Consider the following 122125-nt stretch of genomic DNA (forward strand, 5'->3'; position numbering starts at 1 on the left):
CCCAGAGCCTGACGTGGGGCTCGAACTCACGGACGTGACCTGGCTGAAGTCGGACGCTTAACCGACTGCGCCACCCAGGCGCCCCTCAAGTAATTATTTTTAAAAAATCTTATAATCTAGGGGCACCTGCATGGCTCAATTGGTTAAGCGTTGGATTCTTTATTTTAGCTTAAGTCATGATCTCATGGTTTGTGAGTTTGAGCCCCTTGTCAGACTCTCTACTGCTTGGGATTCTCTCCCTCTCTCTCCTGCATTCATTCTCTCTCTCTCTCTCTCAAAATAAATAACTGGAATTTAAATAAAACCTTTAAAGGAAATTAAACTTTAAAAATCTTATAATTTAATACATAAAAATTTCAATATAGCAAATCTCAACTTAAATATTCCAGGATTGTGTACAAATATAGTCAAATTCTCTCACACCTTCCCACTTAGAATCGTGTCTAAAAACCAACTCCACATTTTATTTATTTATTTATTTATTTATTTATTTATTTATTTATTATTTGGGGTTTACTCTTTTTTTTTTTTAATTTTTAATTTCCATCCAAATTAGTTAGCATATAGTGAAACAATGATTTCAGGAGTAGATTCCTTAATGCTCCTTACCCATTTAGCCCCATCCCCCCTCCCACACCCCCTCCAGTAGCCCTCAGTTTGTTCTCCATATTTATGAGTCTCTTCTGTTTTGTCCCCCTGTTTTTATATTATTTTTGTTTCTCTTCCCTTATGTTCATCTGTTTTGTCTCTTAAAGTCCTCATATGAGTGAAATCAAATGATTTTTGTCTTTCTCTAATTTCACTAGCATAATACCCTCCAGTTCCATTCACGTAGTTGCAAATGGCAAGATTTCATTCTTTTTGATGCTGAGTAATACTCCATTGTATATATATACCACATTTTCTGTATCTACTCATCCATCGAGGGACATTTGGGCTCTTTCCATACTTTGGCTATTCCAACTGCACATTTTAAATTGGAAATCACAGGCTAATCTGTCATGTAATCTAAAATGTCAAATTCTCTGAAACATGACACTTTAAACTCTGAATGCAGACTGTCCTTAACCCCAAAGTATTGATAGTAAGAATTTCCTTTCATTGTAAACTTTTCTGTTGTTAAACAATTTCACACATTACATATTCCCAGTCTGAGGACTGAAGGCTGATTCTGCCATTACAGAGCAATGTCAGATTCCATACCTGTCACCAACAGGGGTAATCGATGACTAAACCAAAAATGGTAGTTAAATATTTGTTGTTCATTTTTCTTTCAGTCTTCAATTTAAAGTGGAAATCTAGTGTTGTCTATGCTAATCAAATAGGCTGACTGAGCAGATAGAGCATGATCATAGCTATCTTGAAGGAGTCCAGCTGATAGAAGGTTCTCAAGAGACATCCATGAGTTTTATGATCTCTCTCAGGTAATACAATGTCCCACCTTTTCCTTGAGCCCCTCAACACAGTCCTAGTTCAATAATGAGAATGTCCTGTCCCATACACTATCCATGGTTCAAAGGTGTGACCTCTGCCCTTTCCCCAGTGGGGGCCTGCTGCACTGGGGTGTCAGTGCCTCCTTCCCCCATGCCCCACTCCCTGCAAGAGGAAGGTAAGAGGAAGGATTTTAATATGATAGGCCTCTCCTAAGCTGGCTTTGTGCTCTCTGGGCCAGCAGAGGGTTAAGCCAACGTGACAGAACATCATGCATCTCTATTTTGGTTGGCCACTTATTCTTTCTGTAGCCCTTGGAATCTGGCAGTGCTTTCAGTTTCTCCTAGCTTAGACCTATTTGCCCCAGGAAGCCCTAGTTACCCCATGCTTCCTCTCCTGTGTGGCTTGCCTCTGGTTCCTGGAAATACTCAAACAACTGTATCCAGACACATCCTGAGAACAGGCATCCTTCCCTCATCTCCTTCCTTATTCCTATTCCTCTCACTTTCCCTGGAGGGGCTGTCAGAACCTTTCACATTTCCCTGGAGAGAGATCCCATGCCCATGCAGGGGGGGGCACATAACTAGCTTTCCAGGATCCTGTTGAAGCTTTATTTAGGAGAGGGGCCACCCTTCACCTCGCTTCTTTGAGGAAAGGGATGGATCTCTCTTTTTAAAAATCTTTGAAAAATTGTCTCTTCATCTGCATTTGGACTTGCTATGCTCCTGATCTGGATGAGAGGTTTAAGATGAGTGTAAAGATCTCCAACCATGTGAGGCGAGTATCTCATTTGGACAGTTCCCTTCTCAGGACTCTGCTGTAGCTTCCGTTTTACCTTTTGTTATACAGACCAGCTCAGCTGGCATCATCAGAAAGCAACTTTCTTTCTTTCTTTCTTTCTTTCTTTCTTTCTTTCTTTCTTTCTTTCTTTCTTTCTTTCTTTCACTTATTTTACCACCATTGCCTTCACAAGTCTCCATCCATCTTCTTCCCTGCCCCCCAGTGACATCTCAGATCCATGATTTCCCTGTTTTAGCTATAAGAGCAGTTTCCTTTGTTGGCATTAAAACAAACAAACAAACAAACAAACAAAAAAAACAGTTCAAGTCAACAATGCAATGTACCGCCCAGTTCCAGACCTTCTCCCCTAGCCATGAGGAAGGGGTCTAGCTGTCCTGTCACTCTTTTCCATCTTGCTCTGTCACTGTACCTACCTCAAGGTGGGAGGCTCCTCAAAGGTGTGAGGGGGACAGGGGCCATAGAAGAGAAGGGGTAAAGCATTCTGTGACAGAAGGTGCTGTTATAAGGCCACCAGGCACCTTTTACTCTAAACGCATGAGGTGCATTTCTGGGTCCTGGGAAGACTTTTGCAAGGACTTTTATACAACACTGCTTCTTGATATCTGGCAGATTATTTCCCACCCTGATCCTCCCTCCCTATCTGTGTCTATAGTTTCTGCTATGGTCCGAATATTTGTGTCCCACCGAATGCATAGGTTGGAATTCTAACCCTTACTGTGATTGGTATCTGGAGGTGGTGCCTCTGGGGTGATTAGGTCATGGGGGTGGAGCCCTCATGAATGAGATTAGTGCCCTTACAAAAGAGACCCCAGGGAGATCCCTTGTCCCTCCTGCTGAAGATGGCCATCAGTGAACTAGGATATACGCTCTCACCAGACAGCAAATTTGCTGGTGTTTGATCTTGGACTTCCCAGCTTCCAAAACAGAAATAAATTGTTGTGTTTAAGCTACCCAGTGATATTTGTAACATGGACTAGAACTGTCTCTTCTTGTCAACTCCTTTCATTTCTGCAGACAATCCTCTTGGGAGGACTAACTTCAAGATGTCTCAAGCAGTCTGTGTTCCTGGGTCTGTGTTTTCATGAGAACATGTTCATCCTTGTATTGGTACTCCCCACTGTCCCCTCTCTTCTGTTGTCCTGACTATCCCAGTTGGCTCCCACTTGAGAATTCTCCTTCAGAGGTAGGCACTGGACTTCATGTTCAATATATCCCCTGTTTCTTCCACAAACCCTTTCTCACCATGTATACCCTGGTGGACACACAGAAATATGCCCATAGGTTTCTACAGCTGGAGGGAGGCATGAGGCTCCCCTTTCCCAGGCACCCGCATCTTGCCTACTGGTTCTCTTGGAGACTCTTCAGCTGGTTTGTGGGAGGCCCCTGTCTCCCTCTTTTCCCATGAATTCCCTTCCAATAATTCTCCTTTTCCCATTTCAGTCTCCGCTTTTTAGGCTGAGGGTGTCCAGCTAGATGGGTTCCGCTCTAGTTTATTAAACCCCTCTAGTTGGTCTAATCTCCATTTTCTGTAGAAGTAGAGTCTTCATCGCTATCATCCTCAGCTTGGAGACTTTGGCCAAAATTCTGAGACAACAGGAAGAGTATCCCCAAATCTTGCTTGAAACACATACTTACGCCATAGTTTTGGTGGTTCTTTTTCTTAAACCAACTTTACTCATTTACGTAATCCCTTGGCCACTGCGGGCATTTGAAATTTATCACCCCTGCTCTGTAGTTTTATATATTAAAAAAAAAATTGTTTGATCTTACTCTGACAAAGATGAGTTAGTCTCTCATTGCTATTGTGTTTTGTCAATTTTTCCTTGCAGGTATGGCTTTTTGTTCTTTTGCAAAAAAGGTTATCTGAAACTTGGAAAGGGGTAAAAGAGATTACTAGGTGTTTTTTTTTTTTTCAGTGCAATGCTGGCCTCAACTCTACTTACTAGGTATTTTCTAGGTCTGATAGGGCAGAAGTTAACTTTTAAATGGTTGTCAGGTAGAGATGGAAATAACTTCTGAGCAGAGGAACAGATAACCCCAAAGGTTACAGTTTATGGCCCTGTTGGACATTAACTAGTGTTGTATCTAACACATATCCTATTAACTGTATGTACATATCTAGCTTCTCAGATGGTCTTTTGATTGGTTTTATATTTTTCTGGTTCTCTCATTAATTAGTTAAATAAAATCTTTGACACATGTTCTCTTTGTATTTGCCTGGGACTCCAGATTTTACCTTTTTGAAAATTATACTTTAATCATTTATTTATTTGATACTTTTATGTGGTACATAATAATTGATGTCAGTTATGACCTCAGTGTGGAACATCAGCTCTTTTGTGATAAAGTTTTGTGTGTTTAATACTTTTTGTCTCAAACTCAGCTTTGCCTGATATTAACATAATTCTGCTTTTGCTTTTGGTTGATGTTTAATAATCATGGGTTAAATTTAATAGGTTAGATACTTGTTAATTTCCATCTTTCTGAGCCACTTTATCTTAAATATTTCCTATTCAGGATTTACTTGAGCTATATTATTTGACCTAATGTGAGTTTGTTCTATTTATTTACATGTTAAAATTAAAGCATGTGTTTGGTTTTAATGCTGTTATCTTCTTATTTTGATTTATCTTCAATTCCTCTTTGTGATTTTCCTTTATCCCTTTACTTTTTTTAACAATTCTATTTTCCAAAATAAAATCAAGTAAAATAAATAGTGCATAAAAGTCTGTATGCCTTTCAGGTCTCCTGGTTTCTTCAGTCTTGTTTTCTAGAGGCTCATGGTCTTTTCTGTACCCTTCTCCCCTGCCATCTTCTTTGCATATTGGACAATTATAGATTATTTTTTGTTTTTCTGTTAATGACCATTACAACTTTGACCTCTGTTTCTTGATTTGTCAAGGTAAAAAGTGAAGTTGAGTCTATTGATTCTTGTTATTAAATATGAGGAAATCAGTGCACTCATATTTATATCTTCCTTCCCTTTGTTTCTTATACTTCCTAATTTTTATTCATAGTAAACTGTCCCAGTACATTATGATTATAGTTCTCTTACATTGTATAGTGCTTTTCTTTTTAATCCATTTTAATAAGTGGGAAATATATCATATTTTAAGGCATATAAAATATATATAAAGTATGAAAAGGAATAAAATAAACACCTGTTCTTACCTTATCACAACTTTATTATTATTTTTTAAACTTTATTTAAATCCAAGCTAATTAACATATAGTGTAGTAATGGTTTCAGAAGTAGAATTTAATGATTCATCACTTACATATAACACCCAGGGCTCATCCCAACAAGTGCCCTCGTTAATGCCCATCACCCATTTAGACCATCCCCCTACCCACTACCCCTGCAGTAACCCTCAGTTAATTCTCTGTATTGAAAAATCTCTAATGGTTTATCTTCCTCTCTGTTTTTATCTTATTTTTCCTTCCTTTCCCCTATGTTCATCTGTTTTGTTTCTTAAATTCCACATATGAGTGAAATTTGAAGTCTGGAAATCCTTCCACTCTGGATGACTTATTTTGCTTGGCACAGTACACTCTAGTTCCATCCATATTGTTGCAAATGGCAAGATTTCATTCTTTCTGATTGCTGAGTAATATTCCATTGTATATATATACCGTGTCTTCTTTATCCATTTGTCAGTCAATGGACATTTGGGCTCTTTCCATACTTTGGCTATTGTCGATAGTGCTGCTATAAACATTATTTTTGCTTATGTTTCCCTTGCCTTAGGAGACATATTGAGAAGGATATTGCTATGGCCAATGTAAAATAGGTTACTGCCTGTGCTCTCTTCAAGGATTTTCTTTAAGTTTATTTATTGAGAGAGAGAGAGAGAGAGAGAGAGAGAGAGAGAAAATGCGAGGGGGGGAGGGGAAGAGAGGGAAGGAGAGAGAATCCTAAGCAGGCTCCATGCTGTCAGCACAGAGCCTGACACGGGGCTCGATCTCACAAACTCTGATATCATGACCCGAGCTGAAATCAAGAGTCGGACACTTAACTGACTGAGCCACCCAGGTGCCACTGTCTTCTAGGATTTTTAAGGTTTCAGTACATACATATAGGTCCTTAATCCATTTTGAGTTTATTTTTGTATATGGTATAAGAAAATGGTCCTGTTTCATTATTTTGCATGTAGCTCTCCAGTTTTCCCAGCACCATTTGTTCAAGAGACTCTATTTTTTTCCATTGCATATTCTTGCCCCCTTTGTCAAAGATAAATTGACCATATGATTATGGGTTTATTTCTAGGCTTTTTGTTCTGTTCCATTGATCTTTGTGTCTATTTTTGTGCCAGCACCATACTGTTTTGATTACTACAGCTTTATAATATAACTTGAAGCCTGGAATTGTGATACTTCCAGTTTTGTTTTTCTTTTTCTTTTTTTATTTAAAAAATTTTTTTAATGTTTTATTTATTTTTGAGATAGAGACAGAGCATGAGCAGGGGAGGGGCAGAGAGAGAGGGAGACACAGAGTCCAAAGCAGGCTCCAGGCTCTGAGCTGTCTGCACAGAGCCTGAGGCAGGGCTCAAACTCACAAACTGTGAGATCATGACCTGAGCCGAAGTCAGATGCTTAACTGACTGAGCCACCCAGGGGCCCTTGTTTTTCTTTTTCAAGATTGCTTTGGCTATCCAGGGTCTTTTGTGGTTCCATACAAATTTTAAGATTGTTTGTTATAGTTCTGTGAAAAATGCCATTGGCATTTTGATAGGGATTGCATTACATCTCTAGATTGCTTTGAGTAGTATAGATATTTTAATAATATTTATTCTTCCAATCTATGAGCATGGAATATCTTTCCATTTCTTTGAGTTGTCTTGAATTTCTTTCATCAGTGTTTTATGGTTTTCAGAGTATAGGTCTTTCACCTCTTAGGTTAGGTTTATTTCTAGGTATTTTATTATTTTTCGTGCAACTGTATACAGAAATTTCTTCTTAATTTCTCTTTCTGTTGCTTCATTGTTTGTGTATGGAAATGCAACAGATGTGCACGTCGATTTTATATCCTGAAGCTGGACTGCATTCATTTATCAGCTCTAGCACTTTTTTGGTGTAGTCTTTCAGGTTTTCTATATATAGTATCATGTCATCTACCAAAAGTGAGTTTTACTTATTCCTTACCGATTTGGATGTCTTTTATTTCTTTACGTTGTTTGATTGCTGCTGTGAGGACTTTCAGTACTATGTGGGTAAATGTGATTAAGAGTGAACATCCTTGCCTTGTTCCTGACCTTAGAGAGGAAGCTCTCAGTTTTTCCACCATTGAGTATGATGTTACCTATGGGTTTTTCATATATGGTTTTTATTATGTTGAGTGTTTGTATCATAAATAATTGTATGTAAACCTACTTTGTTGAGTGTTTGTATCATAAATAATTGTTGTACTTGGTCAAATGTTTTTTTTCAAATCTATTGAAATGGTCATATGGTTCTTTCCTTCCTCTTATTGATGTGATGTATCACGTTGATTGATTTACAAATATTGAACCACCCTTGCAACCTGGGAATAAATCCCACCTGACTGTGGTGAATAATTTTTTTAATGTATTGTAGGATTTGTTTGCCAATATTTTGTTGAGGTTTTACATCTGTATTTATCAGAGATAGTGGCCTACAATTCTCTCTCTCTCTCTCTCTCTCTCTGTCTTTTTGTGGAGACTTTATCTGATTTTGGTATCAGCGTAATACTGGCTCATAGAATGAATTTGGAAGTTTTCCTTCCTTTTCTGTTTTTAGAATAGTTTGAGAAGAATAGGTATTAACTTGTCTTTAAATATTTGGTAGAATTCACCTGTAAAACCATCTGGTGCTGGACTTTTGTTTTTTTGGGAGTGTTTTTATTACTGATTTGATTTCTTTGCTGGTTATCAGTCTTGTCAAATTTTCTATTTCTTCTTGTTTCTGTTTTGGTAGGTTATATGTTTCTAGGACCTTCTCCATTTCTTCTAGGTTTTTCTATTTGTTGGCATATAGTTTTTCACAATATCTCTTATAATTGTGTTTCTATGCTGTTGGTTGTTATTTCTTCTCTCTCATTTGCAAGTTTATTTACTTGAGTCCTCTTTTTTTCTTGGTAAGTCTTGTTAGGGGTTTATAAATTTTATTGATTTTTTTAATTTTATTTTTTATTTTTTTAAATTTACAAATTAGTTAGCATATAGTGTAACAATGATTTCAGGAGTAGATTCCTTAATGTCCCTTACCCACTTAGCCCATCCCCCCTCCTACAACCCCTCCATCAACCCTCAGTTTGTTCTCCATATTTATGAGTTCCAGTTCCTGGTTTCATTGATCTATTGTTTTATTTGTTTTAGTTTCTATGTCATTTATTTCTGCTCTAACCTTTATTATTTCCTTCTTTCTGCTGGTTTTACATTTTATCTGTTTTTCTTTTTCTAGCTCCGTTAGGTGTGATGTTAGGTTGTTAATTTGAGATTTTTCTTGCTTCTTGAGGTAAGCCTGTATTGTTTATACTTCCCTCTTATGACTGCTTTTGCTGCATGCCAAAGGTTTTGGACCCTTGTGTTTTCATTTTCATTTGTTTCCGTGTTCTTTTAAATTCTTTTATATTCTTGTTGACCCATTTGCTGTTTAGTTGCGTGTTTTTAACCTCCATGTATTTTTGCTCATTCCATATTTTTTCTTGTGGCTGATTTCTAGTTTTATAGCAGTGTGGTCAGAAAAGCTGCATGGTATGACTCTGACCTTCTTGAATTTGTTGAGACTTGTTTTGTAGCCTAATATGTGATCTATTCTGAAGAATGTTCCATGTGCCTCTGAAAAGAATGTGTATTCTGCTATATTAGGATAGAACGTTCTGAATATATCTGTTAAATCCATCTGGTCCAGTGTGTCCTTCAAAGCCACTGTTTTCTTGTTGATTTTCTGATTGGATGATGCTGTAAAGTGGGTGTTAAAATCTCCTACTATTGTATTATTATTTATTAGTTCCTTTATTTTGAAATTAACTGTTTTATGTATTTGGTTGTTTTCATGTTGGGTGCATAAGTATTTATAATTGTTCATCTCATTGGATTGCCCCTTTTATTATTATATAGTGTCCTTCTTTGTCTCTTATTACCATCTTTGTTTAAAAGTTTATTTTGCCCAATATAAATATTGCTACACTGGCTTTCTTTTGACTTCCATTTGCATGATAGATATTTTTCCATCCCCTCACTTTCAATCTGCAGGTGTTTTTAAGCCTAATATGAATCTCTTGCAGGCAGTATATAGATGTGTCTTTTTTTTTAATCCATTCTGTCATCTCATGTCTTTTGATTGTAACGGTTAGTCAATTTACCATCAAAGTAATTATTGATAGATATGTATTTGTTGCCATTTTCTCTCTTTGGTGATATATTTGGATTCCTTTCTCTTTATTCTTTGCATATTAGTGGTTTTTGATTTGTGGTTACCATTAGGTTGGTATATAACATCTGCACATAGCAGTCTGTAATAACTTGATGATCATTTAAGTTTGAACCCATTCTTTACTTCCTTCCTCCCCATGTTTTAGGTATATGGTGTCATTTTTTACCTCCTTTTATTTTGTGGGTTCCTTGACTGTTTTTTACAGAACTATTCATTTTTACTGCTTTTGTGTTTCTTACTTTCATACTACACTTTTATTCTTTCCACTTAGAGGCCCCTCTAACATTTCTTGCGGGATGGCTTAATGGTCACAAACTCCTTTTTATTTTGTATATCTGAGAAACTCTGTATCTCCCCATCTATTCTGAATTATGCCTTGCTGGATAAAGTGTTTTTGTGTGTTGATTTTTCCCAGATATATCATGCCACTCCCTTTTGGCTTGGAAAATTCCCACTGAAAAATCCTCGGATAGCCTTATGAGGTTTTCCATATATGTTAAAGTCTTCTCTTGTCTTGCTATTTTTTATATTTTTCTTTATCACTATATTTTACCAGTTGAATTTCAATATGTCTTGGTGTGGATCTGCTTTTGATTTTATTTGGAGTTTTCTGTGATTCCCAGATCTAGCTATCTGTTTCTTCATCCAGTTTAGAGAAGTTTTTAGCTAGTTTCTCTTCAAATAATTGTTCTGCCCCTCTTCTTCTTCTGGGAATTCTATACTATGGATGTTATTACATTTGATGGAGTCACTGAGTTCCCTAAGTCTATTCTCCTTTTGCATAATTCTTTTTTCTTTTTCCAGCTTGGTTACTTTTTATTACTCCATCTTCTAGGTCATTAATTTGTTCCTCTGATTCTTCCAGCCTGCTGTTCATTGCATCAGGAACATTTCTAATGTAATTTATCGCACTCTTCATCTCTGATTTGTTCTTTTCTATCTCTGTGTTAAGGGTCTCACTGATGTCTTCCACTCTTTTCTCAAGTCCAGTGAGTATCCTTATGATAATTGATTTAAATACTCCATCAGGCATTTTGCTTACATGTGTTTCACTGAGATCTCTGGTAATGGCCTTGTCCTGTTCTTTCATTTGGGATAAATTTCTCTGTCTTCTCTTTTTCTCTAAGTCTCTGTGACTGTTTCTGTGTGTTAGGAAAGTGAGCTATATCTCCTGTTGTTGAGGGTAATGGCCTTATGAAGAAGAGGTCCTGTAGTGCCCTACAGTATAGTATCCCCTATTCCCTAGGGACTGGCACTCCTGGGAGTGTCTCCAATGTGTGCTGCATGTGCTCTGCTGTTGTGTTCTGGCCACTCCATACTTCAGGCCAGTCATCTGTGGAGGCTCTTTTTGTCTGTTGTGGGCAGTGTCTGGTCCCTGGCCTGAATGTGGCATGTTTTTACTAGGTGTGTTCTTGTCTGTTTGTAAAATGAGACCTGTCACCACCACCACCGCCACCAGCACTGAGACTCCCCAAAACTTCTGGGTCAGGAGATGTGGTTTTGGCAGGAGTTTGGATTGGCCTTCTGGGGGAGGAGCCCCACTGTACTGGGACTGAGGCAAGTATGACCGGGGATGGCAGTTCCACTGGAATGCAGGGGGCAGGGCTTGGTGTAAGCAAATTAGGTAGCTAGCGTGGGCATTGCAATGGGTCCCACAGGTGGCCTTATGCTGAGGGATGGGGTAGGGAAATGACTCTGGACAGTTTCTTTGTTCCAGAGGGGATTCTCCATGAGTGCTGGCTTCTCTGGGATGCTCTCTAATAACCTCCCCACTGTGTGCCCCAGGTGATCTTCAGATTGGTGTTTCCACACTGTATGTCTAGGGGCTGTTTATCACTCCTTCATTCCTTCACCCCAGTGCCCTCCTGGCTCTATCCAAGCCAAGCCCATTGACCTTTAAAACTTCAGGCTTTAAGCCCCACGTGATTGTAAGAACTCCCTAAATTCAGGCCCTCTCACTTTTCAAGCCATTTGCTATGGGGGCTCATTTTCCCTGTGTGCTAGTCTGTCTCTCACCCTTCTCCATTACTGTGGTTCCTTCCCCACTGCAGCAGCCATAATCCATTTCTCTCCCAAACTACATCTCCACACTTCCTATTCAGTGTGGCCTCTTATTTATCTTTAGCTGTGGAGTTTGTTCTGCCAAACTTCAGTTCAATTTCTGGGGTATTTAGGGTGATTTGATAGTTATCTAGTTGTATGTGTGGGATGAGGTGAGCCTAGGACTGCCACCTTCCCCTCCACCTTTCTCATTTCTTAATGTGTTTATTGCTAGGAACATCCCTCTTAGGACTGCTTTTGCTGCAACTCATACATTTTGTTATGTTGTGTTTCCATTTTTGTTTGTCTCAAGGTGCTTTTTTATTTCTCCTTTAATTTCCTATTTGATCTATTGGTTGTTTGGAAAAGTTTTATCTCATTTTTATTATTCATGTGTGCTAGAAGTTTTCCTCTTCGTATTGATTTCTAGTCCCATACAATTTTTGTCAGAGTAGATATTTGGTATGATTTCAATCTTCTTGAATTTGCTAAGACTTTTTTTGTGGCCTAACTTATGGTCTATCCAGAAAATGTTCCATGTGTACTTAAGAAGAATGTGTATTCTACTGTTGTCTGGTAGAATGTTCTGCATGTATCTGTTAGGTCCATTTGTGTCTATAGTGTTGTTCAAATCTGTTTTATTATTTATTGTTTGGATGACTACTGAAAGTGGGGTATTAAAGTGGGGTATTAAAGTCCTCAACTAATATTATTGTTTAATTCTCCTTTGGCTTTGCCAGTTTTTACTTTATATATATAGGTTCTCTAATGTTGGGTGTATAAACATACAATTATATTTTCTTGATGGATTGACCCTTTTATATAATGGTCTTCTTTGTCTATTTTTTATTTACCATTTTTAGTCAAGGTATATTTTATCTAATATATGTGCTTCTGCTTTTTTTGGTTACCATTTTCTTGGTAAATCTTTTCCATCCCTTCACTCTCAGTCTATTTGTGTCTGTAAAGTTAAACTGAGTCTCTTATAGGCAGCATACTACTGGATCTTGTTTTCAAAATGCTTTCAGCTATTCTATGTCTTTTTAGTGGAGAATTTAATCCATTTACGTTTAAAGTAATTATTGATAGATAAGTACTCACTATAGTCATTTTATTAATTGTTTACCAGCTATTTGGTAGAATTGGTGTTCCTTATTTCTAATCCTGTTGTCTTTCTTTGTATGTTGATGTCTTTTGGCATCAGTATGCTTTTACTTCTTTATCATATTCTTGTGTGTAATCACTATAGGTTTTTTTCTTGTGGTTACCATGAGGCTTACATAAAATGTCTTGAAATTATAACACCCTATTTTGAACTGATTAAAAGCTTCAATAGTACTCCTAAACTTTATTATAATTTTACTTTTCTCCCCTGTCACAATTTAGGTTATTGATGTTATGATTTATTGTGTAACCAATAATAGCTTATTGTAGTTATGGTTATATTTACATTTCTTTTTTGACTTTTAAACTATCATTATAAGTGAATTATGTACCACCATTATCATATTATAGAATCTAACTTTGACTATATACTTATCATTACTAGCGAGTTTTATGCTACCATTTTATGTTTTTATGATGTTAATTAACATCCTTTTACTTCAGATTAGAGACCTCCCTTTATCATTTATTTATAAAGTAAATATAGTTTGGGGAAATCTTTTGTTTGGGAAAATCTTTATCTCTTCTTCATTTCTGAAGGACAGCTTTGCCAGGTGTTGAATTCTTGTTTGGCAGTTTTTTTCTTTGAATATTTTAAATATCTCATCCCATTCTCTCCTGGCCTGAAAAGTTTCCATTGAGAAATCTGCCAATAATCTTAGAGGGGTTCTCTTATACATAACTTCTCTCTTTTCTCTTGCTATTTTAAAAATTCTTTGAATTTGACTTTTGATAATTAATTATAGTATGTGTTGGTGGCCTTTTTCAGGTCCAACCTATTTGGGATCTTTTGAGTCTCATGGATTTGATGTCCATTTCTCTCCCCAGGTTTGGGAAGTTTTCAGCCATTATTGTTTTCAATATGCTTTGTCTCTTTTTTTAACTCTTCTCTTTCTGGAATTCCCACAATGTGGGTATTATTCTTTTTATTGTGTTCTATAAATCCCATAGACTTTCTTTACTTTTTCCCAATTCTCTTTTCCTTTTTCTCCTCTGACTTGATAATTTCAAAGGTCCTGTATTCTACACCACTGATTCTTCTGCATGGTCAAATCTGCTTTTGAAGCTCCATATTGAATTCTTTACTTCTCTCATTGTATTTTTTCAGCTCTAGATTAAAAACATTTTTTTTGATGGTTTCTACTTCTTTCTTGAACTTCTTCCTTTTCATTTTCCCTTAATTTCATTTATTTGTGTGTTCTAATAGTATGCTAAGCTTCTTTAAGAGAATTATTCTGAATGCTTTGACAGTTCATTGATCTCTAATTCTTTAGGTTCAGTTATTGGAGCTTTATTAGTTTTCTTTGGTGGTGTCATGTTTACTTGATTTTTTTTTTTAACAGTCCTTGATTCCTCACACTGGTGTCTGTACATTTGGGTAAGTGATCTCCTCTTCCAGACTTTACAGGTTCCCTTTGGCAGAGACAGTTACTTACCAGTCAGCTCAGTTTGGGTTTCTGGATATGTGTGCTGGTAACTTCCTTGGGAAGATGGAGATTGCTAAACAGTGCCTATTTTTTTGGGTGAGGCCACTGCCTAAACCTCTGAGGTTGGTGGATGTGTCACTGGCTTAGAACAGTTGGCTAGTACTCCTGCCTTGGTTCCCTGTAGGATGAGATCTGTGGCTGCTGGGTTCTCTAGTCAGGCTTACTAGATGGTTAGGACTGGGTACTATACCCAGAAGTAGACAGAGCTATGAATTCTCTTCCCTGCTCTGGCAGTGTAGCAGGATGGGCCCCAGGGCTTGCATGGCTCATCATTTGGGAATTTGAAATGGCAAGACTGTGCACTGAATTTCCTGGCCAGATGGGTCCACTGGTTTTGTTCTTCAAATGGGGAAAGCCACAGGGTACTCTCTGTTCAAGTGCCTCTGTCAGCAGGGCCTTATGCAGCTTCCCATATGCCCTGGTTAAGTTCCTGATAAGGTGGGATGAAAGCTGTACTTAGCAGCAGGTGAGGATACAAATTAGTTTCCCTGTCCAGACAGAGTGGGGAAACAGCTCCAAGATCAACAAGGGTTTTTTGTGGTCTTGCCTCATGCCAACCGATGCCCCAAGTTTCCTGGCCAAATGGTGTCCCTGGCTTTGCTCTGTGGATGATCAGTTCTGCCTGTTATACTCTCTGCTAGAATGTTGCTGGGCTACACAGCTTCCAGGTGTTCTTGTCAGGTTTTCTGGTCAGGAGGGCCCACAAGCTACACTCAGCAGTGAGCTGGGCTATGATTCAGCTTGTCTGCCTGGGCAAAGCAGAGGAACCCTCCAAGCCTGGCAAGACCTTTTGTTTGTGTTCTTGACTCAAGCTAACCTGCTCTCTACGTCCCCTGGCTGAATGGTGCCACTGGATTTGCTCTGTAGATCAGTTCTGCCTGCCATTCTCTCTGCTCAGCTTCAGCATGTTGGGTTATGCGGCTTCCAGGTATTCCTGATCAAACGTTCTGGTTGGGAGGGGCCAGAAGCTACACTCAGCAATGGGTTGGGCTACATATAACTCAGCTCCCTGAGTGAAGGCAGAAGGACAAGGCCAGTAAAACTTCATTTGGGGACCTGAATGAGGTAGACTTGCATCCGGCTGAATTCCCTGGACAGACTGTGTCATCTTGGCTCTGCAAGTGAACAAAGCAGCGGCAGTCATTGCTACTACTAGGGTGCTGCAGACACGAACTGGGTCTGTCAGGACCCTAGTGTGGGTGGTTGTGAGCTCTTCCCCCTTCTCCATCACAATCAGATTCCCAGTGGTTGAGCCCCTCATATTTCCCTGAAATCCCCACAGGGCTCCCAGGAAGAAACCCACAATGCTGGGGAAGCTGGGTGTCTGCTATAGGCTTTCTTTTATCACTGGAGGAACCACAGACTCAGGGCAGACTTCTTGGTGTGGTGCTGTGCCAGCCTTGGTGTGGTGCTGTGCCAGCCTGGTACAGTCCACATGTACCACTCCTCTTACCCTTCAAATGCAGCCTGTCTTGGTCTCTTGTGGTGCAGAGGATGGTTCAGCCTTATCCCCATGTTCTAGAATTCTCTCAGTGGTGTGCTGCCTGTGGATAATTGTTAGCTGTTCTTCTTGTGAAGGGGAGCAAGTCAGGAACAACCTACGTCACCATCTTGTTGATGTCACTCTCCCCTGTTGTCTCTTCTTATAAGGACACTAATATTATTGTATCAAGGCTCCACCCTTATGACCTCACTTTGCCTTAATTACCTCATTCAAAGGGTCTATCGCCAAATATAGTTACATTGGGCTTCAATATATGAATTTTGGAGGGGGGATACAAACATTCAGTCCATGACACAGGGGCTTAACCAATTTTGCTGTGGAGTGGCCATCTGGGCTGTTTCCCGAGGAACTCCAAATGACAGTCTCTTTTTTAGGCCCTACCTCTAGGGCTGGTTAGATTCTCCAGAAGAGTCTTTCAATTTCTAGTCTGTAGGGAAACGTTTCAGCTGCCAGCATTCTGAAAACTGAGTTTCAGTACTCACTATTTGGTGTGCGTGGGTTGACTTAATCATCCTGTATTTGGTTATATTACCCCAACTTCAACTTTGCCTAGAGTTCTGTCATTCAAAGATCGTCGGTCTGACCCTCTTCAAGAAATAAGCCTCCTGGCCATTCGTGAGGTGGGAAACAGAGCATCTACTTAATGCAGGGAGCAGGTACAGGGACCCAGGGGCTTACCTGATACCAATTGATTTCCATCGGTTCTCCTTATTTTGGCCTCTTCTCTTCCTCTCCAACACCTGCTGCTGTCAGTTCCTGTGACTTTTGGTTTCTGTGGTATAAACTGTATTATTGGCTGTGAACTTTCTCCATTGTTCAGTTTCAACTGCTAAGTGAGTTACTACTATCCATCTGCTTTATAGCTTCCAAAATCTTATCACTTTCGTCTCTTCTGTTCTTCCTGTTGTATGAATTTTTAAAAATCCCATTTAGTCTGTGTGAGCTTTGGGTGGGAACAAAACTAGATCTGTGTATTCAGTCCTCCATTTTAACCCAGAAACTTCCATTCTTTTCCAAAGCAGTAACTTCTGGGATTAGTTTCAGTTCTGTATTTAAATAGATTGATTCCTTACTGCTGGTTCTTTCTTCCCATATCTCCCCTAGTTCCAAGTTCTTTATTTGGATGTATCTCTTGGCTGCATTTCTTCATCAAGTAGTTTTTTAGGGAAGAGCTTACTGGCAGTTGTGCTAAGAGGTGGCTTGAGGTAGGTGGGGTGGAGGGCAGATGGTATCTTGTAGGAAAACGTAGCTTAAAAAAAACCCTTTTCTAACCCAATTGCCAGCCTGAACCCTTTTGTTTAGAAATTTAGAGTCCTTAAGTCTTTGCAAGTTTGTGAATGCCAATTCGTTGCCTTTACGTTCAACTCTTCACTTCCTAGTTTTGTGGACTTGGTTGACTTGTTTGGGACCTTGGTTTCTAGTTTGTAAAATGGAGGCCATAATTCCTCAGAGGGTTGTTGGAAGGGCAACACCAGGCCTATCTGTTCAACAGATACTACTTCCCTTTCTCTGCCCTGTGCCCCCTTCCCAGCATTCCTTCCTCCCTTTTCCTCAGATGGATGTAAAGGATCCTTTTGCCTGCTGCTTTAGCACCCCCAGTACACAGTGGTCCAAGATGCTGTGGAAACAAGCCTCAAACCCAGGCAGCTAAAAGCCAGGCTGGCTCTTCCTAGAGGTTCAGGTGCTGAGCCCTTTCCACCTACCCTGGTTGGGACAGCAGCAACTGTAATCTTGTGCTCAAGGCTGCTAACCTCACAGATAAGATCAGCCCTGAGATAAGAGCATAACTTTCACTGCAGGGCAAAGGAATCTGATTCAAGGCAGTAACTTCCATCAGGGGAGAAAAGATAAGGTACGGTCACTTCTAATCTCAATAAGAGCATGTTCACGGTCTAGTGCCTTTCCGTGAACCGGCAGGTTGACATTTTCTATCATGGGACTTGTTCACAGTCAGGCCTGCCGCTGCTTTCTGAATGAAAAAGGCCAAGTGCCAGACAGGTTTGCTTCTTCCCCGGTTCCTACAAGGTGCGTTGTGAATGAAGGACTGAAAGACTTGGGGGTGGATGCAGAAGAAGCCTGCCATGGATGAATGAATGCTTGTAGAAAAAAAAATTTAAAGGAGCAAATCTTAGTGTTGAGTCAACTTATGTGTGCAGCCCCCCTGCCTAATACATGATTCTAGCTATTGTGACAATGAGAATATAAGAGAACGGAAGACACGAAAGACCTGCTTCCATAAACTGTGGCATCTGCAGACAATAGAATAGTAGTTATAGTTCTATTCATTATAGGTAGCCATTAAGAAGGATTAAATGGATCTATGTATACAGACACAGGAAGATGTTTACATTTGGTTAAGCTACCAAGGTTACAAAGCAACGTGCATAGTGTGAACATTTTGTGTGGAACTGATGATACGCGTGTGCTCACGTGCAGGTGGATGGAGGATGTTCATCACAGTGTTTATTTTACCACGGTTATCTCTGATGGTGGATTTCAGGGGACTTCGTGCTTTATTGGTTCATTTCAATTAGTTATAATGAGAATATATAATTTTTAGAGCCAAAAGCTTGCTTATCTATTTATTTTAGCTATGTTCATTTAAATAAAAGCAGACTCTGCTTTGCATTCTCTCTTGACCTCATTCACTTCCACTATGTGCAATTTTAAAAACTGGGACAATAGGATTTTCCTCACCGGTTGTTTGTTGTGAGGATGAAATACTATGAAAGCCCACAGGCTTGTTGCTCAAAACCTGTAGGCTGAACAGTTTAAACAGAAGAGGACTGAAAATTTTTTCCCCTTAAAACAGGAAATGTTGGGTAGAGTGGAGTGAGAAAGGCTGAGTCACTGACTTCTGTTTGACTCATATATTTATGTATTTATTTTTTTAAAGTTTATTTTGAAAGAGAGAGCATGTGTGCGAGCATGAGTGGGGGATGGGCAGAGAGAGAGGAAGAGAGAGAATCCTAAGCAGGCTTTGTGCTGTCAGTGCAGAGCCCTAGGTGGGGCTCGAACCTATGAACTGTGAGATCATGATCTGAGCCGAAATCAAGAGTCAGATGCTCAACCGACTGAGTCACTTAGGTGCCCCGAATCCTATATCCATTTAGTAGCTAAGATCAGGGCTGCCGTGCTTGGTCATTGGGGCACTTTCATATTTCAGTGCATGTGACCCCGACGCTTGAGGACTGGCACAGACTGGAACCGGGTGATGTGGCGGTCCTGTCTGACTCGAGGCTCAGAGGTGAAGATGCCTGCCCAAGTCCTCATTGGTCACGTGGGGGAGTCTGACCGTTAGAAGACATTCACCGTTAGAAGAGGACTTTTTTTTTTCAATATATGAAGTTTATTGTCAAATTGGTTTCTATACAACACCCAGTGCTCATCCCAAAATGTACCCTCCTCAATACCCATCACCCACCTTCCCCTCCCTCCCAACCCCCATCAACCCTCAGTTTGTTCCCAGTTTTTAAGAGTCTCTTATGCTTTGGCTCTCTCCCACTCTAACCTCTTTTTTTTCCCCCTTACCCTCCCCCATGGGTTTCTGTTAAGTTTCTCAGGATCCACCTAAGAGTGAAAACATATGGTATCTGTCTTTCTCTGTATGGCTTATTTCACTTAACATAACACTCTCCAGTTCCATCCACGTTGCTACAAAGAGCCATATTTCATTCTTTCTCATTGCCACGTAGTACTCCATTGTGTATATAAACCACAATTTCTTTATCCATTCATCAGTTGATGGACATTTAGGCTTTTTCCACAATTTGGCTATTGTTGAGAGTGCTGCTATAAACATTGGGGTACAAGTGCCCCTATGCATCAGTACTCCTGTATCCCTTGGGTAAATTCCTAGCAGTGCTATTGCTGGGTCATAGGGTGTCTATTTTTAATTTTTTGAGGAACCTCCACACTGTTTTCCAGAGTGGCTGCACCAATTTGCATTCCCACCAACAGTGCAAGAGGGTTCCCGTTTCTCCACATCCTCCCCAGCATCTATAGTCTCCTGATTTGTTCATTTTGGCCACTCTGGTGTGAGGTGGTATCTGAGTGTGGTTTTGATTTGTATTTCCCTGATGAGGAGCGACGTTGAGCATCTTTTCATGTGCCTGTTGGCCATCTGGATGTCTTCTTTAGAGAAGTGTCTATTCATGTTTTCTGCCCATTTAGAAAAGGACTTTCTAGTAAAGAATGGGAAGGGCCTGGGGTGGAGCCCAGTGCAGTGGGGCTCAGCAGATGCTAGTTCTTTCCCTTGAAGTTTTCCAGGTGGACAAAAAGGGTATTCTAGGCTTGTGAAGAGACAGAAGTGTCATGCACATTTGGATATAAAAAAGCAGCCAGTTTGCTACTTCTGATAGGGCATGAATTTGATTTTAAAATGAGTTTCTTTGTAAGCTTAGTCTCTGGGACTGCCTTCACAGAATTAAACAGAAATGTACTGCTGGTACGCGCAATTCTCCTGTTTACAAGTGTGGCACCACCCTGCTTCCCACCCCAAAAGGCGGCTAAGCTCCCTTGGAGGGACTCCCTAGGTGGACACAGCCCACCAGCACACACGTGGGAGACTGGCCGTCCACATCATTCCGGGAAGCCCCCAGAATCACAGTGAGGTTTTAAAATGTTTTTTGCTGTTCTAGAGTCTCAGCGAGTCTCTTGTCCCTCAAAGCATGGATTTGATGATTGGCAACCTGCGACTTAGATGAATGAACTCTTCCTTCCTTTAAAGAGTGTTCATTCATTCCTAAGTTTGAGAAACTGTATCTTTGCCACGCCCCTTCACTTGGTGATGACCTATTTTTAAAATCTCATTTTCTATTCAGATTTCAGTCTGCTTTTGATATGGCTTAATTAAAACAAAAACCTCTCCAGGTAATAGAACAAGGTGAACCAAAAGCTTTGGGCTTGAGGTGGCTGCTAGGGACTCGTTCAATATAGATCAGTAACACAGGCTGCAGCTTTATTTTTTAAATTTCTTTTAATGTTTTATTTATTTTTGAGAGAGAGAGAACGAGCAGGGAGGGGCAGAAAGAGAAGGAGACACAGAACCTGAAGCAGGCTCCAGGCTCTGGGCTGTCAGCACAGAGCCCGACGTGGGGCTGGAACTCGTGGCCTGTGAGATCATGACCTGAGTGGAAGTCGGATGCTCAACTGAGCCACCCAGGCGCCCCACAGGCTGCAGCTTTAAAGGTTCCGTGCTGAGGCTGGCAGGATCCCACTTCCTTGATCCGTCTTAGGAATTGGCCCATGGGACTGGGGAGCACGTATCTCCGAGGGGGGCCAGGCCGTGGTTGTGCCAAGCACCACACACATGCCTAGAAAAGCCCTTGGCAGTCAGGAGAGCAGTTGAAGTTTCTAGTGGCAGAGAGGCTGCAGGAGTTTTGCAGGAGCCCCCGACTGCCACCCCAACGCTCCCTGTGCAGATTTGAAAGTTCTGCAGCTTTCACACAACTTAGGAGACTCATTCTGAAGGTGGCTGAGGACGTGCTGGAAAGAGGTATTCTTCCGAGCCCCGAGATGAAAATCCAGATGGAACATTGGCTGATATCCACTTTCGGAAACGGGCAAGTTCCTAGGCAATTTGTTTTAAAATCTTGCTCTAAATTATCATTTTAGAATAAGTTTACATTTTTACAAAGGATCTGTTTGTACATTACACATTTTGATCCATTTAGGTAAATAGGACCTTGAGGATGAGAAAATGGAGGCCCAGAAACTCTTGTGTAAGCCAGGGTCACACTGCGGACAGAGGCGAGCCTGGGTCAGCACGCTCTCCATTCTGTCATCCCCAGTGGTGTGTGCTAACAGCTAGTGTGGCGCATGTGCTGTTAGTTTGATAGTTTTGTTTTTAAAGGAGAAACAAGGATAATTGAGAAGTAGCTAAATCCCCTAGACTACACTCCCGGAAAGCCTCTGTAGCTCCACAAGCCCCCAAGAGAGCCAGTGTCATCTGCCCTGTGGCAGTGGGATGAAAAGGCAAACAGCACGAAGGAGGAAATAAATAGCATCGCAGATTGGAAACCCAAACCGGCAAATTCATAGCAAATGTCACTACATGTGTAACAGGGAGAGGGGAAAAAACCTTACATGAGTCTTCTCTATATGTTGAAGGTTTTATTTTTCAGGGGAATCAATTCCATTTAATAAACCTTTGTAAAATGCCACAGAAGCCAGGGGGCACAGGTTTAAGCCATGCTCTTAAGAATTGGCCCTCTCCAGGCTGAGTCTCTTCTGCAGATTACCTGGAAGTTACAAAGAGGAGTTCCTGAATACAAACCTTTGAAAAAGCCAATCTTTTTCCTATTTTTGGATTTGGGCCAAATGCAGAAAGTGGATTTTCCACTTTTTTGCTTTGATAGGAGTTGAACTCTTATATTTTTTCATTTAAAACAAGCCAAAGTCCCTCTTAAAGAATCATAATGCAGGAAACTGCTTCTGTGGAAGCGAACCTTGACTTAGGGCCACACAAGCTCAGGCATGTGCATGTCAGACTCTGCCTGCTCAGGACACACAAGAGGGGAAACCAAAGGCTGCTGCCCACGCTGTTCTGCAGTTGTCTAGAGTAGGGGGAGCACAGACAAGAAAAAGTGCAAAATAAAGGGTGTTTGTAAGGGCCCAGAGTAGATGGGAGACCCCCACATGAGAAAGGCTGGTTTCAAGCTTCACACACAAACCTACAACTTCAATTCCTCTCTCCTCATCACACTGTTATTTCAAACATCAGCATGGGAATCAGACTTATTTCCATTAAAACAAGAGCTCATTTTCTTGTGCCGGAATGTATATAAAGGCCAGAGATCAAAGCCTGACAGTTTTCATGTTCCAGCCTTTTTGTCCCTACAGTATATAAATAACCTACTCCCAAGTTTACTCCTCAAATGACAATAGCTAGCTTTACTTCATGAATTATGGTGTCCAAATGAGTTGATTAATTTGCTTTCGTCACTGTGCATGAGTCATGGTAGATCAACTGCAGGCTTCATGCAGACTTTAGAAACTGGATACATGACTCAAGAACACGCAGCAGCTCTGGGCACCAGGGGCTTGGTGGGCTTGGTCGGCAGGCACCTGGCCTGGCCCTGAACGCAGTTTCCAGTCTCTGCAGCTGCAGGATGAGGGTGAAGCTCCTTGCCAGGGAGGCAGGGTAGGTCCATTTGTTTTGCTCGGCCTCTCTGCTGAGTAGTCAAGGTATCTTGAATCTTTATTTTCTGCCAGGGAGGACACTGCATCAAGGTGGGCCGGTGTGGCCATTATTTCAGCGTCTTTACCATGTACGGCCCTTGTAGTCTGTAGCCAATCTTTCTGTAATAATTCCTGGTGCCGACCCCTGTGAGGCAGCAGAAAACCAAAGAAAGAAGAGTATTAAGCGTAAACTCCTGTAAAAACCCTCAAAGGCCAGCAGATGCTCCTCTCTCAGCTCCGCCCCCACCCCCCTCATATTCACAGACCAAATTCCAGTCCAGATGGAACCTCATTTTAACAAGTTTGGAACATTTTTATCATTTTGAATACAGGCTGTATTAAACTATAGAAACTTTGTATTTTAGAGCCTGTGTATTTCAGTCCTGTTGGCACACCATGGGAGGAGGTGGATTTAAATGTGACCTGTCCACATTCTAAATGGAACCAAACAGTATCACAGTTCCCCGGAAGGTGAAAGAGAGGGGAGACGGGGGAAAATGGGGTCTCCACAGAGCCTAGAGAGGGAAGGGGCACCGAACGAAAAGAAGCTGTGCTTCAGTGTCAGTGCAACACGCCCTCATCGTGAGCGACAATTTCAACAGAATATTGGTCACATTAAATTAATACTACTTAATTTGCATTTTATTAAAGTTTTGTTTAACTGGCATATTTCTTTCATGTATGAACAGTGTAAGTACCAGAAGTTCATACCTGTTTCAAGTTTGCATGCATTTAAGCAACATTAGCTGATTTAAGGCAATACTAAAGATCTATGAACTTTCTTTTTTTAAAAGGGATCTACATATTAAGTTTGAGAAACACTATCCTTAGTGATCCCTCTAAATAAAATACTGTCCCACAGAAGATGCTGAGAGCTCACAGGAGGATAAATGCATGGCTTATAAGGTAGTGTCTACTGGCGTGGTTAAGAGGGGACGGGCTCTGGATCAGTTTGATCTGGGTTTAAGACCTGGACCCATCATTTTATAGGTCTGTGGCCTGGGTCAGTTACTTAATTTCCCTGAACTTTTTTTTTTTTTCCATATAATTTATTGTCAAATTGATTTCCATACAACACCCAGTGCTCATCTCAACAGGTGCCCTTCTCAATGCCCATCACCCACTTTCCCCTCTCCCACTCCCCAGCAACCCTCAGTTTGTTCTCAGTATTTAAGAGTCTCTTATGGTTTGCCTCCTTCCCTCTCCGTAACTTTTTTCCCCCCTTCCCTCTGGTCTTAAGTTTCTCAGGATCCACCTATGAGTAAAAACATATAGTATCTGTCTTTCTCTGCCTGACTTATCTTACTTAGCGTAATACTCTCCAGTTCCATCCACGTTGCTACAAAAGGCTATATTTCCTTCTCTCTCCTTGCCAAGTAGTATTCCATTGTATATATAAACCACATCTTCTTTATCCATTCGTCAGTTGATGGACATTTAGGCTCTTTCCATAATTTGGCTATTGTTGAAAAGTGCTGCTGTAAACATTGGGGCACATGTGCCCCTATGCTTCAGCACTCCTGTATCCCTTGGGTCAATTCCTAGCAGTGCTAATGCTGGGTCATAGGGTAGATCTATTTTTAATTTTTTGGGGAATCTCCATGCTGTTTTCCAGAATGGCTGCACCAGTTTGCATTCCCATCAACAGTGCAAGAGGGTTCCCGTTTCTCCACATCCTCTCCAGCATCTACAGTCTCCTGATTTGTTCATTTTAGCCACTCTGACCAGCGTGAGGTGATATCTCAGTGTGGTTTTGATTTGTATTTCTCTGATGAGGAGTGAACACTTACAGCAATGGCTAGATGATCTAGACAGAGAATCAATAAAGAAACAAGGGCCCTGAATGATACATTGGATCAGATGGACTTGACAGATCTATTTAGAACTCTGCATCCCAAAGCAACGGAATATACTTTCTTCTCGAGTGCACATGGAACATTCTCCAAGATAGATCACACACTGGGTCACAAAACAGCCCTTCATAAGTATACAAGAATTGAGATCATACCATGCACATTTTCAGATCACAATGCTATGAAACTTGAAATCAACCACAGGAAAAAGTCTGGAAACCCTCCAAAAGCATGGAAGTTAAAGAACATCCTACTAAAGAATGAATGGGCCAACCAGGCAATTAGAGAAGAAATTTAAAAATATATGGAAACAAATGAAAATGAAAATACAACAATCCAAACGCTTTGGGATGCAGCAAAGGCAGTCCTGAGAGGAAAATACATTGCAATCCAGGCCTATCTCAAGAAACACGAAAAATCCCAAATACAAAATCTAACAGCACACCTAAAGGAAATAGAAGCAGAACAGCAAAGACACCCCAAACCCAGAAGAAGAGAAATTATAATAAAGATCAGAGCAGAAATAAACAATATAGAATCTAAAAAAAAACAGTAGAGCAGATCAATGAAACCAAGAGTTGGTTTTTTGAAAAAATGAACAAAATTGGTAAACCTCTAGCCATGCTTCTCAAAAAGAAAAGGGAGAGGACCCAAATAGATAAAGTCACGAATGAAAATGGAATTATTACAACCAATCCCTCAGAAAAACAAGCAATTATCAGGGAATACTATGAAAAATTATATGCCAACAAACTGGACAACCTGGAAGAAATGGACAAATTCCTAAGCACCCACACACTTCCAAAACTCAAACAGGAAGAAATAGAAAACTTGAACAGACCCATAACCAGAGAAGAAATCGAATCAGTTATCAAAAATCTCCCAACAAATAAGAGTCCAGGACCAGATGGCTTCCCTGGGGAATTCTACCAGACATTTAAAGCAGAGATAATACCTATCCTTCTCAAGCTGTTCCAAAAAATAGAAAGGGAAGGAAAACTTCCAGACTCATTGTATGAAGCCAGCATTACTTTGATTCCCAAACCAGACAGAGACCCAGCAAAAAAAGAGAACCCTGAACCTTTATTTTATCCTCTGTAATAATGTACTTAAGTTTTCAGGATGTTGAGTATTAAATGAGATAGTCTATGGAATGTGATTAGTGCAGGGTCTGAAAAAAGCCAATTCCTCAGAAACATTGGCTGTTATTATTCTTTTAAAGCTGTTTACGATCTGGTACCCAACTACATTTCTAGCTTTATCTCTTGCTACACCTCTCTCCTTAAAAATTATGCTTCAGCCTTGGTGAATTTAAAATTTTTTTAAGTTCTCTGCACATGTCTGGCTCTTTTTCTAGCTTCCAGGTCTTTGCTTATGCTTGTTCCCTCTAGCAAACTAATCCAACCTAAGAAGGGGGTGATGGAAACCTCCATTTATAGGTCAGAAGCACTGGTAACAACCTGGACTTGCAATTGGCATTTGAAGTGAAGACACTCTTGTGGGCCTGAGCCCTTAACCTGTGGGATCTGAAGCTGTCTCCAGGTAGATAGTGTCAGAATGGAGTTAAATTACAGGACACACAGCTGGTGTGGCAGAATTGCTTGATGTGTGGAAACACCCTACATCCGGTGTCAGTAGCATAGGTATTCAGAGTATCATGTGTAATGTGAATGAAAACAACCGCGGTTTTCTTTACAGTGTTCTGCCCCCCAGAACTCCCCATGGTGGACTGTGCCACTGTTGGCCTCCCTAAGTGGTACGAGTTCTATTTACCTTTTTCTTTACTTTGTATTCCTAGTGCTGAGTATTGTGCATGAAATAGAGACTCTTAAATACTGAGAACTGAGGGTTTGATGAGGGTTTAAGGGGAAAGTGGGTGATGGGCACTGAGGAGGGCACCTGTTGGGATGAGCACTGGGTGTTGTATGGAAACCAATCTGACGATAAATTATATAAAAAAATTAAAAAAAACCCAAAAAACAAAACAAACCAAAAACCCAAAGAACTGTTAGCTCTTTCAAGTCTAGCCTAGTTCTTTAGCCCAAACATTTGCTACTTAGGAAAAGGACTTTCCCACCATGTTTTGTTTCCTATCTCCTTTGAAAGTTTTCAAGTGTTTAGAAAATTGAATTGAAGCTGACACAATGGAAGTAACAGTACTGTATCATGTGATGACAGGTCACTGGACAATTTCCCTTTTAATTCAAGGATTACTGAGAAACCACAAGAGACTCCTAATGATAGGGAACAAACTGAGGGGTGACAGAGGGAGGTGGTTGGGAATGAGCTAGCTGGGTGATGGGTATTAAGGAATGCACTTGTTGTGATGAGCACTGGGTGTTGTATGTAAGCAGTGAATCACTGAATTCTCCTGAAACCAATATTGCACTGTATGTTATCTAGAATTTAAAAAAAAAAAAATAGGATTACTGATATTCCATCTTGCACAATTTCACCTTGTCTCTACATTCTAATCATTACTTCTACTCAACATTGTGGCTTGGGATACAGCAAGAGGAAAACACACACAGAATATAGGTCAGATAGTAGCACACACCCACTGAATATAGGAAGACAGCTCAGAACCCCCAGAGGGGTACAACCACTTTATTGTTTGTACTATTTCCTAAAGCTCTCGTTCCATAAGCACATCCTATAACCCAGCAATTATATTCCTGAGTGAAGAGAGAAATGAATGCTTATATCCAACAAAAGACATTATTTATAATATCCAAACAGGAAATAACCCAAATATCTATCAGTAGTAGAATGGATAAATTATATTTTCACCCACAGAATGGAAAAAGGAACTATAGCTATCTGCAAGAACATGGATGAACCTAAAAGGCCTAACATGTATGAAAGAAAGCACATATGAAAGATCCCCATCAACACAAAGTGCAGACACAGGTAAAGTTAATTTTATGGTCCTAGAAGTCAGAGTACTGGTTACATCTGGAAGATGGTATGAACTGAAAGAGGGAAGGAGAGTCTCCTGGAGGGCTGAAAAAGTTCCATCTTAATCTAATAGTTACATGGGAATACAATTCACATGCAAAAACTAATCAAGTGGTACAGTTAAAATGTACTTTATTGCATGTAATATCTCAATTAAGAAAAAGGCTCAAGGGGCGCCTGGGTGGCGCAGTCGGTTAAGCGTCCGACTTCAGCCAGGTCACGATCTCACGGTCCGTGAGTTTGAGCCCCGCGTCAGGCTCTGGGCTGATGGCTCGGAGCCTGGAGCCTGTTTCCGATTCTGTGTCTCCCTCTCTCTCTGCCCCTCCCCCGTTCATGCTCTGTCTCTCTCTGTCCCAAAAATAAATAAACGTTGAAAAAAAAAAAAAAAAAAAAAGAAAAAGGCTCAAGAGGGGCACTCCATTTTATAGATGTCTCAATGTGTTTTGAGAACTCAATTTGTCCAGAGAATTTAGGAAATAAGGTAGAAGGAATAGGATGAGCGGCTCATTCCACACTGAACCCTCAACTTGGACAAACCCACCACCAGGAGACCTCGGAATATACTTCCCCTATCCACAAAGAAGCTAGAATTCATAGCATCTCTCTCCATGCTAGCTGCTTCCCTTACTTATAGTCCTGTTGTTCGGTCGCCATGCTGTGCTTCATTTGACTTGCGTGTCTATCTTCCTAGAATGTAAGCTCTTTGAAGTCAATGACTTCCATCATTAGGAAGTGTCTGGCATATAATCAACTATTGTACTGTATTCAGTTATTATGTTGTATACATACAAAGAAATGTGCCCCTGAGGGATGTCTTTAAAAAGAAAAAAGAAAGAAAAAAAATTGCCTGTATGTTAGGTGACAGGTAGTGAAAATGACTCAGTGTAAAAGGCATGAAGGGCAGGGCTTTATCTAGTTCCAGCTTTCTTACCTTGTTAAAGATTTAGAGGCAGCTTTCTGATTTATACTGTTATCTCTTACAAAGTTGCCCCCACATTTTAAAGACATAGCTCTGGCTTTTTATATTTTCTAATTTCACAAAGTAGATGCCATTTTCCATGGACTTAATTTATTATGGAGAATATGTAAAAGTAGAGGTGATGTATCGAACTTCCATATACCCATTACCCAGCTTCAACAATGATCAATTAATTCACCAGACTGCTAATGCTTCTAGCTTTCTACTCATGTGAAGTCATAAAATACATTTGGTTTCCTTCTGGTTCTGCTCAGCATGTTCACTGGAGGCATGTTTTAATTGCCTTCTTTCAAATAAAGATGGTGATATCTCCTTTACCATTAATTACCAGACTGAAGGTGTACTGTTGGTCAAAGTGCATCCTAGAACAGCTACACCTGTTATCTGTCCACCATAACCAGCAGAGGTGAGACAGAAGCAGTTCCTTCCATCTAACACAGGACAGCCCTCGGATAAGTGCAAAGTTCAACAGAGTGTGCCCTGATTTCCTAAGCTGCTGAAAAGAACAACTTTACTGGGGTAACACTAAGCATTCCTCAGTCATGATTCCAACTGAGCATACAGACTCCCTGAGCTATTTCTGCCTTTATACAGGGCATGGGCCTTAGAAACCATTACAACTTGAGAAGAGGCATTCAGGCTTTGTGCTTTTTTGAAAGAAAGGTATATTTTCAGGCTCCTATCTTTGTTTCCACTAACATGCAGTAGCACGGAGATGGAAAATCTACTTCTGGACCCTTTGGGAAGATTTAAGTATTTTGGGGAAAGAAGTCTGACCTCCAGCGGGTCTGAACTCCAACCTCTTAAACAACTAAGCAAAAATACGCCCGTTTGTATTTCTTTGTGCCTCTTGTTTCTGGACAGCTTCCCCACCTCCATGCCCCTGCTGCATTTCTACAATCTGCAGAACAGGCTGGTAAAAGCATTAGCACTCTTAGCCAGCTTGGAGGAGAACAGGCCATCACTGGGGCTGGGTATGGGCCACACCCTGCTCCCCTCACCCCTTGGTGCTGAGCAGGGCTCCAAACAGTCCTCCTCACAGTAACTTTCCTCTTGTTAGTCGGCCAACAGCAAGCAATTACATTTCACAGCTGACGTCTGCCAGCCTCCTGGACTGACGTAGGCAGACTGTGTCACAGGCCTCAGCGTTAACACTGCTCCTGCCCTTGAGAAGAGATGCAGTGGACTGTACAAGTAACTGACTTCTCAACCTGATCGCTTGGGTGTGTCTGCAAAGCCCAGTGGGCTAGGGAATGAGCAGGACTTGAACTGATATGCAGCAGTCCTCAGGGTGCCCTATTAGCATTGTTAGTAGAGCATTCGGGATGGGGAGGGCAGGGGGTGGTCCAAATGCCTGTTTTGTTTTATCCTCCAAGTTCTGCAACCCACAACCCAAATTCACCTATATTGTGGGGGCCCTTTTCCTACCCTTGGAGGCAGAATACATGTTTTAGCTTCATCGCTTTGCCAGATGTGATATGATCAAATGAGATAAGGTGGAAAAAGAGTATCCAGACACGTGCCTAGAGTAATATTCTGTGATTTGGCTTTGGTCACCAGCCTCTTTAGCTACCTTCAGCCACATCACATTTCCTGAAGCCAAACTTGAAAATATGTTAAATCAACCCTTTGAAACTTAAATCTGATTTTTCTGAGTAGGTACAAAAGATTGAGATGATGATTCATAATCATTAAAAAAAATCAGTGAAATAAAAACAAACTGTTTTAATTACTTTTGGGTTCAATTAATCAACTATTTATTGAGTACTTGGTATGTGCCTAGCAGCGTTAATACAAGGCAAATGTATTCATTAGTTTCATTCATTTGCTACTAAAATGAGACTTTATTACATCTCATTGATCGCTTAGTTGGATGGCACTATTTCACTCTTCAACAATGCCCACGTAAGAGTTGGGAACGGTTTTTATTCTGAATGTCTGAAAATGAACCAGTTAACTCAATGACCCTAAATCTTTGAAAGAGAATTTTTTTCCCCCTGCTATGTTATTAAAAAAAAAAAAAAAAACTTACAAAATTACCCACATGTAATCTTAGCTCTTCAAAGCAGCTGACTATTTCAAATCATTAATAAAGCACATTAGTACCTTATTCTCCATCATCTTGGATGATACAGAGAATATCTGAGTAGAGGTTTAAGATCCAACCTGCTACCCAGCAGCCTAAAATTCCTCTATCCATTCTGAAATGGCTATACCAAGGTAATAGCGAAGACAAAATGAACAAAGGATAAAAGTAGATAACTTGTATAGCAGTTACACAGAATTTAAATGAAACCTACTGTGGTAACTTAGAGAAGGATGATGGTGGTAGGTTATCTTACAGCTCTTAGATTTTTTTCCCCTCACACCGTGTCTGACCTAGGAGAGCCCACAAACTTCTAATTCAAAACTGGACTGGCTCTGTTCATATCAGTGCAAAATATCTGCTATGTCACAGATCATTCCCACTACTTTGCTCACGTCTCAAATCATTAGTGTGTCTCTGCAGAAGTTAAAGACTGTGCCATCTGCAACCTGGAAGGAAGTGGTATCCCTTATAGTCTTTTAAAAAATTGACTTTGAAAAAGCAAATGGTCAAATAGGAAACTCCAGAGATCAGTCCCTCCACTGAACTGGAAAAAAATAGAACCAACCATTTTGAGACACTAGAAATTGATAAGACACTTACAGCAACCGGGGTGGGGGGGAGGGGGGCACTTGATGAAGGAGCTGCTGAACTCTGAGAAGAGAGCAGCAGATGTAAACCACATACTCTCCCCCATTCTAGCTGTGTATTTTGTTTGGTTTGGAGGCTCCTGGAGGAACTACTGCCTTTGCTTTGGCCTCTTCTTTCTGTGCTGGGTGTTTGTTGTAGGATTTGAAGAGACATACAGCACCCTCGCCCATTTTTAAAGATCCAGACATTTAAGAAAATCTCTGTCAGGTCACAGGCTGATTGCAGAGAGGACAGAAACTTTAGTGTCCACATGCAACAAAGAACTGACTTTACAAAAATAGTTTGGAAAAGTCACTACACAAATGGATGACTGCAGCCCTTAAGAGCAATCCCTGAAGAGGGGGAGAATCTTTTATATTATTCAAATGTGCAGTTCTCAACATCAACAACAAAAACAAACCCAGGAAAATAAGGCCATTCATGGGAAAAAGAGAATTTGACAGAAACTGTGCATGAGGAAGCCTAGATACTGGGATTACCAGGCAGAGTCAACGGTATTAAATATGCTCAGGAGCTAAAGGAAACCATGAACAAAGAACTAAAGGAGCACAACCAACAAAAGAAAAATCACTAAGGGGGACTGTATCAAATTAAAAAGCTTCCATACAGCAAAAGAATTAATCAACAAAATGAAAAGACAACCCACGGAATGGGAGAACATATTTGTAATTCATATATTGGATAAGGAATTTTATCTAATATACTTAACTCCTACAACTTAGTAACAAAAGTCAATCTGATTAAAAATGGGCAGAGAAATTAAACTGACATTTTTCCAAAGAAGATATCCACATGGCCAACAGGTACATGAAAAGTTGCTCAACATCACTACTCATCAGGGAAATGCAAATCAAGACCACAATGACATGACCTCATTCATACCTGTTAGCCTGGCCATCATCAAGAAGACAAAAGAACAAGTGTTGGCAATATGTGGAGAAAAGAGAATCCCTTGTGTACTGTTGGCTGGGAATGCAAATTGGTGCAGCCATTATGGAAAACAGTATGGAGGCTCCTCAGAAAATTAAAAATAAAATTGCTATATGATACAGGAGACAAAGTGTTCAATTCATCAAGGTTTAACAATTATAAACACACATACACCTAACAACAGAGCCCCAAAATATATGAAGCAAAAATGGACAGAATTGAGGGGAGAAATAAATAGTTCTACAATAAGAATTGCAGACTTCAACAGACATTTTCAGTAATGGCTTGAAAAATAAGACAGAAGATCAATAAGGAAATAGAGGACTTGAAAAACACTTTAAACTGATTAGACCTAACAGGCATATACAGAACACATCACTCAGCAACAGCAGAATATGCATTTTCCACAGGGGACATGAAGCATTCTCCAGCTTAGATCATAAATCAGGTCATAAAAGAAAACTTAATAAATTTAAAAAGACTGAAATCTTAAAGTATGAAGAAAAGTATAAAGAAAAAGAGACTGAAATTACTAAAATTAGAAATGAAAGAGAAATTTATAGAAATAAAAAGCATTAGAAGAGAATACTATGAAGAATATTGATGTGTGTATACACTAACACACTGGATAACCTAGTTAAAATGGACAAATTCCTAGACACACAAACCACAAAGATTGACTCAAGAAGAAACAGGTCTATATGGTCCTACAACAAGTCAGGAGATTGAATCAGTAATAAAAAACCTTCCAACAAAGAAAAGCCCAGAACTAGATGGCTTTACTTGTGACTTCTATTAAATGTTCATACACACACACATGCACACAGCATACACACGTGGAATATTGTTCAGTCTTAGTAAAGGAAGCATAATCTTTTAATGTTATAGTATGAATAAACCTAGAAGACACTATGCTAAGGGAAATAAGTCAGACACAAAAGGCCATATACTGTATGATTCCACCTCCCAGAGACAAAGTAGATTAGAAGTTACCAGGGGCTGGGGTGATGGGAGAATTGAGAATACTGCTTAATAAGGACAGAGTCTCTGTTTGGGGTAATGAAAATGTTTTGGAAATAGTGGTGATGGTTGTATAACGTTGTGACTGTAACAAATGCCCCAAAATGTATACTGAAAAATGGTCATAACGGCAGGGGCACATGAATGGCTCGGTTGAGCATCCAACTCTTGATTTCGGCTCAGGTCACCATCCCAGGGTCATGGGATTGAGCCCAATGTTGGGCTCTGTGCTGAGCATGGAGCCTGCTTAAGATCCATTCATTCTCATTCTCTCTCCCTCTCTCTCTCCCCTTCTGCTTTTGTAGGCCCCCCCCCCAAAAAATTTTTTTTAATGTTTATAATGGCAAATTTTATGTCATATACAATTTACTACCTTCCCAAATTGAGAAAACAAGATTTCAAGGTCCATTAACTATTTTCAGGTGTGTGTTTGGGGGCATGAATGTGGATAAGGGTAGGATATCTTTAGAGAGAAACCAGCCCAAAGATGGTCTATATTCTATAACCTAGTAGAAAGGTTAAGTGGCCAATATCATAGATCTAAAGGATTAAACATTTAGATAGGCTTATAAAGGGAAATACAGAAATGTCCTCATGGAAGAGAGATAGCAGACAAAAGGTCAGATGCAGCGGTTACTTGTGGGGGCCTGCCAAAGTCTACTTAGGACAGTGTTAGGTATAACTGTACTGCCATGACTGGCTCTATGAAACCCTGATATTGGGTTTGGGACAAGAACTCTTGAATCTACATGTGGCCAAAGACAGTCCATCCTGGGAGAAGGCTAAATGAAGTTTTCTGTAGAAAGGGACTGGGTAACTTAATCTCAAGTTAATGAAAACATATTTAACTTAGTAGGCAAAGGTGGCCACCACCAGATCTTCTCTTTAAAAGTGGATATATTTCCTCTCTTTTAAAATGTGGGCTGGCCCAATGACTCTGGTAACCAATAGAATGGGGCATAAGTCACATTGTGGTAGACAGTCTCTAAGAGGAGGACTCCCAAAGTCCCTGTCTACTGGTATTCAGTCTTGCATAATCCCTTGAGTGTGGGCTGGACTTGTTGACTTATTACTAAGAGTAGGTATAAGGACTGTAGCTCCCATCTCAAGGGGCCATCTCTGTGATCACTCTGCTGAGGGCAGCAAGCTGCCACGTGATGAGCAGCCCTTTGGAGAGGCCTACATGGCATGGTGAGGAACTGTGGCCCTAAGACCAACAGCCCATGAGGAACTGAAGCCTGTCAAACCACATGGTAAACCTGGAAGTGGATCTTTCAACCCCAATTGAATCCTGAAATGATTACAACTCCAGCTGATACCTTAACTGGAGTTTTATGAGATACTTTGAGGCAGAGGTACCTTGCTAAGTCACTTCTAGATTTCTGACTTATAGGAATTGTGATGACCGCTTGTTTTCAGACATTAAGTTTTGTGATTATTTATTACACAGCAACAGATAATGAATATAAGATGTTCTGGGACTTCTAAGTCTAGTCTTTGCTCCCTTCCTTTAAGAGCCCAGCCTTCATGCTATGAGAAATGCAAGTCAGGTAGAAAAGAACCAAGGTGCTCATGCTGACAGTCTCAACTGAGCACCTATTACCAGCTAGAACTCAAACTCCAGACAAGCCAACCTAGTCACAGCTGATGGCCATTTAAACCACCCCAGCCAAGGTCCTAGACATCATGAAACAGAAGTGAGCCATCTTCTCTATGCCCAGTTGAATTTCTGACCCACAGAATCACTAAGAAAATAAATTGGTTGTTGTATTAAGCCACTAAATTTTGGGGTGATGTGTTACACAACAAGAGATAACCAAAACAACCACCAATTAGTAGGATTTGCAGTAAGAGGTAACAGGGCACATAGGATATAGATCTGGGGCTTCTGGACTGCTTTACCAAACAACAGTGATTCATTCATAAATGGTGGATAAAGCAGACAACTGGATGCTCAGGGAGGTAGAGGATTGGGGGCAGGGGGCATAAGGAAATATAATCCCATGGCCACAATCTAAAACCCTAAATCCATCAGTTAATGTCTCAGAAATGTGAGTCAGAGACAACAGTTCAAGCCATGTGATAAAAAGAATAAGAAATTCCCTGTTATGTCTTGCTGGAATTAGAAATGCTTAAACTAAAAAGCTCTATAAAAACAGTATCTTGGAAAAAAAAAAAACAAAACAGTATCTTGGTTGCTAAGGAAGGCAGCATCAATGTTTTCCAGAATTATTTAGTAATCTGTTCCCCCAAAGGGGAAGAATCTGCCAAATCCTTGCCTCTAAGATCTAAAAGAGGAAAGTTTTATCAAAAATTGAGTGGATTATAACAATGTCAAATATTTATAGAAAAGAACAGTACTAATCACATGAAAGTTACATTGATAAGGAGTTAATACTGCAACAAACTAAAATCAGACATTGTGACGAACAGCAGATGATGAGAAGTCTAGACTAGACAACTCTGGAGAAGGCTTCCTTCCTCAGAAAAAAGCCGATGAAGCGTCTAACTTTACAACAAAGGCAGTCATTTATATCAAAGCACCCAGACCTCTCAGGAATATTATTAGAAGCCACATGATATAGCACTATTCCTCTTCCCAAGCAGAAGTACAGTCGTAATTCCCAATATCTATAAACTAAGAGGAACAAGAATGGGGAGAAAAAGTATACATATGTTAAGCATGTCAACATTAGCAGGGCTGTCCTCTGGGACATTAATGTGCACATTTCTGAGATAGAAGGACACTTGATAGCATGGACCTAGGAAGAGAAACAGCACTTGCCAGATGCTGTTCCTCATGTGCCAACAAGCTACTACCTACTCCTATCACTAGCTTCTGCCTAAGAAACCTCACCATAAGATCCAAACAGTGGACACTCACCAGTGGCCTATTAAGGAATATTTGGAAAACATGCATTAGTTACTATAATCATGAAATACAGAGAGAGGGATGAGTATAATGCACTTGATATGCAAAGTACTACAATCTGGTACCTGATTCCTCTACAAATGAATGAATAACAAATCAGGGAATGCAGAGTCCTGGGAGGAGCTACGCAAGGATGCCTCCACAGTCCAGCTGCAATACACACACCAGTTGGCAAACATTTAGCTAATTTCTTATCTAGCAAAATAGTATTCCATATCATCATTGCTAGTCTAATGATTAAGAATCAAATTCTTGTAGCAAAGCAATATTTTATGTTTTTATCTATTATCTTTAAACAGAAAGATATTACCCACCACCACAATACAATCCTATTGGAACATGCACCAGAAAAGAAATATGGGGGCACCTCAGTGGCTCACTTGGGTAAGTAAGAGGCCAACTCTTGATTTTGGCTCAGGTCATGATCTCATGGTTTGTGAGTTTGAGCCTGGCATCAGGCTCTGTGCTGACAGTGCAGAGCCTTCTGGGGATTCTCTCTCTCTCCCTTTCTCTCTGGCCCTACCCTGTTTGCACTCTCTCTCTCAAAAATTATTTAAATAAACATTAAAAAAAAAACATTTAATTGTTAGAATGCTAAAGTGGAATAAATAGAGGAATATACAGAACCCTAACAATGTGCATTTCATTAGGGGATAATTTATTCCAAGATAAATTATGTAAAGGGATGAAACAGAAACTACAAAAGAGCACACAATCTTTCCCCTTCCTTTCTGACAAGTCCTATGCACGCAGCACACAGGCAGCACAAACTAGTTTGCATTTGGCAGGCTTCCTGTGTCCTTACCAAAGAAATAAGCCAAAATGAGGAAAAGCTTTTCTAGGCATTTTGGTAAGGATCAAGAGTCCATTACCAGACACATCTAGTTACAAATGTACGCTTCTTTTCACCTAGATTATAATGCAGAGAATAAAACTACCTTCACCTTAAGTAAAGGGAGATGGGTTGCAGCCTGGAATACAGGTGAAGTTTCTGGGGTTCAGTAAGTAAATCTAAGCCATTTGTAGTTTAATGAAACCAAATGACTCTTATTTTCTGCCCACATATCATTAAACACTGGCTCTGGGGTACAAGACCATGGATTTCAGTCCCAGGAAACCATATTGGATTATGTAAGGCATAGGCATGTTGGTTTTTTCACTAGTAGGAATTGTAGATGTAGCTTTTAGAATCATATTCTGAGCATCATGATTTTAGAATGATCTCCTCTCCACAGTGACTTGTTTACTCACTCTATATTTAAGGTTTAAGGATTATTCATCCTATATATTTATCTTCCCCCCTTCTCTCTTCTTTGACTTTAAATGGGTTTAAACAAAATGGCTAACAGTCTCTGACTTCAGTGGATTTCTGTCATCAACCATTCAGACATTTTCCTCATTTCTCACCATCACTGTGTGATCTATCAGCCTTGTACAATTCTTGGCCAATGGCCATATTAATTTTCTACTTGAAAGAACACAAATAGAATACTGCTTATGACGAAGGTACTAGGGGGAGCTTGGGAATAGCTGTTTGTCTTGATGCATAGTAATTAGCTTGGCAAACAGAAACAGTAACATGGTTGGATCTGATACCTAGCCAAAACTGCCAAAAGAAAAAAAAAATCATCTGTTGGGTATATTAAGTGGCTTTTTAAATAGCAGCTATCAACAGTTATATTTGCCCTTTTGGAAATGGTACGGGCAGTGTAACATCAGAGATCTCCAGTTTCCATGGTGATTATTAGTGATGGCATTTCAAATGTTGTAGGTTAGGTTCTACAGTATAATCACTTGTACTTGACACCATAAGACAGGGAAGAGAAAAAAATGGCTTCATCCTAACATATTTAAAGGAAAGAGAGATAAAAATCCACATAGATAAACATCATGGCTTTTAAATAGATACAATTTGTTAATCTTAAACAGGTGTATGTTGACAGAAGCTACATAAGCTGGTGAGAGATACTAAAGCACTTGGATATAATAGGGACTAATTAATTGCTTATTTAGCAGTAATTAACTGCCCACACATGTTATAAACTGGTTGTTCTTACCTTACTGGTTTACCCATTTTGTATGTACAAAAAAGATTATTTTCTTATTCTGAAGCAATTAATCATGAGTTGAGATATAGTCTAAGTAGAGAGAAAAATTTATCTTCCTCTGGAGTTAAGGATAATCTGTGGGGTGAAGATTGAGTTAACTGTCCAGCCCAATTTCAACACCCCTCAAGGTCCAGGCAGTAGTATCTCATACTTCCTTGATCTGCCCTCTCAACTCCGGTCCCTTGAACATAGGAGACACTCAATACACTTGGTGATTCTGATGCTGATGAAGCCAATCATTTCATTTTTGCTTTAATTTTCAAATTTAGAGTTGATGGTTAACTTTGAAATACAGTTTACTTACGAAGACAATTATATATACTTAAAAAAATAGAATGAATAATCTAAAAGGTCTAAGTGCTTCACCTGACTCCAATAAACAAGAAAATTTTCAATTTCCTCAAGTAGCTATAAAGTCAGTCTTTTAAAAAAGGATAAATTAGCTGTAAAATATTCAGTATATGCTTTTTATAAACAAAATATATTGAGGTAACAAAGATAAAAACCAATTTGTTTTTAACAGGGAAAAATAGAACACATGGAGTCTGACTAGTGATTCAAATCAGATCTACTGTGCAGTTAATCATACTGTCTAGAGGCAGAATCAAAGATTATAAATCCAAATAACAGAAAATCTGCTGGCAAGTTGAGGGGAAGTCATAATGAATCAGAATGTAATTAAAAAAAAAAAAAAACTCGACATAAGTGCATTACTCTTACAGTCACTGTAACCAGAATGATAAATGACCTGTCTCTCCCTTACTCAAGCTACTAGTTATGCCAGGACAGAATATGTAGGCCACCACTGTGTACAAAAGCCTGCAGACCAGAACAAGGATGGATTTACAAATCAAGGACAAGGTCAGAAAAAAAAACATATGATGCTTAGGTCACAAAGTAGCACCAAATTGTGATGAAGTCAATATGTATCCACAAATCATAGGATAACCTAACCATGGGAAACTTTATCATTTTTATCATCAAATATCTACCATACAAGGAGACTAAGTGCAATTACTAATGAAATTAACGGGCTTCCTAACATGGTTTCAGGAAAGAATCTACTTAAAATGTAATCAGTAAAACACAAGTGGTTATGTTGAGAACTAAAAGAGATGAAAACACTAAGGGGCAGAATTCTAGACTGCTAGAGTTGTAAAAGATAACCTACCCCAATTTTTTTTCAGTAAGGGAAGAAAGGTCTATGGAGATCAAGTGAAATTATCCAAGATCACAAGGAGTGAGGGCTACGGTCAACACAGGAATGGAATCCAAACTCTCCCGCCACCAAGTGTCTCTTCCCATACAGCACACCTAATGAAGCACTGTGAATAAACACAGTAGACAAGCACCACTGCGATCATAAGGAGATTTTCATTCCAAGGATCAAATTATGGAGAACTGTTTGACTTTTTACAAAAACTAATTTCACACACACACACACACACAGTGTACTCAAAGCAGAAAGACCAAAGTGAAATATGAACAAACATGGAAGGACAAAAGCTACATAAAAGGTGATGATAATGCATACTTTAAATCTGTACTACTCAAAGTTCTGAATAATGGACATCTCAGGTGTCTGATTCAGAAACTTAACTGAACAATAATATGTTACTAAATTAGAGGAATAAAATGCATCATACATAGAGAAATATTCTTGGCTTTTTTCGTTAGAAGGGTGATCAGATCTTGAGTCAAAGAGAAAGTCAAGGTACTATGTGCTTTCCCTAATAGAAAGCAATGACGCAACTTAGAGACTAGAGTGACAGGAAATAATGCTTCCTTCCTTCCACAGAACTCACTTTAGTTCCAAAGGACAATCCAGGACTGCTCTTACAGAAACCCACTAGCCCAAAGAAACCCCCTATACAGAAATCTAGTAGTCCTACTGTAGCAGCTAAGGAGAAAGGTTCTTCCCAGATTTTTTCAGCAAGACTCTTATTTTAAAAATTCTACAAGCAGATGATCTGAAATTGAGCTATTATTTAGATTATGATAAAAAGCTAGAAAGAGGACAGATGCTGATTTCCACTTAGAAAGACACCCTACTCATAAAAAGCAGAAACTAAGGCTCTTATGGGTGCCTGAATAGAACCTCAGCCAAGTCAGGGGCCCTCTCTGCATGTAACATTTCTACAAATGGATAGATATTATGAAGGCTAATGAAATAATGTGGAGAAGTAATAGAATACCAACGTTCTTCGGTTGTAAAATTGATTATGTTCCCACAGATACCAGAAAACCACGTGACTGCACAGTCGACTGCGGGTGTGCAGGCCCCACCATGGTCACAGAGAGTATCTTTCCCTTAATGGTTTGGAAGAGAATATGAAAACCTTGCCATTCAAAATGTGGTCTGAAGACACAATTAGCACAGGTATCACTGTAAGTTGGTTAGAAATGCAGGCTCTCAAGCCCCACCCCAGACTGAATCTCCATTAAAAAAATTTTTTTAATGTTTATTTATTTTTGAGAGAGAGGGAGAGACAGAGCGTGTACGCGCGTGCACACACACACACGAGTGGGGGAAGGGAAGAGAGAGAGGGAGACAGAATCAGAAGCAGGCTCAAGGCTCTGAGCTGTCAGGACAAAGTCCGATGCAGGGCTTGAACCCACGAGCAGTGACATGAGCCAAAGTCAGAAGCTTAACTAACTGAGCCACCCAGGCGCCCCCTGAATCTGCATTTTAACAGGATCTCTGGATAATGTACAAGCACATTAAAGCCTGAGAAGTACTGTGCTGAACACACTGACAGTGCTCTAGCGAAAGGGACTGCTAAATGTCAGGTGCTTTCAACCCTTCACAGGTGTGTGTGTAGAGTAAGTCTCAAGTCAGGCTGGACCTCTTCGGGGAACAGGAAAGGTTGACTTCTGCACAACCACAGGTTACAACTGAGACGTAAACATTTTTTATTACAAATATCAGTATCGCTTAGGTGAGCCTCTTTTTAGTGAAATTAAGGTAACAGAGAAAAATATATAAAGCTAGCCATGTTAAGAAATGTTTTACTAATCCATCTGGATAATGCCAAAAACCATAGCCAGACTAAATGATTACGTGAGCCTGGGTCATTACATTTTCATAATTATAATCATTAAAACCTGGGCAAGGGTGTTGATTTATTGATTAGCAACAATTTACTGATTTTTTTTTTTTAAAACTCATTTCAACTCTCATTTTCAGAAAAGATTATTTACAAGATCTTAAAAGAAAAGAATCTGCTTTAAGAAAGGAGCATGTTTTCTAATGGGAAAATAAACCTGGAGGAAATAAAACCCTACGTTCTGATCATGGCTTTTACCACATTAGCTTCTTATTAGGAATAGCAATTTTTGGGATATGGTACTAAACAGTAGGAGTGAAAGGGTATCTATATTATTTCTTTTTCTCTCACACTAGAATTTCCTTTTTGTGCCCACTTCCCTTTGTGTGATGTCCCACACAAAGTATAGGGAAAGCTGCAAACAAGGGAAAGCTGTTCCCTGAAGCAAAGTCACTGAGAGCAATATTTATGGAGCAAAGAACTCTGCCTTTAAATATCTTGTACTGGCAACTGAGGTTCCATTTTAACTTTCTGAACAACAGTGTTGATAACAGCCACACTGGTTTACTTTTTCTTGGATCCGTATCACCAAATTTCATTTTCCCAGACAGAGTGGGCACAAAGCACAAGAGAGGAAATGACGACTAGTGGGGCAGACAGAGGACTGGTGTGACAGCAAGAAAGATAGGACACCGATTACTGGTCTTGCCACTCCGTGCTTCTGAAAGCTCTACTCCACCAGACTGCTTACAGGAATTCTGTGTGTGAGCACAAGTCTTTTACTGTTGTACTTGGCCCAATCCTGACTAATCATAAATAGGGGTAAGAGAGGCCTGAGATAGTTTTAACTGTGATACCAAGTTAAAATGTGAATGAATCATGAATTTTGCTCTCCTCCAGTTACCTGATATAACAGCTATTTTCCCAGATCCGTGTTCTTCTCTAGCTATTCTTTCTGCCTCCTCCATCAGAAGCATGCCAAATCCCTGGAAGGAGCAAAGGAGGGGATTAGGGAATTGAGAAGTAAGGAAGTCAGTAAGAGGGGTCTGTAAAACAAAAAGGCTAATATTTAGTAGTTGCTAAAATCTGCTAAAATAAGAGTGACAAAAAAAAAATGCATGGGAGTAAGAAAAGAGAAACCATTCAATTATACCAAAAATACCCTGTAGCAGACTAGTAAAAAAGGGAATAATTTTGCAACAAAAGCCATCAAAAGGTATTCTGTGGATGATGTAATCTCATCACAGCAAGGGGGCAATTGCCTCTCAACTTCCTGTCTCTTTTTAAATAAGTTCTAGGCAATCTCCAGGTGATGAAGTCTGGGGCATCTAATCTTGTATCTATTAGTCACCCCTACAATTTCCAAAAGGTTTTTGAAACCAGGCAATATTCTTTCAATGTTTTTATTTATTTTTGGGACAGAGAGAGACAGAGCATGAACGGGGGAGGGGCAGAGAGAGAGGGAGACACAGAATCGGAAACAGGCTCCAGACTCCAAGCCATCAGCCCAGAGCCTGACGCGGGGCTCGAACTCACGGACCGCGAGATCGTGACCTGGCTGAAGTCGGACGCTTAACCGACTGCGCCACCCAGGTGCCCCAAAACCAGGGTTTTTCTTAAATCACTAAGTTTGGGGTCTACTCTGTACCCACCAATAGTGGTTTTAAACCACTTCCTGGAAATTTTAAAGAGTTATTTCTTTATTTAGGTTGTCTGTGGGGAGTGGAACAGCATTCCACTACATGTCAGATATAGCTTGCATCTATGAAGACCTTTAATATTTCACAAGTGCTTTCACATTATCATCTGCTTTGATTTCATAATACATAGTTGAATCATATGAAATTGCTGGTATTAGGCCATTTCTGACTTTCAAAAATAGCAATTTCATGTGGTTCAATCTAATACTATATTCTACCTGAGTCTCCAATTTGTCTCTCGCTCCTCCTCCTTCACACTCAAAAGAAAACATCTCTGAACATACAATATTAGTTCTTCAGTTTCTGTCCTTGCCTTTCTCCCTTCCTCCTTCCTCCTCTGCCCCCTCCTTCTGCCCATTCCTTTTCTCTCTTCCTCCTTTGGGCAAGTTTCTAATTATAGTCAAATAGAAATGGAATACAGGATACCTGATGCTGAAATTTAGTAGGATCTCGACTGCTCACAGGGACTACACTTCCATACACATGCAGCTCTCGAACTATGGAAACACCTCCAACCAATTCAAAACGGAAGGTTTCTTCCGAACATTTTCGTAATCTCAGGAGGCCAATCAGAATGTCTTGATCTGGGTCTTCATATGATAAGAATGTTTCCCAGCCACCATTCGCAACATAATCTCTCCTTACCAATTCAACCTGTTTAATAAAAAGTCACACACACAAAGTTTTTTAAATTAGAGAAAATTCATTTTTATAATTGTAAGTATTTATTTAGGTTAATACACACAATTAAGGATAACGAATAATCACGAATTAGGTTTCTTTTTACTTGTCTACTTTCAAATATCAATGATTAAGAAAGAGTTCATGCCTTGTTCATGGAATATTATAAAAGGAAAACAATTCTATAATTGCATAAATATTTGAACTTCATTAACCTTGAGATTCTTACAGAGATCTGGCTCAGTAAATGCTTCTATGTACTTAAACCTCTGATCCTCCATGAAGAGTCTCGAAGGTAAAATTACATATTATGTCACATGCATAGCTCTTGGGAGCACCACTGAGCCCCAGAACTGTTAGGTCCTCAATGGTTTCATTTTCTAGCCTTTACTTCTTCCACTAAAACCTGATTTTGGGGGAAAAATGTGTTACTGGTCACTTGTTCCTTGATGGGCTTTTAAGAAAGTATGGCATCCCACAGAGCCCTTAAAATGTTATGACTAGTTATAAGATTAAACATTAAAGAAAATTCAAGAACTGGAGAGTAGCTTATGGGGGAAGCTCTGTGGTACCAATCTACATAGGCTTTTGACTCTTCAACTCATTGTTCAAGTGGCCCTTGAATTTTGCATCTGCATTAGCAATATGTAACAATATTCAGAGACAAACCTACATATGTGGGCATGGTCACACTCAGACACATTCTGAAGATAGGCTGACTGTACCAGTAGTGAAGTGAACAATTCAGACCAATGGTTAAATTTCCTCTCAAACTTAATGTTTACTAACTAACTGGATTGCACAAGAATTTGGAAAACTGATTAACTGTGCTTGGGTCTACTTTTTTCTTCAAAAGGTCCCAGATGTTAAAAACATCAATTAAACAAACCATGCATTTTGAGAACAGAAATATCAATGCAGGTGTCATCTAATCTCTCTCAAGTAGGGTTCCACAAAAGAGCTAATCCCCACAGAAAGTTTGGCATATAGCTAGGCATTATAGGTACATAGGAGAGAAGTTAACTCATTACAAACAATGACTACTTTTAGGCATCAGGCTTAAGTTTTGTGGAACCCTTATTGACAAGGGCCCTGAATTCATCTGATTACCACCAATGGGCAATAATTTTAATAGTTGTAGTACCCACAAAGATAAACAGATCACATACAGCTCTACCTGAAGGTAGCCACTAGCTGTATGTAGCTATTTATATTTGGATTAAAATTAAATAAAATTTAAAACTCAGTTCTTCAGTTGCACTGGCCACTTTTTAAGTACTTACCATCACATGTCACATTGGACTGACACCACATTGGATGGCACAGATTATAGTTTGCAACCCTGCAGAAGGTTCTAGTGGACAGTGCTGATCTAGAATGAAGTTCAGACTTGGTTTTCCTAACCTGTCTCTTCTACAGTTCAGCCACCCTCATATTTGTCTTTCCTGTCCTAACATCTATATTTGATCCTCAATTACTCTTTGCTTAGTTTACTTATTAACTTCTAGGGGTCAGTCCTATTGGTAAGAAAGTGTGGGTCCAGGTCTGAAAAAAATTTATGAACAGGATCCAATCTCTCTATAAAATGAATAAACTAACCTGGTATGGCCGTACTTTGTGATGAATTTCTTGGATTCCAACCTCTCTGGTTCTCACGTCTCGACACTGAAGAAAAAAAAAGTGGAGGAAAGGGGCAAATACAAAACTGGGTTAACTAATTCAATTTTTATTCATACCTTTCCACCAAACCCTGAGCTCAAAATTAAGTTTGGACATAATTTACAATGAGATAATAAGAACTAAATTTAAAAATAAAACCATCTTTAATAAATCTGAGGATAGGGGAAAACAAAGTATGAAGTTAGTATAGCATTGCTTTACAAACAAGCTTAGAATTCAGAGATCAATATATGATACCCAAATAACATATGTCCTAAAATCTGGAAATAGTTTTTTTTACCCAGGGGATATAGCTGTACCTGTAAGTAGAACCCAAAACTATGTATACAGAAGAGTAAAAAGCAAATTCCTAATTTTTAAATATCTTCATCATTTTATGGCAGTTAACATTTTTAGCATTACCATGCTTGTATCATTTAGAAGTTGGAAAGACTGCTGTGGTATTTTTCTTTTTTTTCAGAGAAGGGCACTGTGGGAGAAAGGATGGGAGGGAGGGAGGGAGGAAAGGAAGAAAAAAGATGGAACCTAGAGCTATTTATTATACATCTGAACCACAGTCACAAGAGCATCACTGGGAGGCTGCAGATGATATACATGCAATGCTTCTCCTTGTATGGCCAAGCTATGTGATAGGACTCTCACGTCTTTTTTTCTTCTTCTTAATGTTTATTTAAGGGGGGAGGGGAGGAAGGGAGAGAGAGGGAGAGGGCAAGAGAGAGTGAGTGAACACTCAAGCAGGGGAGGGGCAGAGAGGGAGAGAGAGAATCCCAAGCAGGCTCTGCACTGTCAACGCAGAGCCTGACATAGGGCTCAAACTCCCAAACCGTGAGCTCATGACCTGAGCCGAAATCAAGAGTTGGATGCTTAACCAACTGAGCCACCCAGGCACCCTGTGACCCTCACTTCTATTCCACAATACAGTATACATAACTACATAGCCTGACATTTATAATTACAGAGTCATTACAGTATTCCATTATATATCCCATGGTATATTTTCCCATACACAACTGTAAAAATTATTTTCAGGATTCTAACATTTTCTACCAGTGAGAAAAGATCACCCTAGGAAATGTGATGATGTCATGCAAGCTATACTACTAAAACAGCATTATTTATGAAGTGCTGTTATATATGTAAAGAATTCCACGAGAAAGATAAGAGCTCACTATTCAGTTTTATAAAAACAAAGCTATTTCCATGTTCCAGACATAAGCCCAAGATAATAATGCTTTAATGTGGATTCCATGAACTCAAAAATTATATAGCAAACAAAGATCACAAGTCTCTATAATTACAAATCTATTACATTTAGATGTTGTCTTTTAGCTACAGCAGTTCTATACAGTAGGTTGCATGTGAACAAGCTATAGTTACACGCTCTTAATGAACACCTGCATGCCTTTTTGGTGGTGGTGGTGGGGGGGTGTTATGAGAGAATGCTTTTTAAAAGCAGAGATTTGTGTGTGCTCATTTTCTGGTAAAGACAGTCTGTGAGCTAGATGTCTTTCAGCTGTCTTCAGTGTTTAGATTCAAACCCAATTTAAGAGAGAATATAAGGGATACAGGGTTAATGACGATAGCTAGATGATGAAATTATCAGGATAACCAGGTCAGGTCAGGTTAGTCACTTTGGCTGTGGTATTCTCAGAGGAGAGAGGTGCTGGAAGACAAGGACAGCTGGAGACTGGGAAGAAGAACGGGCATAATACAGACTTGTCTACTTGTTTGGTGCTATTAATTACTCTGATTACTGTATTTGCTATTTTTCCAGAACTTGAAATTGTCTTTTTTTTCTTTCTTTTGTAGAATAAGCCGATCATGTTCACAAACTCTCCTTTGGACAATTTTCTGAAAAGGTTTCTCTATAACAATTTGACTGAGAGAATAAAATGTCTTGGGCAGGTGCACAAACATGACATGCAGTCTTCAAAACGATGTCTCTCAAAGTCTGTATTGTTCATGAGAACATCCCACAGCTCCATTCCAGACCTAGTGAATCTGAATTGCTGAAGGCAGAGCCCAGCAATCAATGCTCAGGCCTTGACCCCACTTCTGGCTTTTCCTCTTTAGCAGCTCTAAGAAGGAGTTTCTAGGGCACTGTGAATTTATGTTATAATCACCTTACTGTGATTTATGAATCATGTGCAGAGACTGTTAAGTTGCAGATTCCTGGGCTCTTCTGCATGTCCAAGGCCAGAAGAAAGAAGGTGTTTAGTAAATATCTGAAATAAGTAAGTACTTGAAAAAACATGGGGGTGGAGCAGGGCAAGAGATATTGGAATATGTGGGCAATAGCACTGTTTCGTAATCATTTTACACACATTATCCTGGTGTCTTCAAACACATACTCATATCTCCTATCTCCACTAGTCAAGAACTGAACACCCAATACTTCAAAAGAAAAAAAAAAAAGAAAAAAAGAAATACTTCAAAATTTAAAAAAGAGAGTTGAGATCATAGTTGGCATCTGGCACCCTTAAATCGACAAATATGCTCTTTTAGAAGAAAGCAGAGGGGTGCAAGGGAGAAGATGCAGGCTTTGCCACCACTGGTTTCAACTTCATGTTTTATATACACCTAGTAAGAATGCCTTCAGTATATGAAAACTTTTTGACCAAACTTGGGAGTCTGTGTGTACCAAAGTTAAGTGCCTTGTGTTTCAGATTACTTTGATCTCAACAGTTACTGTCAGACTCTTACCTGTATTCCAAGGTCTTTCATTCTTGCAAATGCCAGCTCTCTCAAATTACCATGCTCTACTCCTGAGCTGACTAAGGGCATTGGAATATCTCTGCAGAAAAAAAAAATCAGCTGTTGCAATATATAAATCATTCTCTACAGCAGAAAGGCAGGGATATTTTAAAAAAGGAAACAAAAAAACCCAAACATACAAAAATCTACAGAGGAGATCAGAAAAGAAGGATATTCTAACCAGGAGGCAAGGTTCAGGGCTTCTGTGTCCCTCAGTTTTCCCATCCATGAAATCGTGATTTTCACCAACCACTCAGGAGTTTTGTGAGAAACACCTGATGGAAATCATTTTATAAGATTACAAAGTATAAAACAAAACTGATCATCATCAGTAATGATTTTTGGTTGAAGAGATATATGTACTAAACAAAACAAGAAATCCAATATGTCTAAAGAGGAGAAATACTTACTATTTTTTAAACGTTTATTAATTTTTCAGAGAGAGAGAGAGAGAGAGAGAGAGAGTGCGCACGCACACGTGCATGTGAAACAGCACTGGGGGACGGGGCAAAGAAAGAGAGGAAGAGAGTGAATCCCAAGCAGGCTCTGAGCTGTCAGCATGGAGCCGGATGGGGGGATCAATCCAAGGCCATGAGATCATGACCTGAGCTGAAATCAAGTTGGACATTTAACCGAATGAGCAACCTAGGTGCCTCAGAATAACAATTATTATTAATGCACTACTTTATTGATGGCTTATAAACACTTTCCCATACCCGTTGCTGAATGATAAGTAACCAGGAAGCTCAAAAGCCAACAACTGGACTTAAAAAGAATATATTTTCCCTTGATTCATATAAATCTAAATTAGAAGCAACCCTGCATTAGAAGAGTTGCAGCTTGCCTAAATATGAGTGGAGAAAATTCTATTTCCTGCCATCAACACAGCATAAAGTGCCAGGCATCAAGGAGATGTCAGTCAAATCTTGAAGTTATGAGTTTTATTTTGGTAGCCCCAACACCCTCTTTTAGACAGAAATCAGCATCTAAAGATAAAAGTTAAAACAAATCTGAAGAATATACTTAGCATATCTGTTTCCTATTCAAAGACAAGTCCCCAGTTTGTTTTGTCTAATATTTGGCTCATTAGAAGAAAGACTTGAAGAATACACCAAATATCCTTTCTTCTCATTTTTGCTTTTGAATTATCTCGAGTCTTTTTCTTCTCTTTTTACTTATCCCTCCAAATGTTAAGTACATACAATTAGCTAATTCACCCATTCAATTCTAATAAGATATTTCTCATTCACTCAAAAGGATCAAAGGCCAATCAATTAACATTAAACCCTACACACAGGGGTGCCTGGGTGGCTCAGTAGTTGGCTAAGCCTCTGACCTTAGGTCATGATCTCGTGGCTCCTGGGTTAGAGCTCCACACCCGGTTGTATGCTGACAGCTCAGAGTCTGGAGCCTGCTTCAGATTCTGTGTCTCCCTCTCTCTCTCTGCCCCTCCCCTGCTCATGCTTGGCCTCTCTCTCTCTCTCTCAAAAATGAATAAACTTAAAAAAAAAAAAAAAAAACAACAACTATACACAGTAAATCTATTAGGCTCTGGAAGCCAATGGAGTTTCCAGTAGACACTATATGAAGCAATGAAAAGCCAAAATTCTTTAAGACAATGACACAACAGGGAGTTCAAAGTTAGAGTGATATTGAATAAATATATTTTAAGTGATTAGTTAATATATGTGGTTTACTTACAGTTTTTAGTAAAAAAAAACTATTTTTGAAACTGTAATTTCTTTTTTTATATAGCTTATTTATTTTGAGAAAGAGAGAACATGAATGGGGGAGGGGCAGAGAGGGAGGGAAAGAGAGAATCCCAGGTAGGCTTTACACTGACAGATGCAGGGATCAAACTCACAAACCATGAGATCATGACCTGAACTGAAATCAAAGAGTCGAATGCTTAACTGACTGAGCCATCCAGGCGCCCTGGAACTATTTTCTTAAACTCAAATACATTTTAAATTAGTAATCAGATGCAACTAAATAAAGGTTACTGAAGTAAAAAAATATGCTTTATTTCAGCAAGGAATGTGCAAATATACCGTTTTAAATATTTTGCTGTTTCATATTACATAAACCAAAGTTCAAGTCTTCTAAATGCCCTTTTATACACGGAGACATTTTATAAATAACTTACAAATATCTGTACTTTCACAACTTAAAGTAAAATTTAAAATTTCATGTTATACATGACATGAAATTAATCTGATAAAGTCAATGGCAATCACTGTTAGTACCCGTTATGTGACAGATACTTCGATTCTTGTTACTCTCTGCACTTAAATTCCATAAAGGTACCTTGCACACTGAATTCACAAATACTTAAACACAGCTCCTGCAGAAAATGCAGAGATAGGTTTCTGTGAACCTGTGGTCACATTTTCTTCAACTGATCAATACATAACTTTGTTTTATGTGTTTCTTTTTAAAGATACTTTATTTAACATATAAGATTTATTAACATAGTACTTGTGGGTAGCAGCAGTATAATTCATGCCTTAATGAAGCTTATCCAATATTCGTTTTCTTCAAAGGCTCATCACAGCCTTCTTGTGCTTAGGAATGCTAGATAGAAAGCATTTTAGCGCTATGTGTGGGGCCACTTTAAACAGCAAAATCAACACAAAGCACAATAATGTGAAAAATGGGTTAAGCAGATTGCGAAATGATGCCTGTTTACAGTACGAGGGCTGAAACAAGCACACAGTATCAGAACAAAATCTTGTTCCTCATCAACCCTTCAACTACTAGTCTAACATACACCGCTGACTCTTGTTTCACCATCTCAATAATGGCTGTCAAATTGGTGATTATCATCCCTTCTGCATTTCTTAGTTGGGCTTGTAAGGAAGAACTTCCTCTTCCCCATTTATTTATTTATTTATGAACTCGTGGACTCCTATTTCATTCAAAGAGCTGTAATCTGATACTAACATTATTTATTTTGCTTAAATTAGATTTGGTCAGTAGGTGTGTATTCAGGCTGGTTTCTGGGTCTTTTTGACATGTCCTCATTCCTTGGATATTTCCTTACTTTCTGGAACAACAAGACGTTCCAGGTTTATCTTGTACGTTTGCTGTCCCAGCCCTGGAACTGGCCATTTTTCCAAGCAGCCCTGATTCTTTTAAGTGGAGAATGGTATTTATAAACCAAGATCTGGGCACTCACTGTGTTCATTACTACTGAGGTATCATTGCTTCTAGACTCTCAGTATAAACAACCAAGAAATTTATGTATGTATTATGTGTATATATATACACACACACTCATATATGTATGTACATGCATGCATATATGTTTATATATCCATAACTATATCTATATGTAAATTTAAAAGCCCCATGAGTTCATGCTGATAATTACAATTCTAATCCAGCATTCAACTTTCTACCTTTCAGTGTTTATAAATCCCTTCAGACAGTGAGAAATCTGGCTCTTTTATCTTTAATGTATTTACATTTTTGCTAAATCAAATAATTTATTTGCTCAGTATAACCAATCTCCTAACTACTCAAGCTGCTACCACTGTACTCCCTACCTTTACTCTCCCTTTCTTCAGATGGCAGACGGTTAATGCCTCCATGGCATTGCCTCCATGGCATGGTGATGGGAAGGAGAGATGGGAAGGCAAAGGAAGATGGGCTCTACAAGTATTTTTAATAATGAACCAGTACTTTCAAAAGACCCTAAAATTTTCAAAAGTAAACTCTGTAAGGGATAGGTTTTATCATATAGTGTTGTTAAGCAGAATTATATGACAGAAAGAACTACCAGCAGGGCTGGCTAATAGTTTGTGGGGCCTAGTACAAATGACAAGAGCTTCTTGTTAAGAAATTATCAATAATTTCAAGACGGCGAAAGCAAAGCATTAAGCCAAGTTCCAGGCCCTATGAGACTACACGGGTCATGTGTCCCAAAAGCTGGCCAAATCAGGGCCAAAGCACAAGTCAGAGAGGACCGAGTAATACAGGGCTTTATAATGATGCAGACAGTTCATAAATGTCCTTAAATTCATGTCTGTCACTACAAAACCGCAACATGGTTTTAACAGTCTTTGGCAGTGACGTGCCTCGAGTATGCCAGGTGCTAGTTTTTCCTCATTAAGGAATAGAAATGTGGCAATCTCCACTTTCAGTGATAAGGTCTTTCTCAATGAAAATGAAGGGCCAGAATTCTATATATCCTGAGCATCCTCTATACACAAAGTAGTGTAGTAAATAATCTGGAATATATAAACAGATATTATTATAGTCTTCTAGGAGTTCAAAGCCCAGGTGAGATTACTGACCATCTGAACTCCATCTAGGTAGGCGTTAAGATTATTTTTAGGTTTCTCAATTTGTTTCAATCTAGTTTCACTTTCTTGGCTTGAAGAGAGATTACATTCAAGAATATTTATTCACTTTTCTATTTCAACAGGTAACATTTTAAGCTCAGAGGTGCTAATATTTGCAATTTGCTCATCAAAAACCTTTCAAAGTGATGTCTAGAGCTTTTCTGGTCTGAAGTTTCTCAAGCTTCAGAAGCATGTTTTGGTTGCAAATTGGTATTCCTATTCTAATGCTTCACAGTGACTTAAATATCACATGGAGGCCGACAGCTGTCAAATAGCCTGCAGGAAGCAGCACTTTCCTGAGGCTCCATCATGTGTCTGGACAGAATTTTACATTTAATCATTCACTGCACCCTTCAAGGCGGCAATAGAGAATCACTATTAGAATACTGCTTCATAAAAATACCCAGTAAAATGTTATTGACCCAAGTGTCATGAAATTAAAAGTGTAAATTAGTTAAGGTGGGGAAAATGTCCAATTAAAAATATCAAGCAATGTATCTGTAAAATACAGTATTTTTAAAAAGCCAAGTATAAAACATTGTGCTTTCATTTTATTTTTTTATTTTTATTTTTTTAATTTTTATTTATTTATTTTTGAGACAGAGAGAGACAGAGCATGAGCAGGGGAGGGGCAGAGAGAGGTGGAGACACAGAATCCGAAGCAGGCTCCAGGCTCTGAGCTGTCAGCACAGAGCCCGACGTGGGGCTCGAACTCATGGAGTGTGAGATCATGACCTGAGCTGAAGACGGACGCTCAACCTACTGAGCTACCCTACTTTCCTTCCTCTGTCCCTCCCTTCTAACACCTGTCTGAAAAACATTTTTCTTCTCCCTGTATGTTTAGATTCACAAGTCGATACTAAGTATATCGCCTGTCACTGGCAGAAGTTGTCACTGGGTGAACCTACATAGGAAGAGTCAGATATCCTAAAGGCTCAGAGCACGAAGACACGTATGATTTTCCTTTACTATGATTTAAAACAAAAATAAACTCTAATTATTAAATTACCCAGATTCTATACTCTGGGAGAAGGCTTTTCTCCTTTGCCAAAATTTTCTTTATCAGTTTTCTACATTCTCCAAATTGCTCTAAAAGTTTAAAACTGAAGCTAGAAGGAATGTTGGTAAGTCAAAACCATATGATTCTCTCTTCCCAAATCAGGTTTCTTAGTCACTTAACACTGTGTAGAGACCCAGCCTTCTCTTGTACACACTGTGTACAATGTTTGAGTTACCCACTAAAATTTTCCTTAGCACCCCTATTTTCAAAACTTTACCATCAGCTACTGATATCAGTTTCTTTTCTTTTCTATATTTATTTTTGAGAGAAAGAGACACAGAGAGAGAGAGACAGAGCATGAGTAGGGGAGGGGCAGAAAGAGAGGGAGACACAGAATCAAGAGCAGGCTCTAGGCTGGCAGCACAGAGCCTGACGTGGGGCTCAAACCCACCAACCATCAGATCATGACCTGAGCCAGTCGGACGCTTACCTGACTGATCCACCCAGGTGCCCCACCAGTTTCTTTCTAGAGGTCCAGATATACCAAATTTGAGCTATAACCAAATATAAACATGAGTAAATGGAATTTAAGGTTTTTAAGCAGAGGCATGAACCTGTTTCACAAAAACACAGCTATCAGACTGTTACTAAGTGTGAAGTGTACTATGTGAACACGGACATGGCTTTTTGTCTCCCTAGCCTTTGTATTTATCGAGGAGAGTGAATTCAAAAGGGCTCTGAAAGATAAAAGCAAAATTAATGAAATTTTCTTTGAGCTACCGCAATAAAAAGTACCATCTACTTTATGATCCAGATTCCTGAATGGCAAATTATATATAAACCGACAACTGATTTAAGAAGAAACACAAATAATAATCAGTTACATGAAGAAAATGTTAATCTTCACTAATCACTACAGAAATACAAATTAAAACCCCTAAGTAAATAAAAAATATAAGCATTCAAAATTCTATAGAGATAACTATTTATTACTCTAAATTGGTAGATTATCCAAATCCCTTTGGAAAACCTTATCAATATATAAGCAAAAACTATAACTCCCCTTGTTCCAGAAAGTATATTCATCATCATCATACAAAGATGCTTACTTAGTTCCTTTATCATGAGTAGTCCTAGATTATACTAGTCTAGTAGATTACTTCATCAAAAGTAAAAAATTCTATGTACATGGATTTTAGCTGTAGTGGAGGTCAGGATAATGATTGCAAAGCAAAAACCCTTGCTTGAGGAAAGCATCGGCCTCCTAGAGACTGGAAAGCAAGGGCTTTGGATGAATGCACTAACCTCTGCCTCTAGACTTCTTCCCAGCCTGTGCTCTTGCCTACAGTCTTAGACCTGAACCTTGGCCTCCAGCACTCGTCCCCCGCAGACTGGCTGCCCCCACAACCCACATCCTTCTATCCTGGCCATTTCTCCCACCTATTGGAGTTTTGTGCAATTCAGAGCTTAATAAACTGACAACTATTTGCATAGCCTTTAGTCAATGGGAGATTTTTGTTGAAAAAAAACCAAGGACATCCCTTCGGTCCTGAATAGAGTTTTACTCTTAATTCCTAGTTTGCTACTCATTAAATGTGTTAACAGGACTCTTAAAGCTTTATTATTTAAAGAATTTTTTTTTTTTAAGGAATTTCTACACCCAATGTGGGGCTTCTGGATTGAGCCAGCCAGGGACCCCCTTAAAATCTTATTTTATTTTAGCTTTACATTTCGGAAATGGTGAAACATATATCAGTTCAATTAAATAAGTAATAACCATGAAAAAAAATGATGAAAGAAAAAAAAAGAAGGCTGGAAGCAACTTACATGTCCAACATTAGGGAACATTTTACTAAATGAGACAAAATGCTAGACTACTGTGCTGCCATTAAAACTTTAACTATGAAGATTACTCTAAGCCTTTAATAAGAAATGGACACAGAAATGCAAACAGAATATTTGCCAGTATATAAAATGTACTGCTGTGTAAAGATGCATTTCAAATATACAAGGAAATTTTTGGAAAAATAATATTATTTATGTATATTAATATATGTATGTTATTAATACATATTTTAAAATTGTTTTTAAAGTAGCTTTATAAAGAAATTATTTTGGTATGTAAATACAGTACTGTATGGCTGGAAATTAAGTAGGAAATGTAAGCTCTGGATAATTAGTAATGTTCTACAAACTCTGTTGGAAAAAAGTATAAAATCACATTCTCAGAAAGAAATGTCTTGGGAATCAATGAATGGTGGTACATAGAAGCACTCACTACCCTCAGCACCATGAAAATCTAGGCCAGAATTTCAGTGATTATTGACAACAAAAAGCATGTCAATATAAAATAAATTTGAACAACTTTTTATGCAGTATATACAAAGAAAATATGTAAATAAAAATGGGTAAAAAGTAGCAAAATATAAATCTGAATGAATTCCTATGTAGGTAGCGACAGTAATAGTTCAGTAATATTCAGTGCAAAACGTAAGGTAACATATTTGAAGGAATTCTGTCCACGCTTACAGGGAAACCAATGCTTTATTGAACATTAGTCCACAGTAAGCTACATGAAACAAAAGAATTCTAATGGAAACTTGTTTAACAATAGCATAGTTATATAGAAACACAAAAAATATAATAATAAAATAGAAAGTATCATAAAGATTTTAATCTTTATTCTAAAACACCTAGAAAACAATTGCATTCAAAATTAAGTGAAGTATCAGTCCCAAAGCATGAAAATCTGACATTACAGGTAGACTCTGGATGACTCTCTCTACCAAAGGCATTTGCTGTGTTAGGAACTGAGTCATCACTATCTTGAAATAAATTCTGAGTCTGAGATATTACTAATTCCACATTTTTAAAGAGATTGAACCTCGTTTCACAGCATTCCATTAAATTTTAATCCCCTGCCCCACATTTGTAAAGTAATAAGAGTGTCAATTCAAAATCTTAAGCCCACACCCACCCGTACCATTTGCCCTGCATAAATCTCTTAAGCGATGTACTGACAGAAGTAGAACTGACAGTATGGCCTGTTGGCATTAGGGCTGAGGAGCTCTTCTACTGCCCGATTCTCCAGAGAGAGCTGTAATGGGGTCATCACAGACAGGAAAACTGAGAACAGGGAGGTTGTTTTCATCAGCCTCAGGTTGGTTATCCACAATATTATGCCCTTCTCATCATACAACTTTTGGTTGTATAATACACATGTTCTAAATTCTTCTGGTCATGACACCTTTACAATTGTCCTACAGAGATTATTTCTGCTGCTCTGGTTTTCTTAAAGTCCTTATCTTCTCAGTTGGTGGTAGGCCAGGATAATGCACTATGGTTATATTTCATGATCTATAAAATTAAGCTTTTAATGTTATAGTACTGTCTCTGTTGCCTTTGACTCACTGGTACAGGAGTAGGAAATTTAAAGCTGAAAGTGAAGGGGGAGAATGCAAATTCATCTGATTGTGTGACCTTGTTACTTTTGTTAAGAAAACTATGGTGTCTACGGCTGTGAAATTTCTATCTACTCTGTGATATTTGCTGCCATTCTCTGCTGGTGGGAAGTTATTATCTTCAGTGTTCTCTGGTTGCCCTGTAGTGTAAGTGCTTGACATTAAGTTTTTGATGTCAGAAGAAATCCATCCTGAATAAACACATTGCCACTGTATGACACAGCTACTTGCTAAACAACCAGATAAGGAATAAGGCTGCCCTTCCCCCCACGAGGTTCCCTCTTTCACAAAGCCCTGGGTAACCTAGATGACTGACCACCTGAGTGGCCCCATTTCTTCCTTATCACACCCTAATTCCCATTCCTATTCTTTAACCATAAAGAGTGAACCCACAAAGCCCTAGACACTACACCCTTGGATCCAAATAAAGGCCGAGGTCCAGGTTCATGCCTTTCCCTTCCTACCCCACAACCTCACTGTGTACCCCTCAGGTTTGCTGGGTATCCTCCAGGACATTTGAGTAATAAATGTTGTTTCTCAGGGCGCCTGGGTGGTTCAGCTGGTTAAGCGTCTGACTTGACGCTTAGCTCAGGTCATGATCTCACGATTCTCAAGTTTGAGCACTGTGTCAGGCTCTGTGCTGACAGCTCAGAGCCTGGAGCCTGCTTTGGATTGTGTCTCCCTCTCTCTCTGCCCCTCCCCTGCTCACGCTCTCTCAAAAATAAACATTAAAAAAAATTTAAATGTTGTTTCTTAAAGTCTCCCTGATGGTTTTTACTGAGGTGCATTCTATCATGATAAGCAGTTGAAAAGCTGGTCCAGCAACATGGTCCCCTTGGGGGAAATGTCTGTTGGGGCTCACTATGAATAATAGGGGCCAGCTGAGTGCCTCAGGTACTCAGAGCTTATAGGATTGCTATCATTAACACAACGGAGAGATTTGTTGCCATGCTCTGCTACTGGGAAGTAGTATCTTCACTTATATCTAATTGTTCAAGTCAGTTAAATGCAAATAATCTTTTCCTTTTGTCTTTGTTAATACTACTTATTACATCTTTGTTTTTTATACAATAGTATTAGTTTACATTTTTTGGAACAATCCTAAAGTTACAGAAAAAGTCCCAAGTGTATTTCCTTAAATTATTTGATGGAAAATTGGGAACAAGCTGTTCCAACACTCCCAGCATACTTATAGTAGTTCCTATGACAGGGATCCTCTCTTACATAAGCATAACATGACCATCAAAATCAGGAAATTAACACTGGTACTTCACTACTGTCTAACCCTAGACTCCACTACAGGCTCACCACTGCCCAAATACTGTTCATTATACCGAAAAGATCTAGTCAGAACCTTGTGTTGTATTTAGGGGTTGTGACTTTTTTAGTTTCCTTCAATATGAAACTCTTTCCTTAATTCTTATAATTTTGAAGATTTCAGGCTTTTTAGAAAATCCCTCAATTTGGGTTTGTCTGATGTTGCCTCATAATTAAATTCAGATTATGGCACTTTGGCTGAGTCACACAGAAGTGACTCTGTTTTTGTTTTTTTACATTTATTTATTTTTGAGAAACAGAGTGAGACAAAGCGTGAGCGGGGGAGGCACAGAGAGAGAAGGAGACACAGAATCTGAAGCAGGCTCCAGGCTCTGAACAAGTGGCCAGCACAGAGCCTGATGCAGGGCTCGAACCCACGAACTGTGAGATCAGGACCTGAGCTGAAGTCAGATGCTCAACCCACTGAGCCACCCAGGCGCCCTGAAGTGACTCTATTTTTAATACATACTATCAGGTGGCACATGACTGTGCCTTGTACTATTACTGATGCAATTCACCTTAACCAGCTGCCAGTCTTCTCCAAAGTTCTTTCTTTCTGCTCTGTAATTACTAAGCATGTTGTAGAGAGGTACTCTGAAACAATGTACAGTCAATTCTCGTTCTTCACAGTAATTATGTTCTACAAAGTTGTCGTGAACATTAAATTAGTGAATAGTAAGACATTGCTCCTAGGGGAAAAAACAGGGCTAGGTTCCTGTGAGCCTCTGGACACATTTTCATTAACTGACCAACATATAACATTGTTTCACACGTGTCTGTGTTTAAGAACACCATGTATTGCCGACAAACTAACACTGAACTCCCAGCCAACAGTGCTGAAACTCAAGGCTGAATGAAACTTCTCCAACAAATGTATTTTCTCTATAAGGCACATGAGAGCCTTCTTACACAGCATTTCAGTACTACTTATGGGCCATTTTAAACAGTGAAATCACCAAGAAACAGCACAAAAAATGCAAAGAATGTAGTACTAAACAGGCTATGAAAAGGACACACACACACACACACACACTATACTTATTATTTATTACATTTACAATTATTTCTGTATCTACCTATCTGTTGAAAACCATGAGTTCACACCAATGTCTCCTATTCTAAAACACCATGGGGTACATTCTTCTTCCTTTTTCACACTGTGATGTCCTTTTCAGGTAACACAAAATCTAACTCCCATTAACCTTAATATTATCTACTTATTAGATCAACCCTCTGCAAGTAACCAATCTTTTGTTGCGGCCTCCTCTCTGCACCCTGACATCCTCCTCGCCCTGCTCAGCCCTCAGCGAGAATGCCTTTTCACCACATTTGGTATGCAAGAGACCACACTGTTCATACTGCCTTGTCCACAAGAGCAGCCTACACATGCTGCTCTGAGCCTGTGGCCCCCACGTCTGTGCAGATGCCTGCACTGTTCAGCACCTCCTACTGTCTTTTGAACTGAATGGTTTCAGAAGGGTTGAAAAAGAAGGGGGAAGACAATGCAAACAATTTCGGCAGCTGAATTTTCTTCAGTATTTAAAAAAATAAATTGCCGAGATCATCTAGGCAATTTAGATCCTTAAATTGGGCCAATAATATAAAAAAAAACCTAAGAAATACTATGTTGTGGCAGAAGTATGGTGTGAACATCCTTCAACTTTTGAGCAAATCCATTTATGCTCTTGATAATTTTCCTTTAGTTGATACTTCTGCTTGTTTTCAGTATTGTTTTATATTATCAGGGAACACAATTGTGCTCAGTAGAGTAACAGTCACAGCAATTGATTGCACATGCATTTACTAGTCACCTTTTCACTGTGTATTTGTACTACTAGAATCCGGGCAGATTTTGGCAAGGTGGTGAAAATGTGCCTTACTGACCAGTAAATACAGGAATGGCTTTGTCAAGACTGTAGGTAGATAGGTAACTTTTTGGCTCCTAAAACTTTTCTTCAAGGTTATGTTTCTTGTAAAAAAAAAAAAAAAAAAAAAGGTAATAAAGGCCAGGAATGCAAATGAGATCTTTGTTTTTCTCTCCTAGGAAAAAAGCAGTTAAGATGATTTCCTTCATGCCATCAGGAACACGTCAGTCTTTCTCCACACTTACATTAACATCTGGAAAGAATGGAATTGTTGCTACTCTTTCTTTTTTCTTCAGAGGCTCTACAACAGGGATAACAGACACACGGCTACACCTCCTCCTTCCGTCCTCACTACTGTATCTAGTCATCAGCTCCTAGAACCAAGCATCATGCCTGTTACCATCTCAACGCCATCTCCTGGCACATCAATCAATGGCGAGATGAATACATGAATAAATAAGATAATGGCAAAGTGGCTTGAACACACTGTCCTTTCATTTCCATCCCTATGTACTTACAGCATTCCAGGGTCCCATTTTTGATTTAAAAAAATTTTCAAACCCCTCAATATTAAATCAGACTATTCTCATTTTAGAAATTGTGAACAAGGGGTGCCTGGGTGGCTTAGTTGGTTAAGCATCAGACTTTGACTCAGGTCATGATCTCATCGTTCTTTGTAGGTTTGAGCCCTGTGTTGGGCTCTGTACTGACAGCTCAGAGCCTAGAGCCTGCTTTGGATTGTGTCTCCCTTTTTCTGCCTCTCCCCCGATTGCACACTGTTTCTCTCTCTCAAAAATAAACATTAAAAGAAAAAAAGAAACTGTACACAGACTCATCACTGATTATTTCTGGCAGAAAAGATAACACGCTACCTCTGCACTCGGTACACTCGAGTCCATGGAGGCACAAGAGCAAGGATCCGAGCCACCAATTCGATCAGGTCACTAGGAGAATAACTTTTATATCTTCCTGATTTCCAGAGCTCATAAAGCCCAGTTCCACGAATCACCAGGGTAGGGTAGAGTTTCAAACCATCAGGACGAAAAGCAGGGTTCTCAAAAAACTCCTGTGAATGGAGAACAGAAAATTACCACTCCGTTAGTTCTGAAGAGATTGGTGAAGTTTCGGTGGTCAAGTTTCAGTCCTGGGCCAAGTTCTCTCACATACCTACACAGTCCTTAGACTGCTTTTCCTTTCCATCAAGGGAGAGGATGCAGACAGAACAGAAACTCATTGTTTTCACAGCCTCACTGAAGCAAGCTGTGCGTGTGCTGGGTTACAAAGCCCTCGTTAATCCAGCCCCTGTCTACTGCTGCAGTCTCAGCTCCTGCCACCCTCACCACCTTGCCTTTCTGCCTTTGCGAAGGCAATTTCCTCTGCCTGGAAAGGACATCAATTTTATTTCATCTAGCTAATCTTCAGGTCTCAGCATGAATGCCAATTCTTCAGAGAGGCCTTCCTGACCTTCAAATACAAGCTGCCTCTCTTAAAAAATATTATATTGTATTCTATATTACTGCTTGCTTAATATCATCACACTGATAATTTATCTGATGCCTGCCTTCACCTCTAGACTGTTTCTTTCCTTAATAATAGATTTAATTGTTTAAACTTTTAAAAAGTTGTGACAGAAATCATCACTTGCCTGCAAAACCTAAAATGCTTACCAAATAGCCCTTTGTAGGAAAAGTATGCCAATCCCTGGATATGACTATTTTGTCTTCAGGCCAGCTGGCACTGTTCCTAACCTGGGATACACACTATTTGTTATCTAGACACTGAGAAATACATCTAATTTATCTACTCTGACATAGTCATTTCCTGTACTGTATCATCCCAGCTGGCTTTATTTGGGAATAAAGCAAGGAGACACCACGCATTACCCTTTTCATGACTTTGCACTGCTCATTTGCTTTTAATTTTGCACGATGTGTGATGGAGGAATGAAGGTGGACTCAGTTTCCTCTAACCCCTCCCTGGCATTAGTATCTATAAAGCCAGCAGTACTATACCTTGTGAAACCATAACAATGCTTTTTATTTCATGCTACATTCTTGCCAAGCTTTCCATTGCTTAACTTGCTTTTCAAAGAAATGTAACTATAGACTTTTCGATCTCTCTCGTTGATTTGTGTAATATTCTTAAATGCTGTATTCTTTGTGCATCATTTGGTCCTAGGGATATTCTTCTGTAATTGCATGTAATTTTCCCTGTAACATTTTTATATTAAAGATTCATCAGGCCTTTGATAGTTTATAGCCACCCAAAAGAATACATATACAAGTCATTCTGTACCTAGTTTTGAATCCATATTGGAACATGGTATTTCAGAGGAGCAGTTCAGGTGCTTATATGATAAGTTTAGAAGGTAGACGGGTTGATAAGAATGACGATAGACGAAATTGGTTCTGGACTTCTGGCTAAACATGGAGAATTAAAATATGTGTTTCCTTCTTTTCCCTCCAAAACCACAGTAAAATAACAGAGATGATTTTTTCAAAAAGTATAAATCTAGAAGAACAAAGAGAATATCAGAGGAGATGAAGGTGGAGGGGAGAGAGGACTGGCCCAGTGATGGTAATAAATTTTTGAAAGACAAAAATGAAGACTGGTAAATGACTTTGCAAGTATAGAAAACTGTAAACAAAGTATTTGCAAAAGGGGATACCAATGAAAGACCAGCTCAGTCACACTACAGTCCCAGAAAGGCTCATGAGTCAAAAGTACCAGGAACCAGGTAGGATAGAAGCAATCATGGCATTAAAGTGTATACATGGAGGGATTTATCCCTTATTTCTTTGCCCTTCCCAAAAGAGTTCTACCTATTTGTTCCCTGAAGAAACTGCTGGATTCTGAAATTCCAGGTACAAAGGAACGTCTGGGTGGGGATAAAGGCTGAAAACAAGGAGATTAAGTGAAAGTCAGCACACTGACTAGTGGATTCCCTGCCTTGCTCCCCTGATGCCAGCAGTCAATTTTCTATGACCTATTCATACTGCCAGCCCCCAAACAGGAAGTTCAAGAGTTCATCTCTGGATTAATCAAATGGTCCTAAATAAGAGTTCAAGATACTGACATTCAAGTACTGCTCTTTTAGTCCCTTACTTTTAAAGTATGACAATTTGGCTAAGGATCACCAGAAACTTGCGGAAAGCCTAGAAAAGAAAGGGCAGAACAAAACAAAAACGAAAAAAAAAAAAAAGGAACTGAGAGGAAAGAGGCATTGTGTAAAGGAGAATAAAACTTAAAAAAAAAAAAAGCAAAAACCTTTATAATTTCTTCAGAGAGATAAGAGAAAATATATTACATCCATTAAACAAGAATAAAATGCTAGAGAAAAATCAAACAACCAGGATGTAAGAAAGAACTTTTGAAAATCAAAGCCATTACAAAAATTAAAACATGTATTAGAAAAGTTGAAAGATAAAGGTGAGCATATAAGAAGAAAGCAGGAAAAAAAGGACAAATAGGTAAAAAAAATATATGAAAATTCTTGATGACGAATGTGAGAGCTAACATTTGCTTAAGAGGAGTTTTAGGAAGAGAACACAGAAAATGAAAGGGGAAAATTATCCAGTGGTACAACAGATGACAGACCCTTCAAAATCTAGCACAATTAGTTAAAAAAAAAAAACCTCTTGCTAAGATACATTACTGTGGAATTTCACAACATATGGGATATAGACAATTTCCTAAAATATTCCAGAGTAAAAAACAAACAAACCCATCCAGGTTACATACATTATAGGATTAAAGAGTAAGGAATATAGGATGAGGAATATAAAAGATATTGTGCTCCTTAAGAGCAGTACTAAAAGCTGCACGGCAGTGGTGCAATGCCTTAAAAAAATTATTTTACAGAATTCTGTAAGTGTGAAGGTAGAACAGAGCCATTTTTTAGCACGCAAAAGGCTTACTTCCCATGATGAATTCTTCCTCAGGAAGCTGCTGGAAAATGTATTTTAGTAAAGTCAAGGAATAAACCAATAAATAGGGTTAACTTGGAATCCAGAAAACAAAGTATCCAAGCCACAAGAGCGGTGACAAGAAGCCCCCAAAGAGGACACTTGTGAAGTAGGCACAGAGAACTGCCAGTTCAGTTTGGAGTTGGAAGAGGGGACATCCAGGAGTCACGGTGCTAGCCTAAAAAATTAACTGACAGAATATCTAATAAGTTAGGACACTGACAGAGAGGCTTTACCATTGGGTGGGCACATTTGAAAGTTACAGGTGCACAGAGAACAAGGTAAATAATAATTAAAAAAAAGACAACTGTTAACTCTAGAAAGAAACAAATGGTTGTTCAAGAAAAGAACGTTAGTATATTTCATGGCTCCATGTCAGTAATCATTTAGGTAAAAACTGTAACGTAAACATTGACCATTAACTACTAATATAACTAAAATAGTGATGTAACAATATTGGGAGAATGGGAGCAGAGTATTAAAGAATGAACTTTCCAAAGACTATAACAGAAAGACACGAGAATCGATCTAAAACTGACAATCAGGAAAAAAGCAATCCAAGCCTGGTGGTAAGAAATATAGAAGTAAATACCAGGGCAACAACCACAGCTACAACAGTTGAAAGTGGCAGAGGACTACTGTGTTTGTCATTTTATTATGTAACAACTTTTCTATGCTAGGGATAAAAAACTGAATAAACGTCATTCTGGCACCACGTGAATGGCAAGTAGAAGGGAACATGGCTAGTGGCAGGGCGACTTAGCTGAGGAGCCGTTTCACTGTGCAGGTGAGCTGAGGAAAGTATGAACACCAGTTGCGGCAGTGGGATGAAGAGGACGTGACGACAGCTTTGAAAGATACGCAGAGGGAGAAAGTGACAGAATGTCCCGTGGAATTCGACTCAGGGTATGAGGGGACGATCACAGCAGCAAAGATTTACTGAGCACTCACTATGTGCCAGGAACTTTTCTAAATGTGTTGCATGTATTTTCTCAGCCAATCTTCATAATAGGTTGATACTATAATTAATATCATTTTTGAGATGAGGAAACTGGGGAACAAAGCAGTCAAAACAGTCTGCTACTAAGTGGTGGGGCCAGGATTCAAACTGGACAGTCTGGCTCCAGAGTCCAAATATTCTCTACTTGCTCCTGAATGGTTCCTGAATTTCTGACTAGGGAGAATATATGGATAAAGGGGCCACCAACTATGATAGGAAATACAAGAGGAAGGGGGAACAGATAAATATGTCTACACTGGACATACCAAGTTCTAATTACATGTATGACATCTGGTGCTAGTTGAAGAGTATTAAGTAACTGGTCCTAGGAGCCTAAGGCTTCAGGCTGGAGAGAAAATGAGGCTCACTAAAGCATACGTGGTCAAGTTAGAACAACAGAAGAAAGGCAAGCATACAGAACAGAGCAAAAGATGGAACCTACATCTAAATGGAGGGAAGAAAAAGAAGATAGGGCAGAAAGAGGAATAGTCCTGGAGGTAAGAAGAGAGCCAGGAGATAGCAGAATCACAAAAGCCAGGGAAATGAGAATCCCAAAATGGAGACACTCTTTAACAATAACAAATGTTAAGACTGAATAACATGACAGGAGAGAAATATTCTTTGCGTTTGGAGATTAGGAAGTATTTTACAACATTTGAGAGAAGAGTTTCAGTGGGAGGTGGAAGCCAGATTGCAGCGGATTTGAGAAATGAAGGGGAGGAGGAGACAGAGACACTGGAGCGTTTGTAAAATGACCTGGGTGCACTCAAGGAAAAGAAAAGAGGGTATTGCTGTCTTTCACTGTAGTCACAATTTGACTTTTAAAATGAGACATGTATTCCTTTGATACAACTAAAACATAACTAAAAACAGAAAGAGGTTTAAAGTTTTGTTTAAAAAAAACCTCAAAATGGATAAAGGACCTGAATGTGAGACAGGAAACAATCAAAACCCTAGAGGAGAAATCAGGAAAAAAACCTCTCTGACCTCAGCCGCAGCAATTTCTTACTTGACACATCTCTAAAGGCAAGGGAATTAAAAGCAAAAATGAACTATTGGGACCTCATGAAGATAAAAAGCTTCTGCACTGCAAAGGAAACAAGCAACAAAACTAAAAGGCAACCGACAGAATGGGAAAAGATATTTGCAAATGACATATCGGACAAAGGGCTAGTATCCTAAATCTATAAAGAGCTCACCAAACTCCACACCTGAAAAACAAATAACCCAGTGAAGAAATGGGCAGAAGACATGAATTGACACTTCTCTAAAGAAGACATCCAGATGGCCAACAGGCACATGAAAAGATGCTCAACGTCTTTCCTCATGAGGGAAATACAAATCAAAACCACACTGAGATATCACCTCACGCCAGCCAGAGTGGCTAAAATGAACAAATCAGGAGACTATGGATGCCGGAGAGGATGTGGAGAAATGGGAACCCTCTTGCATTGTCGGTGGGAATGCAAACTGGTGTAGCTGCTCTGGAAAACAGTGTGGAGGTTCCTCAAAAAAATTAAAAACAGATCTACCCTATGACCCAGCAATAGCACTGCTAGGAATTTACCCAAGGGATACAGGAGTGCTGATGCATAGGGGTACTTGTACCCCAATGTTTACAGCAGCACTTTCAACAATAGCCAAATTATGGAAAGAGCCTAAATGTCCATCAACTGATGAATGGATAAAGAAATCGTGGTTTACATATACAATGGAATACTACTTAGCAATGAGAAAGAATGAAATCTGGCCATTTGTAGCAACGTGGATGGAACTGGAGAGTGTTATGCTAAGTGAAGTAAGTCAGGCAGAGAAAGACAAATACCACATGTTTTCACTCATATGTGGATCCTGAGAAACTTAACAGAAGACCATGGGGGAGGAGAAGGGGAAAAAAAAGCTAGAGAGGGAGGGAGGCAGACCATAAGAGACTCTTTTTTTTTTCTTTCAATATATGAAGTTTATTGTCAAATTGGTTTCCATACAACACCCAGTGCTCATCCCAAAAGGTGCCCTCCTCAATACCCATCACCCCCCCCACCCGCCCATAAGAGACTCTTAAAAACTGAGAATAAACTGAGGGTTGATGGGGGGTGGGAGGACGGGGAAAGTGGGTGATGGGCATTGAGGAGGCCACCTGTTGGGATGAGCACTGGGTGTTGTATGGAAACCAATTTGAGAATAAATTTCATATTAAAAAAAAATAAAGTTTTGTTAAGATCCAACTTGACTTGTATTTCAACATCATTCAGGTCACACACAGTCATTCATAGTCAGACTTCCCTTCACCTAGAAAAGCTAACACAGAAAGATGCCATGGAAGGGGTGCTTACCTAAGAGCTTGGAGACTCACCACTGACTAACAGTTACTTAATCTCATGAAGCCTGTTTCCTCAACTGAGGAGACTGTAACAGGTGGTCTTTTCTGATATAATACTCTTCTTAACCTGTACCCTATGACACTATCTTAAGTAATAAGCCTTTAAAACAAGGCATTAAAAACAAAACAAATAATAAGAAATGCCTCTAGCCATCCCTGCCAAACAGTAACTTAATCACATTGGCTTTGGGGGGAAAAACAGCTCAGTGGGGGTGGGGGGGGAACTTGTGAGTGTCCAGCATTAATGGACTTTGAAAGACTTCTGGTAACTGAGAGGAGATTCTGAAGAGAAATTTTTCCTAAAGAGAAATAGACATTCTTCATGCATTTTTAGCAATCTTAGCTTGGATATCCAAGAGCAGTCTAATTTTTTTTTTTTTATGTATATGAAATTTATTGACAAATTGGTTTCCATACAACACCCAGTGCTCATCCCAAAAGGTGCCCTCCTCAATACCCATCACCCACCCTCCCCTCCCTCCCACCCCCCATCAACCCTCAGTTTGTTCTCAGTTTTTAACAGTCTCTTATGCTTTGGCTCTCTCCCACTCTAACCTCTTTTTTTTTTTTTTTTTCCTTCCCCTCCCCCAAGAGCAGTCTAATTTTTAAATTAATAAAACACCAAACCAGCTAAAAGTTATTTTGAGTAATAAGTAAGCTCTATCTGAGGATAGGTGGAAAGGGCGAAGTTAAGAAAAAAGAAAACTTCATTTCTGAGTTACTGGAAAATAGAAGTAAATGCTATGTATCACACACAGCTATAAGCTGTGCATCTACCACTGGATGAGAGTGTGAATTTGCAATAAACAGATGCAAATAAACAGACACTAAGAGTAGTGACCCAGCAATGACCTAAACAACAAGGTGTAAGATCTAGCCAATTTATAACACGTATACTGTAAGCATACAACCCAAGATACAGCTGTGATAATCTCAGCAGGCTGGGTAGTAGCTTTATGGATCCGTGCCAGGAAAGGCTACCCTGTCCTCTACAGAGATAACATTTTGTAGACTTGTGTAATTATACCAGCAGAACCCCGATTTAGCAACCTTTCCTATGGAACAAAACACATTAAGGAAAATATATCTGTGGGTTGCTAATGATGTGACAATAAAATAAAGTAGGGAAAAAAGTTTTAAAGTATAAAATATTACTGCCTACTAGTTCAGGAAAGGTTGTGAATTCCAAATAGACCCAAACAAGATTTCCTAAACAAAAACTAGTTTTAAAAGTTTTATGTGAATTTTTATTGGAGTGTATCTTAAATACAGAAAAGTACACAAACTCCAAGTGTACATCTTGACAGATTTTTATAAATCATGTAACCAGCACCCAGATACTCAAATTAAGAAAAATCGTATCAAAACCTTAGAAAGGCCACCTCATACCTATTTCCAGTTACAATTCCGCCCAAAGTTTTTGGACTTCATATTAACAGAAATGTGTGTTAGGTGGTCTTTTGGATCTGTTTTCTTTTGCTCAATTTTATGTTGAAGAGAGTCAGTCATGTTGTTGCATAAGGTTGTAATTAATTATTTTTTTATAGTATTTCATTGTATGACTATATCACTATTTACACATTCTCTTGTTAATGGACACTTGGGTTCTTGTTGCTCTGATATTACCAACAGTACTTTGTAACCATGACTTTTGGTAAATATATGTGGGCATTTCTGCTGAGAATACATCTAGGAGTACAATTCCTAGGACATGGGTATGCATATGTTCATAATTAGCAGATAATGTCAGTTTTTTTTACCATGATATACCAATGTAAATTTATTGCCACAAGCAGTAAATGAAGAAAGAGTTCTAGTTGTTCCATACTCTTACTAACACTTGATTTTGTCTTTTTTCATTTTACCTCTTCTTAGCTTTTCTGGTAAGAATACAATAGGAACGCATCATAGTTTAAAATTTCATTTCTTTGAAGATTAATGACTTTAACAACTTTTTTTTTTTTTCAACGTTTTATTTATTTTTGGGACAGAGAGAGACAGAGCATGAACGGGGGAGGGTCAGAGAGAGAGGGAGACACAGAATCGGAAACAGGCTCCAGGCTCTGAGCCATCAGCCCAGAGCCCGACGCAGGGCTCGAACTCATGGACCGCGAGATCGTGACCTGGCTGAAGTCGGACGCCCAACCGACTGCGCCACCCAGGCGCCCCGACTTTAACAACTTTTAAATATGTTTACTGGCTGTTCAAATATCGTATTTCTGTAGTAGTGCCTGTTCAAGTGTTTTTGCCCATTCTCTTATTGAGCTTTCTGCTTTTTTCTTATTGATTTGTAGAAATTATTTAAGATGATATTAAGTTAATTTTGCAGAAAATTTTTCTCTAGAGAGAAATCGGATTTCTCATGTCAGCTCTATTTTGTCACTCATTTATGTGCTGGGATGTAGTCAGAAAAGAAATAATATAGTGTTCATATTCTCTTTGAGTTTTTCTGAAAAGATTACAAACAAGGAAGACAGATCTGTTTACATGAAGGGTTATCTTTGCAATATTATCACTGAACTTTTCTTTATTTTGAAGACACTAAGGAAAATGAATAGTAAGTCTCCACTATTTGCTATTATTTGAAACATGCCATAATTTTTTCCCCAAGGATACCTAAAGTTATGAATTCTAGCTATATCTCTGATTAACCTAAGAGCTGTGCTAAAGAAAAGTGTTTCAGAGGACTTTTAGGCCTGAAGCCTGAGTACCTGGCTATTAACTACTGAGGAGAGGTTATTAGATTCAAAATCTACTACACAGCTAACATGGGGAAATTAGTAACAGGGACATTTATGGATTAGTACTATCTTCAGTTGTAATTCATGGGTTTAAAAATAAAAAAAATTTAAAAGGAAAGAAAGAATTATTAATGTCACAAGTAAGGCAAAGTGAATTCCATTTTTCTAAATAGAGTAAAATATTTTTGTGAATAAAATAACTTAATACTTTCATCCTCTTCTCTCCAAGAATATCCCTAAGGCACTTTCCCTATCTGAGAATCTAAAGGAAAAAAAAAAAAAGTTCTTACCAATCTCATTTCCCAACATGTGACAGAGAGTAAAAACAAACAAAAACCCAGCCAACCCGGAGTTAGATATTAAAATATCAAAGAAGAGAAAACCCAGAAAAAACCCCAAACATTTTCTTTCACTATTTAAGGAAATCCTGAAAGAGAAAGGCAGTTCTAAATTCAGAAGCATCTGAAGAAATCATAAATAAATAGGATGGATTTGACAGCAGATACAAAAGTGAAAGGCCCAAGACAGGCTGGGTAAAAATATGTGTAACAACTATAAAAACAAACAAACAAGGAATCTATAATGTCCTCACCTAGAAAGTTCATCTAAATTAACATTAAAAATAGTCATATCCAATAGAGTAATTGGTCAGAGAACAAAAATGCACAATTCTAAAAAGATGAATTATGATTATTGCATGCAAACCTAAAAAGCGTATTAATATAATTACAAAATACAAGTTGAAATGACATTTTTATCCACTAAATTAGCAAAGGTAGAAACATTATAACTATCTGTGTATATAAATATATAAACAGGAGAGTGTTATTTGGGGAAAAAATAACCCTGCTAAAGTGAGTATAAATTGTTATAACCCTCTGAAAAGCAATTAAGTAATATGGAGAGACTCTTGAAGTGTTTATACCTTTACCTGACAATTCTACTGCAGGGAATTTATCCTAACGAAACAGTCCTAAATACTACAAAAAGTTATAGGCATCAAATTGTTTACCTGCAGTGCTATTTACAATACAAAAAACTGGTAATACCTTCAATTTAAAAAATTTGGAAGTAGTTAAGCAAAGTAAGGCATATTTATTCAATGGAAATTAAGCACACATTTAAATATGTTAACATTGACTAACACAGATAAATGCTTATATAACATTAAGTGAAAAAGCAATTAAAATAATTACTTATCATATATATGCCAGTTTGTGTGTGTGTGTGTGCGTATATATATATATATATATATATATATATATATATATCTGTGTGTATATCTATATCTATCTATCCATATATATACGTCTGTGTGTATATCCCTCTGAAAAGCCTAAGCATAAAAAAATCCTAGAAGGAAGTACATTAAAATGTTAGGGTTTTATTTGGTGTGGGCACTGTGAAGAATGACTCTTCTTTGTTTACAGTGTTCTACTCTTCCATAATGAGGACATATTGCTTTAATAATGGGGGAAACATTAGCAGCAAATAATCACAAAGAGCAGAGGGGGTAGAAGCAGCATGCAGAGGCAGTCTAAATCAGCCTGGTTGAAGACAACACTTACTGTAAACTGTTCAATGTCCCTCTCTAGTCCCACATTTGGCAGATCAGGCATCATATGAGCCACGACTTTGAAACCAGAATCCTTGGCCAGGTGAAATGACTCGCAGACTGCCTTCACAGTGTGGCCCCTGAGGAAAGAAAATTCACTACCTGTTACACAAATAAAAGGGCAAGAAGGTTAACACAAGAAACAGAGGAAAAACGATCTATAATGAAGACTAATATGGTTGGGGAATAAAAATCTCAGAAAATCATTTTTATGTCTCTATCTCTGAGAAGGCCTGGAAATAAATCATTTCACTTCTGAGATATTTCTCAGAAATTCCTCATGTACCTACTCAAGGTTCTGACAGTAAATGACTGGGGTAACCAGAGTTAATGTCTACTAAAATTATTTGGTTTAGCATCATCAGCCAAAGTAAGGTTACTAATATACACATTTAAGTTAAAAAAAAAAAATAATGGGCTCAAAACCAGGCAGAAGCAGCCTCTTGTGATGCTCTTTCCTCTAAAAACCTTTTGAAATTATTTGTAGAAATAAATTAGGTGTCATAGAGTGACACCTATGTACAAAATAGATTTCACTCTGGTGGTCTGCAAGGTCCTTTAAAAATGAGAAAAGTGAATGATTTAGTGACAGGGCAGAATCATTTGCGGCCAGCTGGATAAATCATCTTAACATTCCAGTATCACATCCAAGTAGGAAGCAAGCCCAAGAACAATTTGGGGCTACTAATGACTGAAGCCCTATGTCAATCCTTTCATCTCTGAGACATTCCCGTTCACCACAAAAAATTCCTAGAAACATGGACTCCAGCCCACTCTGGATGTTCCCATCCATTTCCAATCTCTTTTTGCTAATCATTTCCCAATTTATATGACTAGGCCAGGCCTCTCTCCTGACACACCATCCAAATATCCAGTACTCTAAAACTGTACTGTCAATTGTACAATACCACAGTCTCTAGGCACATAGTCACTCAGTTTATATTAATTAATTAAAATGAAAAATTTAGTTCCTCGTACTACCATATTGGACAGCGTAGGTGTAGAACACCTTTCTTCTTTAACACCTTCTTTAAACACCTTCTTGTTTAAATGAGTGCAACAGTCTCTTAACTGGTCTTCCTTCTAGCTTGTTCTTCTTAATCCACTCCCATACTGTGATCCTTACAAAGGGATCTTTCTAAAACGTAGGTATGCTCCTATCACAACTTAGTTTAGTCTGTCCTCAGATTAAAGCCCAAACTCCCTGGGCTGACTTCTAAGGCTCCTCATCATTTGGCCACCCTGGCTTATCTTTGCAGCCTCACCTCTTACCACTCTCCTACCTCATGCTCTATGCTGTAACCAACCTAACCTACCCCGAATCCCCGAAATATGCCATGTGCTCAGGAGTTTGTTTGTATGCTTCTTTCTGCTTGAAATAATCTTCCTCTTCCCCACCTAAGTCATACTCTTCCTTTAAGCCTCAGGTCTGACGTCATTCTTTTCAGAAAGCCTTCTTGACCTTCAAGAGACTCTTCCCATCTCCACAGGTATGACCCTTGATCACAGCAGCAGTCAAACCAGTGTTTCCGGTTTAAGACTCCCCCTACAAGAGTGCATTCTACTCAGGTTAATCTTTCTTAAGTCTGATATCTGTGCAATTCTTCCCTGTGTTCAAAAGTATCTAACAGACCTCTATTACCTAAAGGAAAGATTCCTCCCTCCTCAGCCTGGCATTCTTCCTGGTTGTTTCTAAGATGCTGACTGGTATAAGTTTCCCTAGTTCTCTTTTACTTCCTTCTCCTACCACAACCCCCAGTCATGTCTGCCCCTCCCAGTAAAGTAGACCCAACTCAACACATACCAATTCCCTGAAGCCTGCCTTTACACCTACAGTCAATGATCTGTGCTGCCTAATAAAGTCCTAAAATCTTTTGTTTTTCTCTAATTCACCAATTAATCATAAAGTTCCTTACACAACTAACCTTTCATGTGTGTCTTTTCTCCCCAACTTAGTGATCTATTTCTAGAGTTCTAGAAGAGAGCTTCATAGGGCTCTATCAATCCTTATTTCTATCCTTCCTTACCTCCCAAATTTCTCAAAACTTACAACCATTGCCCACCAACCTTTCATTACTCTGCCGACTGGCATCTGCTTCACAAAAACTAATCTTTTAAATATCACCTCGACTTCCTTCTTATTCAAACCCATGTTCCTCGCCTTCTCTCCAGCTTTAAACGACTGATCTTGAGCCCTGCCTTCTGCTTTCCATATGGGAAAGGCTGTTTATGACAGGAAGAAATAAGAGCATGTTTACAGGCTACTGGAAAAGAGCCAGTAGAGAAAAGGCTGGAAATCAAGGAATGGGGATGGAATTAAGAGCAGAGATAGAAGAATGACTCTGAGGAGAAGGAAACCTATCCATCCTTCTCTAAGATTGGTAGCAAGGTGGAGAGAATGAGTGTGAACATAGATATAATCAGTGGGAGTAGAAGACGACTTGTGCAAAATCATTTGCCCCATCTTACCTGTTGGTATCTCTGGCCACATCTTCATAGACACTCTGTACCCCAATCTCTAGCCTTGTGCAGCCATAGGTCAGCATGTCACCTAAATGCCGCTTCATACAGTAATCTGGTCTGGTCTCAATAGTAATACCGATACACTTTGTGAGGCTTCTCTCAGAATACCTGTAGAGCAAATCTAAAAGTAAACAACTTGCCACACTTTAGGACATTTGCTCCCATTTAAAGGACTGTCTTCTCTTAGTCCTCCCAGTATAAGACAGTTATTAAGAGCATGGCCTCTGGAGCCAGACTGTCTGAGTTCAAATCCTGGCTCTGCTACTTCCTAACTATGCAAGCAGAAATGTTATTAACCTCTCTGTGCTTTGGTTTCATCATCTGCAAAATGAGGCTAATAGTACCCATAGGACTGACATGAGTTAAATAGCATACAGTAGTGTTAGCATCATCATTATCATTCTTATTCTCCCATAGTATGCTGCAACCATAATCTCCTTGCAAGCAGTGATTTCAACTGTGAAAACCCCAGCAACCGTTTTTCATACAAGTGAAAACTATTCTGCCTTACTTACTTCCCAATCCATGTTTTACAGTCATATTAAAGAAAAGGAAAAAAAAAAAAAAAAGAAGGGGGTAAGGTATGTATAATGATCATAGGAATATTTTAGATAAAATGTCTTCTATATACACACAAGTCATTCTGCCAAGTCTATTAATCTTAGCAATGGTTTACAAAATTAGGAATCATTTTTCTTGTTCACTAACACCAGATATCAAAGTAGTGAATAATACTTTAGATTCAAGCTGCTTGAGTTAATGGCCTTATTGCTGGCCCAAAACCCAGAGATAAAAGTGACCTGCTAAGGGGGCTGCTGATGTGAGGGGATAGGAGCTGACATTTTATAGAGGCCACTGTGGCCAAGCACTATGCTATACGCTCCATCCATATAGAATGCTCCATCAGCTCTATGAAGTGTGTCTTCTCATCTCCATTTCACAGATGAAGAAACTGATGTTCAAAGAGATGAAATACCTTGCCAAGGGCACAGAGCTCATAAAGTCCAAGTCAGGATTTGAAATTGGATCCACCTGACTTCTAAATCCTTATTCTATCTTTCACTTTATCACATTGCTTAGATAATTCAGTATGGAACATCAGACTTCTCTTTTCAACTTCTCTAATGTCCTAGAACCCAAAGACTTTTTTTGGTGCACCCTTCCACGGCTTTCTCAATTTTGGGGGAGGGTGAGGGAAGCCTCTTCTTTTAATTTATTTATTTTTTTCCATTTAATTTCCTTCCTTCCAAAAGAGTTCATAGCTCTTTCTAGAAGTATAAAAATCATAAAATTTCCACAATTTTGTAACTACTCCTTTAGGTTCATTTCTTCATTGTCAGTAAAAATGGACTCACTTAATAACAGTTATTAACAAAGTTAAGAATCACTGAACTGGGAGGACTAATTCTAAAATCTTTCATTCTCAACATTCAAACTCTTCTGCAGTGTTTATTACCATATTCTATAAGGTTTTACACAGGATTACCAGAGGCAACAGGACTGAAAGTAAACAAGTAGCCCAAAGTTACTAAAAAAATGTAACATAAGACAGAAAAAGAGCTCAGATTTTATCAAATCTTGCCTAAGACAGGATACCAAATCATTCTGCTTTTTTGAAATGATTAAATCAGAAAGTCTCATGCCTCTCAAACAGGTGGGTACCAAGACCTGCAGTAACAGAAGTACAAATGCCATGGATAAATGTAACCTTCTTTGAATTATCAATTGTTGTGTTTGGGGAATATTATTTAAAAAAAATTAAAACAAATATTCCAATATTATGGAGAAAGAAAATTACAGGAAGAGTGATTAAGAAAGATGAAAGCAGGAAACTCTAAATTAGCGTATTTAAGAAAGTAAATCAGAACATCTTAGAATCAGGCATTCCAAATTTGCATCACAAACCTATTTTTTTTTTAATGCTTATTTTTTAGAGAGGGAGACAGAGTGTGAGTGGGGGGGAGCGGCAGAGTGAGAGAGGAAGACACAGAATCTGAAGCAGGCTCCAGGCTCTGAACTGTCAGCACTGAGCCCAACACAGGGCTCGAACCCACGAACTGTAAGATCATGACCTGAGCTGAAGTCGGACATTTAACCGACTGAGCCACCCAGGCATCCTACAAACCTCCCTATTAACTGGTAGTGTTATAAAGCCTCCAGTATTTCTTAAAAGGATGCCGCTGAGTTAGGAAGCTCTGCAGCACAACAGTACCTTGCATCACTGGGAAAAAAACTAGAGGGTGGGTAAGTGCAACTTTGTCTAGAGGAAAGAGAAAATTACCGGCTAATCTTTCTATTGCACAGGTCATCTAAGGCATACAGACATACAGAAGAAGCTGCTGCAGGGATGATAGGGTCTCTTCGTAAGTAGGCGGAATATAGTATAAAGACAGAAACAAACCCTATTCTCAATTTAATTCCATTTCAAAAATGTCTTTCCTTTGGAAGGAAATGTCATTACCTTTATCAGGCAAAGAAATGGAGGAATTAAAAAATAATTACAGTTTTTAAAAGCAAACACTTCATGTTCACAAAAAGCTTTTACCATTATATTCTTTTTAGAATTGTATTTTCATTTGAAAAGCAATTAAGCAGAAACCCTTATCAAATTTGAATGATAAAAACAATGAAGCATTGTCCTAAAGAACAGAGTATAAGGTCATCTTTCCTATAAGATCACTGTATTTTTATTAGGATTTTTGTTAATGTTCTTTTTAGGCCTACAGCCACTGAACCTGCCTCTTCATTTAACAGAGGTATAAAGATATTAATGATTGTTCTGTAAATATTTACATACAGGCTTTCAACTAGTCTAAGCAAAATACGGCTTTCATGGCCTGTTCTAACATTCTGTTATTATTTAGGTAGCCATCCAATAGTATGAATCTGTTTTAGTACCTAGTTCAACCCCCATACCTTCCCGGGGTCAACAGAATTCTTAAGCTCTTGAGCACCTAGGAAATGTGCCAAACATTTTCCAACCTTGATCATAAACCCAGGTCTTCTGATTCCAATTCCACTGCTCTTTTTGTGATATTACAGGGTCATCTTAAATAAATCTGGAGACCACCAGTATGGGGCTACACATAAGTGCATCCTACACTTTTTTTGTATGCCACAGTAGTGGCACCAACTACAAAAGATGCTAATATGCTCTGCAAAGCCAAATGTAACTTAATAACTTATGTTGACAGTATTTTTTTTTTACAAGGTTGGGGGGGTTGAGTTGAGATGGGACAATACCTTCAGAATTTAAAGCATGCAAAAACTAAACGCTACCCAGCCTTCAAAACATAACTTAAATTACAGTTCTCCTTCCACAACATCTTCCCAGAGCCTCGCATAACTTTGTAACCCCACTCCCAAAGCATCTTTGCCTATGATATGAACACAGTTTGCCATGTTATTTGTGGATGTTTGTGCGTCTAGACAGGAGGTTCTTGGAAGGCAGTGGGCTCGAATACATTTACAGGTAACTGCTTTAGGGCTTCAGCACTAAAAACTCTCCTTCAATATAAAAAAAATACAAATATGAAGAATGAATAAATGAATCAGGCATAACCAAAGACACAGAAGGTCTCTCTTTACTCCCATGGCAGCCTCTAGATAATTTTGCTGGTTATCTTTCCTCTTACAGAGTCAACCCTAGAAGGTGCCTAGTACTAGACCAGGTATTCTATAGAAAGTAATAATACAGTGGCGCCTGGGTGGCTCAGTTGGTTAAATGTCTGACTCTTGACTTTGGCTCAGGTTATGATCTCGCGGTTTGTGAGTTTGAGCCCCACATCAGGCTCCATGCTGGCAGTGTGGAGCATGCTTCGGATTCTCTCTCACTCTCTTTTTCTGCCACTTCCCAGCTCACTCACCCACTCTCTAAGTAAATAAATAAACTTAAAAAAAAGTAACAATACAATAATTCTTGTGCTAGAGATGCTAATCTAGCTGCAAGAAATAAGACACACAGATAAAATCAAGAACTACCTAAGAACAAAGAGCTAAAAGTGGCAGAAATATAAACATACATTATTTCTGGGTTCTATTCATAGGAAGAAAAAAGTGAACTATAATAGTGATTATCCATCGGGTGCCTGGGTGGCTCAGTCAGTTAAGCATCTGAAATGGCTGAGGTTATGATCTCACAGTTCGTAGGTTCCAGCCCCACGTCAGGCTCTGAGCTGACAACCAGGGTCTGAAGCCTGCTTCAGATTCTGCATCTCCCTCTCTCTGCCCCTTTCCGCTCATGCTCTCTCTCTCTCTCAAAAATAAACATTAAAAAAATAAAAATAACTATACCTATTACTAACTCCTTGGCTGAGGGACCCCAAACAAGGGGACACTGAGGGAAGGCGGCAATTCAATGTTAAAGTCTCTGTTATCTTCTGGAAACTACATGAGTCACCCCAAGAAGGCTATGGGTATCAAAGACCGCTTCTCATTGCTATCAGTTCGTCGCAGTCCTCTCTAAAAAACCTCTGTCATCAATAAAGGTGGCTGTGTCTTAGTCTAGTCCTGTGTGAAATCTCACTACACCTCTAGGCCTAAGTTCCTGAAAGTCCTACAGAATCTTTCCTACATAGACCTCAACCTGCTCAAAGCAAACTGCAAAGTAAATAAAAACGGTACATAGATGGAATGTTAATTTTCATTTGTCATAACGTACAAACTCTCTTCTGTATCTACAATCCCAAAATCGATAAGTGGAATTTATAAACTTCTTTGGGCAACCAAAGATTTGTTTGAATTGCCAAATAACATCTGGGGTTACTGGTACAACTGGTACAATTCCTCAGTAGTAGTGCCACAGAACAAATTCTTTTTGATATAATCATACTTGGAAAATTTCTCAATACAACTTTATGCTCTGTACAATGCTATGCTGGTGGTATTCTAGACTTATGAATGACCGATTTGGGTGTTTGATGATTTAAAAATAATTATTTTTTACTTTTTTTTTGTTGTTGTTGAGACAGTGGTCAAGTTTGCTTCCTAGATATTGATTGTTATGTCAAATGACCGATAAAATAGTAAGGTTCTACCCAACACACACCAAGGAAACAAACAGAATTTTGATTTTTAAATGAGTACAACTTATGAAAAACTAACCTGATGACTTTGTGTTTTAGAAACTAATCAGGGACCCTTGATCCCTATCATGTTAGTTGACAAAGTTTAAGGTATATTAAAAACAACTCATAACATTTTGGGTTCTGATTCTTGCGACAGCTGACAAGAATGCTATCAGACAGTTAAGAACTAACAGCAAAGCATTATTAATAGACAAAAATCAGTTATTACACACTCTTTTAACATTACATTCACATTCAAATTTAAGGACTATATTCATAAATGCATTATAGAAAAGTTGTAATTGTCAGAAAATGACTGCTATATGAAAAATAACTTGCAAACACAACTTTTAGATAAACATTCTCATTCCAATAAAATTCTTCAAACCACAGAATGTCAGAGAAAGAAGTAATTTTAGAGATAATATAGTCCCACCTCCTCATTTTTATAGATGAGGAAACTAAAACACAGAATACATAAGTGGCTTAAATTAGGTAATAACCTAAGATAATAACAGAAATAAGTCTGGAACCCAAGTCTCCTGATTCTTCATGCACAGTTCTTTACACTATGGTCATTTAATAATGTTTACTTAGTACTTTCTATCCCTAAGACATTGTGCTAGATACAGGCACAATGTGTCTCTTAAGAAAACATTCCCTATTAAAGGAAACAGGGAAAAGGTGCATTATACAGAATTAGACAATAACAGTATTCACTAAAACTATTATTTTTGGCTACTGAAAACCAAAGTGAGGGGATGATTAAAGCAGTAGATGCAATAATTACAATAAATACATCACATCAATAATTACAGTAAATGTTAACAGATTACCCTCCAGTTAAAAGACAATATAAAAATGAGTGAAAACCAAGACTCAACTACTATAGACTGCTGTCTAGAAGAAACCCACTTTCAATATAAAGGCACATATGCGTGGAAAGAAAATGGATGGAAAAAGTAATACATAGGGAAAACAGTAAACACATGAAGACTGTAATAAATTAACATCAACTAAAGGAAACTTCAGGGATAAAAACATTTCATAATGATTAAAAGCTCATACATAAGGAAAAACACAGAAATCATAAATATGTATGCACCTAATAATTGAGTCTCAAAATAAATGAAATAAAAATTAACAAAACTGAAAGGAGAAATAGAGAATTCTTCAATCCTGGTTTGAAATTTTTTTTTTTAATATATGAAATTTATTGTCAAATTGGTTTCCATACAACACCCAGTGCTCATCCCAAAAGGTGCCCTCCTCAACACCCATCACCCACCCTCCCCTCCCTCCCACCCCCCATCAACCCTCAGTTTGTTCTCAGTTTTTCCTGGTTTGAAATTTTAATATCACTCTCTCTTAGCAACCGATATAACAGAAAAAAGTAACACTATCAATCACCTGAATTTAACTGATATTTATAGAACATTACATTGAACCAGTGTAACTGATATTTATAGAACATTACATTGAACCATTGAAAGAATACATATTCTTTCAAATATACATAGTATGTTCACCAAGTGAAACCATATATGCCGGGGCCACAAAATGAGTCTCAATTAAAAAAACAAAACAAAATAGGGGCGCCTGGGTGGCTCAGTCAGTTAAGCATCCGACTTCGGCTCAGGTCATGATCTTACAGTTCGTGGGTTCGAGCCCCACGTCGGGCTCTGTGCTGACAGTTCAGAGCCTGGAGCCTGTTTCAGATTCTGTGTCTCCCTCTTTCTTTGACCCTCCCCTGTCCATGCTCTCTCTCTGTCTCAAAAATAAATAAATGTTAAAAAAAAAAATTAAAAAAAAAAACAAAAAAAAACTTAAAAAAATTAAATTATATAGAATAGGCTCTCTCTAACCCAAATGGCATTAAATTAGAAATTGACAACAAGATATCAAGAAAGACTCGCTTTTGGTAATTTGGAAATTAAAGAACCCATTTCTATATAAATCGTAGGTCAAAAAATATAAAGGACTTAAAAAAATATTTTGAATGGAATAATAATTAAAATACAACATACCAAGGTTTGTGGGATTCTGTCATAATAATGCTTAGAGGAAAAGTTAAAGCATTGAATACTTACATTAGAAAAGAAAAAAAGTCTATAATGAAGGCCAAGCCTCTATACCTTACTAAGTCATAGAAAAAGAACCATAAAGTAAACCCAAAGAAAGTAGAAGACAATAATAAAAAAAAAAGTAAAGCAGAAATCAATGAAATAGAGGACATAAAATCAAAAGTCAGTTCTTTGAAAAGAATAACAAAATTGATAAACCTCTAACTAGATTAATCAAGAAAAAAAGAGAAAACACAGATGATCAGAACCAGGATTGAAAGAGGGGTGATCACTAACATTATATAGACATTAAAAGCATAAAGGGGAATATTATGAACAACTTAATACCAAATAGTTTGACAACTAGGATGAGGTAGACAAATTCCTTGAAAAATACAACTTACCAAAATGGACACAGATGAAACAGAAAATCTGAATATCTCTTTCTTTATCTGTTAAAGGAATTCAATCAATCATCCAAAATTCTCCATAAAGAAAACACAGCCCTGGATAATTTTACTGGTCAGTTCTAGCAAACACTTATGGAAGGATTAACATTCATTTTATATGAACATTTAGAAAACAGAGGAGGGGGGACGCCTGGGTGGCTCGGTCAGGTAAGCATATGGCTTGGCTCAGGTCACGGGTTAAAAGTTTGAACTCTGCATTGGGCTCTGGGCTAACAGCTCAGCCTGGAGCCTGCTTTGGATTCTGTGTTTCCCTCTCTCTCTGCTCCTCCCCTGCTTGTGCTCTGTCTCTCTCTCTCTCAAAAATAAACAAACAAAAAAGAAAACAGAGGAGGGAACACTTCCTAACATGTTTTATGGGGCTGGCATAATAACACTAATACCAAAACCTAACAAAGAAATTATAAAACAGGAAACTACAGACCACCATCTCTCATGAACATATACACAAAATCCTTTCCAATGTATTAGTAAAATGATATATAAAAAGGATAACACATTATGACCAAACAGGTTTATGCTAGGAATGCAAGGTTAGTTTAATATTAAAAAAAAAAAAAGTAATCTACATGATCAGAATAAGGAAGGAAAATTATGTGATCATTTGAATAGATACAGAGAAATCATTAGACAATTGAATTAATGATACAACCTCTCAGCAAACTTCTTCAATAAAGGTATCTATAAAAAACCCCTCAAGTAACATTGCAGTTAATACTGCAATATTAAATGTTTCACCTGTATTACTGGGAATAAGACAAAGAAGCTTACTCTCACCACTTCTATTTAACACTGTACTAATGTCCTAGCCATTACAGTAAGGCAAGAAAAAGAAAAGCATGCAAATCCAAAAAGAAAAATTAAAGCTCACTTTATTTGTAAATTAAGTGATTGTTTATGAAGAAAATCCTAGCAGATTTACAAAAACAACTTTTAGAACTACATAGTGAAATTAGTAAGGTAATAGGATACAATGTAACATACAAAAATCAATTACATATTATACACTATCTGTAAAACAATTTGAAAATGAAATTTTTAAGAAGTTCAATTTCTGTAGCATCAACAAACACAAAAATATTTTGACATAAATTTAACAAAAGGCTAACAACATCTCTACACTGAAGATTTCTATGAGAAATTAAAGAAGACTTAAATAAACAGAGACAGACGATGTTCATGGATCAGAAGACTCAATATTGTTGTCAATTTTCTCCAAACTGTTCTATAGTTTTAATACAATCCCAATTTTCTCACACTTTTCAGAAGTTGACAAGCTGATTCTAAACTTTACATCGTAGAGATGCAAAGGAAATAGAATATCCAAGACAATCTTGAAAAACAATGACAAAAAAGACTCACAGTACCTGACTTCAAGATATACTATAAAGCTACAATAATCAAGACAGTGTTACTGGCATAAGAACTGAGAAATAGATTAGTGGGACAGAACAGAGCCCAGTTCCACATGCACAGTCAATCAATTTTGACAAAGCCACCAATATAATCCAAATAGGAAAGGAAAGTTTTTAAACAAGCAATATTGAAACAGTATCTACCTCCAAGAGGAAAAAAGAAACCACAAATCCTACCTCACAGTATATATAAAAATTAATCCAAGATAGACCACAAGTCTAAATAGGCAGCTAAATATATATAAAAAAAAACTATAACTGCAGGTAGAAGAAAACACAGGAGAGAATCTTGTCATGTATCTTCTTGGGAGTAAGCACAAGTTTAACAAAAACAATACAGAAAACAATGACTATTAAATTAAAAAATTGCTAAATTAGACTTAATCAAAATAAAAACTTCTGCTTAAAGTTGTCCTTAATATAATGAATACTCAAACCACAGACTGGGTTTTCATATTTGTCAAATACAGATCCAACAAAGGACTGGTATCCAGAATTTAAACAGCGCCAAAAAAAATGGACAAAAGAGTTTAACAGTTCACAAAAGAAATATATACAGAAAACACAAGCATATAATAAAGTGCTCATCATCATTAGTCATCAAGAAAATGTAAATTAAAGCCACAATGAGATACCATTACACACCTACTAGAACAGCTAAAATTAAAAAGACTGACAACACCATATGTTGGTGAGGATGTGGAACAACCAAATGCTCATACATCACTGGTGGGAGTACAAATGTTACAACCACTTTGGAACAATGTCTGGCAGTTTCTTAAAAAATTAAACATATGATGTAGCAATTCTACTTCTAGCTATTACCTAACAGAAATAAATACTATATTCATAGTAAAACTTGTATGAGTATGTTCACTGAAGTTTTATTGTAATAACCACAAACTAGAAACAGCCCAGTGTCCATCAATAGAATGGATAAACTGTGGTCTATGCATACAGTGGAATACTACTCAGCACTACAAGGTAACAAAGACATACCCAACAACATTGATGAATCTCAAAATATTATGCTCAGTGACAGAAGAGGTACACAGAAGAGTATATACTATATGGTTAATGTGGAAGGGAAAAAAGGAATAATGATTGCCTGTGGGAGGTACAGGTGAGGATTTAATGGGAAGAGGAATGAAGGAACATTCTGGGATGTTCTATATCTTAACAGAGTTTTGATGCACAGGTATATGCATTTATTAGAACTTGTCAAATGGTACACTTAAGATCTTTGCATTTCATTGTATGTAATTTTGTTTCAAAAGATAGCAACAAATGAACTAGTTAATGATGTACACGATGACATATTTGGAAAGAAGTGTACTGAAGTGTACAACTTACTTCAAAATGCTTAAAAAAAGAGGGATCCATGGAAGGGTACAGAAATGAATAGTTGGATAAGTATGTGATAAAGCAAGTACTGTAGAATCCAGGTGACAAGTATGTAGTACCTGACAAGTTCCTTCAATTTTTATTTGCTTCATATAAGATGCTGGAAGAAAAACAGCATCATAGATGACTGAGATTATTTTAGGTCGGACTGCCAATGTTAAGGATTCTGGTCACCATCCATGAAAATCTGGTTGACCAAGAGAGAGAGTAAAGGCAGTAAATATATAAAGTAAGGGGTGGGGAGTATTAGAGCCAAAGCCCAGAAATGCAAGTCTGAAACCTGCCGGAAATAATGCCCAGGGCACCAAGGCAGAAAATAGTCACTTGCAAGCCTTAGGAGATTTGCTTTTGCTTTCTTCCTAACTTCTGCAAGTCTATGAAACTGTCTTCTAGGCCTAGTATCCAGCAGTAAGCTAGCGCTCTAGCTCTCTAGCTTTTTTCCAAGACACATAAGGACACAGCTGGAGGATTTAAAGTCATTGATGAGGGGCAAAAAAGGAAGGAACGGAAATGAATTAAAAATTCCACTGGGAGAAGGTATGACTCACCCACTCCTTGATGGGTAACTACCCTTCAAAATAGCATCTTTTGAGAACAGCCAAGGAGCATTAAAGATTGAACATAAAACTGCTTCTGGGCAGGACTGATTAAAGAGGAATAAAACTATTTTAAAAGGTTACTCTGAGTTATTTGGCAATATTTATTTGCATTCCGGTGAATGGGTGACTCAGATCCCACTGCCGGTCCTTTTCATCTCCAGAGCTATGATTTTTAGAGGACAATAGTCACCAGTAATTGTTGCTTTCTGGAGACAACTGAAGTCTCAGTCTAGCTGATGGAAATGAGTGATTATCACTTTGCTTGATTTAATGCGCCTTCACAGAAACCCTACACCTGCTTTATCCTTGAACTCTATTTCACTCAGCTTTTCAATTTTTCTATTTGCAAGGATATAGCATACTTTTTGCTACTAACTTGCTGTAAATAATAACCAGGTTCACTTTTGGGGGCTTTTCCTTACCTTAACTTTTAATCTTTTAAGTAAAAAGTAAAATAATCAGGTTTAAACATGGTCTAAACTTTGATTGGATTAGACATAGGATAGCAAAGGAGGCTAACACGAGCTAATAACCTCTAATTTGACCAAACACTGTAACCTTAAACATTGACTCATCTGTCACTATGTAATTTTTAACCTAATTTAAAATTAGTCTTTTAAATAAAAACCTCTGATACACTAATGAAAGTATTACATTTGTGTAGTCAGCAAGTACAAACAGCTAATATCAACTAACACTAAAATAAAAATGAAGTTCATTACTTTACATCTGAAAAAGGTCAGCCACACTGGGTGACCCAAACAGTCTTCACAAATACTCTCAGTGAAAGATAATATAAAGAACGGCAAGTTAAAGATCACCTCCAAAAATGTGGAGAAAACATATTATGTACAAAACATAGTATCTCTGGGCTGTTCTTTATTTCACAAAATGTTAACATTAGAAAATGGTTTGCTATGTCTCTAGTTCTATAGTACAAACCAGATTACTATTTCTTTGAACTATATAACAACATTTCCCTACAAAACAAAATACCACCTTTATTGTAGGGCGTTAGTAGTAAAAATTTACCTTAACAAAGCAAACAAGATGCCACAAATCAGCTTTTTTTCAGATTATCTCATAAAAGTATAGAGACCAGGAGAAAAGAGCAAAACATGTCAAGTGTGGGTTGGCATGATTCAGTGTAACATTTATGGATGGTTTTAAGGCTCCCAGATTGTACTTTTATTGTTTCCCAAGAGTCATTCATGAGATCTGTTGCAATGAAGGCTCAAATCATATATAAATTTTCATCTGAAAGTAAAGTGTTTGTTGCCCTCTTGAGGTAAATTCAAGAACAGAAACAAAACAATGTTGGCCTTGCCTAGTCCATGACAGAAAGGGGCTTTCTTTTCCAACAGGCTTTTTGGCTTTTTCTACAAACATATCATGATCCGAAGCTGGATAGTTGTAATGTAAACTCTATTTTTACCCCAACAACAGACAACTTACAAAAGAAGACACTAGAACATTTCTGTAAAAATAAAATTAAAACTTTACTCCAAGAATAAGCAAAAATTTTTAAGTTTCAATTGATAAAAATGTCAAACTAGCTATATCCTAAAAATTCATTAGGCAGATCTCCAGTTAGCCTAGCTCACCTGACCCAGGGGACCCAAACTATACACTGAAAAGCTTTGTGGCAAACTTTTATGGGGGCTGGGAGGGTGGGGCAAGTCCAAGATACGTATATTCAATTCCACTTACTAAGCAAGGTTTTCAGGGTGCCTGGGTGGGTCAATCGGTTAAGCTGTGATTGGCTCAGGCCGATCTCATGATCTGTGAGTTCAAGCCCCAGATTGGGCTCTGCACTGGCAGTGTGGAGCCTGCTTTGGATTCTTCGTTTCCCTCTCTCTCTCTGCCCCTCCCCTGCTCGCATACGCGCACAATTTCTCTCTCAAAAACAAATAAACATTTAAAAAAATAAGCAAGGTCTTCAACACAATAACAGCTGCACTGAGAAAAGAGTATATGATATATAAGTGTGGGTACAAAAAGTCAATGGTCTTGTAGATTATCTCACCAGGGAATTCTCAGAGTTAAATGAATTTTAGTAACTCTGAGGTACTGTTGCCATTTCAGTGTCATGGGGCTTTGAACTAATGAAAGTTGTTTTCTCTCAAACTGCATTTTACACTAAGCTATCATTTGATTTTCGGTATTATTAAGAAGAATGGGTTGGGTTACATCATTATTCCTCTAAAGTTTCAAACACTTCAGCGTTTTACTAAGCATGACTTATATTCATGAATAATCAAGATTTTGAATGAGCAGTAAAAACATGGTTAGGGGTGCCTGGGTGGCTTAGTCAGTTAAGCCCCTGACTCTTGATTTCAGCTCAGGTCATGATCTCATTGTTCGTGAGTTTGAAGTGCGGAGACTGCTTGGGATTCTTTCTCTTTCTCTCTCTCTCTCTCTGCTCCTCCCCACTTGCTCTCTTTCTCTCAAATATAAATAAACTTAAAAAAAAAAAGTATGGTCACTATCTTATCTTGCTACTAAAGCCCATGTAGGAGGAAGAAATCACACCAGCCAGTTGTTGTTAAAAACCTAGATTTGTGGACATACAATTAACCTACCACATTCTCTAGAGGCAATCAAACAAAGTAGGTTGCTCACACACACTCTCCCAGCTGCTGGACTCTTTATACAGGTCCCTCGAGATACACTTGATAGCCAAAGGTCTCAACAGGGAAAGTAGGAAGGACACAAAAGATGTCCCTATTCTAAGCCCTACCTAAGTCATTAGCTGTCAGTATTTGACCTATAGATTGATCATTCACACAAAATTCATTCAGACATTTACTTATGGCTACTGTGTATCACAAACCATTTTAATTACGGTGTAATGAAAACCATCCTTAGATTCATTCAAACTTTGGTTCTACTTATCACCTTACAAAAAATTCTCTAAGAGGGGCACTATTTGAAACAACTTTGTAATTAGCTATATGACCCTCTCTCCCCAATATAAAAGAGAAGCCAGAGAAAAGCCTGAAGGCAGGAAGAAGAGTGCAAAAAAAAAAAAAAAATCCAGAGAGATATTTTTTCCAATATTTTGAAGCTCTGGTGGTGTACACACACACGTGCTCGTACACGCACAGACACACATTTTCACACACTTTTACACGTAGCATAGTTTCTTGCATTATAGCAAAGTTCAGGCTCTTAAAGCAAAGCCGCCTGGGTTTCACAGCCCGACTCCCACCACCAACTAACTACCTTTGTAGCTTTGGCAAGTTGCTTAATCTCTCTGTGCCTTGACTGCCTCACCTGTAAAAACAGGGATAATTTATTATTTTTTTTTAAAGCTCTTTTTTTTTTTTTAACATTTATTTATTTTTGAGACGAGAGAGACAGAGCATGAACGGGGGAGGGTCAGAGAGAGAGGGAGACACAGAATCTGAAACAGGCTCCAGGCTCTGAACTGTCAGCACAGAGCCCGACACGGGGCTCGAACTCACGGACCATTGAGATCATGACCTGAGCCGAAGTCGAACGCTCAACCGACTGAGCCACCCAGGCACCCCAAAAACAGGGATAATTTAAATACCGAACTCAAATATTGACTGTGAGTTTTAAATAAATGCTTATCACAATGTCCAGCCCAACCATAAATGTGCTCCTTCACCCCCATTCTCCTATGTCCTTTCCTCCTCAGCTCAAACTCATGCCTATAATAATCATCACTCTCACCCCCCTTTCACATTTTCTATGCATTTACATTTATGTGGATATACACAAATATGATGGATCCAGACTGTAAGAATTGCTCTAAAAATTGCTTTTTCACATAATATACCTCAGAAACCAGCAACTCTCCCACATTAGGTGATCTTATCCACTTGCATGGCTATAAATGCCATCTGTGGAGTGATAATCCCAATTTTGCATTGCCAGCCTGGATGTCTCTTGTACAGCCTACCTGACATCTCCACTTGAACATTTCCTAGGCATTTCAAATTTAATGTATCCAAAGTAAAACTCTTGATTTTCTCCCATAAACCTGTTCCTCCATGTCTTTTCCATCTCAGGATACGGCGGCGTTACCCATTAACCATTTCCTACAACCAAAAGCTAAGCATCTTCTTTGATTCCTTCCTTTCTTACCCTCAACCCAATCCAAAGTCCTGGCATTTGTAACAACAAAACAGAACTCTAATCCATCCTCTCTTCTCCATCATCACTGCCACCACCCTGAAGTGAGCTATGATGGGTTTAACAGTCTTTTTATCTGGCTCCTCACTTTCACTCTTGTACTCCGCTAATCCATTAGCCAGACAATAGACAGAATGACCTGCTTATCAACCTGAAATGTGTCACTCTCCTGCTTAAAACCATTCATCTACTTCCTACTGCATTTCAAATAAAACTTTAGCTCCTCAAAAGCATTCTATTCTCTGGCCCAGACGTAACTCTTTAAGCTCACCTTAAGATTCTCTTTTGTTCACTGGAATCTAGTCACACTGGCCTCCTCTCTGTTCCTAGAAGACCCGAAAATCTTCCCCATTTCAGTGCTTCTGTCATATTTTTTTCTGCTTTTAGCCTGATTCCTCCTCATATACTTTGGGTCTCAGCTTAAACATTACCACTTCGTCTGGAGAAAAGTCTTAATCTCTATCACAGTAATCTATCTCCACCATAGCACTTCATATTTGTTGAACTAGTAGAAATGAACACCACAAGGGGCGCCTGGGTGGTGCAGTTGGTTAAGCGTCCGACTTCAGCCAGGTCACGATCTCGCGGTCCGTGAGTTCGAGCCTCGCGTCGGGCTCTGGGCTGATGGCTCGGAGCCTGGAGCCTGTTTCCGATTCTGTGTCTCCCTCTCTCTCTGCCCCTCCCCCGTTCATGCTCTCTCTCTCTCTGTCCCAAAAATAAATAAAAACGTTAAAAAAAAAAAAAAAAGAAATAAACACCACAAGGGCAAGGACAATACCTATCTTGTTTCACCATGCTGTTCCTAGTGCCTAAAGCAGTGCATAGCCCCTAGTGGGCCCTCCATAAACATTTGATAAATAAGAGGGAACAGTATATGGTAACTAACTAGGCTTTCCTGAAACTTCTGAAATACTGTATATGAAATCTTAGTATTCTTTTTGCTAAAAACGGAGATACAACGTATCAAAAGAATGCATAATTTTGTTTGCCAATTAGAATGAAAAAGTGATCTCATTCATAAACAGAAATTTTAGTAGTTATTAATAATAGCTATTAAAAAATAACTTGTTTTGATTGTATGGCAGCTAAATGTTTTGGACAAAGTGTACCCCTAGTGTTCTTTTTGAGGAGGCTGAAAACTCAACTGGTCAAATCAAAACTACTCCTGTACTTTAGACCAGCCTAAGGTTGAAAAAAACCTTTAGTGATTTAATGAATCACTCTTTCTCAGAGAATACAAATGTCAACAAACCACACTCACTTATTAAGAAAAAACTATTAACTATTTCAATGAAAATAATCCTTTCCCACAAAAAAGAAGTAACTATGAGAACTAGGAATGTATAGGACGATGGATGTGATTGTGATGGATGTGAAAGTAACTGTGGTAACCATTTCACAATGTATATGTAAGTCATTAGGCTGTACACCATAAACTTTTACCACGCCGTATGTCAATTCTATCTCAATAAAACTAGAAAATATATTTAATTATAACCCACCCAAAATATGCAAATAAAAATAACAACCCCCCTCCCCCCCCCCGCACGCGCAAAAAAGAACTAGGAATGTAGATGTAGAACAAAAGGAATTCTCACAGGCTGCGGCTCAGGGGATAAACTGACAACCACTCTGCAGAATATGATAAAATAAGGATTTCTTACTTGACTGCCTCGTAAATATTGTTGGAGGTATGTCCTGATAAGGCATCGTGTAAATTTCGAATAAAATAATCTCTGTATTCTTCTGGAAGGGCCATAAACGTTCCACCCATCACAATAAACTCCACTTTATCCACACTGTGACCAAGTTGTTTTAACTGAAACACATACAAATTCATCAGCATTAGATGGATACAGTCAATTACCCTAAGAAGGCACTGCAAATCTCTAATCTTATTTTGTAGTTTTTTCATCAGTATAGTTTAAAAATGAAAAGCAATTAAACATATTTAGCAAAGGTTTGGATTAAAAAATACACTCCAGAGTCTGAAAGAAAAAAAAAATTACTATAGCTTGAGGAGGCAAAGTGACAATTAAAAACAATAAACAAGAAGCTTGACATCAATACCTACGTGGAAATTTAAAAACATGTGGAATATAAACTAGAAAGCAGTAAGGGCAAATATAATAATACAATATGCAACATAATAAATACTTCTTGATCATGTATTTTTTATGTCAGACCTTGCGGTAAGCCTTGGGAACAAAAACAGTGACTGTGCAACATAATCAGGGCTTGATGCCAATGGAAGAAAAAGAACACCAGGTTAGAAATAAAAATTAAGAATGCAGTTTTAAACCAGTTGTGAAGATTATGAGCACAGGTGGCATGGCTTTCTGGAGAAAAAACAACATAAAAATCTGATTGATAAACTATAAAATATTATGTCTCTCTACTAGTGGAGAGAACGGTACAGATTTTTCATTTTGCCAACTATAATAAGCCAAGATTCTAAATTTTAAAAACAGGTATTTAAATATTGTAGGGTCCTTAAAAAGTTAAAAACAGAAATACAACATGATCCACTAATTACACTATTGGGTATTTAAAGAAAATAAAAACACTAATTCAAAAAGATGTATGTGTCCCTATGTTTATTGGAGCATTATTTATAATAGCCAAGATGTGAAAGCAACCCAAGTGCCCACTGGGAGACAAATGGATAAAGAAGATGCAGTGTATATATACAACGGAATATAACTCAGCCATTAAAAAAAAGGATGAGATCTTGCCATTTACAAGTGTACAATATGCATGGAACTAGAGGGTATTATGCTAAGTGAAATAAGTCAGAGAAAAATAAATACCGTATGATTGCATTTATATGTGGAATCTAAACAACTAAAACAGATAAAAAGACGAAAGACCTATAAATGCAGAGAACACACTGATAGTTATGAGAGGGTTAAGTGGAGGAGGGGATGGGCAAAATGGGTAAAGGGCAGAAGATACAGGAATGAATAAATTATGGAATGAATGAATCCAGTTATGGAATGAACAAATCATGGGAATAAAAGATACAGCATAGAAAATACAGTCAATGATATTGTAACAGCACAGTATGGTGACTGATGGTAGCTATACCTGTGGTGAGCACAGCATAACAGACATGTTGAAACACTATGTTGTACACCTGCAACTAATGTATCACTGTGTGTCAACTATACTTCAATTAAAAGAAAAATTTCTTGCCCTATCTCAGGCTTGAGAAAAACTGGGTCAAGTAGACTACTAAACTATGAACTCTAATTAATGTTCTATGTAAAGGATGTCTACACTTAATATGACAAAAAGGCACCTTTTTAAATGTTTGTTTCTGACAATGGCAAATCAAAATTTATACCTATTTGTATCTTTCTGTAATTGTATTCATATATACATATGCATGAAAATATATATGTAAGTATATATAGGTGTGCATGTAAGTATATAGGTAAGTATGTTTATGTGTGTGTGTGTGTGCATGTGTGTATATATATAAATACTAAAAAAAACTATGATTGTTTACAAGGGAAACACAACAAAATCATTCTGGGTACCTTTTTCAAAATACCTTGTCAGGACCCTAAACCAGACTTAATCAGAACTCCTGAGGTGACAATCTGGCATATGTTTTGGAAACTACTCAGGTGATTCTATTGCATTTACAGTGAAGAAAAAAATCACTGCTGTATGCTAGTTTCTAAACCTTTTAAAACCCATTCTCTTTTTGGTAAACATAAACATTTTACACTCTACTGAAACATTTTAAATGAATTAAATATCATAGCTAAAAAAGAAATTGAAGCAGTGGTCAGTTTAGAACATGCTTTTCTAGACTATACAGGTTGCACCCAGGTGAGGTCCTCTCCTATGGCTGACAATCCTGATCCACACGTGCTTGGGTGACAGTGAGGTGAAAATATGAACTGGCTGGTATTCACCGATACTAGCTAAATGAACAGAGAAGTGACTTAATGACTATGGTATGTACTACTTTCCTTTTGAGATTCTGTAGTTGCCCTACTAGGTGTTGTTACTGTAAAAATTATAGATGGTGCTCACACTTTTTTAAATCGGACAAGTTTAAAATAAAACTATAAAAAAGGAAATCTGTATTCAGATTTCTCAAGCAGAGCAAGGCCATTTAAACAGTACTACTTGTTTTTCATCAGTTATATTGAAGTATAATTTACATACAATAAAATCAATTAATTTTAAGTGTACAACTGGAAGGGTATGGATGAGTGTTTACAGTTGTGTAACTCCCACCACAGTCATGATGCAGAACAATCCCAGGACTCCTAAGGGTTCCTCACACCCTTCTGCAGTCAATTCCCTATTCCCACCCTGGCACACCAGTCACAATAACTTCTTATCTGGCTCATAGAAGCAAAAATTCAATCCATCCACCTACTGTCTAAGAACTTTCTCACATCTCCATCTGTAAATTTCATATGGTTAATGAGTCTGCATAAGTTGAAAGAAATTTAAAGAATATAGAACCCTTAAAGAAAATAATATAGTCTCTAAAGGAAGTAGTGATTTTGAGCTTGCTGGGTATTGCAAAATAGTCTTCCTCCCTCAGATGGATATTAAAAACTTACCAAGGGGACAGGCACTCTTTTAGTTATTTCAGGTTCAACTCAAATTAAACAATAATACCTTCTAAGTATGTACAAAAATCTAACTTAAAAATGCTTTTTAGAAACTTACCTGTTCTATTCGGTGTCTTGTCTGTAGATAAGGGTCATATCTAGCACGGATAGCTCGCATGGAGGTTGGCTAAGAGAAAAAGAGAAAAATCTCCTGCTGGGCCCACATTGAATAGAAAATAAAAAGTAGTTCAAAAGAATTATATTAAAAATAAAATTCTCTTGTGCTCCTTCCTTCCTTTCTCAGTTTAGGGATCAAAATACTGTTCTGAATAGCATCTGGCTAGTCTCCATCCCCACTGTCTTAAGATTCTGAACAGCAGGGCATCTCCTTGAATCATATTTATCTTTGTGTAAACACTTATGAAATCTCCAGGGTCACTTTCTGCTGGAGCAGAAAGGGGTGGCTAAGGGACAGAAACGAGAGGGAGCCTTTTCACCGAATAATTCCTTTTGTATTTTTAAAAATGTGAACTATGGAAAACAAGTAAAAAGTGAAATGCCATATATAAGAGAAAAAGTCCAATGGTCTTCTGGCTGCTGACCTCTTCCCGAAAAGGCTGACTGCTTCAAAAGAAGCCTGCTTGCTGTTCTGCTTGCACTCTTGCCCCCACTCTAATCCTTTAACCACACAGCCATCAAATGATCTCTTAAAACCCTATACTGGATCGCATCATTCCCCTGCTTTCAACCTTAACGGCTTCTCAGGACACCTATAGCAAAATCCAAACTCTATGTCCAGCTTACAACCTATTTCATCTGTCTCTCCAATCTCATCCTTCCCCTTACCCACTATGTCCTGGAACACCCCACTGTCGTTCCTACCATGGCTCCTTGTTCTAGCTATCCTCTCTGCTGGGAATGCTCTCTGCTGATATTCTTGCATGGCTCCTTCTTGTCATTCAAGACTCAGTTTAAGTATCATCTCCTCAGTCACTTCCTAACTACCAAGGCTAAAGTATCTACTCAGTTTCTACAAACCTCACTTGATTTTACTTCTCTACTTAGCATTTACTGGTAGTACCTGATATTTTCTTCTTGTTTCTTTATTGTCTATCTCTTATGATTAGAATGTAAATTCCATAAGATTAGGGACTTTATCCATTTTTCACTGTTGAAGGAGCACTATGATATCATGGTGAGGAACACAAAATTCAAAACCCGGCTCTGTCACTAATTAGCAGTGTTATCTCTGGGCCAATTGTTTAGGGCCTCTAAAGCCTGTTTCCTTATTCATAAAGCCAGGATAATAGTGCCTGCCTTCAAGGTGCTGCTGTAAGGTTTAAAGTTGTGAAGACTTACAACAGTTTAACATACAGTAACAACAAGTGCTTATGTTAAGTATTTCTCCAGTGACTAGAGCAATATACGTAGACACTCAGCAAATATTTCATGAATGAACTTCTGTAATCAGGAGAAAAATTAAAAATAAAAATAATTTAAGAAAGTCAGTACTTGTAAGAGCACACTATAGGTAAAGTATGATGTCAAACTTCCTCAGGACAACCTCATATTACTTTACCTCATATCCAGTATAAGACTGGGTTGAATATTCAAAATCTGAATCAGGTCCACCAGGGCAGTATCTGCCAATACAACCAAGGAATGAAGATGTCAGATACAAAATTTAGTTCAACAGTCTAGTTCAAGTATCTGCAGTCTCCATAAAATTCTGAGAGCAAACAAGCTTCATATTCAAATCCTAATCGAAGAGTCTACCTTTAAAGTATCTACAATTAATATATTTTCTACTGACAAGTAAACACAATAAACATATGAGGAACATCATAGTAGTCATTTTCAGAATATTGCAGTCACTATTATTTCAGAGATTTACACTTTTAGGGGCAAGTAACAGCACCTAATTTTTCCTAGGTTTAGAATGATACTCACAGTGCTCTCTTGGTAACTATACTTAAGAAAATCTTTCATTTAATCTTCCTACCTAGAATCATGCATTCTGCCTATTTTTCCAATTATCTAAATTTAAGAAGTTTAAAGGTTATGTATAGAGATAACTTTTTGATTCTTTTCTGATCCAAACTCATTTGAATTTCTGACAGAATTTAGGCAGTTCATATCTCCTTGTTTCATTTATCAAGTTAATAGACTTTTAGTCTTTCACGTTCTATAACAATGTATTTTTTATTGTTTACTGCAACATATTAAAATATATATTTCAGTTTTAAAGCACTGAAACATCCTATCAATGGCTGCTTGTTTCAAAGAACTAACTTATGCATCTACTGAATCAAAGTTTTAAATATTACCAGCATGCACTGATTAAGGCTCTAGGGAATTAACTAATTCAATTAAAGCGCGCACACACGCGCGCACACACACACACACACACACACACACACACACACACACGCTTGAAGAAAATCATCATACTTACACACATATATTTCCTGTAAAACTGATGTGTGGGCATCTGTGGGGTTTGCACATCACAGCCACAACAGCAATCTACAAAAGATTAATAAGAAAGCTATTATGGAATAATGAATACACAATGCTGGAGAGTGGTTATCTCTCAGGAGGGAGAGGAATGCAATCAGAGAATGGCACATAAGGGACTTCAAAGTATTGGTAATACTGTATTTCTTGAGCTGAGCTATGGGCATAAGGGTGATCTCTTTTTGATGTGTTTAGTCTCTAAAATATACATATGTATTTATATACTAGCTATTAAATAGTAGTATTTTACAATAAATTAAGTGCAAAATAAGGTATTAATCATTTTCAAAGTCACAGTGATTCTCTTACTCTGATTTATTTTACTAAAATACCCTAAAAGAAAAAAATTATGCAAGTCTACAAAATTGTACCTAAATGCATTAATTGAATATATATAAAACTGTAACTCAGCCTCCTCATGGACATATTAGATCTCAATATTCAGAGCAGACACTATTAAACTAGGAGCTACCCTTCACAGAGTGTGTGCAAAATATTCTCAGAAGAGTCTGTCAGAGCCCTCCTGGGGTGAGGACATTATGTGCTTAAGAAAGAGGGTGATAACAGAGACAGAAGTATGGTTACATATGGGGGGAGTTGGCCAAATAAGGCTATAGACTAAGGTGAATGCAAGCCAAGTTTCTTACTATCAGAGAAGGAAGCTATAAATATAGAAAGGGAGAGAACTTGGATGGAATGGAAGGTATTGCTGTGAACTCATAGTTTTCGATAAATACACTGATATGCAAATAAATATAAATGCAAATGTGTTAGTATACGTATATGCAGGTGTATATGTATACATACAAATATACTTCCTTGCTTGGTCCACTAGAGGGTCTAGGAGCAGCAACACTCTAATAGCAATGAGTATATCTAGCACTCAGATCTTGGTTTCTAAATACCCATCTCCAGTGAAAGAAACCAGGGCTCTTTGGAGAAATGGCTGATTCCAGACTTGGGGCAAAGAAATGACAAATGAGCCTGAAACATTTTATTATGACAGAAAGCTAGAAACTGCTCAAAGAATGATGGAGACATTTAAAAAAGACACAAAAACCAGCTTGAAAGGGCTCTCTCACTGGTCAAATCAAGGATCATTTGTACATCAAAATAAATAATGATAGTAACAGACTATAACCCACCAAATAGGAAACCATTAATCCACTCATACAAATAAATGAATGAGTAAACTGAAAATCTGATGAGTTACAGAAAACTTACATAGCTTCAAAGTACTTCACCACACAAAACTTAATTACAAAGTGGAAAAGATTAACTTCACAGAGGAGAAGCCTGGGAGACACTACCTTGATCAAAATGAACAATATCAGAAAGAAGAACAAAGATGGAGGTATACTTCCTGATTTCAAACTATACTACACAATATGATATTGGCATAAAAACAGACACATAGATCAAAAAAGCAGAGAGCCCAGAAATAAACCCCGCATGCATGGTCAATTAATTTACAACAAAGGAGCCAAGAATATACAATGGGGAAAAGACAGTCTTTCAATAAATGGTGTCGGGAAAACTGGACATCCACATGCAAAAGAATGAACTAGACCATTACCTAACATGACACACAAAAATTAGTTCAAAATGGATTAAAGACTTGAATGTAAGACCTGAAACCATAAAACTTCTAGAAAAAAAATGCAGGCAGAAGTTCCCTGACATTGGTCTGGGTACTGAATTTGTGGATCTGACTCCACAAGCAAAGGCGACAAAAGTACAAAAATAAGTAAGTGGGACTACATCAAACTAAAAAGCTTCTGCACCATCATAGGAAACCATCAATAAAAGGAAACCATCAACAAAAGGAAAAGACAACCTGCTGAATGGGACAAAATATTTGCAAGTCATATATCCAATAATTAATATCCAAAATATATTAAAAAACTCAACTCAATACAAAAACCAATCTGATTAAATAATAAGCAGAGAACTTGAACATTTTCCCAAAGACATACAAATGGCCAGCGGGTACATGAAAAGATGTTCAACTAATGTTGATGTTCACTAATTATCAGGGAAATGCAAATCAAAACCATGAGATATTATTGTTAGAATGGCCATTATGAAAAAAAACAAGAAATAACAACTGTTGATGAGGATATGGAGAAAAGGGAACCTTCATGCACTGCTGGTGGGAATATACATTGGTGCAGCCACTACTGAAAACACTATGGAGGTTAAAATTAAAAACAGGTCTACCATATGATCTGGCTATTCCACTTCTGAGCATTTATCCTGAGAAAATGAAAATACTAATATGAAAAGATAAAAAGATATATGCACCCCTATGTTTATTGCCACACTGTTTACAATAGCCAAGATATGGAAATAACCTAATTACCCATCAGTGGATGAATGGATAAAGAAGGTGCGATATAGATGTATATACAGTGGAATACTGCTCGGTCATAAAAAAGAATGAAATCTTGCCATTTGTGACAACATGGATGAACCCTGAGGGTATTAAATGGTAGATGAAATGAGTCAGAGAAAGACAATACCATATGACCTCACTTATATGTGAAATATAAAAAAGAAAACAAAACAAAACTCATATATACAGAGAATGGACTGGTGGTTATCAAGGAGGGAGGGGGCTGGGAGAGGGACAAAACAGGTGAAGTGGGTCAATTGTATGGTGATGGATGGTAACTAAACTTATTGTGGTGGTTACTTTGTAGTGTATACAAATATCAAATTATCTTATACACCTGAATTTAATATAATGTTATATAGAAATTTTATCTCAATAAAAATGTTACAACAGCAATTTACCTCAATGAAAAGAAAGAACATTATCCATGACAGGACAAATTGAAACTATATATATATGTGTGTGTATATATATATATATATATGTGTGTGTGTGTGTGTATACACATGTGTATACATATATATACGTGTATATATATACACACACACACACATACATATGCATATGTATATATACATATATACATATACATGCACACGTATATATGTGTGTGTGTATATATATACACACACACATATATACACACACACATATATACACACACACACACCACCTGATAGGGTACGATAAGAATACATTATCACTTCTGTGATGTTCCAATGCTAAAGATGTATAACCTGAACCTAATTATGAAGAAACATCTGATTAAGCCAAATTGAGGAACCTGCTACAAAATAACCTGCGTGAAATCTTCAAAAGTGTTAAGGTAATGAGGGCAAGGAAAGGCAGGAAGTGCCCAGAGTGAAGAGACAGGACAACCAAATGCAACATGTGATTCTGAACTGGGATCTGTAGGTCACTATAGAAATAGTGGGTGAAACTTGAACAAGATCTGAGGACGAGATGACAGTATTTATCAGTGCTAAATTCCTGACTCTGATGCTGTATTGTGGTGATTTAAGAAATGTCCTGGGGCGCCTGGGTGGCGCAGTCGGCTAAGCGTCCGACTTCAGCCAGGTCACGATCTCGCGGTCCGGGAGTTCGAGCCCCGCGTCGGGCTCTGGGCTGATGGCTCAGAGCCTGGAGCCTGTTTCCGATTCTGTGTCTCCCTCTCTCTCTGCCCCTCCCCCGTTCATGCTCTGTCTCTCTCTGTCCCAAAAATAAATAAACGTTGAAAAAAAAAAAATTAAAAAAAAAAAAAAAAAGAAATGTCCTTGTTTGTAGGAAATGCATACTAAAGTATTCAAAGGCAACTTACTTTGCAACTTACTCTTAAGTGGTTCAGGGGGAAAATGTTCTTTATATTGGACCTTCAACTTTTCTGTAAGTTTGATTATTCTTCATAATAAAAATTATTAAAATTTAAAGCATTAGTGATCTAGAGAAAGTCCAAAATTTCAAAAAAAATTGCAATTCTGAATGAAAAATTTAGATTTTCAAACAAATGTTTTTAATACGAGCCACTGATGAGATCAGTCTAATTCAACAATTGAGGGCCCAGTACATGGGCCAGGTTCTGAGCTACACAGAGCAAATGGGCCTTGAGACCACAAAAATATCCAAGAGGATAGGGTAAGGTGGGGCCAGGGAAGTAAAGTGCAGTAGTTTTCGAAGTTTTTTTAAGCAGAACTCTCCTTTCAAGTAACATTTTACTTAAAACCTCAATTTATAAATGAGATAAAAGCTACAGCCCTGGGTGAAACAGCGATGTCCCTGCTCCTATGGTTTCACTACTTATTATGCCCCACAGTAGCTTCAAAAGACTATGGAATTCAAGTTTTATAGAGTACAGTTTAAAAATTACTGGTAAAGTAGAAAAAGCAATGACTTTGGATTCAGTCAGAGAGATGTAAGTTTGAATCTTTGCCCCTTACTGTGAATTTTCCTATTTGGTAAAATGTAGGCAATAGCACTTACCTCTCAAAACTGTTTTGAGGATTAAATCAGAAACACAATAGCCAGTATGTAAGAGGTGGGCAACATATGGTAGCTGTTATTATATTTAATGTTGATAGGAAGAAGAAGAAGAAGAAGAAGAAGAAGAGGAGGAGGAGGAGGAGGAGGAGGAATAATCATGGCATTCTAAGCAAAACAAACACAAAAACTCAAATACAAACTCAAAATGGATCACAGACCTACATGTAAAGTCAAAACTATAAAACTTCTAGAAGATAATACAGGAGAAAATCTAGGTCACCTTGGGTTTTACAATGAGTTTTTAGATCAACACCAAAAGAAAGATCCATGAAAGAAAAAATTACTAAGTTGGACTACATTAAAATTTGGAAGTTCTGCTCTGAGAAACTCTTAAGAGAATGAAAAGACCCATACTCAGAGAAAATATATGCAAAACACGTCTGATGAAAGATATGTATCATAAATATACAAAGAACTCTTACAGTTTTAGAATAGGAAAACAACCCAATAGGAATAAGAGCAAAAGATCCAAACAGACACCTCATCAAATAAGATATACCAATGACAAATGAGAATACGAAAGATACTCAATATATGTCATCTGGGGATTGCAAACTAGAACGAAATACTACTTACCACACACCTATCAGAATGGCCAAAGTCCAGAACACTCACAACACCAAATGCTGGCAAGCATGTGGAGAAACAGGAACTCTCATTGTTGGTGGGAATGCAAAATGGTACAGCCACTTTGGAAGACAGTTTGGCAATTTCACAAAGCTCAATCTAGTCTCACTGTATGATCCAGAAATCATGCTTCTAGGTATTTACCCAAATGAGTGGAAAACTTAGGTGTACACAAAACTCTTCAGACAATGTTTATAGCAGCATTGTTCGTAACTGTCAAAATTTAGAAGTAACCTAGATGTCCTTCAACAGGAGAATGGATAAACTGTGGTAAAGACAGTGGAATATTGTGCACTTCTAAAAGGAAATGAACTGTATCAAGCCACTAAAAAGACATGGCATAGCTTTAAATGCATATTGCTAAGTGAAAGAAGGCAATCCGAAAAGGCTATGCATACTGTTTGATTCCAACTACATGACATTATGGAAAAGGTAAAACTATAGACAGTAAATAAATCAGTGGTTGCCAGAAGTTTGGAACACAGTAAAGGATGAATAGGGGAGCTTTAGGGCAGGGGAAATATTCCATACGATCCTGTAATGGTGGATACATGACATTATGCATTTTCTAAAACCCAAAGAATACACACCACTATAAGTGACCCTAATATAAACTATAGGCTTCATTTAATAACAAGGTAGTAATACTGGTTTATCAATTATAACAAATGTACCAAATCAATGCAAGGGCAACCTGGGAAGGGAGGAAAGGAAGTATATGGGAACCCTGTGTACTTTCTGCTCATTTTTTAGGTAAACCTAAAACTGCTGTTAAAAAAAGTAAAAAATCACCACCAGAGTAATGGCAGGAATAAAAGCATGAAGGATAGGATGCATAGCAGACAGGGAATGACAGTCAGCTGTATATGTACCTCTGATACTTTTATATTTTTAATTTTTAAAAAATTTTTATTTTAATTCCAGTTAGTTAGCATCCAGTGCTGTATTAGTTTCAGGTATACGATATGGTGATTCAACAATTCTATTCATCATCCAGTGCTTGTCACAAATGCACTCCTTAATCCTCATCACCTATTTAACACATCCCCCCAAACCCCTTCCCTCCGGTAACGATCAGTTTGTACTATATACTTAAAGTCAGTTTCTTCATTTGTATCTCTCTTTTTTCCCTTTGCTCATTTGTTTCTTAAATTCCACATACGAAATCATATGGTATTTGTCTTTTTCTTATTTCACTTAGCATTATACTCTCTAGCTCCATCCATGTTGTTGCAAATGGCAAGATTTCTCATTTTTTTGGCTGAATAATATTCCAGCGTGCATGCGTGCGCGCGTGTGTGTGTACACACACCATATCTCTATCCACTCATTGATCAATAGACACTTGGGCTGCTTTCACAATTTGGCTATTGTAAATAATGCTGCAATAAACAAGGGGTGCATGTACCCTTTTGAATTAGTGTTTTTGTATTCTTTGGGTAAATACCCAGTAGTGTGATTCCTAGATCATAGGGTAGTTCCATTTTTAAATTTTTGAGGAACCTCCCTACTATTTCCCACAGTGGCTGCACCAGTTTGTATTTCCACTAGCAGTACAAAAGGGTTTGTTTTTCTCCACATCCTTGCCAACACCTGCTATTTGTGTTGTTGATTATAGCCATTCTAACTGGTGTGAGGAGATAACTCATTGTAGTTTTGATTTGCATTTCCCTAATAAGTGATGATGAGCATCCTTTCATGCATCTGTTGGCTATCTGGATGTCTTCTTTAGAGAAATGTCTGTTCATGTCTTCTGCCCATTTTTAATTGGATTATTTGTTTTTTGGGTGTTGAGTTTTACCAGTTCTATATATATTTTGGATACTAACCCTTCATCGGATATGCCATTAGTAAATATCTTCTCCCATTCAGCAGGTTGCCTCTTAGTTTTGTTGACTGTTTCCTTTCATGTGCAGAAGCTTTTAATTTTGTCGTAGCCACAACAGTTTATTCTTGCCTTTGTTTTCCTTGTCTCAGGAGACTAGAAAAAAGTTGCTACGGGCGATGTCAAAGAAGTTGCTGTCGGTGTTCTCTTCTAGGATTTTTATGGTTTCAGGTCTCACATTTAGGTCTTTAATCCATTTTGAATTTATTTTTGTGTATGGTGTAAGTGGTCCAGTTTTCCCAACACCATTTCTTCAAGAGACTTTCACCCAATGGATATTCTCTCCTGTCCTATCAAACATTAATTGACCATACAGTTGTGGGTTTATTTCTGGGTTTCCTATTCTGTTCCATTGATCTACATGTCTATTTTTGTGCCAGTATCATGCTGTTTTGCTTACTACAGCTTTGTAATGCAACTTGAAATCTGGAACTGTGATGCCTCCAGCTTTGCTTTTCTTTTCCAAGACTGTTTCGGCTATTTGGGGTCTTTAGTGATTCCATACAAATTTTAGGATCGTTTGTTCTATTTCTGAGAAAAATGTTATTGGTATTTTCATAGGGACTACATTAAATGTGTACATTGTTTTAGGTGTATAGAGATTTTAACAATATTTATTCTTCTAATCCATGACCATGGAATGTCTTTCCTTTCTGTCACCTTCAATTTCTTTCATCAGTGTTTTACAGTTTTCAGCGTATAGATCTTTCATCTCTTTGGTTAGGTTCATTTCTAGGTATTTTATTATTTTTGGCGTCATTGTAAGTGGGATTGTTTTCTTAATTTCACTTTCTTTTTTTTTTTTTTAATTTTTTTTTTTCAACGTTTATTTATTTTTGGGACAGAGAGAGACAGAGCATGAACGGGGGAGGGGCAGAGAGAGAGGGAGACACAGAATCAGAAACAGGCTCCAGGCTCTGAGCCATCATCAGCCCAGAGCCCGACGCGGGGCTCGAACTCCCGGACCGAGAGATCATGACCTGGCTGAAGTCAGACGCTTAACCGACTGCGCCACCCAGGCGCCCCTTAATTTCACTTTCTGATGCTTCATTATTGGTGTATAAAAATGCACCATATTTGTATCTTGCAACTTTAACGAATTTGTTTATCAGTTCTAGCAGTTTTTCGGTGGTCTTTTGGGTTTTCTACGTAGAGTATCATGTCATCTGCAAATAGTGAAAGTTTTACTTCTTCCTTACTGATTTGGATGCCTTGCCTTTCTTTTTGTTGTATGATTGCTGCTGCTAGGTCTTCTAGTACTATGCTGAATAAGAGACTACATCCTTATTTTGTTCCTTACTTTAGGGGAATCTCTCAGTTTTTCCTCATTAAAGATGAATGTTAGCTGTGGGTTTTTCCTATATGGCCTTTATTATGTTGAGGTATGTTCTCTCTAAACCTACTTTGTTAAGGGCTTTTATCATGAATGGATGTTGTATTTTGTCAAATGCTTTTTCTGGGTTTACAGAAATGATCACATGGTTCTTTTCCTTTCTCTATTGATGTGATGTATCGTGTTGATTTGCGAACACTGAATCACCCTTGAAATCCAGGAATAAATCCCACTTAATCATGGTGAATGATTTTTAATATATTGTTGGATTTGGTTTGCTAGTATTTTGTTGAAGATTTTTGCATCTATGTTCATCAGGAATATTGGCCTATAGATCTCTTTTTTAGTGGTGTCTTTATCTGGTTTTGGTATCAGGGTAACATTGGTCTCATAGACTAGACTTGGGAGTTTTCCTTCCCTTTTGTTTTTTGAAATAGTTGGAGAAGAATAGGTATTAACTCTTCTTTAAATGTTTGGTTTGCCTATGAAGCCTTCTGGTCCTGGACTTTTGTTTGTCAGGAGATTTTTTTATTACTGACTCAATTTCTTTGCTGGTAATAGGTCTATGCAAATTTCTTCCTATTTCAGTTTTGGTAGTTTATATGTCTCTAGGAATTTATCTCTTGTAGGCTGTCCAATTTGTGGGCATATAGTTCTTCATAATATTCTCATATAATTGAATTTCTGTTGCTTTGATTGTTATTTCTCCTCTCTCATCTGTGATTTTGATTCCTTTCTCCTGTTTTTCCTTGATAAGTCTGGCTAGAAGTTTATCAATTTTACTGATTTTTTTCCCCCAAAGAACCAGCTCCTGGTTTCATTAATCTGTTTGTTTTCTTAGTTTCTATATCATTTATTTCTGTTCTAATCTTTATTATTTCCATCCTTCTGTTGGTTCTAGGTTTCATTTGTTGTTCTTTTTCTAGCTCTTTTGGTGTAAGTTTAGGTGGTTATTTTGAGATTTTTCTTGCTTCTTGAGGTAGGTCTGTATTGCTATAAACTTCCCTCTTAGAACTGCTTTTGCTGCATCCTAAAGGTTTTGGATCATTGTGTTTTCATTTTTGTGTTCATGTATGTTTTATTTTTTCTTTTACTTCCTGGTTGGTCCATTTATTCATTGTTTAGCACGTTATATAACCTCCATGTATTTGTGGTCTTTCCAGATTTTTTTCTTGTGGTTGATTTCTAGTTTCACACCATTATGATCAAAAAAGATGCATGGCAGGTCTTCAATCTTCTTGAATTTGTTGAGGCTTGCTTTTTGGCCTAACATGTGAACTATTCTGGAGTATATTCCATGTAAACTTATTTTTTATTTCTCTTTATTTTTCTTTCTTTCTTTCTTTCTTTCTTTCTTTCTTTCTTTCTTTCTTTTTCTTTCTTTTTTCTTTCTTTCTTTTTACAAATACTGTTACTCTGGCTTTCCTTTGACATCCATTTGTATGATAGATGTTTCTCCATCCCCTCACTTTCAGTCTGCAGGTGTCTTTAGGTCTAAAATGAATCTCCTGTAAGCAGCGTATAGGTGAGTCTTGTTTTTTAATCCATTCTGTCACCATATGTCTTTTGATTGGAACATTTAGTCCATTTATATTCAAAGTGATTATTGATGGATATGTATTTATAGCCATTTTATTACTTGTTTTGTGGTTGTTCCTGAAGTTTTTTTCTGATCCTTTTTTTTTTCTCTTTCATGGTTTGCTAGTTTTCTTTAGTGATATACATTTGGATTCCTTTCTCTTTATCCTTTGCATATCTATTAGTAATTTTTGATTTGTGGTTACCATTAGGTTTGTATGTAACATCTACAGCATACAGCAGTCTATATTAAGTTGATGGTGGTTTTAGTTTGATTCCATTCTTTACTCCTCTTCTCTACACGTTTTAGGTATATGGTGAATATTTATATCCTTTTATTTGTGAGTTCCTTAACTGATTTTTGAGAGAAATATTCATTGTTATTGCTTTTGTGTTTCTTACCTATATACTGCCACTTTTGGTCTTTTCTTTCCACTCCAAGAGTCCTCTTGAATGTTTCTTTTAAGGCTAGCTTAGTGGTCACAAACTCCTTTAGTTTTTTGTTTGAGAAACTCTTTATCCAGTCTTCTTCTATTCTGAATGACAGTCTTACTGCATAGGGTATTCTTGGCTGCAGATTCTTCCTATTCAGCACTTTGAATATCATGCCACTCCCTTCTGGCTTGCAAGATTACTGCTGAAAAATCTGATAGCCTTAGAGGTTTCCCTTGTATATAACTGTGTTTTCTGTTGCTGCTTTTAAGATTTTTTTTTAACCATTACTTTTTTAATTTTAATTTTCATTTTAATTACAGTATGTCTTGTCTTAGATCTGCTTTTGTTGTGGGTTCTCTGTGCCTCCTGGATGTAGATACCTGTTTCCTTCCCCAAATTAGGGAAGTTTTCAGCTATTGTTTCTTTAAATAAATTCTCTGCCTCCCCTTTCTCTTCTTTTTCTGAGCCTCCTATAATATGAATGTTAGTTATTACGTTTGATGGAGTCACTGAGTTCCTTAAGTCTATTCCAATTTTGCATAATTTTTTTCCTCTCTTTTGTTCAGCTTGATTACTTTCCATTATTTTGTCTTGTAGGTCATTAATCTGTTCCTCTGCTTCTTCCAGCCTGCTGTTCATTCCATCCAGCATGTTTCTCATTTCATTTATTGAGCCCTTTATCTCTGCTATGTTATTCCTGAAATCTGTGTTAAATATCTCACTCATGTCTTCCAGTCTTTTCTCAAGTTCAGTGAGTATCATTACAATCATTGCTTTAGGTGTGTTACTCATATTTGTTTTGCTTAGATCTCTGGCCATGGCCTTGTCCTGTTCTTTCATTTGGGATAAATTTCTCTGTCTTCTCATTTTGTCTAAGTCTGTGCCTCTTTCTGTATGTTAGGTAAGTCAGCTACATCTCCTGTTCTTAAGGGTAATGGCCTTACGAAGATGAGGTCCTATACTGCCCTGCTGTGTAGAGTCCACTGCTCCCCAGGGCCAGGTGCTTCTGGGAACGTCTCCAAAATGTGCTGCATTTGGTGTGTTATTTTGTCCTGGCTACTCTATACTTCAGGCCAACTGTCTGCAGAGGCTCTCTTTGCCTTTTGTGAACAGTGTTTGGTCCCTGACCTGAATGTGGTGCGTGTTTTTTTTTTTTTTTTCCAGAAAAAGGAATTTTGGCTTTTTATTCCTTTTAAGACTTTCTGTAGTACTTTTTCTTGCTTTACCATTCACTTTGGATTTGCATTACCTCAATTCTGTGGAGATAAGACAAGGACAGAGAGTCCTCATTTAGAAATCATTTCCTAATTTTACATTTTAAGAGTCAATATTTAAAAAAGAAAAACCTTCTTAACCTCCCCAACCCCACACCTGCTCCTGAATAATCTAGTTTAACGCAGGCCTATAAATTTTTTCATCAAAAAACACTTAAGTAACAAGAATTGTTGTTTAAAAAATGTAGGGAAATTAAATTTCCAGTCATTTTACCCCTATAACAGATGGAACTCAAGTATTTGATATCAATGGTGTTTCCTTAGCACATCACTTTTTAGTTGTTCTGTTAGCATGTTGGCTGAGAGTCTTCTTAATCGCTCTTTTCTTCTCTTTGATACTGTCTATACTCTGGCTTCAGCTCCCATGTGTTTTTGTGGATTCCTTTTACATTCTGAACACCAATTTCTTTCAAGATTTCCTTTAGGTACCCCACAAGTTGTTTTGTGATGTCCACCAAATCCTTACGACTGTAATACTGATGTTTCTCAAATGCTGAAAATAGCATGTCTAAAACATGTTTATCAGCTTGAGCTCGTTTTCCATCTTTCTTTTTCCTTTCATATTCAATATTGTATTGATGATTAGCAACAGGTTTATAATTTGTTGTCACAACTTTGTCCAGTTGTGATAGCCTTACAGGTTTGGAAGATTCTTCTATTTGCAATCTCTTTAATCTCATGTAGTTTTCACTGGCAGCAGGTTGGCATTCAGCTCTTTGTATGACTATTCCTTCCAATGAAAGTTTATTTGATGAGCCTCTCAGTAAAGACTGTTAAGGTCTGTCCTCCAACACTTTGTAAGACAAATGGATGTTCTCTAGGAGTGCTGACAGAAGCTGGTTTTCTGCCAATATTGTGACTATTTGCAAGAGCCTCATTCAAAGTAAATGACACCTCAGTCCTTCCTTGATTGTTAGCAATCCGCAGTTTCCCAACTTTACCTCTTTCAGAGGCTTCGGCCCATTGCTGGGACGAGTATTTAGGGAAACTAGATGAGCCATACTCTGGTGTTCTGTTTGGCGCCGGTCAAATGGAGTTCTTCAAGTTTGGCCATCAGTCTGTTGACGGTAGAGGTGAACGGGCCAGAGCAGCAGCCCAGGAGCCTGGGGTCCTGTGGCACGAAGGACTGGGGAACTTGGTACGCCGCGACCAGAGGCTGCCTGTGAAGAAGCGGAGTCCACCTGCCAGGATATTGGGAATCCCCAGAAAGTGAATGTGGCATGTTTTAACTAGGTATACTCTGGTCTGCTTGTGAAATGAGACCTGTTGCCATTGGTGCCAGAACGGAGGCTCCACAAAAGTCCCAAGTCAGGAGACACAGTATAAGCAGGAGTATGAGCCAGTCTCCTGGGGGAAGGGACTGGTCATGCCAGGACTGAGGCAAGCAAGGCTAGGAAGGGCAGTTCCCATGGAGTCCAGGGAGGTGGAGCTTGGTGTAAACAAGTTAGGTGGCCAGTATGGGCACTGTGCTGGTTGCTGCAGGTGGCCCTATGCTTATGCTGAGGGATGGGGGAAGGAAACGGCACTGGCCAGTTCCTTTGTTCCTGGAGGGGTTTCTCCTTGAACTCTACCTCTCTGGGATATGCTCCAAGATGAGCAAACAACCTCCCCACTGTGTGCCCCACGCACTCTTGATATTGCTGTTTCCATGCTATACATCACAGGTTGTTTGCCTGCCTTCTAGGAGCAATGCAATGCCTTCTGGGCTCTATCCCAGCCAAGCCCACTGACTTTTAAAATTCCAGGGTTTAAGTCCTGCTGGTGGTAACAACTCCCAAAATTCAGCCCCTCTCACTTTCCAAGACTATTGCTGTGGGGATTTGTTTTCCCTGCAGGCTTCCCTGTGTGACAGTGTTACTCTGTCTCTTGCCTTTCTCTGTGACTGCAGCTCCCTCCCCACCACAGTGGCCATGATCTATTTATCTTCCAAACTGCATCTCCGCACTTCTTACCTTCTTCAGTGTGGCTTCTTCTCTACCTTTAGTTGTATAGCTTGTTTTGCAATTCTTCAGGTCAATTTCTGAGGTACTTGGGATGATTTGATAGTAATCTACTTGTATTTGTGGAACGAGGTGAGTCGAGGGTCCTCCTGCTCTGACATCTTCCAACCTTCCCCTGTACTTCTGATATTTTTAACAGCTCACTCTGATATTGTCTTACCTGCACCAAATCCATCCTTGACAAAATATACTAGTTAGGAAATGACTGAATAGTCTAAATAAGAAATAATGAAGGCCAGGGGTGCCTGGGTGGCTCAGTCAGTTAAGCATCTGACTCTTGGTTTTGGTTCAGGTCATGATCTCACAGTTCATGAGTTTGAGCCCTCCAAGAGGCTCTGTGCTGACAGCATGGAGCTTGCTTAGGATTCTGTCTCCCTCTCTCTCTGCCCCTCCCATCTGCTCTCTCTCTCCCTCCTTCTCAAAAATAAACATTAAGAAAAAAAAAAAAAAGGATGGAGGCAAAAACATTCCTACTAGTGGTTGTGGAATGGACAATACATTTCACATCTTTTGGAAACTGAGTGGATGGAGGTACCATGAACTAAGATGGACGAGAAAGATGAATGAGCAATTTCGAAGTTAGTTTTGGTTATGTTATACTTGAGGGTATCCAGGCAGTCAAAAGAGAAATGTTTGATAGACCATTTGACATGAGCCTGAAGCTTAGGGAGAGGTCAGAGCTGGAAGTCAGCACATAACAATACTTAGAAATGTCAATGGATGAGAACACAAGAAAGGGCATGTACAGTACTAAAAACAGTGGAGCCAGGTCCACAGAAAACATCAATTTTTAGAGGCAAGCAGGACAAGAATAGATCTCAAAGAAAGAAATAATCAGAGGTAGGGGGAGAAGGACAGAGAATGGGGTCATGGAAGCCAGGTTTATCAGTCAGGTTGAAAGGTTGCTAAATCTTTGTCTTGCACAGCAGCAAGCTCATACCTAATGCTGAAAGCTAAGAATAGAAGACTTATCTATAAAGTGTGTTATTTAGGGATATGGAAGTAAATGCCAAGAAATCAGCTAAGAGTTAAAAGTGGTTGAGCTGAAGGGAAAAATGAGAGGTGAAGGGTTTGAAACTATAGTTGACCCTTGAACAAAGCAGGAGTTAGGGGCAATAACACCTCAACTCAGTTGAAAATTTGCATATAACTTTTGACTCCCCCAACACTTAACTACTTGAATAGTCTACTGCTGATTAGAAGCCTTACTGGTAAAAGAAACTGTCTATTAATACATATTTTGTATATGTATTATATGCTATATTCTTACAATAAAATAAGCTAGAAAAAAGAAAATATCAAGAAAACCATAAAGAAAATACATTTACAGTACTATATACGTTGGAAAAAATCTGCCTATTAAGTGGACCCATGCAGTTCAAACCCACGTTGTTCAACTATATTAGTTTTTCTTAAAGAACCCTTTACACCAGGTATGAATAAATAAAACAGAAACACTGAAGTACAAAGGAGAAGAGACCAGGATTGGTGATACATTGTGTATAAAATTTTAGGGTTTAATTAGCCACAAATGTAATACAATCCAGGAGATATGGCCACCAAATAAGTTAACATAAACTGTAATTACTACAAGTATAATACTCCCATCCAAATAACAGACTCAAGTTCTATGATCATATCAGGAACACACAATTCAATTTTGAGTACCATGTTTTAAGAGGGTCCAAATCGTATCTTTCACACTTACTCTTTGTATCCTACAGCCCCTACCCTAATTCCAGCTTTTTTTTTTTAAATTTTTTTTTTCAACGTTTATTTATTTTTGGGACAGAGAGAGACAGAGCATGAACGGGGGAGGGGCAGAGAGAGAGGGAGACACAGAATCGGAAACAGGCTCCAGGCTCTGAGCCATCAGCCCAGAGCCTGACGCGGGGCTCGAACTCACGGACCGCGAGATCGTGACCTGGCTGAAGTCGGACGCTTAACCGACTGCGCCACCCAGGCGCCCCCCTAATTCCAGCTTTTAACACATTTCACACCTAGATTAAACCAAGAGTATCTTAAATGGTCTTTTTGGCTCCAAGCTACTCTACATCTTGTAACAAAATTTTCTGAAAATCTGTTTTGTTCATATATCACTCTCCTTCTCAAATATCTTTAACAGTTTCTTATTATCCAGCTTCTTTGCAGGACATTTAAGATCTTTTATAAGTTGATCCCAAACTAACTCTTCAACCTAATGTCCTGCTGCTTTCTCAAATGAATTATCAACTCTAGTTAGTCTGAGGTACTCATTGTTCCCTGCACATACCATACCTCTTATAACATCTCTATCTGCACCTTAGTTCCCTGTGACCTTGCTCCTATTACTCAAGACTGCTCTTCTCTGTTTATATGAGCACTATTTATATGCCAAGCAAATGCCATGCTTTCTGTTGGGCTTTCCCTAGTCTCTTTTACTACCAGGCCACCTTTTCCTCTGGATTTCCATAGAGCTCCCAATTATGTTAGTTGCTTCACAAATACCATATATAGAATGACTTTGCACCATTAACTATCTTTTATGTTTATTTATCTTTTAAAGTTTATTTTGAGAGAGAGCGAGAGAGCACGAGCAGGGGAGGGGCAAAGAAAGAGGGAGAGAGAATTCCAAGCAGGTTCCATGCTGCCAGCACAGAGCCCAACGTGGTGCTCAATCTCACAAACCATGAAATTATGACCTGGGCCAATATCAAGAGTTGGACACTTAACCGACTGAGCTACCCAGGTGCCCTCATTAACTACCTCTTAAAAGTAACTTCTACAGGGGTGCATGGGTGGCTCAGTCGGTTGAGCATCCAACTTCAGCTCAGGTCATGATCTCACACTCCATGAGTTCGAGCCCCGCTGACAGCTCAGAGCCTGGAGCCCACTTCAGATTCTGTGTCTCCCCCTCTCTCTGCCCCTCCCCTGCTCATGCTCTGTCTCTGTCTCAAAAATAAATAAAAACATTAAAAAATAAAGTAACTTTTACAAGTATCTATTGTATTGAAAGCCATGAGCTTAAAATGGCCAATAATATTTATCATATTGTGACAGTCACCAAGCCTCAATTTATACTTTTAAGGACATAAAAACATCATCTACTCCTTTAAGCACAATAAATGTTTTTCCTCACTGTGCCCTCATAACATTCTGCACAGGTCTCTACTGTAGCACATGTTAAAATATATGAATTTTATTAAACCAAATCCTTCATTTTCACCTAACTGCATATTACCCGGAGGCAAGGATTTCTGGCAGAGCAGAAACACAACCAATGTTTCGTAAATCAAACCACTTACCCCACTGGCAGTTCTGATGGGTTTTGCCTTTAACTTGGGGACCAAAACCTTTCGATACTGAGGTGGGACTGCAGCAATGATATCCACCAGGCGGGGCTGTGCTGAAAGGCCATATTTAGCAGCTGTCCTGGTTTTCACCCTGAAAGTAAAGCATCCATCATTATCAAGATCATAAGATTTCAAGACAATCTACCAAAAGAAAGACCTATAAATAACACCATCAACTCCTGTCATCCCCCTATCCTTTCACCAGGTGACAACACTGGCTTTAACATTTGTTGAACAACAGGAGAATAGAAGAAAATCAGGAAAATGCATCAATAACCTCTTCTTACCCTGGAGTACCAGAAAGAAAACAAGATGACTAAGAAAGGGTCCCAGGATAGTGACAGAAGGTAGGTCTCATTCAAATTAGTGCTCCAGCTTCATAGAATTCTACCCTTTTCTCAACCTTAACACCATAGCATCTAGGATCAGGGTAATTCTGTTGCAAGGGACTGTTCACTATATTGTAGGATGTTTAGCAGCATCACTGGCCTCTACTCACCAGCACCCCACTTCCCTTTGTAACAACTAAAAAACATCTTCTGACATTAAGAAATGTCCCCTGGGATGGTGGGGGAAGGGGGGGAGAATGCCTGGTTGTAAGCCATACTCTTAGACCAAAAATAAAAACAATCAAAAAACAATTTAAAGGAAAGGTATGCAGAACCAAACAGGAAATAAGATACATACATTTTTAAAAGTGTTTTAAAATGTATTCTAAAATATTATAAACAACAGAACATAAAACATAAATACACTTTAACATTTAGGAAGCAAACACTTGTGTTACTACACTCCAAGAAACAGAAAATGATCAGGACTTCAGAGGATCCATTTATCCCTTCCTGACTGTAACTCTATCCCTAATCCCTAGAAATAACCTTTAGTACAACTAATAATTCCTTGCTTTTCTCTACAATTGAATCGGTTTCTTGTTTCTTTGCTGCTAGCAAACCCTAACAGTCACCTTAATTTCTGATTTTAGTCCATCTAAAATTATTGTGAGGTGTTTGCATCATTTTCAAGAACTGTTAACCCAGTACCTGATTCGTAGAGAGAACCTAAGTACTTGGTATGCCAGGAAGTATAAGGCATAGTTGTTTCATGCCCTATGTTGGCATGTTTGCAGACAGGCATGCACAAAAATAAATGTGTAAGTGATAAAAACCTATGTGATACAACACACATACAATAATGAATGTGTTCAAAGCTCAAGAAAGGATCCCACTGTGTGCTGGGGAGACAGTCATGGAAAACAGGCACAGAAAAGAGTTGGCTTCAGACAGGCAGTAAAGACATGGCGATGCCACTGAGAGCAAATAGGTGGGCTTATGTGAAGCAGGAATGCACATATTTTAACATATATGGGTAGATCTGACAGAAAGCAGATTTTCAGGGTAAAGGTACAGAAATTTAAAAAGTTGGGACAGTTGAAGCCAGATGGAGAGACTTTACATAATGGGCTGAGGAATTTGCACTTAATTCCATAAACACTGGGGACATGCTGAAAGTTTCTGTACAGGGAAATGACATGATAGAAGATAAAACAAGGAACAATTAACCCAGTAAGGGATAAAAAGAGGCTGAAAGTATTAGCTACTGCAGTAGTCTAGAATTAAGTTTAAAAAGAGATGGTTACGGAGTTGGTAGTGGAAATGAAAGGGAGAGTCATGATGAAGAGAGTAGGCAAAGTTAAATCCTGATTGGACCTAACAAAAACAATTTGAAGAGGACACTAGAGTTTCAAGCCTGGGTGAAGGTTAACACAATCAGGCAAAGAGGACATCTGCGTAGGGGCTGGTTTTAAGATGTTAGCGTTTACTTTAGATGTGCTAAATTAAAGAAACTGACAAAAAATAAACAAAAAGTAGGAATGTTCACTAGAAATAAAAGACTTGTGTAATTAGGGGGGTAGCCAACACAGACGGAAAAGAAACTTCTAAACACATGGTAGAAAAATCAGTAAACTATAATCTCATAGTCAAGAAAGGATACTTATTTACTCCTTTAGCAAAAGTTTATTAAGTGCAATATTCCAAGGAAGTGAAAAAACACTGAAGTATCTCAAGTAACAGAAAATAGTCTTTAAAAAAAAGTCATGTGTGTGGTGATTAGATCACTGGTGAGTCACCTGAGAGCAGGGAGAAAACTCTTTCATTAGAGCGGTTCTATATAGTGAGTATCTAATGAAAAAAAAAGATGCAGAGATGAAGGTCTACTCTTATTTGAGGATGTAGCAAAGTCAACACTGAATGTGACCGTGGAAAGGAAATAGGTGAACATGTCGAAGAGGCTGTAAAGTAGGAAAAGATCATGGACCTCAGAGGGAGTATTTTCATGAGAGACAGCTGCTGCTACTTCTGAGACAGTAGGAAAAGAACAAGGATGTAAAGTAATGCAGCACAGAAGATAACATGGGCTCTGGAGACAGACAATCTAATTCCAAATCTCAGTTCTGCCGATTACTGAGACAGTAATCTGTCTCAGATTACACATCTGTCAAATGAGGGTGATATAAGTACCTACCTCACACAGTTTTTCAGAGGACTAAGTTAATACAGACAATGAACTACTAACAGTGATTGGACCATAGTAAGCATCCAATAAATATTAGGAGCTATTAATGTTATTAGGCTATGAGAGAATTTTGCCATAAATGAGTGACAGGGCAGGGTAGAAAGCTAAATTTTCAACTAAAAACTAAAACATGAGACAGAAAACAAGAAGTATTTGATAATTTCATTAAAAAGGCCACCACCTAAGAATAGGATTGCCTTTTTTTTTTTTTTTTTTTATAAATCCACTTACTTATTTAAATCGATGTCTTTCCCCTGTTCGTGGGCTTCAATTAGTTGTTTAATAACATCGCCTATGGTCAGCATCATTAGCTCAGCAGGGCTGAGATCTCCTGGAAAGATATTTAACAGTGTTAAAAATCATACTACTCAGTAAAGATTTTTGTAATTATTTTTTCCTTCCAAAATTTTCCCAACCATCCCAGATGAATAGCTCAAGTTTACAAGACACCAACCTCTACTATTTAAAGTTTGATCATATCTTTTGTATCTTTAATTAAAACAAAACTGGCCTCACCTATATATGGGAAAAACTCATTCTAGAAGCACATATACTATAAAAATGTCAGAACCTAATTGCATGAGAAAGCACCAAAGTGGTTAAAATAACTTCCCTTTATCTCCAGAATTATAATTACCTTTGGATGCATTACTTCATCTTACTCTCAGAATAGAATGCAGTAGATAGAACAGAAATATTTGCTTTTGTGAAAACGGTACCAAGGGGTAACAGTGAAACTCAAATCCAAGTATCCACAGAAGTAATATTACGAACCAATGCAATACTACTTTGTAATACAAAGGATGTTAGTTCTATACTTGTACAGGGATCTTAATGCATCTCTAAGATATAGTCTGTTCACCATCACGACCTCCTGGCAACCGACACTTCTGTTCTCATCTAAAAGGCAATAGCAGAGGCTGACATGTTTTTACTTGACCCCATCCCAATTACGGTTGATTGGTGCAAGGATGGGCACCTCTCCAGATCAGGCAAATCTGAGCTCTTTTCTCAAGGCAAAAACTGCCAGTCTCTCTTCAGTGATAAAAGCTGTGAGACTGCAGCTTGGGAACTGCCAGCAAACATACTTCTAGCCTGTAGAGAAAGCTAGTTGCACGTGCAAAGATGATGGAGTCATCAGAAAAAACTACAGATGAGAAAGCCCTGGCATTTATGGAGCCCTTTCATTTACTTTATCTCATTTGAAACCACACAACACTACAAGGTGGACATTGTTAGTCCCTTTTACAGATGTTAAAAATTAAGGGAAGTTAAGATGTCATTGTAAATGGCATAGTTAAGACTCAAATCCAGGTGTTTTCTTCACAACTTCCACGCTTTTTTTCCACTGTACCAAGCTGCCTCTAATTTAATGAAGCAAAGCTAACACAACGTGAGAGAAAAAAGTCCATGTACAATCAAAGGCTAAATGCTTTCCAAATCATGTAATTCAGCACTCCAGAGTGCCAAAAAAGGCACTTCAAGGACATGTAATAGAAGATTGATGATGGTGGTGATGGAAGAAGGGGGAGGAGGAGGAGAGGAAGGAAAGGGAGGGTTTCTTTCTTCATTAAGCCAAAGTAGCTTGGCTTTCACCTGTTTAATATATTGAAACACTATGTAATAATTAATTTGGAGAGGAAAAGGAGATTCAAGACATAAAAATAAAGATTTTAAAAATGAATTGTATAGCTCTTGAGTATATCAAAACTTAACTAGAGAAGTAAATTAGTAAGGAAAGGCTTTGTGGGGGAAATGGCATGGGGGTCTTTGAAGAAAGGGCAAAAGTGGACAAGCAAAACAGAGGGCAATCCAGATGGAACAGTGCCAGGTATAGGAATTACCTACCTTTGTGTGAAGGAGTGTTGCCTAACTAGAATATAGCCTTTCTGACAAGGCTCAATAAAAAACATAGTACAGGGTACGCTGACTACTAGGCAAGTCGTTTAAATGGACTGGATAATTATATAATCTCAAGTCTGGTAGTAAAAAGAGGAAAGTAGTGTTTAAAAAAATAAGTATACAAAGAAAATGATACAAAAATGATTCAGATGGTGAAAAGAATACATATTAAGTAAAAGGCTCTAGAAAGGCAACAATGAAAAAATAACCCACAAAGATTTAAAGTAAAAACACTTGGACAATAGGTTCCTGTTCCCACCCTCCAACACTCACTGGTTATGTGATAATGGGAAGATCAATGACTTCTCTACCCCCATTTCCTTGCCTGCAAAATTGGGATAATACAATATATATTTGACAAGACTATTGTAAGAATCAACTGAAATAACATTATAGGAAAGCCAAAGTACTAGTCAGATACTAGTTATTGACGAAGGTGGGTTAGGACGATGATGGCCAAAATGATGACTAATAAAGTATTTCAGGAGGCAGGACTTAGTGACAGGTGAAGAGTGTAAAGCAGTCTGGCCTGCCAGGCAGAGGAGCAAGGCAGAGGAAGAAGATTTGGGACATGTAGTTTGATGCCACAGGACAACTGAAGGTAACCTGGACATTTGGAACTGTTCCCAGAAATGGCAGTTGATGCCCAAAGCCATAGTGATAAAGATTTAAACAAACAAACAAAAATTGTGGGTTTTTTGGGTGCACACAGACAGCCTGACCATCAGTTCCAATTCCTATGTATAATTTTGGACTGGGAACGTTACTTAACTCTGAATCTCAGCTGCTTCTTCTGTAAAGGGGAAATGATACCAACTTCAGAATTATTAGCAAAGGCTCAATAAATAGCTTTTACTATGACAACCACCAATCATTATTAGACTGCTCAACTGAATGTACAGAGACAAGTTTAGAACTTGTGAGAAAATACTTGAAATTTGACTCCATCCTGTTGAAAACGAAAGACGGAATTGCTCCCGGCCAATTCAGGAGGTAATATAAATCGGGAAGAACTGTATGACTGTCCCACAGACAACCAAGGACTGAGTTTTTCTTTCTTTCTTTCTTTTAACTAAAACAACAGGTTAAACGTACCATAAAATCTTAGCAAATTAAGAGACCCGAGAGCACGTTAAATCGACCAACCACGTTGACTCCTTGTAAGGCATACCTTGGAATAAAGCTTTTCCTGCCATCTAAGCAAAAGACACCAAGTGACTGCCAAAAAAGAACAGAGTAACGGCAGGCTAGCTTAAAATGCACAACATGTAAAACGAGAAGATAGAGGACTGGAGCCGACACACAGACTGACCCTAAGGTGGCAGAGCGACTGGCTGAGGCAGAGGATTCCTGCGGGAAAAACTGCTTTCAGCACCTGACTACCAAGGTGTTCGCCCCTCCCCTACTACCCCGCAAACCCGCCCGCTTCTCCCTCCCTTCCGCACCTTTCCGCTTCTGCCTCATTTCTCCGCGGTAGTCGTAGCTGCTACCACACACACCGTGGCTAACAACTCAGACCTCAGGCAAAGTTGACAGCCACAAAGCAACCCCAGCCTGTCGTAAAACGACGGTCAACATATCGTAAAGCTGTTCCCAGAAGACGGCGCGCGCAGAGGCCCGCCCCGCCCCCCAGCGGCGGCTCGCGCAGCTGCAGGAGGCGGAGAAAATCTCCAGCCCAAGCTGTTCCTGCCTCGGATCTAAAGGCTGTAGAATGGGATCCTCTAAACGCCGAGGAGCTCATGGGCGCTAGAAAGCTCGACCTGGACAGTAGAGCGGCCGGACAGTGCTTATGTACAGAGGGTACGCCAGGCTTATTTAGAGAGGCTCCGTTTTATCTATTGCGTTTTTAAGCTAGCCTACCCTTACTCTCTAACTTTTTGGCAGTCGCTTGGTGTCTTTTGCATAGATGGCAGGAAAATGAGAGTGTGAATGGGGATGTCTCTAAATAAGGGTACTTGAGCCCAGGGTCCGCCTCCTCCAGGGAGGCTGGGCTGGAACCTCGGTGGGAGATAGTGGGAGGATGAGCCCGCTAGTGTGGTGTAAACTAAATCCAGGGCCTGGTGGCTATTATCATATTTACACTGGAGATTCCCAAGCTTGGCTGCGTATTAGAATCACCTAGAGAGTAGTGAAATATTCCAGTGCCCAGATCACATACCATACCAAATTAAATATCAAGGGGTAGAGCCAGTCATGTTTTAAAGATCCTTGGGTGAGTCCAATGTGCAGCAAAGTTTGGGAACTACTGAACGAGACCAGAAATGATCGTAACTTGAATCGGAGGAGTAAGCTGTGGAGGTGATGAGAAGTGTTCAGATTCTGAAAATATTTTGGAGATTTCAACACGATTTCCCGACAGACCAGATATGGGATGTGAGAGAAATAAAGACATCAACATCAAGCTTTTGGATCAAGGTACTGGAACCATATACTTGCCATTAGCTGAAACGGAGAAATCTGTAGGCAGAGTGGGGTTTTGAGGGGGGTGTAAGGAGGTCAATTTGGATATGTTGTATTTGGGATGGCTAGTTGGCAGTAAGGCATGAAAAAGGTTCAGGCTGTACATGCCAAATGAGAGTTATAGGTATATAGGTGAAATTTAAAGCTATGAAACAAGGTGAATGTAGAAAAGAAAGAGAAGACTAAAGACAAAGCTTTGGGGCATTCTAATCCTAGCAGGTTGAGAAGGGGAATAACCAGCAAAGGAAGGTGAGGTGGTGCCCCCAGGGAGTTTAGAAAAAAACTAAGAGAGGTGCGGTTACCTGGAAAACAAGGGAAAGTGTGTTGAGGAGGGAGTGATCTACTGGGTCAAAGGCTGCTGAAGGATCAAGTCAGACGAGGGTCGAAAGTTGACTAAGATCAATGGAGACTTTGACAAGAACAGTTTTATGAAACTGTAGATGTGAAAGCTTGACTATAGAAGGTTTATGATAGATTGAGAGGGGAGGAATTTGAGAGTGAGTTTACACAACTCTTGAGGGATTTTGCCTTCAAGAAGTACAGAGAAATGGGCTTGTAGCTGGATGAGAAAATGGTGTCAAAGGAAGTGTTTATTAAAACAATAAATAACATCCAGTTTTTATGTCAATGGGAATAATCCAATGGAGAGTGAAAATTTTTTTTAATTTTTTTTAATGTTTATTTATTTTTGAGAGAGAGACGCGGAGGGGCAGAGAGAGAAGGAGTCACAGAATCCGAAGCAGGCTCCAGGTTCTGAGCTATCAGCACAGAGCCCGACACGGGGCTCGAACTCACGGACTGTGAGATCATGACCTGAGCTGAAGTCGGACGCTTAACTGACTGAGCCACCCAGGCACCCCAAGAGTGAAAATTTAATGAATTACAAGAGGAAGGCACTCTTCTTAGTACTGCAGTTGGAGAGAAGGGATGGAATCTGGTGCACAGGGGAAGGGATTCCCTTTTGATGGGTGCCTGGATAGTTCATCTATTAACAGGAAGGCAGAGCACCTGAATATAGATTCTGATGGAAGTTTTCTTTCAATTGCTTCAATGTTTCCAGTGAATTCAATGAAAGTGCAGCCTGGTAGCTTCCCCACACTTTTTTTTTTTTAATTTTTTTTCAACGTTTTTTATTTATTTTTGGGACAGAGAGAGACAGAGCATGAATGGGGGAGGGGCAGAGAGAGAGGGAGACACAGAATTGGAAACAGGCTCCAGGCTCCGAGCCATCAGCCCAGAGCCCGACGCGGGGCTCGAACTCACGGAGCGCGAGATCTTGACCTGGCTGAAGTCGGACGCTCAACCGACTGCGCCACCCAGGCGCCCCTTCCCCACACTTTTAACAGACCTAGCATTCAGGTGTCCAATACAGGTATCAAGGACCACCATAAAGAAACCCAAGCAGCTTTAAAAATGATCAAAATT

The 122125-nt window shown here is 38.4% G+C and overlaps 1 protein-coding gene and 1 pseudogene across 1 annotated transcript; both read right to left on the minus strand.

Moving 5' to 3' along the window:
- Window positions 1–20922: 20922 nt before the first annotated feature.
- On the minus strand, window positions 20923–119746 carry ELP3 (elongator acetyltransferase complex subunit 3). Its single transcript, XM_047091706.1, has 15 exons — window positions 119686–119746; window positions 116570–116669; window positions 113717–113855; window positions 96807–96877; window positions 95931–95994; window positions 94470–94538; window positions 91436–91590; window positions 74543–74704; window positions 72027–72153; window positions 61245–61438; window positions 48333–48423; window positions 45549–45614; window positions 43695–43922; window positions 42473–42554; window positions 20923–23149 (listed from the first exon to the last, which is right to left on the minus strand). Exons 1-15 carry the CDS (start codon window positions 119702–119704, stop codon window positions 23073–23075), a joined length of 1644 nt encoding a protein of 547 aa, XP_046947662.1. The 5' UTR covers window positions 119705–119746; the 3' UTR covers window positions 20923–23072.
- LOC124520664 (general transcription factor IIF subunit 2-like) lies at window positions 107781–110602 on the minus strand (annotated as a pseudogene).
- Window positions 119747–122125: the final 2379 nt, after the last annotated feature.

Source organism: Lynx rufus, unplaced genomic scaffold, assembly GCF_022079265.1.
Source record: "Lynx rufus isolate CCGP_SWC_20201006 ecotype Redwood Valley unplaced genomic scaffold, mLynRuf1.p SCAF_3, whole genome shotgun sequence".
NCBI lineage: Eukaryota > Metazoa > Chordata > Mammalia > Carnivora > Felidae > Lynx > Lynx rufus.

Coding starts and splice junctions, on each gene's coding strand:
- ELP3 (XM_047091706.1), bottom strand. Junction 91,591..94,469: donor CAAGACACCGAATAGAACAG/GTAAGTTTCTAA, acceptor TATGTGTTTCAG/TTAAAACAACTTGGTCACAG. Junction 45,615..48,332: donor TGAAAGACCTTGGAATACAG/GTAAGAGTCTGA, acceptor TTTTTTCTTCAG/TGTCGAGACGTGAGAACCAG.